This window comes from Hippopotamus amphibius, chromosome 15, assembly GCF_030028045.1.
Source record: "Hippopotamus amphibius kiboko isolate mHipAmp2 chromosome 15, mHipAmp2.hap2, whole genome shotgun sequence".
NCBI lineage: Eukaryota > Metazoa > Chordata > Mammalia > Artiodactyla > Hippopotamidae > Hippopotamus > Hippopotamus amphibius.
Genome location: NC_080200.1, coordinates 37,200,701 through 37,344,879, shown reverse-complemented (window position 1 = coordinate 37,344,879; position 144,179 = coordinate 37,200,701). Strand labels below are relative to the sequence as shown.

Sequence of the window (144,179 nt, the reverse complement as noted above, 5' to 3'; positions counted from 1 at the left end):
TTGCTTAGACTTCGTTGCCACATCCTGAAACATTTTAAAAATTCCTATCCATACACCTGTAAATATATGTGGTAATGCATAGAGGGACCAGTTGTCCCTGGACTGTCCTGGTTTTAGCACGGAAAGTCCTGCATCCAAGGAAACCCCTCAGACCTGGGAAAACCTGGCCAGTTAGTCACCCTATGGAGTCGGGGGAGGACTAATTCAATGATGTGGGGCTACTTAAGGGAAGGAAGAGACCACAGAATGGGAGCAGTGGAAGAAGAGAGAAAGTGGGTTGGAATACTCAGGCTGAAAAGTAATTGCCTAAACTAGCTGGGAACTTTCAAGTGAAGTTGGGGCAATCCTGTATGCCTTTTCAAAAAGAATTCTGAAGAACTTTTAAGGGTCAGATCCAAGTTAAAGTTTCAAGATTTTAAAATAATCTTGTTGAGAGTGATAGTTGGATGTGAGTTTTCTATACTATTATGAAACAACAGAAAAATGGTAAAAATTACTCTAAAGAGTATAGCAGTCAGCATGCTAAGAGGCCAGTTAGTTGAAATTTGTTATAGAGAGTTCTCTCTCCTCAAGAGGAATCTTAATTGTATTGGTTTTATCTATAGAGTCAATTCAAAACTAGCTGTTGCCATAGATACAAAAGGGCTGTGTGTTTCCTAAATATGTTCTTAGGCTAAAAGGATGTTGGGTTTCCCCAGCTATTAGCTTTAGCCTTTATAACAAGCAGGGGGAGTTGGCTGATGTATGGTGTGCTTTAGGAAGCTTTTCATTTGAGCTTTCGCAGAGATGCTTAACTGTAATGTATTTCAAGAATATCTGGAGTTCTCTAATGATGCCTGTTTCAGCAAGTGCTATTTCTGGTATTTAACAGCCTTTCTACTTTCTTTCTTTTTTTTTTTTTTAACAGTTATAATGCCCTCACGGGCCAGTTTAGGAACAGAGTCCTCAACACTAAAAGTTTTGGTGGTCAATGCAAAAAGGTGTTTAGCGGGGATGGGAAACCTTACAGACTGAGTGGAAATATCCTCTCCTATACATTCCAGGTACTTAATTATACTGATTTAATTTCTTTCTAATCTGTGAGTTGTTGCCAGAGATCATTACTTACATGATACTGATTTTTTCGGTACTTTGTTGAGAATTTACTTTTGGTGTCATATGTGGTCAAATCTCAGAAATGTCTTATGTGGGCTTAAGAAGAATACGTTTTCTTTTCTATTTTATTTTATTTTATTTTATTTTATTTTTTTGGCATGATGTGTAAATTTTAATTAATAATATCAGTTTTACAGGAGCATGAAAGAACATGTAGTACTCTAGGACAGGGGCTGAAAAACTAAGGCCTGTAGGCCAAATCCGACCCACAGCCTGTTTTTGTAGATAAAGTTTTATTTTTTATTTTTTTAAGCTCTTTATTGGAATATAATTGCTTTATACTCTTGTATCAGTTTTTGAGGTATACCAAAGTGAATCAGCTGTAATTATACATATATCTCCATATCCCCTCCCTTCCTTGACTCCCTCCCACCCTCCCTGTCTTGGCCCTCTAAGGCATCACCCATCATCGAGTTGATCTCCCTTTGTTATACAACAACTTCCACCTAGCTATCTATTTTGCAGTTGGTAGTGTATATACGTCTATGCTACTCTCTCACCTTGTCCTAGCTTCCCCTTTGCCCACCCCCAACCCCGTGTCCTCCAGTCCATTCTCTGCATCTGCATCTTTATTCTTGCCCTGTCACTGGGTTCATCAGTACCATTTTTTTTAGATTCCATATATATGAGTTAGTATATGGTATTTGTTTTTCTCTTTCCGGCTTACTTCGCTCTGTATGACAGTCTCTAGGTCTATCTACCTCATTACATATAGCTCAATTGCATTCCTTTTTATGGCTGAGTAATGTTCCCATTTTCTTGTTTTAAAAAAAATGTTTTATTTATTTAAAACATTTTTTAAAATTTTTATACAATTTTTAAAGGTTACTTTCCATTTACAGTTACTGCAAAATGTTGGCTATATTCCCCATGCTGTGTAATACATCCTTGAGCCTACTTTACCTCCAATAGTTTGTACCTCCTGCTCCCCCATCCAGATTGCATCCTCCCATCCCCAATGGTAACCACCAACTTGTTCTCTATATCTGTGAGTCTATTTCTTTTATGTGATATTCACTAAGTTTGTTAAGAATACATATTTTTTAACTCTGAGGTACAGGGCAATGATACTTTTAATTTGTGTCATTCAAGCTGAAATATGTTTTTTGTCTCATTTTCAACTTGATGCTCCATGTGAGAGCAGCACCTGATGGTCTGTTCCTGCGTGGGTGTTAAAACCCAAGGCTCAGGTCATGACTGGTTGTGTAATCTCCTAACCACTGCTGTGGTGTCACCTCACTTAATATTGCTTTTATTTTAAAAGTATGAAATATCTCATATGTACAAGAGAGTGTGAATAACATATACTTGCAGTTTGGAGAAAACTATCAAAATGAACAGGACTCATATATGCCCACCACCCACCTTAAGAAATAGAACATTACCAGTGACGTAAAGGCTCCCATCTCCTCCTCTCTGTCACATCTTCTTCACCTGTACAGCCCATGCAACCACTATCTTATATTTTATGTTAATCATTTCCTTGTTTTTCTGTATATGTGTATCCTGTAAGTATTTCTCCCTAAATAAAAATCTGTGATTTAGTTTTGCTTGTTCTTTGCCACTTGTATAAATAAACCGTATAGTATATCGTCTTCTATGAGTCGTTCTTTCACTCAAAATTAGAGTTTTGAAAATTTATTCACACTGATGTAGATGGCATTTTTATTGCTGTTCCCAATTTTTCTGTTGAAAATGCCTTGAACATTCTTGTGGATGAGTTCCATGCAAATTAGCTAGCGTTTCTCTAGGGCAGACTCCTGGAACTCGAATTGCTGCCTTGTAGGTTATGTGTAGATTACACTTTACTAGGTAAAGTTTCCAAAACGGATATATGGTCAGTCTATACCCCACCAGCAGTGTGGAGGAGTGGCCTGTGCTCCACATCCTTGCCGGCATCTGTATTGCCAAACTTTTAAACTTTGTTTATGGTCTCACGGTTTCCTCTGCAGGCTTCTGCTTCTTTGCAGGCTGTTTCTGTCATACACGCTTAATACCTAAACTCATCCTGCTACTTGATTTCAATGCAAAATTTACTCATACAAAACAGCAATGGCTTTAGAGGACATTCCTGAGGATTTAGAGGATATATAGAGGAGAGACATCTGCTGCAGTGGTGTGGACAATTCAACAAGAACAGTTGACATCCTGCATCTTAAAGTATCTGTCCTTCTGCAACCTCCACAAAAAGAAGTTTCTGGTCTCATCCTGTTTTAGCCTCTTTCTTGCTCTTCTCTTCCAAGATTTCCTCTTTCACTCCTTTCCTTTCTCTTCGCAGAACTCAAAAATTTCCAATTCAGACTTCCTTACCTATTACCGCCAAATTTGTAAACCAAAACTATTACCATGTTCAGATGGAAGGGCCTTTAGTTTACCAAAATTAACCATCTTCAGAAAGCAGTTCTGATTATAAGCAGCAAACGCACCATCCTCCAACTTATTATACAATGGAATAAGTTACATTTAAGAGTTATTGAATGATGAAAGTGGAACGCAGAACTAACCTGACAAGTAATCATAGCTACCAATTTTTGAATATCTGCTGTGGCACCTGCACTATTTTAGGCAGTTTGTTTAATTTTAATCCTCATGACATCTGCAGAAAATAAGTAACATTATTTTGTAGATGTAGAAATGGAGGTTCAGAAGACTTCAGCTGACTTGCTCCAAGTCACCAAATTAATAAGCAATAGAACTTGGATCCAGTCTGTCAGACTTCACAGCCCTTCATTTTTCTAGTATAGTTTCCTCTCCCAATGTATTGCTTTTTCTTTTTTCTTTCTTTGTTTAAAAAATTAATTAATTATTTATTGGCTGTGTTGGGTCTTCGTTGCTGCACGTGGGCTTTCTCTAGTTGTGGAGAGCGGAGGCCACTCTTGGTTGTGGTGCACGGGCTTCTCAGTGTGGTGGCTTCTCTTGTTGCGGAGTTCAAGCTCTAGGTGCGAGGGCTTCAGTAGTCACAGCATGGGGGCTCAGTAGTTGTGGCACACAGGTTTAGTTGCTCTGCGGCATGAGGGATCTTCCCGGACCAGGGCTTGAACCCGTGTCCTCTGCACTGGCAGGTGGATTCTTAACCACTGTGCCACCAGGGAAGTCCCTTTTTCTTTTTTTAAAAATATTTATTTATTTATTTGGCTGTGTCAGGTCTTAGTTGCAGCAGGTGGGATCTTAGTTGTAGCATGCATGTGGGATCTAGTTCTCTGACCAGGGATTGAAACCACGTCCCCTGCATTGGGAGCGCAGAGTCTTAACCACTGGACCACTGGGGAGGTCCCTTAAATGCTTTTTCAACTCTAAATTCTACATGGTGAAAAACACGTATTGTAATTTACTCTTTGGCCAGAAGGGAGAATGTGAGATAGGCATATGCAGAGAATTTTTTCTCCTCGTATTCCTAGGAGGCTGTGTTGATAATTCTTTCATAAACATAGGGGGGGAGAATTGCATATATGTATATATATATATGCATATATGTGTGTAAGTGTGTGTATGTGTGTGTAGTCAAATTTAGAAAGTTACAGAGCAGAGGAAGTAATAAGGGAGAGAATTTCTGACATGCTTGGAAGGGAGACATGCTGGAAGCCTGCAGCTTCTGAAGAAGAAAAATAATTTAATAACAGCACAATCCTGACATTCATTTTTCACAGCATGGCTTGGTTTTTGGATTGACATCTGAAATGCCTTTCCAGTCACTGAATTTGAAGGTGTCTGTCAGAGGTAGAGGGAAATGATAGCCTGTTATTGAGTGAAGAATAGAGATGTTCTGAGGATCCAGCTGGAGGGAAGTGAGGTGGAAGCAATAGACAGTGAGTCAGTCACTGAAGCATGAAACCCAGGTGCGAATGTGTAGGCGGTCAATGTCCTCCTTGGTTCAAACAGACCAATCCACTGCGGATTCAGCCCTCTGCACGTGGAACATGGCTTTTGGCTTTCTGGGAACACAAATATTAGTAAATAAACATAAAACAGAATCAGTCAGTCTCTCTTCTAATCTTGCTTTGGAAATCAGCATGATTGTTTATCCAGGACAAACCCAGTTTCTTATTGAGTAAACCACTTTGATGCCATGCACATTCTCTGTTTGCTCATATTTTTCATATCACAAGGAAGCCTTTGACACATAAGCACATTCCTGCTCCATGGTGACTTTGGGAAGATGCCACCCTGCTTAGTTCAGCCTGGGAGATGCTGAAAGACTATCCTGTTTATTCTCAGCATGTAATGAATTGCAGATGGGAGGGAGTAAAGATTAGGGTGGAGAAAATGACTTCCTGGATCCTCCTGTTTTGGTCTTGAACATACTTCATTATATTAAAATTTTTCTTAATTGAAGTACAGTTGATTTATAATGTGTTAGTTTCTGGTATACAGCAAAGTGACTCATATATATATATGAGTATCTTTATATATAGTGTGTATATATATACATATTAAGACCTTGTTGTTTATTTTATATATAGTAGTTTGTATCTGCTAATCCCAAGCTCCTAATTTATCCCTCCCCCTCCTTCCCCTTTGGTAACCGTAAATTTGTTTTCTATGTCTGTGAGTCTGTCTCTGTTTTGTAAACAAGTTCATTTGTATCATTTTTTTAGATTCTACATATAAGTGATACATATTTGTCTTTCTCTGATTTAGTTCACTTAGTATACTTCATTATATTTTTAAAAGAGATCCTGTGTGTATATCAAATGAATAACAAAAACATATTCTAAAGGCAATTTTAACTAATGCTTAGTTATCTGATCCTCTACTTTCTCATTGGTATGATCTAGATATCTGAGATTTCTAAATCCACTTTGTTAACCAAAAATAATTTGAATGATGATAAAAATAGCTCACATATATTAAGAGCCCTTTATAAGCTATGTTTCAAGTGCTTTAGATGGATCTTTTTTTTTCTTTATAACCCAAGTCGGTAGGTACTGTCATTTACTATTTTCACAGATGAGGAAACTGAGACAAAGAATGCCAAATAGTTTACCCCAGAAGTGTGACTTCAGATCCCTTGCAGTACACTGTACTTTGGTGGGGTTAGAATATGTATGTTTTGATGGGAATGAGCCAGTAGAGAAAGAAAAGTTGAATCTGTAAGACAGGGAATAATCCATCAATTTAATTAGTCCTTTGAAGAGGTGGGAGGGAATGCAATACAGAAAAAGAACAGAGAAATTAGCCTTAGACAGGAGGAGGGGCACTTGTGCAGGAAAGGAAGAGAAGACATTTGTAAGTTTGTAGGTTTGTTAGCCAGAGGTATAAGAGGTCTCTGATAGTGGGAGTGTTTGTAAAGAAAGAGGTTAAAGTTATCTTCTGAGAGTGAAGGAAAGGATTGTAAGATTGGGTGAACAAGATGGGTGCAGAACTTTTGACGTAGATACTGTAGGGAATGGGATGAAAAATTGGCTAGAGATTTAGGATTACTGGAATGTATTGAAGGTTCCACCGAGGTTGGAAATCATGAATGGACTTATAGTAACACCCATCGATAGTTGCGTGATTTTTCTGTAGTGGCGCTAAGCTGCCTGGCTACCAGTGTTGAGCCAGGGTTGGGTTTTTGTCTGGCAAATGTGGTGGCAGACCATACCTAGGCAAGGTTCATCAGCAAGAGTTAGGTTCATTGGCAAGAGAATGATTGAAGTCGTGAACCATGAAGCTTAACTACAGCGGGAAGGAAGTGAAAAAATGAAGGTGCTGATAGGGAAAGAGAAGGGAAAGTAAGTTGAAGGGCTTGTCTCTATGAGGCTGAATAACAGATGTGGCAATAGTAGAATGAGAATCAAAGGAGTGAGAGGTGTCAGAGTGTAGGATGTTTGAACTTGTGATTTCTGAGGAAGACTCAGCCTGGGGGAATTCAGGATCTTAGCTGGAAGGAAGAGAATATTAATTAAAGAAAATTTAAGACCACACTACCTTGAGAAAGGATGTGTAGAGTACATGGGAGTGAGGAGATGCTGAATTAAAGTTCCTGAGAGGCTTATTTGCATAAATCATGAATCAAGTATTTGAACTGTGCATCTGAAGATGAGAAAAAAATAGGTTTTTTTTTTTTTTTTTTTGCATTGAAAGGAAGGTAGATAACTTTTCTTTCTTGAGAGAGAAAAAACTAAATTCTGTGTCTATCCAAAGCCAAACAGGACTGAAACACTATCTAGTGACTCTAGAAACCTCTAAAAATTCTTAATAATGTCTCTTTGTAGTCAATAATAATAGTAATGTTTTCTTTGTAGTCAAGAATAATCATATATTATCCATTTTGGCTTGAGCTGAATTTTTGCAGTTGACTTTTAAACAAACCAATTTTGTAATATAATGAAAATAATACTCAAATAAAAGGTATGATTAAATCCATTTTTTCTTCTGGCATGTTTTTAGCATGCATTTTTAACATGGATAGTAATAAAAGTATTGTAATATTTTCTGGCATTTTATTGAATTTCTTTCTAGTCTTTTTTTGACTGAGCATATACTTGCATATGTGTAGTTAATAGGATTTATAAATATCACATTTATACTTGCTTTTTCATTTAACATGAATAGTTTGTTGCCACAGGCATCATTTATGTTGGCTGGATAATATTTTATTTTCTTTTTAGCTTTGTTTTCAAAATGTATCATATTCATCATTTAAATTGAAATACTTTGAAATACTTTGATTTCAAACACAGATGTGTATGAACATATAATAAAAACACAAATACTTGTGAAAGGAGAGTTACTGATTTGAATATTTATATAGAGCAGACAGAGTCATATTGAATGTTTTGTTTTGTTCTCATGGTGACTGACATTTTTAGCATGTTAGTTGTCTATTATTTAAAAAAAAAACAACCTACAGATTTTTTTGTGAAGATTCGGATATGTCTATTTTCTTGAAAAATCAAGTATCTGTCAATGTTAGACCCTGTAGTAACATATAGGACTGTTGGATGGATTTGAGTGTTGGGTACTTTTTAGACCCTTTTAGACAGGGTGTGTGCTCACTTCTTCATTACCCCACTGTCCACTGGAGGCTTCCAACATTTATATTACTTGCCATCCCTCTGTGGGCATCTCATTTTTTTTTTTTATAAATTTATTTATTTATTTCGTTGGCTGTGTTGGGTCTTCGTTGCTGCACGGGGGTTTTCTCTAGTTGCGGTGAGCGTTGTGCACGGGCTCCTCCTGGTGGCCTCTTTGTTGCAGAGCATGGGCTCTAGGTGTGTGGGCTTCAGTAATTGTGGCACATGGGCTCAATTGTTGTGGCTCACGGGCTCTAGAGCACAGGCTCAATAGTTGTGGTGCACAGGCTTAGTTGCTCCGTGGCATGTGGGATCTTCCTGGAGCAGGGATGGAACCCATGTCCTCTGCATTGGCAGATGGATTCTTAACCAGTGCACCACCTAGGAAGTCCTGGGCATCTCATTTTGACACTTGATCTAGGACAAAATAAAGGATAGAGAAATGATAGTCTTCTCCATGAATGCTGGAGCTGTCACTTCTCAGCCACGTGTGACTATCCTGTTGTCTGTTTTAAAATTCTTTTAAAATTCTTTTTGGATGGCTTTTTCTTCTACCATCTAGCATAGGGAAAACAATTCCAATCTCAGCATTTGTTCAAGTCAAACAGAATTAGAAATTGAAATCCACTGTTGGATCACAAAGAACATTTCAAAAACAAAGCCCAAAAGATCTAACTGCTTCATATCTCCTATTTGTATTTTTGCTCCCCTCTGTTAGATGAAAAGTCAAGAGCCAGTGGCTTTGTAGATGTCTGTTAGTATAGCTTTGTTAATTTGCTCACTTCTAGGCTAAATGTTGACATTAACGGAAAATGGAAGATGTTTGTACACAAACGTATTTTGTGAATCACATGGGATTGCTGTTATTAATACCATGTCTCCTGCTTGACAAAGAGTAATTATAATAATGGACTAATTATTATAACAGTGTATTAAGTAATTGTTATAATGGACTCTGTTCCTACACTCATACAAGCCTGGTCTTAGTGAGAATCACAGTTTTTTTATGTCAATGAAGAGCTTTGTGTTTTGGAGAAGATCGTATGAAGAAAGTATCTATGTTAAAATATCCGTGATGAAAGATTCTTGATTATATCTAAGGCCTTAATTTGGTCATAGGAAAAATTTTCATTTTCTTTATAGGTGAAAATAAACAATGATTTTAATTATGAATTTTACAATAGTACCTGGTCTTATGTAAAACATACATCGACGGAACATTCATCATCCAGTAAAGGACGCTTCCTCTTTTTGAGTTCTTCATCTTCTTCGCACCATTCTTCTTCAGATAGCTATGAAATCCATAAGGAAAAGGTTAGTATGAAATATTTGTTAACTTTTCCGTATTTTAGTGGTTTAAGTATTCCTAAAATTAACAAAAGTGTATTTACCAAATGAATCAGCTTTCATTTTTTAATGAAGGCATAATAGCTTCTTCAAAGAGATGATCCAATACATTTCTATAAAAGGTATGGTTTTTGTCTTGTTAATTCTCTTTTTGTGTGTTGATTCTCTTTGATAATAAATTTATTTACACTTTTATTTTCTCATTGAAATATTTGTTCTTATTTAAAAATCTAAAACAAAAACTTATTACTTTCAAAACTTCTAATTAAAACTAGCCTAAATTTCTAATTCATGATTACTGATGCTACTATTTTAAGTATTACATACAGTTTCAAAATTTCAATGAAATGTGCTTCTGAAACACTAATACTAGAGTTTTTTAAAGAAGATGCATGAAAATAAAAGATGTTAAAATACTTTACTACCTAGATGCCAACATTTTCATCAAAGGAGGTTATAAGACAATTTTAGATACTCTGTTGTTTTGAGATATTAGAACTTTCACCATGGGCAGCCTGGACAGTTGAGATGAATTGTACTCATTGATACACACTTACTGCTGAAGAATTTTTCAGGCTGATCCTCATTCACAATATGCATAATTCATCTCATTCTTAAAGTCAGTAACTTGATTAATAAATCACATGAGCAAGGTATAAAGGAATATAGATTGTTTTATGACTAAGAAGTTGATTGTGGACATATGAGCTGTAAAAGCATTTATTGTATCCATATTATATTCTCACGTCAGTGAGGATTTGGTGTAAGGTAGCTCTGTCTTGGACATCACAAAAATACGCTTAGGAAGGGTTTAAAAGACCTCATTATAAAGTAGGTTACCCTGTAAATACCCCAGTGTGGTAGATAAATTATATAGTCATCCTACCTATAAGTCGTTGTTAAGATGTGGACTCTAGGGACATTATATCCCTATTTGTGAGATTATTTAGCAGTTAATGATGTTGATTCTCTTTTTCTAGTTGAGGAGGGTGTAACAATTTGGACTTGGGGTTTTAAAAGTCATGTATAAAACAAGTTACCATGTCATCATTCAGCTGTCATTCCTGTTTGGGATTCCAAAAATTCCTTAGATTGCTTCAAGTGGGTGGGCCCAGAGGAGACCTCATTATGCATCAAAAATAAAAATTCATATAGTCTGCCTTGATGGAGGTGGCGGTTGATGGAGACATTGGACAAGGAACTATTTCCATTGCCTTTTTGAAATTTATTTATTTATTTATTATTATTAGTTTTTAAGGCTGCATGACGCTGCATGCAGAATCTTAGCTCCCCAACCAGGGATCAAACCCACGCCCCATGCAGTGGAAGCGTGGAATCTTAACCACTGAACCACCAGGGAAGTCCCTCCATTGCTTTTAATCATCAACCTAAAACTCCTTTTACTCTTTCTTCTTCCTATAGAGTTATCAATTGTTGGTTGTTCAGAACACTGTTGAAGTGGCTCAGTTTATCAATAACAATCCGGACTTTTTACAACTTGCCGAGTCATTCTGGAAGGAACTCTCCTACCTTCCTTCTCTGTATGACTACAGCGCCTACCGAAGATTGATCGACCAGTATGGGACACATTATCTGCAGTCTGGGTCCCTAGGAGGAGAATACAAAGTTATCTTTTATGTGGACTCGGAAAAAGTCAAACAAAGCGGTAGAGTATTAAAAAATGGTTATATAGAAGCATCACAGGGATTTTAATGAGCAAATAACATGTAGTTAACTTAAACTTTAGAGCTTTAAAATATGACAAATGGAGATTAAATTGAAAAGGAATCCACAATTGCAAGAATCTATTATACTCAAAATCTTCCAGGCTTTAAGAAAAATCCTGCCTACTCTTTTGGATAGTACCCTGAAGTGAGAGTTAAGCCATTATCATCATTGCTATCTCTAGAGGGTGTTGATTGGATTTTTAGAACGCTTTTAAACTTTCCCATTTTTCAGATAAGTAATACTCCTCGAGGAAAACTAAGGAGGAGTTTACTGATATTGCAGAAATCAAAATATTTCAATGAGATTTTTTTTTATTGACCTCTGTTCTATACCACTCACATTCCTTTAAGAAAAAATTCTCTGGAGACCACAGGTCTGCTTACTACCTAAGACTTGTCACAATAGTTTAAACGTATTGCATGATTTCTTCTTGACCGGCGGGTTGCCTACGTTAGCAACGATGCTTACTGCTACCTAGCAAAATGGCCGTGATGACTCCTGTCCCACAGACTGAGAAATGGAGACTCAGTGCTGTGAGAAGACTCATCCGAGAGTATATAGATTGTAAGGAGGTCTAACTGGCTCCAGCATCAGCTCAGCTTTGTCCTTACGCTGCGCTGCTGCTGGAATTGCCTGATTGTTGTTAGAATCAGGGCGGACTACTGAGTTCATGGCCGGCTGACTTCACAGTGAGCGGATGTTCTTCACCAGCTGCCGCCGTGTTGGAGGAGAGTGTGTGTCTTAGTATCTGTTCCTCCTCTCCAGCGACCTTTTGGCCCTGGCTTATTTATATTCCAGGTCCAACCTGCTCCTTCCCAACTTTGTCCTGAAGCTCGTGGCCATACTTGCTTCTCCATCCCAAATCGTCTCTTCAGTGCCTTACTCTTCGGTCAAGACTTTCTTACCACCTTGGAGGAGAGTAAGACTTCTTACATGAGATTCAGAGGAGGTCTTGTAGCCTTCTCTTGTGGGTGAACTACGGTATTATTCCGTGTTTCCATTGGCTTTTTTTTTTTCTATTGGGCTTAGTTTTTGCCAATTAAGATTTAATTAGAATGTGAACTTTTCCAGCCTCAACAAGTTGGAAATGAATGCGCAAGCACAGGTTTTCGTAGCAACAGCAGAGGCAATATTTCTTTGGGGAATTAATCCAGAAAGTGGCTTGACCTAAACTCAGTTTTATGACCATCTTTTTTTCTTTAACACTTAAAAAGAAACAAAGAGGATTTTTTTTTAAAGCTTTCTGAGTTGGTAAAAAATTTTTGAGTAAAAATTTTACTCAAGCAGTTTCTGTTCTTCCTAAAAGTTTAATTGAAATTAATCAAGGATTCTGGGATATGTTATATGTCCCCAGTTGTTCTTTAAGGAATATAGAGTTTATTATAGTATAGTTAGTAAAATTATCTAAAGAATATATTTCTACCCTTTATTGTTTTCTATCCTCTTTTTAAAAAAATGCATTGGCAAAACTCCATTTGAGGAAATTGTAACCATCTAAGATTATGTGTCAGAGGAAGAAAATGTAGAAACCAGAGATGTTAATGATGGAGAGACTGAGGCACCAGAACTAGGCTTTTAGGAATCAATTATTATAGAACCAGAAGCCAGCTTTGAGGGTCTCCAGTAGGTAGGCTGGAGGCCATTGCACGTCTACTTTTTATCTATTTGCCTTATGCCTGAGGAGCTGACTACAGTTGGGTAAAAGATATCACTCTTTGAAGCGTTCAATTTTTGTTCCCTCCACTGTTTCACCCACCCTCACCCTCTGGTCAAAGTTAGTAGAAGCCAATATCGGCTGAGCCATTTGAAAGTAGGTTTCAGACACATGCTGTTTTATCCCTAAATATATGCATGTGTCTTATTTTGTTTATAACAAAGATCAAATATTGCTTTTTCTGACCCTTGACCCTTGTAGAGCACTTAAAAGTGTATGTATTGTATCACTTTTGATATCTGGCCACAGTGGTAGCAAGCAACCTCTTACCCCACTCTCACACCTGGCCAGCATCTCAGAGGAGATTTTCAACAAGTGTGGAAACTAAGCACCTTTGAATTTTTTTCCCCCAGGTCTTAGTTCAGAGAATAAGAAGCAATGTACTTCCTCACATATCAAGTTTTTGTTTAAATCATCAGAGCACGCATGCAAGGCAATGGAAGAGGCCTTAAAATCGGCTTCAGGTAAGTGAGAAGGGGGTCATTCATTACAAACTCACCTCCATCCCTCTTTCTTGTGCTTAATTCCTGGTCTCCAAGCGCCTTTGAAATTTTAGCAGGTGTTCTATTGTGTTTTTCAAATACTTGGTTATTTTCACCTCTGATCTCTCTGTCAGATGTCATGGCAGTGATTCACCACGCAGAGTGGAAGGTTCACTGGGTGTCTCCTGTGTACCGTAACTCTGTCCTCAGTGTACACCATCTTTGTCTCCGGTGAGAATGGTTGGCAAACAAGCCTAGAAAAATGACCCCAAGAGAGGAAGCTTCAGTTTCCCTTGTGACATGGATGTTCACTGCACTTAAAGCTTTTGGTGCATGGTGGTGGTGGTGATGGTGGTGGCAGAGTGAGGGAGGTGGTGTGTTAGTCTGTGAGTGACTGAGGAAGGAACTGGAAGGGTGAGCTGATTTAGATTCTGCCTAGATGCTGTGTTAGGGAGTTTGGTTTCATCCTGATGGCAAGGAGTGTCATTAAAGGATTTAATACAGGGAGTGATTAAATGAAAGATGACACATATAAAGCTGTAGCAAAAGAAGAGGCACTGCAAAGGAATAATCTGATAGGGTAAGAACCAGAAAAGGTGAGTAACATGGAAGGTAGAGAGGAAGACATCGACAGTGAGAAATGCTAGAGCAAAGTGAAGTAAGAGGAGGTCTGAAGGCTCTTCATTGGATTTGGCGATTAAGACTTAATTGCCTTAAAATGAAGAAATTCTTAGTGTAGTAGGGATGGAAATGAGACTGTGGCGCATTATGTGAGGTCACGGAACAGTATTAGAGCTCAAGTTCTCTTGGGATGATGGCAGGAATTGGGATGAAGGAGAAGACTGATCCAGGTGCTAAAGTCCTCATGGAAGAAATGAAGATTCTTTAGTAGGGGACTGCAAGAAGGAGGGAGACAGAGCATTAAGCCAGGCTTAATTCCTCATTCACTCACGTTATTCATCAACTATTTATGGAACCTGTAGTGTGTGCAGAAATTGTTCTAGGCACTGGTGATACAGCAGTGAACATACTAGAGAAAGTGCCTGTCTTCTTGCAGCTGACATGACAAAGGAGGAGGACAGGTTTTTGAACAAGATGTACATACAATGATCTGGAAATAGAAATGAAAGTGGGAGCTTTGAGAAGATGTTGACATCAGTTATCAGTTGGGCTGGAGATTGGAAGCTGTTAACAGATTTTATCATTTTACTTTTTACTTTGCTTTGCTTTACTTTACATTTTATTTCATTTTATTATGTTTCACAAACCTGTAGCACTTATGATGTGCCCAGCACAATTTTAAATGGTTGACAAAAATTAACCGATACACTCCTCACCTAAGAGAAGGGAATTCTTCATATTTCCATTTTACTGACAGGAACACGGAGGCACAGAAAGGTTGCCCAAAACCACAGTTGGTGTCAGTCACGAGATTCCAATGTCTGGCTTCACAATCTGGGCCCTTCACTGTTGCCCCAGGATGATTGTCTAGGGAAGAGCGCCAGCTGGAGCACAGAGCTCACCGAGGTGGAGAGAGGCTACTAGCTTAAAAATAAATATAAATGCTGAATTCTTAGACTCCGTAGTTTGTAAACAAGCATGTCAGTTGAGGGGGTGATTCTCGAACGCTGGTATGCTTGAGGATTACCTGGGGCAACCTTCAAATGCTGACCTGAAGCTTTTCTCTCAGCTATTTCCTTCTAAGTCTTGGTTGGAGCTCAGAAATCTGCATTCAGTCACTCTAGGTGATTCTGATTCTGGTAGTTCAGGGACTGATCCCGGCAGTACACTGCACTAAAAGTGTGACTATTTGCATATTAAAACGTAGCTAACAAGGAAGATGAGGAAGCCCTCAGCCGTTTTATTAAAAATATGAGACTTTAGTAACTTCTGATGATAAACGTGTGACTTTCGAATTTGCAAAATTTTATGAAATTGAGAAACTTAATTAAAAAAAGGAAATGAAAATCAACCTGAATCGGATCAGCAAGTTAGGAACTTCCATTCATGACCATGTGGAAATCAATTACACATGGAGATGAAAATATTTCTGAAATTATAAGGCACAAAAAAAGAAAAAAAAAGATTTTGATTAGTATTCAAACTTTTTAGAACACTTTCTATATGTTAATATACGCCTGTTAGTTAATAGCATTTTGCTTACAGATGCAATGAACATTTCCCCCCCAATATTTTCTTATGAAAATTTCCAAACATACAGAAAAGTTGAAAGAACATAGTAATAAACACGCACATATCCACCTCTTATATGTAATAATTATCATTTTGATGTTTTGATATATGTATATATATACCTATATATAGTATCTATAATGTTGACTTTAGCAATGCATAACTATATATTTAAAATATTTGTAATATTCACTGAACCATTTGGAAGTTTCAGACATCATGATGCTTCATCCTTAAACATATGCATGTATCTTCTAAGAAGCAAGACAGTCCCCTGTATAAAAAATATTCTTATTACATTAAGAACATTAAGAATATGAATAATTTCTTAATAATCATTACTATTAGGTATTGTTTGTGTCTCTTTTCTCTCTTAATAGATATTATTTTTTACAGTAGTTTTAGTTTCACAAAACAGTTGAGCAAAAAGTACAGAGAATCCCTTTTTCCCCCTATCGCCACGGGCACAGCCTCCTCCACTAACAGCATCCAGGCCACAGTGGTCCAGTTGTTACAACTGATGAATCTATGCTGACACATCATAATCACCCAAAGTCCATAGTTTATGTGAGGGTTCACTCTTGGTGTTATACATTCTGTGGGTTCAGATAAATGTGTAATGAAATGTGCCCATTATAGTATAATACAGAGCAATCTCACTGCCCTAAAAGTCTTCTAAAGATCCTAAAAATCCACTAAAAATCCTAAAAATCCCTCCTACCCCGCTCCCTGGCAAGCACAGGTATTTTTACTCTCTCCATACTTTTGCCTTTTCCAGAATGTCATACCATTGAATGGTTGTGTTAAAATACTTGATGGACTTTCAACTTCATATTCTCATTTCATTTGTGCACCCAGACTTATTTCATTTGATGTCTCCTTGAGTAGGAACTCAGGGCAATGTGTTGAGAGGGGTCCCATTTGTCCGAGGGGGACGTGCTGGCTTCGTGTCTGGCCTTAGTTACCTGGAGCTGGACAATCCTGCTGGAAACAAACGGAGATATTCTCGCTGGGCAGGATCTGTGCCTGATCTTCCCGAAGTCATAAAACAAAAGGTATGTGACGCTCTTTGAAAGCACCAGAAGCAGTCATGTTCATTTGCACTGGGAAAGCAAGATTAAATCAACCTGGTTAAACAGAGAAGGCTGTAGTTAGCATTTTCGGTGTCCTAATTATGTTTTGTAGAGTGAAATGAATGCATACATAATAGGAAACAGAAAGTTCATTATCTTGTATGTCCTTATTTCTGTAGTAAAGGTTAAATGTCTTGTAAGTCCCAAGAGAAATTAATGCTCAAATGTTTGCATTTCATGCTTTTGACCTAAATTTAATAATGTTTTCCTTAGTCTCTGATTCAGAGGAGTTATAGATTCTTACAAGAGGAATGTATTTAGGCTTGTCTAGTGTTACATTTGTCAGATCACCTTTCTTCCTGTGGCCATGGCTTGTAGGCTCCTGGAGTCAGGCAGATTAGTTCTAAAAAGGTAGAGCCAATTTGACTGGCAGAATTTTAGGATGGTTTATTGGTACAGTCAGTTCTTTTATAACAAAACATATGTGTTCCTAAAAATCAGAGAGCTAGGCAAAGTTGCACAATAAAGACCACAGGGCATATGGGAAAAATGGTGTTAGGAACACAACACTCAAAAACTTGATTTGTGACAATCATTAAAAAAAAAGATGGGGAGAAAAGGGAACTCTCCTGCACTGTTGGTGGGAATGTAAGTTGGTACAGCCACTATGGAAAACAGTTTGGAGGTTCCTTAAAAACTACAAATAGAACTACCATGTGACCCTGTAATCCCACTACAGGGCATATACCCAAAGAAAACCATAATCCCAAAAGAAATATGTACCATGTTTATTGCAGCACTATCTACAATAGCCAGAACATGGAAGCAACCTAAATGCCCATCAAAAAATGAATGGATAAAGAAGATGTGGCATATATATACAATGGAATATTACTCAGCTATAAAAAGGGATGAGATGGAGCTATATGTAATGAGGTGGATAGACCTAGAGTCTGTCATACAGAGTGAAGTAAGTCAGAAAGAGAAAGACAAATATTGTATGCTAACTCATATAAATGGAATCTAAAAATGGTACTGATGAACTCAGTGATAAGACAAGAATAAGGACGCAGATGCAGAGAATGGACTGGAGATCTCGAGGTTTGGGGGGGGTGGGGGGTGAAGGGGAAGCTGAGACGAAGTGAGAGAGTAGCATAGACATATATATACTACCAACTGTAAAATAGATAGCCAGTGGGAAGTTGTTGTATAACAAAGGGAGTTCAGCTTGATGATGGATGATGCCTTGGAGGACTGGGATGGGGAGGGTGGAGAGGAGTCAAGGGAGGGAGGGGATATGGGGATATGTGTATAAATACAGATGATTGACCTTGGTGTACCTCAAAAACTCATACAAGAGTGTAAAGCAATTATATGCCAATAAAAAAAAAGAAATATATACTAAGCAAAGATTAACCAAAAAAAAAAAGATAGGGACCGGTAAAAACATTAGCAATTTTATATGTGTTAAATTGTTAAGAAATGCACAGATTGCAATAAATGTGGCACATTACCTGGAACAGGATTTGAAGCTTGCTGGGTGACGGAAGGGTTACAGCTTGTGAATTATTGTGAAGTGGTAGAAGGAGTGCTATTAGAAATGACAGACAGTTGTAACACCATTTGTGGATGGTGGTGCAGTTGATTATTCAGTTGGTGAACTAGATGGGTGTTTGAGGTGTGTGCTTGTGTGTGAGTGTTCTGTGTATTCTTATACAGCTTGGTTCAGTTGTTGCAGTTTTCTGTGTTCACCTCAAGTTTCTCATGGACAAAAAAACCCACAAAATTTGTGATATGCTCATTTTATTTCTTGCTAGAGCAATCTCAATGGAACAAATTCACATTTTCAAAACAAGCGCTATAGCAGAAGTGATTCTATGATCTATTCCCTGCCATAAGAGCCAGGCAGTACCCCAAATTAACTTGCCTTTTGAGATCAAGAAACTTGGACACATTTATAAACTCAAAAATTAGGAGAACTCCTCAGGTACCATCCTAACACCATACTGAGCCCAATGGCCTCCCAATAACAGTAACAGTGAGAGAGCGAGTTTATACCAGGAAGTCTTAATGTGTCACTCATTAATATTCAAAATGACCTGTTTTCATTGTCAGTATCTCATACAAGTCTTTGAAAATCCCAAATTGTTGATTAGGGTGAAAAATAGACATTCTTTTCCATTCTCAACTGTGGGCTTTCCCATGTAGCACTGTAACTGTCATAGCTGTGTTAACTTATTAGTTGGCCAGGAAAGGGACAAAGAAAAAAGGGACATTTTATAGGTAGATGACCATGCGGTGCCGTTCAGTTCAGAAGAGCTTGGGCAGAGATGGAGGGCAATGTGACCCTGAGCACTCTGCATACTCGCAGTGGTGCTCTAGCTAGCTTAACTGGATTCTCACAAGAACCAGTGGTGCAATCAAAATGGCGGAGTAGGAGGATGTGTGCTCACTCCCTCTTGTAAGAGCACCGGAATTACAACTAACTGCTGAACAATCATCGACAGAAAGACACTGGAGCTCACCAAAAAAGACACCCCACATCCAGAGACAAAGGAGAAGCCTCCATGAGATAGTAGGAGGGACACAATCACATTAAAATCAAATCCCATAAATGCTGGGTGGGTGACTCACAAGCTGGAGAACAGTTATACTACAGAAGTCCACCCACTAAAGTGAGGGTTCTGAGCGCCATGTCAGGCTTCCCAGCCTGGGGGTCCAGCAACGGGAGGAGGAATCCACAGAGAATCAGACCCTGAAAGCCAGCGGGATTTGATTGCAGGACCTCCGTAGGACTGGGGGAAACAAAGACTCCACTCTTGGAGGGCACACAAAAAAGTGTGCTCACCAGGACCCAGGGGGAAGGAGCAGTGACCCCATAGGAGACTGAACCAGACCTACCTGCTGGTGTTGGGGGGTTGCCTGCAGAGGTGGGGGGCAGCTGTGGCTCACTGAGGAGACAAAGGCAATGGCGGCAAGGGTTCTGGGAAGTGCTCATTGGTGTGAGCCCTCTCAGAGTCTGCTATTAGCCCTAACAAAGAGCCTGTAAGCTCCAGTGCTAGGTATCCTCAGGCCAAACAACCAACAAGGTGGGAACACAGCCCCACCCATTGACAGACAAGCAGATTAAAGTCTTACTGAGCTCTGCCCACCCCGCCCTACCCACCATCAGTCCCTCCCATCAGGAAGCATGCATGAGCCTCTTAGATAGCTTCCTCCACAAGAGGGCAGACAGCAGTATCAAGCAGGATCAGCAGTATTTCGTCTTGTGGAACTGAAAACCACAACCATAGAAAGATAGAAAAAATGAAAAAGCAAAAGACTTTGTACCAGATGAAGGAACAAGATAAAACCCCAGAAAAACAACTAAATGAAGAGAGAATAGGCACCCTTCCAGAAAAAGAATTCAGAATAATGATAGTGAAGATGATCCAGAACTTTGAAAAAAGACTGGATGCAAAGATTGAAAAGTTGCAAGAGAAGTTTACCAAAGACCTAGAAGAATTAAAGAGCAAACAAACAGAGATATGCAACACAATAACTGAAATGAAAAATGTGCTAGAAAGAACCAATAGCAGATTAACTGAGGCAGAAGGGTGAATAAGTGACCTGGAAGACAGAATGGTGATAATCACTGATGTGGAAAAGAATAAAGAGAAAAGAATGAAAAGAACTGAAGACAGCCTAAGAGACCTCTGGGACAATGTTAAACACACCAACATTCACATTATAGGGGTCCCAGAAGGAGAAGAGAAAGAGAAAGGACCTGAGAATATATTGGAAGAGATTATAGCTGAAAACTTCCCTAACATGGTAAAGGAAATAGGTACCCAAGTCCAGGAAGTGCAGAGAGTCCCAGGCGGGGTAAACCCAAGGAGAAACACGCCAAGACATAAAGTAGTCCAACTGACAAAATTTAAAGACAGAGAAAAGTTATTAAGAACAACAAGGGAAAAATGACAAATAACATACAAGGGAACTCCCATAAGGGTAACAGCTGATTTCTCAGCAGAAGCTCTGCAAGCCAGAAGGGAGTGACATGATATATTTCAAGTGATGAAAGGGAAGAACCTACAACCAAGAATACTCTACCCAGCAAGGATCTCATTCGGATTTGACGGAGAAATCAAAAGCTTTACAGACAAGCAACAGCTAAGAGAATTCAGCACCACCAAACCAGCCCTACAACAAATACTAAAGGAACTTCTCTAAGCAGGAAACAGAAGAAAAGGACCTACAAAACCAAAAACAAAACAATTAAGAAAATGGTAATAGGAACATACATATTGATAATTTCCTTGAATGTCAATGGATTAAATGCACCAACCAAAAGACACAGACTGGCTGAATGGATACAAAAACAAGACCCATGCATATGCTGTCTGCAAGAGACCCACTTCAGACCTAGGGACACATACAGACTGAAAGTGAGGGGATGGAAAAAGATATTCCATGCAAATGGAAATCAAAAGAAAGCTGGAGTAGCAATACTCATATCAGATAAAATAGACTTTAAAATAAAAAATGTTACAAAAGCTTAGGACACTACATAAAGATCAAGGGATCAATCTAAGAAGAAGAGAGAACAATTATAAATATATATGCACCCAATATAGGAGCACCTCAAACATAAAGCAAATGGTAACAACTATGAAAGAGGAAATTGACAGTAACACAATCATAGTGGGGGACTTTAACACCCCACTTACACCAATGGACAGTTCATCCACAGAGAAAATTAATAAGGAAACACAAGCTTTAAAGGACACAATAAATCAGCTTTAATAGATATCTGCAGGATATTACATCCAAAAACAGCAGATTACACATTCTTCTCAAGTGCACATGGAACATTCTCCAGGATACATCACATTTTGGGTCATAAATCAAGCCTTGGTAAATTCAAGAAAATTGAAATCATATCAAGCATCTTTTCCAACCGTAATGCCATGAGATTAGAAATCAATTACAGGAAAAAAAGTGTAAGAAACACAAACACATGGAGGCTAAACAACATGCTACTAAATAACCAAGAGATCACTGAAGAAATCAAAGAGGAAATCAAAAAATGCCTAGAGACAAATGACAATGAAAACACAACAATTCAAAACCTATCGGATGCAGCAAAGGCAGTTCTAAGAGGGAAGTTTATAGCAATACAATCCTACCTCAAGAAATAAGAAAAATCCCAAATAAACAATCTAAACTTACACCTAAAGAAACTAGAGAAAGAAGAGCAAACAAAATCCAAAATTAATAGACAGAGAGAAAACATAAAGATCAGAGCAGAAATAAATGAAATAGAGACAAAGAAAACAATAGCAAAAATCAATAAAACTAAAAGCTGGTCCTTTGAAAAGATAAAGTTGATAATCCTCTAGCAAGACTCATCAAGAAAAAGAGGGAGAGGACTCAAATCAATAAAATAAGAAAGGAAACAGGAGAAGTTACAACAGACACAGCAGAAATAAAAAGCACCATAAGAGATTACTACAAGCAACTATATGCCAATAAAACGGGCAACCTGGATGAAATGGACAGATTCTTAGAAAGGTATAAACTTCCAAGGCTGAATCAGGAAGACATAGAAAATATGAACAGACCAATCACAAGTATTGAAATTGAAACTGTGATTAAAAATCTCCCAACAAACAAAAGTCCAGGAGCAGATGGATTCACAGGTGAATTTTATCAAACATTTAGAGAACAGCTAACACCCATCCTTCTCAAGCTCTTCCAAAAAATTGCAGAGGAAGGAACACTCCCAAACTCATTTAATGAGGCCACCATCACCCTGATACCAAAAGCAGACAAAGATACTACAAAAAAAGAAAATTACAGATCAATATCACTGATGAATTTAGCTGTAAAAATCCTCAACAAAATATTAGCCAACAGAATCCAGCAACACATTAAAAGGATCATACACCATGATCAAGTGGGGTTTATCCCTGGAATGCAAGGATTCTTCAATATACACAAAGCAATCAATGTGATACACCATATTAACAAACTGAAGGATAAAAACTACATGATCATCTCAATAGATGCAGAAAAAGCGTTTGACAAAATTCAACACCCATTGATGATAAAAAGTCTCCAGAAGGTGGGCATAGAGGGAACCTACCTCAACATAATAAAGGCCATAAATGACAAACCCACAGCAAACATCATTCTCAATGGTGAAAAACTGGAAGCATTCCCTCTAAGATCAGGAACAAGACAAGGATGTCCACTCTCACCACTACTATTCAACATAGTTTTGGAAGTCCTTGCCACAGCAATCAGAGAAGAAAAAGAAATAGAAGGAATCCAACTTGGAAAAGAAGTAAAACTGTCTCTGTTCGCAGATGACATGATATTATACATAGAAAATCCTAAAGATGACACCAGAAAACTACTTGAGCTAATCAATGATTTCAGTAAAGTAGCAGGATACAAAATTAACACACAGAAATCTTTTGCATTTCTATACACTAACAATGAAAGATCAGAAAGAGAAATTAAGGAAAAAAATCCCATTCACCATTGCAACAAAAAGAATAAAATACCTAGGAATAAACTAACCAAGGAGGTAAAAGACCTGTACTCAGAGAACTGTAAGACACTAATGAAAAAAAGCAAAGATGACACAAACAGATGCAGGGACATACCATGTTCTTGGATTGGAAGAATCAACATTGTGAAAATGACTATACTACCCAAAGCAATTTACAAGTTCAATGCAATCCCTATCAAATTACCAATGGCATTTTTCTCAGAACTAGAACAAGAAATTTTACGATTTGTATGGAAATGCAAAAGACCCCGAATAGCCAAAGCAATCTTGAGAAGGTAAGGCTATACTACAAGGCCACAGTGATCAAGACAGTATTGTACTGGCACAAAAACAGAAATATAGATCAATGGAACAGGATAGAAAACCCAGAGATAAACTATGGTCAACTCATCTATGACAAAGGAGGCAAGGATATACAATGGAGAAAAGGCAGCCTCTTCAATAAGTGGTGCTGGGAAAACTGGACAGCTACATGTAAAAGAATGAAATTAGAACACTCCTTAACACCATACACAAAAATAAACTCAAAATGGATTAAAGACCTAACTGTAAGGCCAGACACTGACACTATAAAACTCCTAGAGGAAAACATAGGAAGAACGCTCTTCGACGTAAATAACAGCAAGATCTTTTTTGATCCACCCCCTAGAGTAATGGAAATAAAAACAAAAATAAATAAGTGGGACCTAATGAAACTTCAAAGCTTCTGCACAGTAAAGGAGACTATAAGCAAGACGAAAAGACAACCTTTAGAATGAGAGAAAATATTTGCAAATGAATCAGCAGACAAAGGATTAATCTGCAAAATATATAAACAGTTCATGCAGCTCAATATCAAAAAAACAAACAACCCAATCAAAAAATGGGCAGAAGACCGAAATAGGCATTTCTCCAAAGAAGACATATGGATGGTCAAGAAGCACATGAAAAGCTGCTCAACACCGCTAATTATTAGAGAAATGCAAATCAAAACTACAATGAAGTATCACCTCACACCGGTTAGAATGGGCATCATCAGAAAATCTACAAACAGTAAATGCTGGAGAGGGTGTGGAGAAAAAGGAACGCTCTTGCACTGTTGATGGGAATATAAATTGATACAGCCACTGTGGAGAACAGTATGGAGTTTCCTTGCAAAACTAAAAACAGAGTTACCATATGACCCAGCAATCCCACTGCTGGGCATATACCCAGAGAACACCATAATTCAAAACGACACATGCACTCCAATGTTCATCGCAGCACTATTTACAATAGCCAGGACATGGAAGCAACCTAAATGTCCATCAACAGATGAATGGATAAAAAAGATGTGGTACATATATACACTGGAATATTACTCAGCTGTAAAAAACAATGAAACTGGGACATTTGTAGAGACATGGCTGGACCTAGAGACTGTCATACAGAGTGAAGTGAGTCAGAAAGAGAAAAATATTGTATATTAACACATATATGCGGAATATAGAAAAATGATACATATCAACCGGTCTGTGAGGCAGAAATAGAGACACAGATGTAGAGAATAAACATATGGACACCAAGTGGGGAAAGCGGGGAGGGTTGAGGGGGAATGAATTGGGAGATTGGGATACCAAATTGTACACTCTAAATATATGCAGTTTATTGTATGTTAACTGTATCTCAATAAAGTTCTTAAAAAAAATAAAGAGCCAATGGTGCACATCTCTTCTCAGCTCTGTACCCAGTGACATCATGGTAGTAGCCTGAAACTGGCCATGGTGGGAGTAGTTACACAGCAGAAATTGGTAAAGGCTACAAATCAGAGCCTTTTTGTTCCTGGGAGAGCAGATCGTTAGAGCTTAGCCAATCCATGTCTGGTCCTGACGTTGTTCCTCATCAGATCTGTCCAAGAGAGCGCGATGATGCCTACCTGCTTTAAGTTTCTTTAGGGAGAGAGAACCATAGTCTCCACTAGAGAGATATATTAACTATCTCAGAGTCAGGATATTTAATCTTAAATTTAATTGAATTTACTTCTTTAAGTGCATTTCCTTTTCTTCTGTCCTCTGCAAGGGTGGAAATGTGTTGTCTTCAAAATAATCTTTCAATAACTAGAAAATGAACATCCTGTTGGTTTTTAAAAATTTTATGCGTGTACACAAAGTACAAAAAACATTTCTTCCCTACCTGGTTCTAATTTTCTGTGGTTTGTCTTGTAAAGAAAGTGAATTGTTTTCTCTTTTTATTTGAACAAGAAATGGTTGGAATCAAGATGAGTGGCTTTTGATTTTGTTTTAATGGGGATTGAGCCAAAATGCTAAAAGGAAAATATTCTCTCCTAAAACCCTGGTTACTGACCGTGATATCTTTATCTGTGTAGCTGACACCTTTGTATGAGCTGGTAAAGGAAGTACCCTGTGCCTCGGTGAAAAGACTATACCTGAAACGGGCCATTGAGGAGTATCTGGATGAATTTGATCCCTGCCATTGCCGGCCTTGTCAAAACGGTGGCATGGCCACGGTTAAGGGGACCCAGTGTCAGTGCCATTGCAAACCATACACGTTTGGTGTGGCATGTGAAAAAGGAGCCCTCGTAGGGGATCAAGCAGGTCAGTGTGCCGCATTCTTTCAAGTTACGCTGGACACAGTGAAAAGGGAATTACCCTTTCCGTCTGGCCCCCCCGAGGTTGTGCTTCTTCGTGAATGGAGAGGGGGAAGTCTCTTCGGGCTTTGACTTTGTCTCTCCCTCCTTATTTCACCTCCAGGTTGTAGCTTCTGAGGTTGGGGCCCTTTGCTGTCTATTTTCTCATCTGAATGAACAGACCCGCCTTTTACTCTCCACTCTGCATTAGAACAGTTTTATGCCTGAAACACCTTCCATCCTCCCAGAGTCATCTCAGGAAGGTTTTGTTGTAACTTAAGCCTGCAGAGCTTGTGTCTACACGGACTAACCTCTCTGGTGGCAAGCTCTTGGAAACACCTACATTTCTGTTTTATGTTATGCTCCACTCATCAATCATTCACAAAAATTTGTCAAACATCGGCTATGTGCTCAACAGTGCATTTGGTGCTTTAAGTATTTAGTATGTGAAGTTGACTTTATGAGTAGGCAAAGGGTAAGAGGATTTGTGTATATTTGTTCTTATATTTATTTATATGTCTTGCTCCTCTAGAAAGCTTACTTCTTAAGGTCAGAATTGTTTAATTCCTTTCATTATTCCCAGAGCCTGACATAGAGCTCAATTCATAAAGTCACTTAATAAATGTTTGAGTAAGTACATAACTAAACCATGGTTGCTTATAAACGAGCATCAAGAAAGCATCCTTAAAAAAAAAAAAAAAAAAAAAAAGAAAGCATCCTTGCCTCCAAATGTGTCCCCAAAGGGCCTGTCCTGGTAAACTGAAATGCCACCACTGTGATTCATCCCTTTGAGGTTTGGATTTGCAGCTATTTGATAAAATGGAAGCTCCCTCTGCTGGTGAGGAATGGAGTAGCAACCATAATCTATCAAGCTCTTATTACCTACTATTAAGATACTCAGGGGACTTTATTAACTCAATTTCTAATTGTGGAAGAAAGGGTAAGGAAGAGCATGGGAAAAATTATACACATTGTCTTGGTTTTGGTGTGTGTGATACTGAGGAGTAGCTATAGAGGGAGTGGGGAGAAGAGGGATGTAAGTCACATAGTAGAAATAGCCAAGGAGCAGTAAACACACCCATCTACTGTCAGGAAGTCATGCCCTGGGGGAAATGATTCCTGAGATCAGTTTCTAACTAGGAAATCAAAGCTCTTAGAATATGCCTCAAATTCTCTCATAGCTCCTCCAAGGAATATGATGGAGAAATACTAAAAACTGAGAGCCACGAACTAGCTCTGAAGTAGCAGGTGGCCAGGGGTGAGTTGAGGAGGTGCCTGTAGATTGGAGAAGGATGCTGACAGGAGGCAGAAGCATCTCTCCTACTTGTGTATGTCCTCATTTTGTACAGCACCAGCCCTGCGGTTGGCAGCCTGGAGTACCCAGTAGACTCTGTTCTTCTCGTGCCCAATCACTGCTTTAACATTAGGACCTGATTTGCCTTACTGAGAGACTGGAGGGTGGTAAGAAGAGCCTGGACTCGGCCATAAGATCGGGTTATGGTCTGAATGTGGCTCTTGGCCACCAGTACAGCACTGGGCATAGCCTTTCACCACTGTGTCTTGCATTCCACGCCTACCAAATGAGAATGTTAACAGACCTCTTCGGCCACCTCCATTCATTTTTGTGAGAAGTAAATGAATGATAAAATGCATGTGAAAGTGCTTTGAAACAGTTGTAAAATAATAAACAAATTTGAGATAGTATTGCAAGTGTACGGACCATCCTAGTCACTGTGCAGAGACAGTCTGGCCACTGTGGAACACCTCAGTGAACAGAGGGAAGATGACAAACCCCAGATCGTCCCTTCCCCTAATAATCACAGAGCAGGAAGCGTGGCTTACTAAGCCATGACATCGTCCTCTCCAAGTACTCTCTGAACAACCTCTCTCTTATTCACAGGAGGGGTTGATGGAGGGTGGAGCTGCTGGTCCTCTTGGGGCCCCTGTGTTCAAGGGAAGAAAACAAGGAGCCGTGAATGCAATAACCCATCTCCCAGTGGGGGTGGGAAATCCTGCATTGGAGAAATGTCAGAAACCAGGCAATGCGAAGATGAGGAGCTGGAGCATTTAAGGTAATGGAGACCCGACCTCCCGGCGAGTACGTAAAACTCAGTGCCTTCGGCAGTAAGCGTGGAACACACGGTTGCTGCTATTGAAAGATGTAAACCTTGAGTGGCGATTTTTATCAGGGAATGCTTTGCCCTCAGCACTGGAGTCAGTTGAAGGAGAGAGGCATATTGTGGCCAACTTGCACTTATGTGCTTCAAGTTTTCCTGACGCAGGTGTTACAGGAGGCTGGGGAACTGGAAGGCAGTCTGGCTCAGTGGATGCGAGCAGCAGCTTTGGCATCCAGCAGATCTGCCACCTACTTGCTCTGGGACCTTGGGGGAAGTTAAGATAAAAATAGTAGATACAATGATAATACGATATTGCCTGAGGTTAAGAATATAAAGTGATTAGTACAGTGCCTGGCATATAGTAGGCATTCACTCACTAATAATTGTACTACTTTTCCACTCACTCTTATTTATTTACTTTGGACTACGCATAAAGCGCACGTTTGAGATGGCTCACATCTTCACTGATTAGTCCAGTTGTCTGATACCAACTTCTCGTCTGCCAGGATCTTGCAAAAGCAATCTTCAAAAATGCTTTGTTGTGGGACTTCCCTGGTGGTCCAGTGGTTGGGAATCCACCTTCCAATGCAGGGGATGCAGATTCGATCCCTGGTCGGGAACTAAGATCCCACATGCTGTGGGGCAACTAAGACCCGACACAGCCAAAAATAAATAAGTAAATAAATACTTAAAAAAATACTTCATTGCTGAATCATACCCCGGGGTCAGAATTCTTTATGCCACACCCCCACTCTTTAATACTGTCCTTATTAACCTTTTCTGATCAGGGATTGGCAAAAATTCTAGAAAGATAATTTGAAGGTCACGTGAGTTGAGGAAACGTGTAAGATTCTTGGGTGTCTGGTATTAGCCTAGGGAGGTGAGATGCCTTATTCCTAGGTCTTACGTGCCTCGTAATTCAAAAATAGCCAATATCTGTTGGCTGAGGAAGATGGAAAACACATGAGATTTTGGTAGGAGGAGAATGCCACCTGCAGGGCACAGATCTCTGGGAAGATGAGGGTCTCTGAGGAGACCTCTGCCCCAGTGGGCGTATTTCCTCTGCCTGTAGACATAAAGCTGGCTGCACAGAGCATTCTGAGAGAATGCTCACTCTTCTTGGTGCTCAGAGGAGAGGAAATATCCTCTTCTGCCTTCGAAAAAAAGGAAAATTATGCTTAATACCTCACATTTCTGAGTTTCCTCAGTGTGTGACAAGAATATAAGGAACTCAGCTCACGAGGAGGCGACATTCACAGGCTGTTTGTAAGGCTTCCCCTCAGATTTCGTGTTTCTGGAGTGGAGATAATACTAGTGTATAGTGACCTCAGAGGCACTGCTGAAAATCACTTTTTAGGAATAGGTGTCACCGTTATCATGATTATGATGCTGAAAGCTCGGCATCTCTGTACACCGGTGCTGAATCAAATTTTGTTGATGGTTTTGGGGGAAGTAGAAAAAAGATAGCTTTATTACTTTGCCAGGCAAAGGGGGACACAGTGGGCTCCTGCCTGGAGAAACTATGCGTCTCAAGCCTAGAGGATTTGATGAGGGGTTTTAAACTACCGTCTGAGGGTGAGGTCTCTGACAAGATTCGGGTGTACCTTGTGAGACATAGAACAATCATGGTTTTAGGAGCCTAACTAACTAGATGTGAATCCAGCCCTGGTATTTTTTTACTCTTGGACAAGTTGTTGAAACTTTCTGAGCCTTTCTGCACATATCTCCTGGGGTTCCTCTGAGTGCGAACTGAGCTGAGGCATGTTTGTAGAACATCTGCCGAGGTGCCTAGCTCAGTAAGCGCTCAGTCAAAAGTAGTTATTATTTTGTGTTACCTCTCTTGCAGGATCATAAACTCGAGTTATGTCATTTTCAAGGCAGAATTCATTTTGTATTAGAGGTATTTAAGAACCAAACAGCAGGAGAAAAAGTGGGTGTGAGACAGAGGACCTCTAGAAACCACATAAAGCATATGCGTTGTCCAGTGACTTTATTTCTTTTCCTTTTCCTTGTTTTCCCTCCTACTGATCTGGTAGTTATCTTTTGGAAACTTGAGTGTACATTTGTGTTTTCTGTCATGGGATGTGATCAGATATTTTGTTCTGAGAATGACAAAAACATCACATCGGCGTACTTACATGATGGAGTCCCTTCAGATGCAAATGAAAAATTCACTGTGGTGTAAAATATTTATTAAACTGTGGAAAATACATCACATTCATTATATTTTGTTTCCTTTTCCTTTCAGATTGCTTGAACCACATTGTTTCCCTTTGTCTTTGGTTCCAACAGAATTCTGTCCATCACCTCCTGCCTTGAAAGACGGATTTGTTCAAGTTGGTTATGAAAGATACTTTTTTCCTTTATGTATACTCTTCGCTGCAGGTTCTCGCCCTCTACTGATGTCATAATCTATTTCCCCTTCCATGATGAAACAGTGCTAAAAACATTTTATATGTGCGTTTTAGTTTAGCAGTGAGGGTTTCTGTTTGTGACCTTTCTTCTTTGGCCCCAGGCAGTTAGAATTCTGCAGGAGGCAGTATATCTGCTGTGCTAAGGGAAATCAATATCACCACCCAATGAATTAGAAATACAATCATGCCAGAGGGCTGCTAAACATTTCCATTCTGAACACGAAAGTAGGAATCTACAAGCAAGTTTTTCAACATAGAGAACTTTCCCTATTTTTCCCACTGAAAGGAGTTTTTTAAAATTTCTCATAAATACAAGGGTTGGGGTAAAGCATTAGATTTATACCAGGAGCCAGTAAGACAGTTAGCCAGTGTCTGGTGAGATATTTTGTACTCATTGTACTTTGAGCAAATTTCTTGTTCAGGAAGGAACACAAGTCATCTGCCACTTGTCATTTTGGGAAATTTTCTTGGCCTTGGGGCCATTTTAATCCATCCTCTTCTCACTCCTTGTTATGATGAGGCTTTGGCTGCAAACCCTAGGAAGTGTCTCTTCGTGGCTCACACAGGAGCTGTTGTTCATCAGGATTTTCTCAATGCTACCAGCCTCGCTTTCTCCAAGAAGGATGTTGCATCTCAAATGCCAAATGCCAGGCCTTGCATGTATGCTCACTGACTGTTTGCTGAAATATTCGCAGATGTTGGGAAGGGTGTGTGTGTGTGTTTATGTGTGTGTATGGAGAGACAGAGAGAGAGTGACCCTAGGATCTCCAACACTCACATTGTCCCACTACAGTCACCACAATCCGTGAAGTTCCTGAAGGAAACATGCTTATGGAATGAGGCCAAGCAAACTCACATACTTCAGCAAACCACGACGAAGCTGCTGTCTTCAGCTGTAGTGCATGTGGTGCCCTGGAAGGAGCCGGGGGTTCCAAACACTGTCCCGTGGACTGGCTACATCACAGGCACCCAGGGAACCTAACAATAGATTGCTGGGTGCCCCTTGTTCTCCATTCTGCCCCCCCCCCCCCATTTTGTAGGTCTAGGGTAGAGCTTGAGAGTCTTTTTTTTTTTTTTTTAATTGCTACTAGTGATTCTGACAGAGACAGCCAGGTTTAGACATTGTTGAGTTAGACTTTCGCATATAGAAGTCCTTTCTGCAAGGTAGCAAAAGGCCTAGGGGCTAGAACAAAGAAAGATAAGTATCTGTCCCCATTTTCTTCACATCTCAATGCCAATCTGGGTGCTCTGTTTCCTACCAACTCCCATGAAGCATCCAGACTTGGTCGGGGGAGCAAGACTGACTGCGAGAAGAAGGCTACGCAGAATTTTGTCCGAATGCTGACAGCAGAGCTGGTCCAGCTCCAAGCCCTCTCCTAGGCCAGTTTTCTTTACCATCCTCTTGAGGAGTAGAGAACTAGAAGGATAAGAAAAGGAGCCAAGAGAGACACCAAAGGAGTGTGATGACTCCCTCAAGGCTCAGACTCCAGATTCTTCCTTGCTTCACTGTGGAATCTCGCCTCCTGGCGTTACAGGCTACTGGCATGTCCTTGAGTGTGACTCAGGCCCAGCATCACTTCCGTGACATGATGGGGCCAAGGAAGGTGGTGGGGGAAGATCAACCTGATGCGTCCCCTAAAAGTCATCAGTGGGAAACTCAAAGTTTCATGAACATGTTGATAGGATTTGAACATTCCTGCCTGTTCATAATGGCAGTATTGCCAACGGACAGCCTGTAACACCTCACTAGGAAGAGTTGACTGACAAGGACATTTTCAAAATCTGATAACAGACTTTCCTGAAAGTATAAGAGAAATTACTTGGGCAGTGTCCACTAAAGTAATTTGAGCAAAATATTTAGTACAATGTTTGGTTTGGGGGAGCAGTCAATAAATTATAGTGCAGTGGCATTAATAGCTTTATTTCAATTAATGGTGATACCAGTGTTGTTGGCTAGAACTTTACAGGAAAAAATACTTTTAAGGACAATTTTCAAAATGAGTTATTTGAGTGTAAGTTGCCTGATGATTAAAGAAGTCGTGATTATAGGCTAATATATCTAAAGAAACATTTTATTAATGCACAAGAGACATATTCTTCCTCTGTCCATCTTTTATTTCTGCTTAGGATGAAGGCGCCATGTTTCCTGTTGGGAAAAACATAGTGTACACTTGCAACGAAGGATACTCTCTTGTTGGAGACCCTGTTGCCAGATGTGGAGAAAACTTACAGTGGCTTGTTGGGAAGATGCATTGTCAGAGTGAGTGCACTTGATCATAATTTAAGATGAAAGACTAGTGTGGAAGGAAATAAATCAGGATAAATAACTGTTCACCTTATACCCCTTGTCTTGACCTCCGAGTTTCAGGAATGCCTTGGAAAACCCTTCAGCTTTCTCTAGTTGCTAGTGCTCCTGTTAGGCGAGGCACATTTTATTGCAATTTAAAAGTTTCTGATGCAGATTAGAATAGGTTAGGGGGCTCAGTTCTGGCTAAAACCATCAGGACATTCTTTAGAGTTCAATTACCAGGGATTTAGCACAATCTATAAGCCTTAAATGCTTTTGATCCTATTGTGTTTGGATGTAGGCATCTGAGTAAGTGCTTCTGCATGTTGTATCACCCTGACACTATTCTCTGGTTTCTATCTCAGCTGTACTACAATGTAAGATTCTTCAGCAGATGGATAGACAGAGCTACAGGGATGTATTTTTCCTATATCGGTTGGTCTAGCCTATGTGAGGAAAGTCCTAGGGCACACATGTACTGTTTATTCTCTGGAGTAAAGCTGAGATGTCAGGTATACATACATTTAGACTTGGTAAATGCTACCAGTCTTCCAAGTGGTTGTATCAATTTACATGCCAGACAGAATCTGAGAAGTCAAGATTTCTCTGTATCCTCACCTACACTTGATATTGTCTATATTAAAATTTTTTTTTAACTGTACTGGTGAGTGTGTAGCAATATCTTATTTTTTAATTTGTATTTTTAAATTTGTATTTCTTCTGATGACTAATGATGTTAAGCCTGTTTTCATATATTTTTCTGGCCATTTGGATACTTTTTTTTGGAAGTGGTTGTCTAATCTTTTCGGCATTTTTTTCTGTTGTTTTGTTAGTCTTTTTCTTACTGATTTGTAAGGTCTCCTCTTGTTCTCTTTGTCTCTGTCTGTCTCTCTGTCTCTGTGTCTCTTTGCCTCTCTGCCCTAGAGTCCTTGAGAAGAAATAGACTATCAATATTGCTGAAATAGAATATATATATTCCCTAGCTAAGAGTAATAAAGCCAAAAGTTAGTTCTTTGAAAAGATTAATAAGATACTTCTGCTTGAAGAGCTTCTTTTTCTTTATTGTGTATCTACCGGTGAAAAGCTGTCCCAATATTTGTTCATCTAAAACATTTTTATTTTATCTTTACTTTTGAAGGATATTTTTACTGGATGAGGAATTCTAGGTTAGCATTATTTTCTTTAAACCCTTTAAAGACTTTATTGCATTGCCTTCTGACTTCATTGTTTTCCAGCAAGAAGTCAACTTTCAGGTTTATTGTTTCTCCTTTGGAAATCATATTTTTTTTGTCTGACTGCTTTTAAGAATTTTTTTTGTTTTTTTTCCAGAAGCAACTCTACTCTGATGTGCCTAGGTGTGATTTTCTTTGTCTTTGTCCTGGTTGATCTTCAAAGCACTCTTGAACTTATGCTTTAATGTCTTTTGCCGATTTTAGATAATTGTTCACCTTTGTCCTCAGATATTGCTCTGTCTCGTTCTTGCTTACCTCTCCTCATGAGACACAAATGATACATTTTTTATAATGTATGTACATACGTGTGTAAATATATATGTGTGTGAATGTGTGTGTATGTGTATATATATATTTCTTTGTTTTGTTTTGGGTTTTTTTGGCCATGCTGCTTGGCTTGCAAGGATCTTAGTTCCCTGACCAGGGACAGAAGCCAGGCCCGCAGCAGGGAAAGCACAGAGTCCTAACCACTGGACCACCAGGGAGTCCCTACATTTCTTTGTTTTACATCAATTTTTCTCTCTCTGTTTCATTCTAAATATTTTCCATTGATCTTTATTCCAATTTATTAATTCTCTGTACAGTTGTGTATAATCTGCTTTCAAGAACTCTACTAAGCTCTTAATTTCATTTTCCAATTCTAGATATTCCATTTGTCTACTTTTCTATACTTTCTAATTCTCTGTTGAAATTCTCCATCTTCTAATTTAATTCTTTCCAGAATATTAATCATAGTTATTTCATGATCCATGTCTGTTAACCCCATCATCTGGATCTGCTGTAGATCTGTTTCTATTGTATTTTTGAGTGTTAGATTAGTTTTGATTGGATGCCAGACTTTATATGTAAAATTAATTAAGAAATAATTTGAGGCTTTGGATGACGTTGTCTTCCTCTAGAAAAGATCTAGGTTTGTTTCTGGCAGGAACGAGGCTGGTTTATGTCTTGTTTACCTTTATCCTAGGTTGTAGCCATTAAGGGATTTAAAGGGAAAGTATGGGACTTCTGAGGCTACTCCTTTGTAACAGGATTGGACTCTAATTTGTGCTCTCCTAGCCCCACGAGACTGCTAAAAGCTATGCAGCTATTCAGCCTCTGAGCTGCAGCCTTCTCCTTAGTTCTGCAGCCCTTCAGCACATTAAAATTTTTTTTTTCAAATTTACAAATAATCTCAAGGACAAAAGCATTACCAAATATTGTAATCGCCACTTTTGACTTCCATTTTGAGTCTTGGATCTTCAGATTTCCACTGCTGTGATTGCTGTCTGATACTCTCAGAAATACTTTTTCTTTTAGCTTTGTGCAGCCTTTCTATATGTCTTAGTGGGAGCATCAGTGTGAAACCAGCAAATGTGTCATGGCCAGAAATAAACAAATCTGATGCTAGATTATTAGCTTTTTGAAGACAGAGTATGTGACTAGAATTTTGTGTCCCTAGCAGCATGCAACATACTTGCAAAATACAGACACTCAATAAATGCTGATTTTGAATGAATGAATGGATTTTTCTGATGAAAATGGTGCAGAAATAAAGCAGCACTTTGTAGAATATTGTCCAAAGTCCACTAGAGAGACTGGCAAAGTTTTTTTTTTTTTTTTTTTTAATTGTGATTTCTGACTCGCTTTCCATGACTATACGTTTCTCATGTTTCTCCTTGTTTTTTCAAGTAGATTTGAGCTAACGAAGGTAACGGAATAAGAAAAGATAGAACTGGGAAGCCAAAACAGATTTAACACTTTTATGGTTGCAAGGTTAAAGGTGGTTCTTTAAAAATTTCAGATAACAAAATATTTAATTGGTTGTATGCTAATGATATGCAAATGAAAATTCTGGTGGGACTTTACCAGACAAGAGAGAGAGAAGCGGCAGCTGTGAAAAGTCTGGTTTTAATAGCAGACTGGCTTGAGGACTCCAAAAGGCTTATTCATTTTAAATTGTCACATGGCTTTGGGGCAGGGGTGAAAGGGTGGGAACTGTTTTGGTCTTCAGTCATTCATGTCATTACATGCCAGACACGGATAGGGCATGTCTTTCAGGGCATCCTAAGAGTGAACTTGACTCTTCTGCTTTGTCTTCTAAATAGAAAAAGCAGAACAAGGGTATCAGCACCATTCGAGGATGTCTTTTTTTTTTTTATTAAAGATGATTAAGGAAAGCAATGACCCTTGTACTCTGCTCTCTTTTTTCTTTAGGAATTGCCTGCGTTCTACCTGCACTGATGGATGGCATGCAGAGTCATCCCCACAAACCTTTCTACACCATTGGCGAGAAGGTGACCTTTTCCTGTTCAGGTGGCAGGTCCTTAGAAGGTCCTTCCACATTTCTCTGCGGATCCAGCCTTAAGTGGAACCCTGAGATGAAGAATGCCCAGTGTGTGCAAAAAGGTGAGTGGCTCCTGGGTCTGTCCAAGGACACCTGCACTCAGGGAGTGAGTCCCTGTGGCAATTCTTCAAGGCACTGAGCCTCCATAATGGAGTCATTCCCTCCATTCCTGTCCCGCTATGAAAAAGAGGTCAGTTCATAGAATGGGGAACAGATTTTTTTCACATGGCACAGATAGACTCACAGAATTCAAGGAAAGGCAGGAAGAGCCCTGGTGATTCTGAAATTTTAAATTAAATCCTTCATATCAAAGATTAGCTTTATATTTGTTAGAGTGCCAAGAAAATAAAGAATTTCTAAAAGCTGATTTCTGGTTTCCTCCTGATTTTTTAAACTGTGCTGTTATGAAATATAGAGTTGGGATCAGTATTTATGTAAAATTCTGCATGTTTCATTTTTGGGCTCAGAGGTTATCAGTGTTATTGAAATTGAAAATTTAAAAGCATTTACATTTAGCGCTGCAAAGTAGAAGTTGTTGAAGGAAAAGTATTGTGATTTGTGAAGTTGTTCTTAATAGTAGAAATCCAATTATACAGTATTATGAACACATGGCATATTAAAATGGCCTTTTTTTAAATTTTAATTTTTATTGGAGTATGGTTGATTTACAATGTTGTGTTAGTTTCAGGTGTACAGCAAAGTGAATCAGTTATACATATACATATATCCACTCTTTTTTAGATTCTATTCCCATATAGGCTATTACAGAGTATTGAGTAGAGTTTCCTGTGCTGTACCATAGGTCCTTATTAATTATCTATTTTATATATAATAGTGTGTATATGTCAATCCCAATCTCCCAGTTTATCCCCCCTTTTCCCTCTGGTAACTGTAAATTTGTTTTCTAAATCTGTGGCTCTCTTTCTGTTTTGTAAAAAAGTCCATTTGCATGAAATGGTCTTTTAAGATGCTAAGGCAGGAAGAGATTTAGAAAGCCAAGCTATTTCTTTTTTAGAGATACTTAAGATGGGATGGATTTGTTTTCAAAATAACCTCCTCTTTCTGCTTTGTTTACATTTTTTTAAATAAATGGAAAATGTTATGTTTTCAACAATTAAGAACAAGAAAGAAGAAAATTACACTTGCATTCTATTTTATATGGTAGTCTTATTTCTTGAGTATATGATTTTTAATTCAATGCTGGAATTTGTCCTCTATGGTGATGATGAAGTAGTTGCTTCCATGAGTAATAATATTAGGTGAATTAGAGCTTCACAGCTGAAGAGAGAGCAGGCTGTGACTGCTGGAGCACTCTGACTGGTGGTGTTAAACAGATCACAGAGGACAGAATGGGAGGGGCAGCGTGTTCAGTGGAGTGGCCGCCGTGCCCGCTCCCACGTGCTCTGTAGCTGTCAGAGGCCCACACCAGTGACAACTGCTTTATTTTCTACGTGCACGGAAGTATAACTGAGTTTATTTGGGATAAAGTGATGGGCCTGTATCAATAATACTAAAATTAAGGAGAACAATGTGCAAGTTGATGAGGTTGCTCCTTTCTTCCACATAAGCTTATATACCTTATATACTTGTTTTTTTCCTGAAGTGTTTTTTTCAGTCATTTTATAGCACAGTTTGATATGAATTTTCTCCCACTCAGTAGCAAATTCTATTAAGGTTTTAATTAAGGGTGTTTTTCAGACCTGTGTGTTTCTTGGAAGATGTGGGTAACAGTAAGAACTACCTTTAAACTAAGCCTGTGACAAACAAAAAGTTCCAGGTTTGTCAGCCTCAGAGTTTTAAGACACCTGCTGTATAAGTATTTAGTCTTCTTTTTTTTATTGTGGTAAAAATACACACAACATACAATTTACCATTTTAACCATTTAAAAACGTGCAATTCAGTAGCTTCAAGTACATTCCCCTTATTGTTCAACCATCACTGTCAACCATCTCCAGAGAGGATATTTGGTTCTAAAATAGTAAAGGTATATACTGTAGGTGGGCCTTAAGAATGAGTTTATTTGGTTAATTAAGCTATGAAGATAACAAAGCTACATTCTTTTTAAATGCAAGAGTCTTTGGTCTAGGTAATTCTGCAAGCAGTTTTTCAAAAAGAAATTATAATAACCTTTAGAAAATATTTAAAGGACGTCCCTTGGTGGCGCAGTAGTTAAGAATCTGCCTGCCAATGCAGGGGACATGGGTTTGATCCCTGGTCCTGGTCAGGGAAGATCCCACGTGCCTCAGAGAAACTAAGCCCGAGAGCCACAACTACTGAAGGGTGTGTGCCTAGAGCCCGTGCTCTGCAACAGGAGAAGCCCCTGCTCACCACAACTAGAGAAAGCCCGTGTGCGGCAACGAAGACCCAAAGCAGCCAAAAAAGAAAATAAATTTTAAAAAAAAGATTCTGAACCCACCTTAAAAGAAAAAAAAGAAAAAGGAAATATTTAAAATCTAAAATTCCATCCTTACGAATGATTAGCAACAACACTGCTAATAATAATGCAGAACAAATTTACACGGCTTAGTCACTGAACTTCAGTTTTGGTATATTTAGATCAGACCTTCTCAACCCCAACACTATTGGAATTTTGGGCCTGATAATTCACTGATGTGGGAGCCTGTCCTCTACATTGTAAGATGTTCGGCAGAATCCCTGGTCTCTGCTCACTAGATGCCAGTAGCATCCCACAGGGGTGACAAACAAAAATGTCTGCAGACATTGCCAAATGTCCCCTGGGGAGCAAAACTGTCCCTGGTTGAGAAGCATTGATCTAGATAATACCATTAAAATCTTTTATTTTGGAATCATTTTAGATTTCAGAAAAGTTGCAAGTATAATTTGCACATACCTTTTACCCATCTTCCCATAATATTAACACCTAACATACCTTGATATAATTTAGTTGGTCAAAACCAAGACATTAGTATTAATTAGTACAATACTATTGACTAAAGACTGTATTCATACATCACGAGTGTTTCCATGGATGTCCTTTTCATGATCTAGGATCCAATTCAGGATACTACGCTGTATTTATGATAATATCATTTTAAAGAAAAATGTTTAAAGAATAAGTACTTGCTACACAGATTGCTGAACACGGCAGGCATACTTCACCTTGCTACCATTTTTACAAGTTTATGCCATCCTTGTTCATGAGATTTTCCTGTCATGTCTAAAGCTTTTAAGTTTTCCAAAGTAAGGAACTATTCCACAGTTTGTTCACCCATAGAAACAAAGACAAATGACCTTTTATAGATATATCCAACAGGTAATTAGTTTTATGATGCAAAAGTATATGCCACTGAATTCCATTGTAATGAAGCTGGCAGGAGGTGGAAATAGCAGGATGGTGTAGACTGTATACACTGTAGTCCGGCATAGCTGAAGCCACAGCAAATTGAAGTCTTGTAAGTTGGACCAAGGTGTTTTCCTGACAAAACTGGAATGATGATTGGTTTTCTGTCAGTTTTTAGGAAATATAAAGTAAAGGCAAGGATTTTAATAATGTAAGTACCTCCAGACATTTACTCACTGTTGAGGGGAGACCACTTGGACATTTACATGTGAGACGTTATTATAGATGTCCTTGAGATACTGCAAGTTCTCTACGTATGGGTCAAGTTTTGATGCTGCTTTCTGTCTCATTATAGGCACAGTGGGCAAAATGCATCTACTTAACAAACAGTTTTTCAACCCCCACCTACTTGATGAAAGGGCACCTACTCCATGGGCCTTCAGTTCAGACAAATGTGGACTTAAATCCTGGCTTGGCCAATTTGTTAACCAGCATGAATTTCCTAACTTTTCTGACTCTTAGTTTTCTCATCTCTTAAACGGGCATTTATTAGGGAGGATTAAATATAACAACGTATCAAAAAGGCAGGGCCAAGAGTAAATGCTCAGGCAGTGGTGGCTATTATAACCAATGAAATTATTTGTTGGACGCTCCTAGGAACGCTCTGTCTCTTGTAAAATGCTTTATAGCTTTATTTCTTTTTACGGTTTGAACTTGTTGCAGTTGAAATGACAGAGCCTAGGTGAACAATTAAAATAACCCTCATTTACTACAAAAAAGCTCTTCTCCTAATGATCACATTGCCATCATTTTAGCTGCCCCTTTGACACCGGAAATGCCTGAATGTCAGCGCTGGGAGAAACTGCAGAATTCAAGATGTGTTTGTAAAATGCCCTATGAATGTGGGTAAGCTCTGGCTTCTTCTCTGTTTTATTTTCTTTAAAATAGATGGGATGATTTCTTAGATGCTAGTCTCTGTTGGATCAAAGGTGTTACTTACCAAGGCTTAAGGGTCTTTGCATTTCAACCCAGTCCATTTGCTGCCTGTTACTTGCCTGGGTCACTGGGGCTGACCATTAGTGGTGTGAGGCACTGTTCTAATCTGGCTGGTGGTGAGAAAGGCTGAAGAACTGCTTGAGTTTGCTTATTCTCTGTATAAAATGGGACAAAATGACAAAACTGTCACATGAGGATTTTGAGCTTGAGGAGATTAGGGCTGACATTCCCTTGAGACATAAACTCTCAAAGCAATACCAACAGAGGAAAAAAGCAGCTGCCTTTCTGATTCTTGAAATATGTTTGTTTCTCGGTTTGCATTCTAAGAAAACCACCCCACTTGAAATCACTCCATTGTAGAAAGATATCTGAAGTAATTACTGGATGTTGGATACGGATGGCATGATTAAATTAGAACAAGAGGAGGTTTACTGGTGACATTATTTACAGAAATGTGCACAGAGTAAAGAAAACTGCAAGCCACGGGGCAGTATTCCTGGATTGGTAGTGGTTTGGGTTTACAGTATCTCCACGTCCAAGACAGAAAGTATGAGAGAGCAGCATGTATGAAAACGTGTTGATAGAGGACTAGTTGAGGAGGAGGAGGAGTTGAGTCCCTCATTTTAGGGACTTCAGAAATCCTTAGGAGTGAGCCAGCGGGGTAAAAACCCCCATTGTACTCTCTTCCCTCCCTCCAATCTCCTGCCAGACTCCCCCATTGATCATACACCCCTGAAACTAGAGGACAAGGAAGTCTATTAATGTGATCTATACATGTCAGCCTCTCAGGCAGGGTGAAGAAGCAGAGAAGGTGTATCCAGAGAGGCAAATGCAAGATATCCAGTCCCAGGACTTACTGGCCATCTTTAAGGTTAAGAATCAAAACACAAATTTATTGGTCAATTAACTTGGCTTTCAGTTAGTAAGGTCATCAGAACACATATCCAACTCTTGAACACCTACCTTGGAAAATGATGACTATGGTGGTATCTTATAAGAAGTAACTTCTTGTGTGAAGGAGAACATTAAACTGAATAGCATAAATGGAAATGGTCAGCCCAGAATCTTCCGACTGTGCTGTTATTCTCTATTAATCATTGTTTACTCCGATTCATTTTCATCCCTTTCCAACTTCTCTGATTCACTGAGTTTATCGGCAGCCTGTTGTTTACAGACATGGTAAGAGTTTTCATATCAGATACTGATAACGAGGTAAGTGGCCTTGTAAGGTCTCCGCCCTTTAAGTTGTTCTGAGTACTTCTATTTAAAGTTTAAATAAACAGATAAAAAAAAGAGATACAAGGATTTGTTTCTGTTATGTAAATGTCCAAATAAATTTATCTCTTGGTCAAAGAAAACATTTGAGCTAAATATATAGAGGTAAATGTAAATTCTGTCTACTATCCAATGATGCCTTGTTGTCCAGGATTTCACTACAGTAATGGCTTCCTTACCCATCAGCATTCAGAAGTGTGGTTGTTTTTATTAGTGACATTTCAAATAGTTGCCACTATTTTAGCACCAATGCATATAAGAAAAGTAACGCATTTTATGGAAATATTTCTAAACTATTTTGTAAACATAGATACTCTAAAAATAGCTTTGAGAAATAGAGTTCATCTTCCCTTGAGGATTCAGTCATCAGCTGTGGATAATGCTGTAATATGGACCAGAACTCTCAGGGCTGCTGGGCTGGGAGGAGCTACTTTCTTCTGCAGTCAATGGCCGCATTTGACTACCATTCCTCTGAGTGTTTGATCTCTGCTAATTTTCTGTCTCCTCCTTTGTCATCAATCTACCAGCTGTTGCTAGCCGATGTTACCTTCTCTTCTAATTTGCTGTATCTGATCTGTTCTAGATGAATCTAGATTGACACTAGATATCTAAGTTTGTAAAAATTGTGAGTCAATACAGAGCAAAATATGTCCATTTTGCATTTAATACGTCTAATGAAGAGCATTTGCATTTCTGTTCCCTTGTTTCGCGGTGGGTGACACCTGAGGTGCTGAGCTCAGAGCCTCATCTTTCACTTCTCATTCACAGCTTTGAAAAAAGAAAATCTGGTAAATAAAGTACTTTCAAAAATTTGTTTCAGATCCTCCTTGGATGTATGTGCTCGAGATGAGAGAAGCAAAAGGATACTGCCTCTGACAGTTTGCAAGATGCATGTTCTCCAATGTCAGGGTAGAAATTACACTGTTGCTGGTAGAGAGAGCTGTACTTTACCTGCCTCAGCTGAGAAAGACTGTGGTGTGTGTCCGCTGTGGGGAAAATGTGATGGTAAGGGGCATTTCATGTTTGTAACTATAAAAGCCTACAATAATAGGAGTGAAGTTTTCAAAAATGCAGTTTTCTAGTTTAGCAGCAGATCAAAGCACATCCCTGAGGATGTCAAAGACTCAGACTGGTCTGAGCATGAACTCTCCTCCCCCGTTGCCTTCCGTGAGAGGGGAGTAGATCAAGAACCGTCCCTGATGGTCTGAATGTCCTCCCGACCATCACTCCACCTTCATGATTTTTGCTCTATCTCTGTATTTTCCATACTACGTACTCATTAGAAAAGAAACAGACTCACATAAAAATGACACTTTTTAAACGAGGAAACTTTATATCACATCTTTAAAAGGAAATATCACTTGCCATACAAATTAGGTAACCATAAAAATACCTACAATGAAATAAAACAAAGTTGGAGATTCTAGTCAGATGCCCGTCAAAGGTTGGGGGATGGTGCCCCCTTGTGATAAGGGGTGTTTAACAAGTATTAGGGGCACGTTGAAAGCACACCAGGGCCAAGCTGACACTTTCCCCTAGAAGCAGTCAGAAGGCTGTGAAGAGAATAGAAAAGGAGGTGCTACATTCTCAGACCGTGATTCCATACTTGCTGGTGCTGTGTCCAGGTAGCACTGAACGGTGATCTTAACAGCCACTACCGGCCAGCCCACCTCCGTTAGGGAAGAGCTGGGTTGCTGGAGCCAAGTCACCGTCCTGTTTCCCCATCTGCACATTTGGGAGCCGGACTGTGTGATCTGGATCTGTAAGGTCTCTGCCAGCTCCTCAGGCCCTCCCTTTCCTGGCCGATACCTGCTGGGCACCTTTCCATGTGCTCCTGTCCCGTTTGCAGCAGAGAGGATGACACGTATAACTCTAACCATGTCTGGGTCACTTTCGGTTTGGCAGTCACCACAGTCGGCTGGCCGACCTGGTTACCCTCCTTGTGGGGAACCCAGCTGGTGTGTTCCAGCCTTCAGCGTACTCACGGCTTTCCTTCTTCACGGGACATGAGGCCGTTTGCATTTCATGCCCCCTCTCTCAAAGCAAGTCACTTCTTCTTTTCTTTGTCTCCCTCTGTTTGAGCCTTGCTGCCGGGCTCTTTGCTGAGGTCTGCACATTTGGTCTGGGGGTTGGAGGATCACACCGGATCTGGGGCTCCTCTGGGCAGCACATGGAGAAGTGAACCGGCCTGCGGGGTCCAATAGATAGGAAGCCTGTCACCAGCCTCAAAACCTACTTATTCTGTCTGAGTGGAGCGAAATGCCTCCCTTGCCCAGTCCCGCTGCTTTTCCTGGGGGCCGGGCAAAGGGGCCGGTAGTCGATTGCATCACGTGAGGCAGGAGCATCTATAGCTTTTCAATCATCAATCATCACGACTTTGGACGTGATGCCCCTTGCCGCCTGCACCGCCACCATATGCCATCAAGCCTTTCTCGCTTCTTTTTTCCAGCCCAGAGCAGCAAGTGTGTCTGCAGAGCCGCCTCAGAGTGCGAGGAAGCAGGGTTCAGCGTCTGCGTGGAGGTGGACGGCAGGGAGCGGACGATGACAGAGTGTGAGGCCGGCGTCCTGAGATGCCGAGGACAGAGCATCTCAGTCACCCACATCCGGCCCTGCGCCGCGTAGCTCCCGGCGCCCTTGGGCCTGCTCGCGATCACGCATCCGCTGTGGCCAAGTTAAAAGCTCTGCACAACAGGCCGTGTAGACAGCTTCTCAGCACGCAGGCCCATTCTTTCTCCTTCCCCTCCGTGTCCACTTCTCTCACCCTGCAAGCCCTGAATAATTACACAAACCTTTGTTCTCCCAAACCCGAATCCAGACTCCCTTTTTCTTCTTCTTCTCTCTTTTTTTTTTTTTTTTTTTTTTACAGCAAACTGCACATATTTAGAGTGTACAATTTGGTATCCCAGTCTCCCAATTCACTCCCCCCCCAGTCTTCTCATTTTTAAAATGTCAGGCTGAAGGATATTGATGCATCTTTGCAAGAGCTAACTGCGTGTTCTTGGAAAAATTGCTAACTTCTGTGGACCTTGACTTTTTTTTTTTATCTGAAAATTAGAGGGTTAGACTAGAGAAATTTGAATGCTCTATGATTCTTTTATGTATAATTGACTCTGCCCATGGGCTAGAATACGCTGTACAGATTGGTTAGGAGAACAGAAAGGTTAGAGAGGCTGCCTTCACACAGGGAAACTGAATACAAAGGGGATCTTGAATGGGAAAAGGCAGATACAATTTTTCCATCCCAAGTGGTAATCTCAGGCTTCACCCTGTTGACCCAAACACCACACCTAGAGATCCCTAATCTTGTCAGTAGGTTGAATCACCCACCATCTGAGTGAAATCCATCCTGTTATGGTCACAGGGGCACCTTCTACCTTCTTGTCTGAGAACAAGTACAATTCAGGCTTCTCTCTGGAGCTTTTCTTGAGTGTGTGCCAAACACAAGACCTGCAGTTGGCCCCCTTCCCCCCCTTTCCTTTTGTGGGAAGCATCATTCATGCCTGAGCTATTGAGCGATCGAGGACTTGGGAGAACAGTGTAGTCTAATGTGGATACGCCCCTAGATATTTCAGGGCGCTCCACAGGCAGATCCATTTGAGGCATTAGTCTTCTATTTAGTCCCTGTTCATCTTTCATCAAAACAAAATAGCAGCTGCAGGCGGTGAAATGAGTGGGCGTCAATGGAATTTAAAATATGCTTTTATATAAAAATAATATCTGTATTTTTCTGATACATTTCAACGAAACTTTAGTTTGAATGACAATGATTGAAAAACTCATTAAAGATACTATCCTTTGGAATTAAAAAACCCGTGTTATGTTTAATTTTAAAGAATCTTTCCATGAAGGATGGCTGTTGTGCTCTTTTTTATTTTGTATTTATTTATTTTGTAAAGATTTATTATTTATTTATTTATTTTGGGCTTCATTGGGTCTTTGTTGTTGCACATGGGCTTTCTCTAGTTGAGGCGAGCAGGGGCTACTCAGTGCGGTGGCTTCTCTTGTCGTGGAGCACAGGCTCTAGGCACACGGGCTTCAGTAGTTGTGGCACGTGGGCTCAATAGTTGTGGCTCATGGGCTCTAGAGCGCAGGCCCAGTAGTTGTGGTGCATGGGCTTAGTGGCTCTGCGGCATGTGGGACCTTCCTGGACCAGGGATCAAACCGTGTCCCCTGCATTGGCACATTGGCAGGCAGATTCTTTTTTTTTTTTTTTAGCTCTTTATTGGAATATAATTGCTTTACACTCTTGTACACAGTTTTTGAGGTACACCAAGTGAATCAGCTGTATTTATACATATATCCCCATATCCCACAACTCCCTCCCACCCTCCCTGTCCTGGTCCTCTAAGTCATCACCCATCATCAAGTTTATCTCCCTGTGTTATACAGCAACTTCCCACTAGCTACCTATTTTACAGTTGGTAGTGTATCTGTGTCTATGCTACTCTCTCACTTCATCCCAGCTTCCCCTTTGAGGCCCCCACCAACCTCCCCCCACCGCCCCGCTCGGTGTCCTCCAGTCCATTCTCTGGCAGGCTGATTCTTAACCACTGTGCCACCAGAGAAGTCCCTGTGCTCTTTCTTATATTGTTAAAAATTTCAAACTGCTGAGGTATGATTGACATGTAAAGCACTCTACATGAGTTCGGGGATAAGTATACAACCGTGAAACCATCACCACCATCAAGACCATAAATATACCCATCACCTCCCAAAGTTTCCTCCCACCCTTATTATTATTATTATTATTATTATGGTAAGAACACTTAACATAAGATCTTCCCTCTTAGAAAATTTTAAGTATATATTATAGCATCGATAGCTACAGGCACCATGCTGTATAGTAGATCTCTAGAACTCATTTGTCTTGCATAACTGACACTTGATATCCTTTGACATTCACCTCCCCATTTTCCCCTGTCCCTAGTCCCTGGCAACCACCATTCTAACTCTCTGATTCTGTGAGTTTGACTGCTTTAGGTATCTCATGTAAGTGAGATCATACAGTATTTATCTTTTTGTGTCTGGCTTATTTCATTTAGCATAATGTTTTCCAGGTCTACCCAAGGGATGAGTGAGTAGTTGGTGAAAAAAGAGGGGACCAGTGAATGAGGTTGCAGAGTGATGCTGTCTTGAAATACTAAATTTCATGCCTTTTTTTTTTTCTTCTCTGAACATCCTTATACTTGAGTTTTCCTCTAGTTGGACAGGGACATTCACAGCTGTCTATGAGAGAATTAAGATCATAGCAGCAGGGCTGCAAGAACAAAGTAACTATCAACATTAAGACTTGAAACATGTTTTAAAACTTTCAAAATCAGTTCTTGAACATCTAAAGAGAAGGTTTTGAGGAAAGCTGGGAGGACTGTGTATGCCGTGAAAATTGACGGCAATGAGAATGGAGGGAGTGTGAGAATGCCCCCGTCTGCCCTTCCCTCTGCCTCAGACCAGGTGAAGGACACCTGGGCTGGGATGGGATCTAGCCTTGAAGGAGAAGGCAGAAGGTACTGAAGTTAAAGTTATCTGAACCTAGCAAGGGACAGACAGAGAGGAGGGAATGGGCTGGTGCATTAACCAGCTTCAGGGAGCTACGTGGGAGCCCAGTCATATCCTACCAGCCATCACTCACATTTTAAGTGGACACTCTAGGTCACCTGGGCAGAGAAGCTGCTTTGGAAGCTCTCCAAAGTGCGGCAGACTGTGCCTTCCTGTGACCCCCCATACATCTCCTAATAACTCACCAAGAGAAGTGCTGCTAGTGAATGCCCTGAGATTTAGTGAGCCCTGCCCTAACTGCTTGCATGGAACCTCCCTCCTGACAGCAACCATCCAGGATGCTTGTCCTTCCCTTGAACAGAGGGCAGGTTCCTGGTATTCAGGTGGGGTATGGTGGGGATGCGGAGTGGCAAGAAGATTTTCTGACAAATGACCGCTGGAACTCTTGAGTTGCCTAGCAACAAGCCAGGTACCTGGCTCCTTTGATTGCGGTCTCCCCCTCTCAGCTGGGCAGGTCATGGCTAATCTCAGCTTCATATGGGACTTGTGAGTCCATCCTGTTGTTAAGTAGCCACTCAGAGCTGCCGGTACTGCACATAAATTGTTAATCACTTTTCCTTTTGGTTAACATGAGTGTGTGTATTCATCAATATTTTTGGGCTGACCCCACAGTTTATCATTTGTTCTATATATTTTTTTCTATACCTACCAATATTTCTTACACCCTCATACTCACACATGTACTGACCCACCACAGGTGTTTGGATTATTTGTAAGATAAGCATAATAGCTAGTGAAAGTGGTCATCACAAACTTGAAGATAAATGAAGATGCTACATCCTTAGGGCATTCAGGAATATCTATGACTTTTTCTTTCTCTGAGGTAGGAGAGAAGGAGGAGACACAAGAGGAGAGAAGAGAAATGAAAAGAAGGGAGAGAGAGAGACAGAGAGACAGAGAGAGAGAAGAGAGGGAAGAAAAATTGGAGTATCCTTAGTATAGGAGTAGCAGAATTGAACCACCACATTAGTCCTGCTACCTACCGGTCCACCGAGACTTTTCTTCCTTGATGGACTAAAGTGGATTCAATACTTTAGCTAGAAATGGACTGACCTGTTCTCTTTCAGAACACTGAGCCAGAAAGCAACCACAGTAGGAGGCAATTTCCGTTAATATCTGAGAAACCCGAGGTATATGCATGCCTTTCAATTACCTTGGTCTTCCAGGCAGTTCATACATTTGGAGACAAGAAAGCTGATGGCACGATAAGAGTCCCTGCTGTGACAACCAAAGCATCTACAATTTGTCTTTTTATTTATTCCTGTCAGGCAAAGCTCCAGATTTATCTTCAAAACATCAATCACGAAAACAAGATTTGCTTTTTCAGCCAAGGGTTAACAAGACCAGATGGGAAGACTGTTGTTTCAGAAGGGGTGGGCTGACGGTGAAAAGGCGGGCAGCAGAAAGAACAATAAAATGTTCTTTTTGATTTACAGGCTGAGGACAATTTCCTGTAAAAGGACAAACATTAAGAACTACTCTGTTTTCACCATTATTTCTGTGCATCCCTATGAGAGGGGGCTGGTACTGAATCCCAGGGGAGGGGCCTCAGGTACATAACAGATCAATGATGCTCAAGACAGAGAAGCATTCACTGAAAGGATAAAAGAGATGTGCTGCTGAATGAGGGTCTGTTATGCAATAGTCAGATGACCAAGTGGGCTGGGAACACACACAGGTCAGGGGAATTTTCTGTAATAGTGAAGTGGAAATTTCTCATCACTGGAAAGTTTTATCAGCCATCCTCAGGAGAACGTGATTAACATGAAAGTCTCAGGGTTGGAGTATTATGAGATCCTAGGCAACCCAAGTGTGTACCATGACAGTAGTTCATAAAGGGCCCCCACTGAACTCTAAATCCAGAAACTCTTCTCTGCACAGATACTGAGCATGGGATATGGGGATGGGGGGGACTCCTGAAGTTAGGTGTGATGTAAAGCTGGACAAGCTCACTAATGGGATGACTGTGGCCCCATAGGATTAAAAACTAGGTAGGATGATGATGAGATTTCCTAAGTGTCTGGAGTCTCTTAAAAATGCAGTGATTGGCTGTTTACCATGGACATGGTGCACAGATTTATTAAATGTGAGAGAAGGGCACCTTTGAGGAGATCTGGTCCCCAAGTCTCCTCTGGACTGGTGAGAGTAGGGACTTGATGATATGGTTCTGTGTCCCCTGTGGCTCAGGACACTGGCTGTGTAGACTCAATAAAATGGCCATTTTACAGTGGCTTTTCTATTGTCACATAGCTGATTGGCAGAAGACCTAGTCTGTAAATGGCTCTTCTGAATCCCAGGGTGGTGCACATCCCCTCTCACTATAGAGCTGGCCCCCTGACTGTCCTGTGGACCTGTGGCTGTTATGTTTGGGTTGTGTCTTGCCAGGCAGGGGCAGGTTCATGTGCTGTGTGGGAGTGTTCTCTTGCAACACCCACAGGGCAGGTATTCTGAAATACTAACTTGAATTTAAATAGATCTGCTTTGTCTCTTGTGCCATGAAGTGTGGGCCTCCTAATTCTCTCCCTCCTTTCTTTTGAATATAGTTAGGAGATTTTGTCTCACGTCCCCTGTGGAGAATTGATGGAGGGTGAGGATTCTCGCTCTTGAGAACTGTGTTAGAGAATGAGGCAGAGGAGTTAAGGAGGAAATAGAAATTCCTGCGATCTAAACGATATTGACAAACAAGGCTAAGTTCCGGAAAAGTTGACCTTGGCGTGCTGGCTTAGTAAGAGACTGTTGCTCCTACTTCTAACAGTGGAGGTGGCTGCAGCTGACAGTTCCCTAGGATGCAGACTGGGAATTCTAATCTGGGATGAACAGTCTTTCCCATTGTGATGGGAGAAAGAGTAAGAATGTCTCAGTCTGTTCTGGCTGCTATAACAAAATACCCTAGATTGGGTGGTTTACACAACAAATATTCATTTCTCACAGTCCTGGAGGCTGAGTAGTCCAAGATCAAGTTCCCGACAGACTAGGTGTCTGGTGAAGGCCCTCTTCCTGGTTTGCAGACAACTGCTTTCTTGCTGTGTCCTCACATGGTAAAGGGGGAGCTCTGGTCTCTTCCTCTTCTTATAAGGGCACTAATCCCATCATGGGGGCTCTACCCTTATGACCTCTGATCTCATCTAAACCTAATTACCTCCCTAAGGTTCCATCTCCAAATACCATCATCTTGGGGATTAGGATTTCAACATATGAATTTTGAGGGGACATATTTAGCCCACAGAAGAGACCATAAGCTGCTGTGATTTATTGGTCGAACCTGTTGCTTCATCTAGTGGGTTGGTGAGGAATCTTACCTCATGAGCTTGCCCTTTGGCAATCTTGGCAAATACTGTACAGAGAGCAAAGTAAATTTATGGAATCTGATATATTTTTTCTGCATATTCTAGGAGACATTTTCTTTCACATTATAATGACAGTGTCTTAAATGCCTAATACAGGTCCCAAGCAGCTCAGGCCAGGATATACCATCTCTTCTGAGAAGGTACATTAGAACTCAGTCTTGGGCTATGGGATGCAAAGACCTGTCTGCAGGTAAAGAGCAACATTAATATTTAAACCTAAACCTGCTGGGAGCACTTTACATGTACTAACTCATTTAATCAGCTCAGTGACACTGTGACTAAGCACTATTGTTAGTTGAATTTTGCAAATGAGGAAATGGAGGCATAGAGAAGCTAAGTGATTTTCCCAGCTTCACACAGATAACAAATGGAGGAAACGGGATTCAAATCCAAGCCCTTTGGTTCAGTAGATCATACCCTTAACCACTATTCTGATATGTTGTAGGTGGTAACAGCACTTCTTGTTGATATAAGACCTTGACACATTCTAAAATTTTTGCTATACTTGGTTCTATTCAAAATAAGCCAACATTCAAGATAAGATTTGGTTTCTGAAATAAAAACACAGTAATTTCTGTAGCTTTTTTCAAAAAGATTCAGCTGTATAAATATGATGAATTTATCAAACTGATCGTTTAAAATGGATTGAAATAATTTTTTAAATCTCTAATGTTCCATGAATCTACTGTGTGTGTGTGTGTGTGTGTGTGTGTGTGTGTGAATGGGTCTAGGGGTATACTCACCTAGAAATGGGACTGCCAAGATTTGACTTTGAGGATACGAAGCTTTAATAAACACTGGCTTGTTTTATTGAATAACATTTAATTCTCTAAATATTTTGGAGATTTCAAGATATCCTTCATCTGTTGATGTCTAGTTTAATTCCACTGTGGTTAGAGAACATACTTTGTATGACTTCAATCCTTTTAAATTTGTAGAGATTTGTTTCATGGCCCAGAAATTGGTCTATTTTGGTGAATGCTGCGTGTGCACTTAGAAACTAGGTGCCTTCTGTTGTTCAGTGGAGTGTTCCACACCTGTCAATAAGGTCGAGTTGGTAGTGTCATTCAAGTCTTCTCTATCCTTACTGATCCTCAGCCTGCTTGTTCTATCAATTATTGAAATCTCTAATGTTTGTGTGTATTTATCCATTTCTCCTTTCAAGTCCATCAGTATTTGCTTCACGTATTTTGACACCCTGTTATTAAGTGCATAAAATTGTAGGTTTACTAAGTCTTCTTGATAAATTGGCCCATTTGTTGCCCTTCAAATTTCTCTTTCATATATTCTCTGTTTTGAAGTCTGATATTGATATAGCTACTCCAGTTTTTGTTTGATTTTACAAGTAGTGTGTATAAATATTGTACATATAAGTAGAGTGTATTAGTTAGCGTTCTCCAGAGAAACAGAACCTATATATACACACACACATATATATAAAATAAGATTTATTATAAGGAAATGGCTCAAGTGATTATGAAAGCTAAGGAGTCCTATGATCTACCATTGCAAGCTATGGACAGGAAACCCTTGGTGTAAATTCCAGCTCAACTCCTAAGGCCTGAGAACCAGGAGTGCTAATGGGTTTAAGCCTCATTCCAAGGTCAGGAGGAGACCAGTCTCAGCTCAAGCAATTAGGGAGAGAGAGAATTCACACCTCCTCTGCTTTCTGTTCTATTTGCGTCCTCAATGGACTCACCTACATTGGGGATGGAAATCTGCTTTACTCAGTCCACCAATGCAAATGTCAATCTCTTCTGGAAACACCCTCACAGACACACTCGGAAAAAATGTTTAACTAGGTATCTGGGCATCCTGCAGCCCAGTCAAGCTGACACAGAAAACTAACCATCACAAGTCCACCCCTTATTAACTTGGCTTAACTTATTAACCCCCATACACATCTCTAAAAACCATACTTAATCTCCAAATAAAGATAATAACAAGGTCATAATTCCATCTAACATGATACAACTATCTTACATACAACTGAAAACATACTAACCTTTTCCCCAGAAGAGGAGGTAGAGAACTTGAGAGAGGTTTACTCTTCTTCTTGATAGCCTGTAACTTAAATACTATGATGTAAAATGAACAATACTTAAATACTATGATATAAAGTAAATAATCTTATATTGCATAATAAGAAAAGGAGAGAAGAAAGAAAAAATGACATTTGCTTAATATACACACAAATTCATAACAAAATAAAGAGGAAATATTCAGGATAATTAGTCTCCGTTTCTACAACCGGTCATGTGGTTGTAGCTGGTATTTTAACTCTCTTCTTCAGCTACAAAATCTGTACTCCCTTTGCCTTCAGCAAGCACCTCAGCTGGTTGTGGTTCTTTACCTGATGGAGTGACCCACACCTTCGTTCCTGATTGGTGTGGGCTATTAGTCCTGCCTAGATTGGGGTGTTGTTGTTTTCCATTGACCTTAATCACAGGGCATGGTAGTACTTAGAGAGGCCCTAAAAAATCTCCTGTGTTTGAGACATGCTCTTCCTTGCCTCGACTGTGGAGTAGTAGTCCAATTTCTCCTTGGTAATCAGGATCAGTCACTCCAGTCAGCACAATTACTTCCTTCCTTGCCTGTTCATTCAGAGGCATGAAGAGCCCAAAGTGGCCAGGTGGCAGTCTTAACCTCCTTTTCAGTGGAATCACTGTTGTGTCTCCTGGTGGAAGCATGCACCCTCTGGAACTAAGACTTCTAGGCCAGCAGAGCTTAAGATCATGGGCTGTAGTGTCCCAGCTGTCTGCTCATGGGGGGTGGCTGCATGTTGTGCAGACCCATCTGTAGACCAGGTGTGAGTTGTCCCTTCCTTTGTCAGCTGATTCATGGCGCTTATCGTATACCATGGAGCCACACGCGCAAGTGGGAGAGAGAAGACAGCGGAGCAGGAGTAAGGATAATTAGCATTTAGGTCACTTTTTCATATAAGTTACTTATGCTCTTTAGCCTGCTTGGGCCAATCACATCTGCTTCACTTCTATTTGATGATGGAGTGTGTGGTAGGTCAGCTAACACTCACTTCACGATGTGCAGCTCAGGTCACATGGTAACGTGGCGGCCCGCAGTTAAGTGCTCAGTCTCTGCTAAAGCCTAGGAGCAAGTCAAGCGTTGTTTCTTTTTCTTTTTCTTTTTCTTTTTTTTAATATAAATTTATTTATTTATTTATTTATTGGCTGTGTTGGGTCTTCATTGCTGCACATGGACTTTCTCTAATTGCGGTGAGCGGGGACTACTCTTCATTGTGGTGTGCAGGCTCCTCACTGCCATGGCTTCTCTTGTTGCGGAGCACGGGTTCTAAATGTGTGGGTTTCAGTAGTTGTGACACATGGGCTCAATAGTTGTGGTGCATGGAGTTAGTTGCTCCGTGGCATGTGGGATCTTCCTGGAGCAAGGATCAAACCTGTGTCCCCTGCATTGGCAGGCAGATACTTAACCACTGCACCACCTAGGAAGCCCCAAGAGCTGTTTCTTGAAAGAAGACTAGTATTTGCAGAGGATGGCAGGGCTTTGATCCAAAATACTAAAGCCTTGTTGCAGCACTTTTTTTTCCTGCTGTGAAGTGAAAGCCCCACTAGACGTTGTGCCTTTCTTGGTTGCAGGAGTGGCAGGATGCAACAACTTATCCTTCATTGTAGATGGGATATCTCCATGTGGCCCCACACCATTGGACCCCTAGAAATTTCACTGAGATAGAGGCCCTCAGTTCAGTAAGATTTATTTCCCAACCTCTAACATGCAAATGTCTTGCCAATAAGTCTAGAGTAGTTGCTATTTCTTGTTCACTAGGTCCAATCAGCATGTCTTCAATGCAACTGGTTGATGTGATATTTTGTAGGAGAGAAAGGTGATCTAGATTCCTATGAACTAAGTTATGCCATGAATCCCATTTGAGCATATTGTGGGATATGATCCTTTCAACACACTGTTGAACTTGATTTGCTAATATTTTGCTGAGGACTTTTGCATCTAAATTCATCAGGGTTACTGGTCTGTAATTTTCCTGTCTTGTGGCATCCTTGTCTGCTTCTGGTATCAGGGTAACGCAGGCCTCATAAAATGAGTTTGGAAGTGTTCCTTCCCTTTCTATTTTTTGGAAGCTTTTTGAGAAAGATTGGTATTGATTCTCTTTTAAATGTTTGGTAGCATTTACTGGTGAAGCCATCTGGTCCTAGACTTTATTTGCTGGGAGGTTTTTGATTACTGATTCAATATCCTTACTAGTAATTGACCCTGTCATTTCTTTTTCTAGTAGTTCCTGAGTTCAAACATCTATCACCTGCTGTCTGACTTACCAGTTTATTTATTCTGTTAATTACATGCTAAAATACTAGTTTATTATTTCATTACCTTGATTAAGAACTTCTTTTGGCTACCCAGTGTCTTCCAGATACAGTATAACTTGATTTGTTATTCAATATTTGGGCCTTTTCTATGTAGCCATCTTTATCTCTTAGTAACACCTTTCTGCTATAGTCACAGGGCTCCATTTCATCCTTTACGGAATGTTACAGACTGAAAAATGTCCCCATAGGCCTGTCTACCCCCATCCACAGGCCTGGCATATTCTCACTATCCCAACCCTAAGCAGAGCCACTCAGGGTTAGATGTGGGGTAATATGATTTTCTTATAATTCTACCGGAATCAAAGTAAAGATAATTTTCAACTCCCTCATCTTTCTCAGAAAAATTTAAAAAGTTCTGGTTAACCTGTCCTGCAGACCAAGAAGCAATTCTCCAGGTTCCATTTTTAAAACAGAGCCTCTTTCTGACTCTTGTGCAATTGAGGTGTTAGGGCCTTGGTCAATTTAATCCTCAAGATTTACCGCAGAATATTTGGAAGAGGTGGCAGGTAAGGTAGGAGGAATGTTTTCTTATCTTACGTTTTCCGGTGGCTCCCAAATTGAAGAGGAAACCATCAGTCACGTATATTAAGAAAACTGTGCTCTCCAAATCTATCTTGCTTTCAGGATAACCACATCATTCAATGAATAAAATGCAGGACTGTGTGTTCAGAAGGAATACAAATAAGTAAGATTCTTTTGTTGGATAAACAAAGTTTGACAAAGTAGAGGTAAGAAGCAAATGCCATTTCTCAGATCATGACTTGGTGATTTTTATACGTGCACAAATAGACACACATTTGTGTGATGAACCCCTCTTGTTCACCGGGCTCTCTCATGTTGTTCTTGACTCTACCCATGTTTTACTGGTCCAGTTTTAGGGATACCCACAATAAACGAGAAAGGAAGAGACATTCCAAGAAATGATCATTCCCAGACTGCATCTATAGAAAACTGTTTGTCAGAAAGTTGCTTTCTGTCAGGGGTGTAGATCAAAGCTGATTAGCTCACAGGATGCTACCAGGTCTGGCTGACATGCGCTCTTTAGTTCTACACTTAGGTAATCTGAAGGATAGTGGTGGGGTTGAGGACTAAATTCAATGATGAAAAAACGCTGTTAGAAAATCTTTGCTATAATCTTGGAGTCTCTTGAGGGCTTCAGGAGAAGTGCCTGGTCTTGTGTTTTATCTTTTAAAACTTTGGCGGTAGGGGGACAATTCCAATAAAGCAATCTCCCTGGCTTCTTTCTCTGGAAGCCTATTTCTTTCTTCCCATCTGTGACTTTCTGTTTTCCTCTTTTCTGGTAAAACTGCCTTCTTAGCAAGGTCAGCCAAGCTAAACGTCCCTGACTTACCAGCAGAACACTGGCTCTCACTGTTGGGATAAAGGGCAGAGCGCTGAATTGCAAAATCATGTGAATTGCAAAATAATGTGATTCAGAGCGCTTCAAAGCAGCGCTGGCCCGTTAAGCGGTCAGCCAACATCGCTGAAGCTCTATCCTAAAGTAAGCACGAACTGAAAAATGATTACATGTGCAAGTGATGGTGAGGCAAGCAGCAGGAGTAAGACCGAAAAACAAATCTGTAATTGCTTCACGAGTACTTGAACTTACTTTTTCTCTATCACTCTCTTTCCCCCGAGACCCTCGAAAGTCTCTCTCCCCTGAATAACATGACTGTATTTGAACGATAGAGATGAATCACGGAGGGCAGTGGAGGACTGACGGAAAGAGAGGCATCAAGGGGTGGAGGTGGGGTGGGAGTGGGGTGGGGGCGGAGTGGGGGGGCGGGGGGCGGTGTGGGGCGGGGGGCGGGGTGGGGGAGGGCAGCTCTCTGAGAGCGGATGGTGGTGGCTGGGAGGGATTGATGGAAATAATTGTTGGGGAGAGCAAATAGGTCTACATTTCTCCTGTCACACGGCCCGACTGTGGCTTGTTCTGTATGATACGAGAGCAAGTAAGAAAGCTTCGATGGGGAATTGCAGTCAGTAGGAGGCCGCCAGAGCAGCTGAGCTGGCATCCTGTGACTAGAGGGGCCGCCTTGTCTCCATCCTCCCCAGAAGAGCAGCAGCGTTCACGGAGCCAGGACCATGGCTAATTAGGCGGCTTTATGTGCCAGTAGCTGAGCTGATGTTAAATCTGTGATTCTAATAATTAAGTTGTTACTATTATTAATATGTTTATTGTACAGTTAACATTTGCTTAATAATGATTCTGTGCAAGGTTTCGAAGAGATTTACGTGTACATTAATATGTTTAATCTTCACAGTAGTACCTTAAGGTAGATAATTATGATCCCAGTTTACAGATGTGGAAATGGAAGTACAGAGAGGTAAAATGATTTTCCCAAGAAAAAAAGAGTCTCGGAAGTTCTTGTCAGGGTGAATCAACTTCTAAGATTAGAGTTGAGACAAAGGTTCAGCTGTGATGAGTGTTTCATGTGGCCACTCTCCCTAATTTCCATCAATCAATGATAAGGAAGGCTCTTTGCTGGATTTTAGGATGGGTGGAAAGTAATAGTGGGGATGGATATATAAAGAAGTATCAGACAAGGTCTTGTGTCAGTGAATTTATACTTCTTGAGAACATCCTATAGTTCCAGGTGGCTCAGCCCAAATTCCGTTACGGCTTTTTGCTTCATGTTCTGAAACCGTCTTGTGCAATACTGTAGCTACTAGCTATATATGGCTACTTAAATTGAAATTAAAAACTTGATTCCTTGGATGGACTAGCCACATTTCAAGGGTTCAGTTGCCACATGTGGCTGTGGCTACCCTATTGGCCGGTGCAGATATAGAACATTTCCATCATTGCAGGAAGTTCTAGTGGAAGTATCATTTGACTTAACCTGCCCAAAACGACAACTAAACCTCTATCTCTTGCCTTCTTTTTCTTGCTCTGTTTCATGTGTGTTATGCTTGGGAGTAGCTTCTGACTCCCTTAAGAATTTAATCAAAGCCATTACCCAGAAAATACACCTATGCAATTATACACAGAAATTTGCATATGACTTTGAGTGGGATCACAGACCCTCTGTGCAATAGTTACCCACTGGTGCATAGCAAATTACCTTAAAGCTTAGTGGCTTAAAACAACATGGATTCATTATCTCATACAGTTTTGTGGTTCAGGAATTCAGGAGTGGTTTAGCTTAATGCTTCTGGCTCAGGACTCCGGTTAGATTGCACTGGGGTTGCCAGATTTAGCAAATAAAAATACAAGATGCTCAGTTAAATCTGAATTTTAGAAAAACAATAAATAATTCTTTCGTAGTAGTGTGCCCCATGCAATAATCAGGACATACTTTTACTAAAAAAAAAAAAAAAAACCTCGTTCACCAAAAAGTCGAATTTAATTGGGCATTCTGTATTTTATCTCATAATCCAGTCAACTGAGGCTTTGGTCATCTGAAGGCTTTACCTGGGGCTCATGGATTTGTTTCCAAGATGGCTCATTAATGAGCCTGCTAAGTTAGCTCTGGTTGTTTGCAGGAGGCATCAGTTCTTGGCCACATGGACCTCTCTTTGGGCTGCTTGAGTATCCTTATGTTGGCAGCTGGCTTCCCCTAGAGCGAGTGATTCAAGAGAGTGCAATACCATTTATGACCTTGCCTTGGAAGTCACACTCTGTCATTTCTGAACTATTGTATTGATTGCACAGGTCATTCTATGCACTGTGGGAGGGAGATACATACACATCAGGGGGCAGGACTCATTGGAGCCATCTTGGAGGCTGCCTCCATCCTCTGGAATTTATACACAGATGTCATAGAATATAAGCTCCATGAGGGCAGAATTTTTCTATTTTCCTCCTCATAGTTGCAGCCCCAGTAGCTATAACAGTGCCTTGTAAATTATAGGCAGTCCATACATATTTGTTAAGTGAATGAATAAATGGGACTCTGGCCTAAAATCTCTAACCTAAAAGATTCCTTTTGTTCTTAAAATGTTTTGTAGGAACAAAAGATGCTTTCCCAAAGAGCTTGGGGATGAAGGCGTTAGATTATAGGTAATAGGAATGTATAAAGAGGTACATCAATTTAATAATGTTGCTGCTGTTTGAGTAAAGCATCTTGGAACTTGCTTGGAAAACTGGGGATTTTTGAAGAATGCACTAACCATTCTGTCTCTAGCCTGCTGTTCTAATCTACAGATCCTGGACTCGGGCTGCAACATTTCCAGCCTCCAGCCGACCCTGCTTACTTTAGAATGCTCCCCACAATCCCAATTGGCAAAAGCTAGTTCCTTAATATCCTGTTACTGTTTGTCCTGAATTCAGAGATTTTTGTATACTGACAGACTCCTGGTTTTTCTCAAGTCTCAAGTCAAGGGGAGATTCTGTCAGCAACCAGGACCTCTCTGTTCAGTCCCGAACAGGTTTTTCCCTCCAGTTGCATGGCTTGTTCCTGTACTTGTGCTACAAAATGTATAAAGGAATACAGTTACGCCATCCCCTAGATTTTCTCTGATTGTTTAATGTGCAGTGTTGAATACATTGCATTCTTAAAGCTGTCTGTCCATTTATCTTTATTTCAAAAATCTGAACAAAGGGCCAACATATACTTGAGCTCAGTGTTTGAATTTAAATGTCAGTAAGATAAAAATAATAGCAAAAAAATAATGTTGCTAATGAATGATCCTGATAGTGGTGGTGCTACATGAATCCCAGGCTCTGTGTTAAAAACTTCTTTGTCTGTACGTGATTTCCTGTATGTAACCTTTCAGGTGTGCATTGCGGAAAGGAGTGAAGAGTTATTTTTCAGATGCTATGAAGGTTAACACATGCGCACCCACATACACACAGCTCAAAGGGAGCAATGTTCTAGGATAAAAGTGGAAAGGAAACCATGAGATTTAATAGAATGTCAGAAAGGGTCTTTTGTAGAAAAGTACCTGGCCCAGTCTCGACATATAAATTACAACCTAAGAACAGACAGGTTGAAGTTTGTCACAAGACTGCTTTTTTAGAAAGGAGAGAGTGTGGGCAGTGAGCCAAAGCTGGCAAAGATAATGGGACAAAAGGGCTCCGTGTGGAAAATAGCAGTGGTCCTCTTCCTAATGGCAGCGGAATTGTTTCGTGTTCTGTCCCTTTGTGATATCTGCTGGGAGGTAAGCTTCCCAAGATAGAGGGCTGTCCTATGCAAAGCCATGTGGCTGTCACCACTCAAATCACAAGTTATTCTTCGAGTGGATTGGTGGGTGTGGTTTTTGCTAACACAAGCCACCAGCGAGAGCTGGGAGGGTAGGGAATACACCACCACCTCAGCATCCCCACCCTAGGCGCCATCTCTTTCCTCAAGATGTTGCAAGTTTGTGAATTATGAGGATGAAGACAGGAGTCAGTGACAGAAAAAGCCTAGCGGTTTATTTCCTGATGGTTTACGGATGGGTGCTTGTCTCTTTACACCTTCTCAAGAGGGTCTGCAAGGCTGCTTCGGCTGCTCTCTGGACGCTGATACAGGGGTCTTGTCGAAGTGCTTGGAGGCCTGAAAAGGAAAGAATAGCAATGTCCAGTGAATGAAGAATGCCAAGGCCCAAGCTATGCAGCCCAGGAAGGACCCCACTGAGGGTCAGTGCTGGGTGGGGCTCAGGCCCCTGTGTTCACGTTTTACCCCAACAGGTAGGATGTGGATCCACAAATTGAGATCTGTTTTAACAGTGAAATAAGGGAGGAGAAGATCCTGACCTTGTGATCGGTAGGTTTATAAACAATTGGAAAATCGAAGTCTATTGGGAATGATGCTTGCCATGGGATGGAACTGGGGGTCACCTTACACTTTGGAGAAATTCCAGTATCTAGGGAGCATCAAAAACAATTGATAATGGGGGACACTATGATTTTACACTATGATTTTACACTACGATTTTATTCTACGATTTTACACTACGATTTTACGCTACGATTTTACTCTACGATTTTACGCTGCGATTTTACTGTATGATTTTATGGCTGACATGGAACTTGGAGCAGCATTAGTTTCTCTTTCCCTAAGAATATAACAGTGCTCTGGGCAGAAACTGGGGTTGGTACTCACGTGTGGTCAGTTGTTCTCTGTCTACTGACTCCACATATTGATAGGTCAAATTGAGAACAATGGCGTCTAAAATCAACAGAAGGGAAAGTTACTGATTTCACCGTAGATGCCATGAAAAGCAGGTCAGGGCAGGCTCTGCGCCTGGTAAGAAGCCCAATGGTCTGGCTAGTGAATGAACAGGCTGCAGATGCCTTCTGCACCCCCCAAGATGATGTGAGGGTGACGTCTATGAGGTCTCGAGTGCCACGTCTGGGAGTGGCCACTCACCCACCATGTATTTGGGAAAACTCACACTGTGTCCTCCAGGGGATGCCAGTTGTCAGGGTTTCAACCATGTGTAAGAGATGGTCCCCGTCTTCCAAAAATCTAGTGTAGTTAGGGGGATTCTCTACATGATCCAATAAGAAATCCTTAGTTTTTAACTCAATGTTAAATGTGGCCAACCAAGTCAGCGTATTCACTGTGGGGTGGATTGGGTTTCATGGTAAGACTTAGAATTTCCTAATAGAAGGATCCTCAGAGATGCACTTACTTTCCTCTTTTATCTTATAGATCAGACAAAGAGGCAACACAGAGAAATTAAGTGGATTGTGCAGAATCACACAGCAGTGCCAAGGTCCGCGGGCCCCCACACCTACACACTTCCCGTTAGTATCACATTGCTGCTAAAGCTCTCAGCTCAGACTGAGCTTAGAAGGTTGACTATGGTTTATATTATGAGATGATGCAAAGGAAAACACTCAGGCAGGGGCAGCAGGCTTGGATCAAAGGCTTGGGGAAAAGAAGGAGCAATCACTTGGAACCAGAAGAAGCATGAAGGACCCAGTAGGGAGAACGGTCTGATGGCAACAAAATGAGTGTTGGGAATTCAGAAGCTGTAAGTTTGCCAAGAGCACAGGTTCTTTCGAGGGAAGGTGTTGTAAGACATAAAATGAATTGTTTCTGGCTTTCTTGTTTTTTGGGTTTTTTTCGGTCATACCGATCATACCAGCGCTCATGCTGGGGTAGCTTCCAGGCAAAGTGTGACTGGATGGTGAAGAGCAGACCCGCGAGTGGGGAACGCGGATGTGCCCCTACCTGTGAGTTTGATGGCCGCGCTCCGGATCGTCTCCCAGCTGCTGCTGAAGAAGGTGAACGAGTGTGTGTGGAGGATCCACAGGATTTCTTGGTTTTTCTTGGCCTGGAAGAGATGTGTGTTACAAAGAGGGCAGCTGAAAGGGGCAGGGGGGAGGGGGAGGCAAGGACTGGGAGCTTGGGATTAGCTGACGCAAACTATTATGTACAGGATGGGTAAACAACAAGCTCCTACAGTACAGCACAGGGAACTCTATTCAGTATCCTGTGATAAACCATAATGGAAAAGAATATGAAAAGAATATATATGTGTCGTATAACGGAGTCACTGCTGTACAGCAGAAATGAACACAACAGTGTACATCAACTATACTTCAATAAAATGAAAAAAAAAAACAAAACACAGAGAGAGGGCAACTGAGAAATGACACGTTACGAAATTCAGCATCCTATAGGCCCTAAGAAGGGGCCTCTAAAGGCCAGTGAGCCCGCATACAGCCATTCATTGTTCCACTGGAAGGTGTCTTATGGCTATTTCACTCTAAATTTAATCAGGGTGGCCCTGGGACTTATAGGACTAATCAACAGATGTGTTTCAGGAATTTGAGAACAGATTCCCGTCGGGACGTGGGGACAGAGCAGAGGGTGATGTGGCAGGATACGGAGAATCACCCGTCCCTTGCAGACAGTGCTGGCTCTGGCCGGGATTCCTTGCTATGCTGTTTGCCTTCTGGGATTTGCCTGGACTCTTGTCTTGCATTTTTGGAAGTACCACCTACGGCACACTCACCAGCTTCATACAGAATTGCCTGTAGAAATCCCTGGCCCTTGGTAGATCCTGACCATCAAGCAGATGATCTAATACCCCATAGAGTTCCTGGAGGCCCAGAAAAGGAATGCAGGTGATCAGGACATCACGGCAAGCCTGAAAAACAGAGTTTTCTGCATCACAGTCCGTAATGCTGGCTCCTTTTCCAGAAGGGAAGACACGCTGACTGGTGTCTTGGGAAAGGAGCGGCAAAAGTCAGTGAGAGGAGGGCTTTACCGTCAGTGCTGCCACCTTCCCAGCTTCAAAGATGGGAGCACAAACTCGGGAAGGGATGGCAAAAGAGAACCCAGGATAGGAAAATTGGTTTCCAGGTTCATTTGCGAGTGGTGCCTTCAGATCTGGCTTCCGGTCCAGCCAGACCAGGCTTCCCGGCACCTCTTAGCCATGGGGAGAAGAGGGGGTGCAGATGTCTGTGCCAGCGCCACTTACAGTTCCAATCTTGGGATTGGGATCCCAGAGGTGGAGAAGGAATGAAATCATGCTCTTTTTTATTTCTTCAGCAAAAAAAATCTTCCACCTTCTTCCTGTGAGGGGTGCCAGATTCTCAAATAAGAGGATGGCAGTCAGCCTCACGTCATCCTGCTCCTGTGGTGACAGAGGCATGTCGTGGGTGAGTCCCCCGCCAGAGGCCATGCCCAGTGGGCACCCCCGGCCCCACCCTGCCCTTCCCCACTTCAGGAAAGGCAGGCGGGAGCCCAGGCCCCAGGGCACCCTGTGTGTTCCAAGAATGTCCTTCCTTTCCCAGCAGCTCTCTACCCACAAGGCATGAGTTTAGGGCTGGAGACTCGGTTTCTGACTTGGAGGAGCTAATGGGGAAATGTGACCACAGGAATAATAAACAGGGAGTGCTGGCAGCAGGAGGCCGCCAGGGAGGGTTCTTGTTTATTCTGTATTTTATACAAATTAGCCTGATTGCATCATTAGCCTGGAGTTATGGGGCCTCTGATCTAAATTGCCCAAGGCCTAGGACTCTTCTCCAAGATCCCAGATACTTTCTAAAGGGATTACAGGAAGCTCAGAAATGTGGGCCTTGGGTCTCACAGAGAGAAGATAAACAAGTGCTTAGCTCTACTCTTGTGTGTGTGAAGTTACGGAACTCCCTTGCTTGTTGTCCAAGAGGGTGGGCAGTGCGTTTAGTAAAAGACGAAAGATGTATGCAATCTGAAGAGAAACAGTATGGCAAAGCTTTTTAGAACCAAAGGGTAAGGTGTTGGAGAAAGATGGCCTTCTATTATCTCAGACACTTTGTCAATATGGTTCAGAGTTCTAACAAACTGATGAATTTTCTGGAGGTTTTCTTTTTTCTTTTTTTGGAAGGGGTTATCTAGAAAAGTAGTTCAAATTACCCATAGGAAGGCAGGAGGATGAGGGGGAAAGCTATTCTGAGTAGAAAAATACTATTCATTTTATTTATTTAAAAAATTTTTTTTTAAAGTTTTGACTGTGCTTGTGTGGCATGCGGGAACTTAGTTCCCCTACCAGGGATCGAACCTATGCCCCCTGCAGTGGAAGTGTGGAATCCTAACCTCTGGACTGCCAGAGAATCCCCCAGAATATTATTTAGATTGGCAACACACAAGGGCCAATAAAAAAGCACTCCCATGAATATGAGGGGGAGAAGATAGAGGAGTTTATTTTGATGGCAAAATAAAATGTGTGCGAAGTGGGCACAAACAAAAATGCCATGAGAAAGGAAGTTAGTAGAGATCTTCCATAAAAAAACAAAGACGGCTTGTTGGGAAAAGGCTAGAAAAGTTAACTAAATACGTGAGATGTGACCTCACAGAATGGAAATGGAAGTAGAAACCTTCTTTAAATGTACTAAGAGTAAGGTCAGGGTATATTTTTAAAAGATCTCTTTTTAGAGAAAGAAAGCAAACCAGTAACAAAGTATCCAAAAGACAGAGAGGTATTTACTTAAAAAGAATCCTTTGAATTTTCTAAAATCAAAGACCTAATGATAGGTCCAGGGAGACTCAACCAATTGGGATGATGGTAAAACAGAAAAGAGAAGGGGCAAAGTGTTGTGGGTGCTGGAGAGACGCTACAGTTTCACGTCCTTGTCATAGTGGGTGAGGTGACTGTGCAGGTGCCAGCGTGGAAAACAGCAGGGAGCAGGTCCTGGAGCACGGGACGGCAACTGTATTTTCAAAGTGTCACCATATTTTTAGATTTTCAAGAAAGTACTTAAATATTGAAGAGAAGAAAAGGAAAACTTAGAGATTACAGAATTGTATGCTTAATCGACAGAAAAATATAGGGGCAAAGTATCATAGTTTAATATATTTGCAGAAAGAAAGTGTTGTAGGACTGTAAACAGCATGTCATTACTATGACTTAATTTTTGTCAAACTGTTTTTTTTGGCAAATGTGGTGAAATTGATATCTACTAAGAACGTGAAAGGTCTAACCTAACAACCAGAAAGACTTGGATTTTTTTTTTCTTATGCAATAAGACTGAGAAACATTCTCTTGACCACAAAACTTGTAGATGAACTTGTGATTATTGGAGGCTCAGATCCAAGAGGGGTCATTGAATAACAACAGTCCAGGGAAAGCTTACAGATGGGGCTCTTTAGGGCTGACTTCAGCCCTTTGTTTTTAAAGATTGTCATCAATTATCTGTGTAATGAAAAAAAGAACATCCTCATTATTTTACAGAAGATACTAAATTGAGTGAGAGCCCAGTAAGTATTTTTGGGGACAAGATGAACATTAAAAGTAAATATTGGTACATTGGAGAAAATAGTTGGAAACGAAAAGAAAGCTGTTCTCAAAGGCCAGGTTTAGGCTAGTATACAAAGAAGAAAAACTGAAAAATACAAAACTGGAGGACTATTGACTGAGGGCATGTGTTGTAGACTGAAATCTGGAGGTCGGTGTGGTTAATAAATTGCTAAAAAGTCAGGAAGATAGGGAAAGATTAAAAAAATTTAGAGTGAATAAATAGGAAAAGATTAGACTTGAGAGGTAGTTTTTCTTTAGATTCTATTATACTTCTTAGGCCTCATTTAGGGATACAACTCAGTCACTGGCTTGTAAAATATTTAAGGAGCTGAAAAATGAGGTTTATGGTGAATAATGAAGGAAATAAAGACTTTTCAGTCTGGAGACTAACAGGTGAATAGATAATTTAATAAAGCCTTAATGTTTAAGAGGGATGCTCTAGAGGAGGCAGCCAGAAATTTCCATCTCCTCTGACCACACAGCAGGAGCAGCCCGGCTTAGCTCACAAAAAATAGGTTTAAGTTAGACGTGAAATAGATTTTTACATTGATGACAGTGAACAAACCAAAAAGAAATAATAAAATCTAGTTTCCCAAAAGGTATAAAGAAAAACGACCGTCCTTTGCCTAGGATCATTGCTGACTGCTCTTTTTTGAAATGAGGGCTATAAATCACATACATCAGGGGTTGACAAAAACTTTCCATAAGAGGCCAAAGAGTGAATAATTTAGACTTTGCACTTTGCGGGCCACACAGTTTCTGTAACAACAAATCAGCTCTGTGGATGAAGTGTGAAAGCTGCCGCAGATACTATGTAACCAGTAAGCATGGCTGTGTCCCAATAACACTTCATTTACAAAAACATGCTCTGGGTGGAATTTGGCCCATGAGCCACATGGCAGTTTACTGACTCCTGGGTGAAATGAACCACGCAAGCATGCTGAGTCTTTGATATCTTGGACTTGGAAAAGATAGTGTTGGAGGCAGCTATCTTCCAGCCCTGTACTGAGTGCTGGCATAATCTGTGTTCCCCCAACAGCAGACTTTGAGATGAGGATTTAGGTATAATTTATTTGGGAGGTGAGCCCAGGAAGCATGTTACGGGGGAGAGAGGAAAGCTACAAAAGGGAATATTAGTGAATGTGGTACCCTTATGGGCAAGTGAATCTCCATCCTTCTGGGGGGTGAGGAAGCCAGGGAGTTTAATCTACAAACTCTCATTTCTTGTTATTTGAAGGTCCTTTCCCAACACATCTGGCTCACCTTACTCAGATCAATCATGATTCAGGACAGAGAGTACCCTCAGGCAGAGAGGGTACTGTTGGTTTCCAACAGGAAATGGGTGACCTCTGGGGCAGGTGACTTCTGGGGCAGGCCAAGGCATGCAGATGGACATGGAACTGGTCTGCTACAAGCACTACCTGAACCTCTTTCTGTTCACTCACTTCTTCTGGGGAGGGAAGATTCTTGAACAGGCTCACTTACGTCTTCAAAGAAGGTTCTTGTTTGCAGCACTATTTCTTTGAAGTAGAAGCTCACGTCTCGGTCTGTGAGCAGCTCCAGGATCTTTTTTAGAGCCTTCAAGCTTTCACAGACGACCTCGGTGCGGGCCAGGTGATAGAAGCCTTTGATGATAGATTCTAACATTATCTGCTTATGCTTCTTCACCTATTTTGAAATAAGATCTCTTAATCTCGAAAATTGTTCTATATGGATCTGGAATAGGGTAGGAGACTACCCCAGACAAGGGGATTGATGTTCTGTGAGGGCCAAGAGCCACCACCTCAGCACCTTATTTGGATTTTCACTTAATGTCTATGCATCCAAGGGGTGTGGGTTAGTAAATAATTATTTTAAAATTCTGTGTCATGCCCAAGCTCCTTTCACCTTGTGAGGGGCTCCGGAAGCGGTGTTACCCAGCCCTCGGATGGCCATTTGCCTCAGAATGGCATTGGAGTCCCAGGCGCTCTGATCCATCAGTATGAGCACGTCCCGCAGATTCCCGTGCTTCCAGAGGATCGGCTCCTTCATGAGCTGAAAATGACACACTCCTCCCCTTCAGTTCAGAGAAGGGCCCCCTTCAGGAGTGTTCCAAAGGCATCATAGCCATGAGTAACATTGACATATATACAGTGCCAAATGTAAAATAGACAGCTAGTGGGAAGCTGCTGCATGACACAGGGAGATCAACTCGATGATGGGTGATGACTTAGAGGGCTGGGATAGGGAGGGTGGGAAGGAGTCGCGGGAGGAAGGGGATATGGGGATATGTATATAAATACAGCTGATTATAAAAAGGGATGAGATGGAGCTATATGTCATGAGGTGGATAGACCTAGAGTCTGTCATACAGAGTGAAGTAAGTCAGAAAGAGAATGACAAATATTGTATGCTAACTCACATATACGGAATCTAAAAATGGTACTGATGAACTCAGTGACAAGAACAAGGACGCAGATACAGAGAATGGACTGGAGAACTTGAGGTTTGGGAGGGGGCGGGGGGTGAAGGGGAAGCTGAGACAAAGCGAGAGAGTAGCACAGACATATATATACTACCAACTGTAAAATAGCCAGTGGGAAGTTGTTGTATAACAAAGGGAGTCCAACTCGAGGATGGAAGATGCCTTAGAGGACTGGGGCGGGGAGGGTGGGGGGGGACTCGAGGGGGGGGGAGTCAAGGGAGGGAGGGAATATGGGGATATGTGTATAAAAAGAGATGATTGAACTTGGTGTACCCCCCAAAAAATAATAAATAAATAAAATTAAAAAAAAATAAATACAGCTGATTCACTTTGTTGTACAACGGAAACTGGTACAACAGTGTAAAGCAATTATACTCCAATAAAGAGCTTAAAAAGAAAAAAAGAGTAGGGCCCCAGCTGCTTGTGGGGCAGAGACGGGAGCCCTCGGGTAAATTTGCGCGTCGGGCAGGAACTAAGCTCTACACGTGAGCACTCCAGAGGTCAACGTTATGTGGTGATGAGAACCAAAATACCTAGTTAAGAAGGTATTTCTAATCTAAATGGAAACATGGAGCAGGGAAAACAGGGGTTACTGACAGTTTCCTTCTTTGGATTGTCTGGGTCAGCCTTTATCCCAGAGTTTGAAAGGACCATAGTACATTTGTTGGTTACATTTTGTTTTGTCCCTTCTGGGTTGATTCTCTACCCTTTCTGTCTTGGGACTTGATGTCTGCGGACCAGAGGGCAGGAAGAGGATGAGGCTGAGTCCTGTTTCCTCTCTCTCTTCCTCCCTCTCTCTGCTCAGGTACTGTGTCTCTGGAAGTAGCTGGATCTCTCCACTCACAAAGATGCCAGAGAGGGTCCCTCTTCCGTGGCTCAAATTCCCACTGAACTCCTGACAGAAGTACCCCCCGGGACCCCACGAGCCTGCTGGGATGGCTGTGCTCCCTTGCCTCAGAGAAGAAAGCCGTGCCCGTTATCCGGTAGTTCTCCGAGGAGGAGGTCAGGGATGGGAAGAGTTGTTCCGTGATGTCCAGTATGACTCCGTGCTGCCACACGGCCATGCTCCTAGAAAACCAAGGCTCCCATTGTAGCAGAGACTTTTTTTCTTTTCTAAATGATGGAAGACACTTTAGTCTATTGCTCTACCAGGAAAATAAATGATCTAAAAAAGGAATGTTAAAAAGGAAAGAGCGCCAAGGCTTAAACTTTATCATAGCCTATCCAAGTGCCCAACTGAAGTGTAGTTTGCCTAAAGCCGTTCACTGTATCGCTATTTTTTGAGGGGTTGGTAAGTTTGAGGGTGATCCTACCATCTCTTCCTACCCCTCCTTTGCTCTTTCTACCCTGTTTTTTCCTCCTGGACTCTAAGTCCTTAGTGAGTCAATTGCTTTCGTTGCCTGCATGGCATTTTCACTTTGTTTTCAGTTTTCCCCTCTGTATCCAGTTCTGGTACGTGCACGTTACCTGGCCAGCGCACAGACTCCGGTATGGTGGGTGCTGGGACTGCTGAGGAGGGGCCACACGTTGTCCCCCTCGTCAGATGCCTTGGCCAGCCCTTCTCTCATGGCCTGGGCCTGCACACACTTCAGAGTCGTAGTCGAGAGCCTGAAGGAGACAGCCGGCATCACAAAATATGTCAATGCCATGCAGGGAACCGTGAATCCCAGAGTCCATAATAAATATCACTGAGCTGTCTGTATTCTGTATTTTCACGTATTATATCTTGGGGCTCTATACTGATATGTATGGATCTGGTTACTTGTAACCACTGTATTCTACAGAATAAATATACAACATTTTGTTTCCTAAAAAAAAAAAAATGTTCCCCACAATGCTCCCTCACTTCTGGATGAACAGATGTTGTACATGGAAAACACAGGTCTCACACTTTAGTTTTGGGGCCAGAGGGGACATCGAGATAATGTGAAACCAGTAAATAATGGCACAAAATCTTGTCAACCTCTCCTGGGAAAATCAAGCCCTAAGGAAGGAAAGTATGAAATACCATATTTCAGTGGTTCTAAAACAGCACCTTGGAAGTCAGGGTGCATCTCACGGTGGATAATGCGTTGCAGTTGTTGGCCAGACAGTAGTTGTGATGCAGTCACTATTGTCTGTGTATACAACGTGCATACGCGCATGGATTTAGTTACGGCCATTTCAGCTGTGTGCATTTTAGTAAAGTTACATATATTATTGGAACTACATGTGCTGAGCCTAACTGCTGTTTAAAATATCTTTAAAATGGTTGATTTGACATTGGGACAAAAAGTTATGCAAAAGCACAGGTAAACAGAGTAGTGTGATAAAGGATAACAATCTATACTTAATAATCCTCAAAGAGATTTTGGATCAATATAAAATACAAATTTAATAGTATAAGAAAGCATTGGTTAATGACTTCATGGGAACTCCTTTTTTTCCCTTTCTCAATGGTACGCGAAATAATGTTGCTTCCTTCTACTGGCAATGTCTTAGATTTGAGGAAATATGGTATTTATTTTTTATTTTATATTCTTTCCTCGGTGGCCTTGAAAATCACAGAATTCCAATTTTCCTTGAAAGGTGTGAATGAAAGAAAACAAAGGAAGTGGATTGGGCCCTCTAGGGAAGAGGACATAACTGCGTCTTCGTTAAATGACCGTTCTGGGCCACTATGCTGGCTAGCGGCTCAGGGAAGAAGACCTACGAGGCTCAAGGGTGGAGGGGTCTGGTTTCTTCAAGCGTAGTTGAGGCCACGCCAGCCCCTCTCTGGAGTCTGGGGTCAGGACCGCTCCGGAAGGCCCTCCCCACCTGGCCGTTTACCTGCAGGGGTCTGGAATCTGCTGCCGCTCCCCCTGAGGCATCACCCGCCGACGGCGGCTTAGGGTTGAAGTGGGCATCTTCTGGCCCAGCGTGCAGCTGACCAGCTTCAGGAGAAGGGCGAACAGCTCCGGGTACAGGCCTGCGACAGGGGTGCCCGTCGACACCACTTCATAGATCGCACAGGCCACCTGAGGGGAGAAAGGACTGCGTGGTCAGGCAGGGCTGATCTTCCAGCTTGTTTTCTCTCCACAGGGTTGCTTTCCAGGTTGACCACACTTGTGGTAAAAGCACATAGAAAAGGGAGGGTTTATGTGTCTGGAAACTTGTCAACTCAGACTGTGTTTCTCTCTCAGGATGGCCACGTGGGGTGAATCCAAATGCCAGGAGGCACCAGTTAGGTAGGGTTGAGGTCTTTCAACAACAACTGAATATCTTGAAGACTAATTTGGAAATACAGAGGCACAGATTTTCTTTGGGCTGATGAGAAATTTGCTTCTAAACATGATCAGCTGCAGACAAAAATCACTGCCGTGTTTGTCCAGTATAAACTAGAGTTGATTTGAAACCCAGGTATGAGGGGGGAAGACGTGTGATTAATGCTACATCACCCAGTGCCAGGTGGGAAGGAGTGGAGCACCATCTGGGTGTGTGACAGGTTGTCCAACTCACAGAAATGGCCTCTATCCCAGCTATGTCATCTTCTAAGTTGTTCTCCAGCTTGTCTACTAAGGCTCGCAAGAGTTTGCCCCTGGAGGCTGGGTTCTCAGCCAGAGCCTTCCATAGTGTCTTTGTGTCCCTAGGGAACAAAGCAGGAAGCCGATAAGGCTCAGCTCCTTGGGATATGAGCTTCTCCATCTGATCCACTCTGAAACCTCGTTATGACTAATCACAGTTGCAAGGACAGATGGACACGCCAACATGCCTTGGGATAATAAGGATATTTTATTTCACCATCTAGCATTCTGGCCTTGGGTTGCTGAGGTTTGTTGATGTCCATCAGGACAGGAACCTCTCTTATAGATGCGTTTTAGGCAACCAGAAAGGGGAGAAACATTCACTCTCTAATACTCACTTACTCCTATTAAGTACACACACACACACACACACACACACACACACACACACACACACACACACGCGCGCGCGCGCGCGCGCGCGCGCACACACACACAAATATCTAAAACTCTCATTATCCAATGAGGGCATATATTTGAAAAATACTTGAGAAACCATTATCTGTGATTCAAACACCATTTTTTTAACATTATTCAGGTGAGATATTTTCAACTTTTGTTTGGTCTCTTTCTCTCAAACCACAGATTCTTCCCCAGGACCTTACAGAGTGGCCTTCCCTGGGAAAAGGGACCAGCTCAGTTAGAACCTACCTGTCAAAGGGCAGAGGCTTCTGTAAAAGATTGGCAACAACTGCATCCGTATGAAAACTGGCTATCTGGGAGATGGCTTCTAGCATAAATTGAAAACTTTCCTCCTTTTGTCTGAGGACCGGCATGTGATGGTAAATTATGCCTAAGATCTCCAACAGCTAAAAAGAAAAAGCCAAATCAAACACTGAACTGCCATTTTTCGTCTATGCGGATGGCTTAGGTCACGTACGGTCAGCGTCTCATGGGTGGTGGTTGATGAATTAGAAATAATGCTTAAAAAGTAATTGATTCTACACATGGCCTGTCTCTTGCTCAGGATAGTTATTGATAAACTGAGCATTTATTCTTAAATCAATTCAGCAAACATTTAGTAAAAGGCTGCATTATGCCAGGTGCTGTGTTAGGCACTGTGGGGAATTTACCAGGGATGCGGAAGATGTAGCCCTTTCTCAAAAGGAATGACTTATCTCATAAAGGACATCAGCTGTAGGCCCAAAGGCTTGTGTACAAGGCAGTATATGGCAAAAGGTGTACACAAGGTGCACAGGACTGATAGGGGAACCCAGAAGTCACTGAGGTCACTGTGGAGGGACATCTGGTCTGGGTCTCAAAGGATATATAGCAATTCCAAAAGGCAAGGTGGAGATGGTGGGGAAAGGCATCCTCATCAGAAGGAAGAGCACAGGTAAAGATGCAAAGTCAAAGACCATGAGACTAGAGCACAGAGGGTTTAGAGAGCAGTGAAACTAATCTGTGTGATGCTACAATGATGGATACATGTCATTATACATTTGTTAACACCAAAACTAAACCCTGATATAAACTATGGACCTTGGGCGATCATAGGATGTGTCAATGTAGGTTCGTCGACTGTAACAAGTGTACCACTGTGCTGTGGGATGTCGGTAGTGTGGAGACAGGACGTATACGGGCACTCTGTACCTTCTGCTCAACTTTGCTGGGAACCTGATGGCTGTAAATTAAAATCTATATAAAAATGGCATGAAAGCATGGTAGAAGCAAATGTGGAAAAGGTTTATGGAATAGCAGAAATAGTCTAGTTTGGAGTACGAAAAGAATGAAGATGATAGAGGGAAGATGACTTGATAGAATAGATGAAGCCAGATCCGAAAGGGGATTGAGGGCCATCTTTCTGAGTTTTGGTCTTCATCTGTGTGCAGTAGGGCATGAGATTACACATTTGGATTTTTGACATGGATAAGGGCATGTCTCTATGCTAAACTAACTTTGCTTCGAGTAGATATTTTCCCCACTTACTTCAGAGAGACACTTTTAGGTTAAATATAACATTTTCTCAGAATTACAATTCCTTAATCGTAAATATCCTGCAGGCATGATTACCACACAGTCCCATTCTAATGGTTCTCGGAGAGGATTTAGGGCTCTATTATAAGCCTTTACCTAGTGTGTGAACAACTTCCTCTTTTATGTTAAACACACAAATACATGGACATTCCAAATTTATTAACCTTTTATTCTTCCACGCCTGGCGCAGGGCCTGCCACATAGTATGTACTCAATAAATGTTTTTGAAAAAAGCTGATTGGACAGTAATTAGCACAGAGGTCATTTCTAAAAGGCATGCTTTGGAAAATCTTAAAATATAGGGCAGCTGAGTCTGGGCTATGGGGACCCTAACTTCTTCCTCCTGTTTCCCTTGGGAAGCCTTTTTGAATTAAAGAGTCTTTTCCTCATCATTAATCTCCGAATTGCTAATATTCTGTTTCTGACTTTAAGAGAATAGAGCATCTCCACTTGGAGCTCTTAACCAGGCTTCCTGAATTTAAATCCTGTTCTCTCTGCTTAACTCTCCAGTTCGGAGGAAGGATTGAGAACTTTTCTTTCAACCAGTTCCCCAGTGACAGTCTTCTTTACCTAAAGGGTGAGTAAGAGCAGGTTGCAGAGTGGCAGTGGATTTAGAAAACCCTCCTGGACCTCAGTGGCCATCTCAAAGGCATTCTTTACAAGGTTCATCCTTATAGACCTCACAACCCAGTTTTCCATAGTTCACATGCCTCTGGTTCAGAGATTCTTCCTTTGGCCAGAGAGTGGCAATTTGGAAAGTTCTTATCATCACAGATTAGAGAGGCAATTGAGTCAGGCTGAGACAGGCAGTCAGTGTGAGCCTGGGTGTTCACACACAACTTGGGTCTCTGTCGAGGCCACTTGAGGCTGCATGCGCTCTTGCTTATGGCCCATCAGAGGACCAACTGAGAAGTGGCGACCTTCTTCTGGTATTGGCATTTCAGGAGTGTTAGAATTTGCTCGATTGTCAAATTGGTTGTCAGTTTACCTGATCTTCCAGATTAGCTCCCTGCTCCTCCAGGGCAGTGACCATCCAGATGCCACAGGCCTGTGTGCACGTGGGGTTGAGGCTCTCCAGACCATCCAGGGTTTCCTCCAGGAACAGGAGCATCTCTTCACTTGGGATGAGTTTGCTGACAATCTGAGAACGTACACAGAAAGATTCAGGTCATCAACCTCCTCACTTCATGTCTGGACACCTACGACATGTTATTTGTTTTAGGATGTTAGAAACCCCTGGGCTTTCCAAAGAGTTAGCATACGACTGGGGCCACAGAAACTAGACAAAATACTAAAACAGGATGTAGCCATGACCTTTTAACTTTAAGTAAACTTTCCTTGAAGTTATCTTTTTATCACTTCATTATTTATTAAATTCCAGGCCTGCCAAGGCAATTTCCTCTCCAAACCTGAAGTTACATTACACCCTGTTAGAGGAAAAATAATGCATAGTGTTTATATGGCAATTTATATGTTGTAAAGTACTTCCACATACATTTCATATATCATAGAAATGTCTTGTGTCTGCCAAAGAATAGCTAGGCTTCAGGATTCAGGAAATCTGTCACCATGTGCTAAATGCTGTGCTAAATACCCAGGGCCTCACCGTATCCATACAGAGGGTTAATTATACAAACCCTGTCTTTTGCGTCTGAGTATTTCAAGATTAAGAGTAGTTAATAAAGGGTCCAGAAAATAAAAACAATTTTGGTCTCTAAACAAGAACTATAGAGAGTGTTTGGTTGTATGTGTCTCTCTCTGTGTGTGAATGAAAAGGCAGGCAGGGGAGGTGAAAAGTTAGCAGTTTGAATAAATTCCAGGGCTGTTATTTGGGGCTTTAGCCAAGCGAGATGGTCATGATTATGAGTTTGTGGGTATGAAAAGATTCCTATTCACCACCGACTTCCTCTTGTATTAAATGGCCTGATGATGTCTGGTAGAACCATTTCTGAGAGGAAATGAGTTCCTTTTCATGAGTTGCTCCATGTCCCAGCTGGTTTCTGAGTTCCCACGACTCCAAGATCAAGGCCTAGACTTGTGCATCTGTTCTATGAAACAGCAAATGCCTGCCTGGGCCCAAGCTCAGCAGTTATGTGTTTTTTTCTCACATTGGGATGGATATTGGTTTAGGAAGAAGGGAAGGAGGGGAACTCGTGTTTCTGAGCACCTATCATACATCAGACACTTTTTAAGGCATTAGACACATGTTCCCTCCCTGTCCCCCTACGAGCTTCTCTCCCATATTCTCATCACTTTCTCGTCTCTGCTGCTGCCTCCTTAACCCAAGCCACCTAATCTCACCTGTGGATTCTTAAAGTTTCCTCCCAATTGACCTCACTAGTTTCCCTCTTGCTAGCCTATATTCTAGTCTCAACACGACGGCCAGATGACCCTTCAGAGATATAAGTCCAATCCTGTTCCTCCCTGCAGAACCACCACTGGTCCATAAGGAGCTTTTGCAAATTAGGAAAAGTGCCCTCAAGAGAGTTCCCTTCTCTCTGTTATTGTCATAATGACTGATTTCGTTGGACGCCCTACTGCCCTCTGTGGATAATTGCCCTAATCCACATATAAATCTGTAGTGTCCATGTTAGGAACGCGGCCCTTGTATATTTCACAGCTGCCACATTATATGTAGTGGTTCTTGACTCTTCTGTTCAAAACCCTCTTCTGGCTTTTGATTTCCATTGGAGTAAAAGTCAAGGGTCCTTAACAAAACCTGGAAGGCACTTCAATCAGCCCTGTTCTCTCTCTTGGATCTCATGACCCACTTCTTTCTTCACCTCAGGGCCTTTGCACATGCTGTTTCCCCTCCACCTGGAATGTTCTTTTCTAGATGTCTCCATGGTTCTCTCTTTCAGAGTGGTCTTCCTAGGGGATCACCCCTCCCCTACCCTAGATTCCCTTCCTTGACTCTATTTTTCTTAATTATCATTCCCTGACATCATATTTATCTGGCTGCTCCATCTACTAGGACACAAGCTCAACAAGGGCAGGCGTTTCTATCCTTAGAGCCTGGAAAAACATCTGGCACATGGCAGGTACACAAGGCATATTAGGTGAATGAATCAATAACTGAATAAATGAAAGATCGACCAGTCCTCACAACAGCTCCAAGAGGGAGGTTATGCATTTTTTTTTAAGATGAGGAGGCTGATCACACAGTGCACACACTTCAAGCAGTGCACACAGAGAGCAACTGATTGACTCCAAAGCCACTTTCCTTCCACTCTACCCCACTGCCTCCTTTACCCTGGAGACAGCCACTTGGTTTCCAAGGTTTCCCAGAGTATGAAATGACCAGTAGCAGGTGTTGCCTGTGTGTGAGGACCCGGAGTTAATAAATGACTGGACAGAGGTCTTTCATTCGGCTAGAATGGCTAGAGCGTTGCCCTTTCCTGGTGGTGGGGCGCCCACAGCTGACTCATTTGGAAACCAACCCAGAATCACCCTTACATCCCTTGGCCAGTCCTCTGTATCTATTACCTTTGCTATTTTGGAGGAGATCTTGATCTGGACCTGCACATCCTCACACTGCAGCCCTTCCTGCAAATCCTGTAGTCTTTCCACGTCCAGGCGAATGCCTACAATCAACAGAGGGTGACACAGGAGTTCAAACAGCTAATAGGGGTTGAAGAGGCTGTCTGTATTTTGATGTGACACTAATTCGGCTGCTGGATGCCTTTCACAAACACACTAAAGCCTGTCTGATGAGTTGGTACGCATAAGAGCAAACACTGATGGAGTAGATTCTGCATGCCGGCAGCATGCTAAATACTCTGCACAAAATGTCTCACTGCTCCTAAAGATCATCTGAGGTTATTTGCAGGTGAGAAAGCTGAGGCAGAGAGATGTGAAGCCATTTGGCTGGATCATGCAGTTAGTAAAAAGAGGAGAGTTGGAACTTGAACCCTGGTCTGCCCAGGCTCTTACTACTCTGCTATGCTGCTGCCTCTGCTGGAGTTCCGTTCTGTGAGCCAGTTTGGGGGGAAATGGTAAGGTAACCATTGTAATGGGAAGATCAGTAACTGTGTTGATTGTTGGATATCAGTTTGTAAATGCAGACCTAAACGTTAATGGTACTGTTTGTTGTTTGAATGGAGTATAGCAATTGTGAAAACTCACACCCGAACCACCCTGGAAAGCAGCCTAGCCAATGGGCAGACAAGCTAGGCTCAAAGTCTTGCTCTACTGCTTTCAACTGTCCAAGCAACCGGTAAATTTCTTAACCTCAGATCCCTCATCTGCGCTAACTGAACAACATCCACGAGTATTAAATAGGTATTTAATTTAGTATAACACTAGTTACTTGTCTCTAGTAGGTTTTTTTTTAAATTAATTTATTTATTTTTATTATTATTATTTTTTAAATTATTTTTTGGGGGTACATCTAGTAGGTTTTTAATAATTATTTTTTTCTCTTTCTCTACCATATTTATTTGATTAACCAAGAAAAAGAGTTAAGATGAATAATGAAGTATGGGATTTCTTGCAAACAAAGAATATTTAAGGACCTGAACTTTGCATGTTTCAGGAAAATGAAGGAAGCTAAAGGGAGAATAGGTAGAACAATAATAGAATTCTAATTCCTTTCTTCCTATGAGGTCCCTCTCTGGCACATTTCTTCTCTTGTTAAAATGGTTCTTTAGTTCTCACTTCCTTAATTTGTGCTTTTTCCTGGCTTTGGTAAAGGCGTATACCCTTCATGAGTTATCTTCCCATATTCCAAGGGACTGTCAGACCTATTCGGGCTCTGCTGAATAGGTTTTCCTTTTTGACTGACTATATCCTCTGCTCCCACCAAATCCCACCTTTTGGCTTTCACACACTTTTCTTATGCGAATCTTAGAATTGTAATATCTCTGTGCTTCCAGCATCAGAACAGCGACTGACACATGGAAAAGCACTCAAGAAATGTTCCCCAAGTACCCAAGAGAATGAAGAGTGAGCACAGGCGTGAGCGGGCAGTCAACCTGGCTGAGTATTCCTGGCTGCACCTGGTCTGCAGAGACCTGTGCATACGATGCAGGGTCCACCTCGGCAAAACATCTGCTGATTTAACCTGGGTTTAATCAGGAAGCCCTCAGCGCTGGTTTCAGCCTAAGACCGAGATTTCAAAATTCCTTATATTTCTTGACATCGACAGTTATTCACATGTCCTGCCAGAGCAGACAGAGGTCCTGCTCTGCAAGCTGGGAAAAACTCCACAAAGTTATCTCTCTTAGAGAACTCTGAAAGGCACTTTAGCACCATAGTAATAGTGCAATTTCCTCTGGAAGAAAACTGTGCGATAGAGAAAGCTTTGCTAATATGCCCAATTGCTGTGTGATTTAAATCAGACACTCAAAACATTTTACCTGCTTTAATGGGTCATTATGACGCTTTGGTGTTATTATCTTTATTTTAAAACACCAAAAAGCAGAGCCACTGAGGAAAAAGAATCTAAGAGAGAGACAAATTGTGTGACATAATTAAGGTATTAGAACTCAGAAATGGCTGAAATGCGAGGAGAGAGAGGGAGAGAAGAGAGGGGAGGGGAGGAGGAGAGGAGGGGAGAAGGAGAGGAGAGGGGAGGAGGAGGAAGAGGAGGAAGGACAGAGACATAGATGTACAAAGAGAAAAGCTGAGAACAAAAGAAAACAGGTATCTTCTCTGCATCTGTGGGTTTCTCATCCTTTCCTCACCTTTTATGCAGAACAGACCAATAGCTGAACTAGCAGCCGCCTGGCGGATGGAGGGCAGGGTGTCACAGGAGTGAGGAGCCAGGAGGCCGAGGAGTGAGCCGATTTTAAAGTTCTCTGGTGCCTGCAAGACAAAGGGGGACTCCAAGGTGATGGGGTGGAGGAGAGGAGGGGAGAAGGAGAGGAGGAGGGGGGAGGAGGAGGAGGAAAGACAGAGATGATGTCCCAAGATAGTCCCAATACAGGATATTAAGTCCCTTATTCCCTCCGTGCTGGTCCTTAGCATAAAATGGAATCTCGGACTCTCCCTTTAAGCTCAGGGGACAGGTAACCGAGCAAGCGAGCAAAGACGCTCCGGGTTAGGACAGACCCCGGGGGTGGTTATCCGGAAAGACTCCGCCTGCGACGGGGGATGCATCACTCAGGAGTTTTGGATGCCAGCGGCTTCAGAGGCCCCTGCAATGCAAGCAATGCCTTCCACCCATTCTAGGGGCTTGCTTACCTCAATGTCATTTGTCAGCACTTTCGCGGTGATCTGGAAGGCTCTTTCTCTTTCCCACTCTTTTTGTGAAACAAGCCACATTCGGAGAAGCTGTTGGTCAAAGAGGAAACGTCCTTTCCTTAGTATCCTTCATATTCATTCGTTCCAGTTCTCTCGCTCCCTCTCGCTCTCCCGGAACAGGGTGCCGGCCTCCCCACAAACACATTTTTAGTGGTCTGGCCCTACGTGGTGGGCTACGTGGGTCGGGCTGGACGAGTCCCCGTGACGAGGATGAGGCAGAGTTTGGAGGGTGCCCTGGAGCACCGATTAGGGGCCCAGCGAGTGTGTTTGAGCGGCGGCCCCACTCACGTTGAACATTTCTTGACAGTCCTCTGCTTTCACGTTATCCCACATCATGGTCCTCAGCAGCTTTCCGAGAGCATCCATGGATCGTTCGTAGAGAAACTGAAATCAAAGGGAGTGCGAGCGTCAGGCTGAGGGGAGCGAGTCCATTCATTCTACTCTGCCCTTCACTCTCCTCGGGCCTCGCCCCCACGTACGTGGATGTGTTCCTTGTCCTTGTCCGTCTCGCCCTCATTTTTGAGTTTTTCCAGAGGTGGAAGGGGCAGCAGCCTCCGAATGTTCTCCTCCAGAATATTCAGGTGGTCGTTCAGTGAGAGCTGAGGTTTCAGTTTACTGAAAGGAGAACCACGTGGAGGAGTGGGCATTATGTGAACAAAGCATAACCCAGTAGAGCTCCCGAGAACTGCTGTTCTGAAGGGGCTGAAGGGGTAGATACATTTCCTGATGGGGTGGGCATGTTGAGGGAGGTGGTGCCGGGAGTAGAGAGAGACTGAGGACATAGAACCAGACTGCGGTGATGGGCCTAGTCCTCACGCTTCAGGTCTCGTTTATTAGTGATAAACAAACCATCACTTGCTTTGCATTATTTAATCCTTTATTAAATGATCTAACATTAATCTACATGTTTTCTTCAGCACTCAAGTGTGTGTGCGTGTGTGTGTGCGCACGCGTGTGTGTGAGAGAGGGAGAGATTCTAAGTTTGGAGCAGGGAGCTTTATAAATTTCATGTCCTCTCATCTTATATGTAGTGTCACACAGACTATCGGTTCTTAGGAATGCACAAGTGAGTAAATGATACTGGAATCTTCCTTCCTTTCTTTCTTTCTTTTCTTCCGCTCCCTCTCTTTCTTTCTGACATATACTATAGACATCACGAGGATATAAACAAGCCTGGATGCAACTTGGGAAAATGCACATGTTCAGTAAACATGAAACGCTCCAATTTGTTATTAAATAAATGTAGATTAAGACAATACAATACCACTTGTTAGCAACCAAATTAGCGAAGAAATTAAAAATGATGACGGGGCGGAGTCAAGATGGCGTGAGAAGATTCAGAGATTGCATCTCCCCACAACTAGATCGGTTGCCAGAGCCTGGTGGGGGACCTGAGGCCCAAGGAGACCAGAGGAACTCCGGAGCAGCTGGGGAGGACCAGGGGGAAGGGGAAGCCAGATGGGACTAGTGCCCCTGGGTGGTGGCTGGGTGAGGGGGGAGGTTCCCGCCTGGAGAGACCCTTGGGGTCTGGGGGGATTGGGAGGCCGCATCTGGGTTTCTCTCGCCCAGGTGGCCAGGAGGTCTGCTGTGCTCCCGGGACTGGGAGCCTGCTGGGCTCGCCAGAGGGGTCCTCCATCCTCCAAGGCCCCCTCCGGGCTGCCTTGGTCCTGGGGGTGTGGGAGGGAAGGAGGAGGGGCGAGCAGGTGGACAGGTGGACTGGTGGGGGTGGGGGCTTTGAGATCGTGGGTCGGGTAGGCAAGAGGGCGTTTCACCTGCCCTCTTGGCCAGGGAGGCCGACTGCGCTCCCAGGCCTGATACTTCACTCCCTGGGCCCCCTCCAGCTCATGGGTCCTGGAGGTATGGGGGGGAGGGGGACTGGGGGAGGGAGAGAGGCAGACAGTGGCGGTGGGAAGGGATTTCTCCTGGTCGGAAGAATTGGGGAGGTGCCGCGGGTATTTCTTCTGGGCGGGTCCTCCACCTTCCAAGGGCTTGTCCTGGCCATTGGTCCTAGGGGTACAGGAGGGAAGCGGTGGGGGGAGAAGAAGAGAGGCTGAAGCGGGGAGGGACCCTCTGGGATCAGAGGATCAGGGGAAGAGCCGAAGGCATTTCCGCTGCCCACTGGCCCAGGAAGCCTGCAGAGCTCCTGGACCTGGTCTCCAACTCTCCAGGGTCCCCTCCCAGATGTGTTGGTCCTGGGAGCGTAGGAGTGTGGCAGGGGAAGAGGAAGAGAGGAAGACCAGTGGTGGGACATTCCAGGATCAGAGGACCAGGGGAGGTGTGGAGGGCCTTTCCTCTGCCCACTCGGGCCCGGTGGGCCTGCTAGGCTCCTGAGTCTGGTCCCTTGGTCTCGTAGAGAGAGAGGGAGGAGAGGGGAAGAGGAAGAGAGGCAGACAGTGGTGGGGGGGACCTTGCAGGACTGGAGGGTGAGGGGAGATGCTGCAGGAAATATCCCTATCAACTTGGCACTGGGAGGCCTGTTGTGCCCTCACGCCTGGTCTTTCGTCCTCCAGGGCCCCTCTAGGTCTCACTGGTCCTAGGGGAGTAGGAGGAAACCAGGGGAGAAGAGGAGAGGCAGGCAGGGGAGGGGGCCTTCTGGGATTGGAGGATCAAGGGAAGCAGGGAAGGTATTTCCCATGCGCACTAGCCCTGGGAAGCCTGCTAGGCTCATGGACCTGGTCTTTCACACTTCAGGGCCCCCTCCAGCTGCTTGGGACCTAGGAGAGTGTGGTGGGGGAAGAGGAAGAGAGGTGGACAGGGACCCTACAAGACTGGGAGATCTGGAGAAGTGCTGCAGGCACTTCCCTAGCCCAGTGGGCCCTAGGAAGCCTGTTGGGCATCAGAGTCTGGTCTCCTGCCTTCCAGTTCCCCTCCAGCTATGAGGGTCCTAGGGGAATAGGAGGGAGGGGATGGGGAAGAAGAGAACCCAAGGGGGAGGGACCCTCTGAGATCAGAGGATTGCGGGAGGTGCCTAGCATCTCTCCCACCAACTCAGGCCCAGGGAGCCTGCTGGGTACCTGGGCCTCGTCCTTTGACCCCAGAACCAGAGGCATTCCTGGACGCCTCTGCCTTGTTGGGCCTAAGCCCCATTCCCCACCACTCCCAGGGCCTTTTCTAAGCGTAGGCGCTGCCCACTGCCTAACCCTGCTCCCCCCCTACCCCGTCTAAGCCCTGCCCCCACAGCCAGGGCCTTTTCTGGCTTTTTTTTTCTTTTTTCCTTTTTTATATTTTATTTTTCCCACCTCCTCACTTTGGCTATTACAGTTGTTTTACCTTCCAGTTGCTCCATCTATTTTTTAAAATTTTTTTCTATCATATCTGTTAGTTTCCTATTCTTATTATATTTTTTATCTTGCTATTGTTCTGCTGTTCTTCTACTTTTTTTTTTTTTTTTCATTTTCCTGCTCCACATGGCTTGTGGGATCTTGATTCACAAGCCCGGGGTCAGGCCTGAGCTCCTAGGTGGTATCTCTGATTCCAAAATATTGGACTAACAGGGAAACCCAGTCCCCAGGGAATGTTCGTAAGACTGAGTCCTCCCAGAGGTTCTCACCTCAACACCAAGGCCCAGCTATACTCAACAGCCTACAAACTCCAGTGCTTGAAACCTCAGGCCAAACACCCAGTGGGACAGGAACACAATCCCACTCATCCAAAGGAGGGGGGAAATGAGATGACAAAAAAATATGTCACAGATGAAGGAACAAGGTAAAAATACACAAGATCAAATAAATGAAGAGGAAATAGGAAATCTGCCTGAAAAAGATTCAGAGTAATGATAGTAAAGATGATCCAAAATCTCGATAAAAATAGAGAAAATACAAGAAACAGTTAATAAGGCCTTAGAAGAACTAAAGGGCAAACAAACAGTAATGAACAACAAAATAACCAAAATTAAAAATACTCTAGATGGTATAAACAGCAGAATAACTGAGGCAGAAAAAAGAGTAAGTGATTTGGAAGATACAATGGGGAAAATAACTGCCACAGAGCAGGAAAAAGAAAAAAAAATAAAAAGAATGGAAGACAGTCTCAGAGACCTTGGTGACAACATTAAGTGCACCAACATTCGAATCATAGGCATCCCAGAAGAAGAAGAAAAAAAGAAAGGGTCTGAGAAAATATTTGAAGAGGTTATAGTGGAAAACTTCCCCAACATGGGAAAGGAAATAATCAAGTACAAGAAGTGCAGAGAGTCCCACACAGAATAAACCCAAGGAGAAATACACCAAGGCACATATTACTAGAACTAATGAAAATTAAACACAAAGAAAAAATATTAAAAGCAGCAAGAGAAAAGCAACAAATAACATATAAGGGAAAACCCATCAGGATAACAGCTGACCTTTCTACAGAAACTCTGCAGGCCAGAAGGGAGTGGCAGGATATACTGAAAGTCCTGAAAGAGAAGAATCTACAGGCAAGAATATTGTACCCAGCAAGAATCTTATTAAGATTCAATGGGAAATCAGAAGCTTTATAGACAAGCAAAAGTTAAGAGAATTCAGCACCACCAAACAAGCCTTACAAGAATTGCTAAAGGAACTTTTCTAGGCAGAAGACACAAGAGAAGGAAAAGACCTATAAAACAAATCCAAAACAATTAAGAAAATGGTAATAGGAACATACATGTCAATTATCACCATAAATATAAATGGATTAAATGCTCCAACCAAAAGACACAGACTGCCTGAATGGATACAAAAACAAGACCCTTACATATGCTGTCTACAAGAAACCCACTTCAGACCAAGGGACACATATAGACTGAAAGTAAGGGGATGGAAAAAGATATTCCATGCAAATGGAAGTCAAAAGAAAGTTGGAGTAGCAATACTCATATCAGACAAATTAGACTTTAATGTACAGACTATTACAAGAGACAAGGAAGGACACTACCTACTCATCAAGGGATCTATCCAAGAAGAAGATATAACAATTGTAAATATCTATGTCCCCAACATAGGAGCACCTCAATACATAAGGCAAATGTTAACAGCCATAAAAGGGGAAATAGACAGTAACACAATAATAGTGGGAGACTTGAACACCCCACTTACATCAGTGGACAGATCATCCAAACAGAAAATATATAAGGACACACAAGCTTTCAATGACACATTAGACCATCTCAACTTATTTCATATTTATAGGACATTCCATCCAAAAGCTACAGAATACACTTTCTTCTCAAGTGTACACAGAACATTCTCCAGGATAGATCACTTCTTGGGTCACAAATCAAGCCTTGGTGAATTCAAGAAAATTGAAATCAATCAAGCATCTTCTCTGATCACAATGCTATTAGGCTAGATATCAATTACCTGAAAAAACTGTAAAAAATACAAACACATGGAGGCTAAACAATACGCTATTAAACAACCAAGAAATCACTGAAGAATCAAAGAGGAAATCAAAAAATACCTAGAAACAAATGACAATGAAAACACAACAACCCAAAACCTATGGGATGCAGCAAAAGCAGTTCCAAGAGGGAAGTTTATAGCAATACAGTCCTACCTTAAGAAACAAGAAAAATATCGAATAAACAACCTAAACTTACACCTAAAACAATTAGAGAAAGAAGAACAAAAAAACCCCAAAGTGAGCAGGAGGAAAGAAATCATAAAAATCAGATCAGAAATAAATGAAAAAGAAATGAAGGAAACAATAGCAAAGATCAATAAAACTAAAAGCTGGTTCTTTGAGAAGATAAACAAAATTGATAAACCATTAGCCAGACTCATCAGGAAAAAAAGGGAGAAGATGCAAATCAACAGAATTAGAAATGAAAAAGGAGAAGTAACAATTGACACTGCAGAAATACAAAAGATCATGAGAGACTACTACAAGAAATTATATGCCAACAAATTGGATAACCTGGAAGAAATGAATAAATTCTTAGAAAAGTACAATCTTCCAAGACTGAACCAGGAAGAAATAGAAAATATGAACAGACCAATCACAAGTACAGAAATTGAAGCTGTGATTAAAAATCTCCCAACAAACAAAAGCCTAGGCCCAGATGCCTTCACAGGCGAATTCTATCAAACATTTAGGAAGAGCTAGCACCTACCCTTCTCAAACTCTTCTAAAATATAGCAGAAGGAGGAACATTCCCAATCTCATTCTATGAGGCCACCATCACCCTGATACCAAAACCAGGCAAAGATGTCACAAAAAAAGGACATTAAAGGCCAATATCACTGATGAATATAGATGTAAAAATCCTGAACAGAATCCTAGCTAACAGAATCCAACAGCACATTAAAAAGATCATACACCATGATCAAGTGGGATTTACCCCTGGAATGCAAGGATTCTTCAATACATGCAAATCAATCAATGTGATACATCATATTAACAAATTGAAGGAGAAAAACCATATGATCATCTCAATAGATGCAGAAAAAGCTTTTGACAAAATTCAACATCCATTTATGATAAAAACTCTCCAGAAAATGGGCATAGAAGGAAGTTACCTCAACATGATAAAAGCCATATGTGACAAACCAACAGCCAACATCATTCTAAATGGTGAAAAACTGAATGCATTCCCTCTAAGGACAGGAACAAGACAAGGGTGCCCACTCTCACCACTATTATTCAACATAGTTTTGGAAGTGTTAACCACAGCAATCAGAGAAGAAAATGAAATAAAAGGAATCCAAATTGGAAAAGAAGAAGTAAAATTGTCACTCTTTGCATATGACATGATATTATACATAGAAAACCCTAAAGATTTTACCGGAAAACTGCTGGCACTAATTGATAAATTTAGTAAAGTAGCAGTATACAAAATTAATGCACAGAAATCTCTTGCATTCCTATACACTAACAACGAAAGTACAGAAAGAGAAATTAAGGAAACTCTCCCATTTACCATTGCAACAAAAAGGGTAAAATACCTAGGAATACATCTGCCTAAAGAGGCAAAAGACCTGTATGCAGAAATCTATAAGACACTGATTAAAGAAATCAAAGATGATACAAACAGATGGAGAGACATACCATTTAATTGGAAGAATCAACATTATGAAAATGACTGTACTACCCAAAGTAATTTACAGATTCAATGCAATCCCGATCAAATTACCAAGCAGCCTATTTCACAGAACTAGACCAAGAAATTTTACTATTTGTATGGAAATGCAAAAGACCCCGAATAGCCAAAGCAATCTTGAGAAGGAAAGGTGGAGTTGGTGGAATTAGGCTTCCTGACTTCAAACCATACTACAAGGCTACAGTGATGAAGACAGCATGGTACTGGCACAAAAATAGAAAGGTAGATCAATGGAACAGAATAGAAAACCCAGAGGTAAACCCACTCACATATGGGCAGCTTATCTTTGACAAAGGAGGCAAGAATATACAATGGAAAAAAGACAGCCTCTTCAATAAGTGGTGCTGGGAAAACTGGACAGCAACATGTCGAACAATGAAATTAGAACACTTCTTAACACCATACACAAAAATAAACTCAAAATGGATTAAAGACCTAAATGTAAGGCCAGACACTATAAAACTCCTAGAGGAAAACCTAGTTAGAACACTCTATGACATACATCAAAGCAACATCCTTTTTGACCCACCTCCTAGAATCATGGAAATAAAATCAAGAATAAACAAATGGGATCTCATGAAACTTAAAAGCTTTTGCACAGAGAAAGAAACCGTAAACAAGACAAGAAGGCAACCCTCAGAATGGGAGAAAATACTTGCCAATGAAGCAACAGACAAAGGATTAATCTCCAAAATATATAAGCAGCTCATGCAGCTTAATACCAAAAAAGCAAATAACCCAATCCACAAATGGGCAGAAGACCTAAATAGACATTTCTCCAAAGAAGACATGCAGATGGCTCACAAACACATGAAAAGATGCTCAACATCACTAATCATTAGAGAAATGCAAGTCAAAGCCACAATGAGGTATCACCTCACACCGATCAGAATGGCCATCATCACAAAATCTAGAAACAATAATTGGTGGAGAGGGTGTGGAGAAAAGGGAAGCCTTCTGCACTGTTGGTGGGAATGTAACCTGGTACAGCCACTATGGAAAACAGTTTGGAGGTTCCTGAAAAAACTAAAAATAGAACTACCATATGACCCAGCAATCCCACTCCTGGGCATATATCCAGAGCAAACCATAATCCCAAAAGAAACAGGTACCATAATGTTCATTGCAGCACTATTTACAATAGCCAGGACATGGAAGCAACCTAAATGCCCATCAACAGATGAATGGATAAAGAAGATGTGGCACATATATACAATGGAATATTACTCAGCCATAAAAAGGAATGAAATTGAGCTATATGTAATGAGGAGGATAGACATAGAGACTGTCATACAGAGTGAAGTAAGCCAGAAAGAGAAAAACAAATACCATATGCTAACTCACATACATGGAATCTAAAAAAAAATGGTACTGATGAACCCAGTGACAGGACAAGAATAAGGATGCAGATGTAGAGAATGGACTTGAGGACACGGGGTGGGGGCAGCAAGGGGAAGCTGGGACAAAGTGAGAGAGTATCATAGACATATATACACTACCAACTGTATAATAGATAGCTAGTAGGAAGTTGCTACTTAACAAAGGGAGATCAACTCAATGATGGGTGATGCTTCAGAGGGCTGGGACAGGGAGGGCGGGAGGGAGTCGTGGGAAGGAAGGGATATGCGGATAATATGTATAAATACAGCTGATTCACTTTAGTGTACCTCAAAATCTGGTACAAGAGTGTAAAGCAATTATAGCCCAATAAAGAGCTTACAAAAAATGATGACACTGTTAGGGAAAGGTGAAATTGGTTCTGTCATAGGGGAGTAAACATCAGTACCAGCAGGGACAGCTCTATTGAAAGTGTTAAATGTGTTGCTACACCCTGAACAATCTTCTCATCCTTATTGTGTGGCTGGCTGTTTGAAAAACTCAGCTTCCTGAGGTATAATTTATGCACAAGAAGCTGCATCGATTTAAAGTGTGCAAGCAAATGAATTTCACACTCATGAAATCACCACTACAGTCAATACAGAACATTCTTATCATCCCCCAGTTTTTCCTTATGCTTCTTTGCAGTTCATCTCTTCCTCTACCCTGGCCCAGGGTGACCACTGATTTGCTTTCTGTCATTTGAGATTAGTTCGCAAGTGCTACAGGTGTCCTGTCCACTTGAGGATAGCCATTAGCAACATGTGGCTATTGAACACGAGTTGCAGCTGGTTTGCTTTAAAATATGCTGTAATTGTAAAACACACTGAATTTTGGCGATTTAGGATGAATATCATGTAAATTATCTTATTACTTCTTTATTTTAAATACATGTTGAAATAAAATACTGAATATATTAGACTAAAATAATTATTAAAATTAACTTGTTTTCTTCTTACCCATTTAAAAGTGGCTACTAGAAAAATTTAAATGACATATGTGACTTGTATTATACTTATTTCTACTTGACAATACTGTTCTGGAGCTTGGTTAATTCTTAATTCATTGTCAAGATTTATTTGTACTTTCTTTAAACCTCCTTCGTCTTTGTAAGCATGGCAACTTGTGCCTTCCCTTATTTTGCTTCTTCTTGAATTTTAGAGAAATTATGTGGATGTGTTTTGCATTTATTTCCCTTAGTTGACTAAAACGCCTTCAGAGCAAGGCTATATTTTGTTCAACATTGTCCTTTTAGAACCTAGCTTAATGTCTGATACATGGATGCAACTCAATAATATTTATTGAACCAAATTGTCAACTTCTACCCTCAGAAGATCAGAGAACACTTTTTGCACGAGGATGTTCACCGAAGTATTACTTACAGTTTTTAAAAACAAGAAATAATTAAATGTAGCAATAGGATATTGACTAATAATTATACGTAATAATCTGAGGCATATCTATGCATCAAGATATTAGGCAGCCATTAAAAATTATATTTGTTACCTCAACATAATAAAGGCCATATATGAAAAGCCTACAGCTAACATCATGCTCAATGGTGAAAGACTGAAAACCTTCCCTCTAAGATCAGGAAGAAGACAAAGATGCCACTTCTATTGAACGTAATACTGCAGGTCCCAGCCAGAGCAATTAGATAAGCAAAATAAAGGCATCCAGATTGGAAAGGTAAAGTAAAATTACCTCTGTTTGCAGATGACATGATCTTATTCATAAAGAATCCTAAAAAATCTACAAAAAATATTAAAACTAATAAATTTATCAAAGTTGCAGAATATAAAATCAACACACAAAAATCAGTTGCTTTTTTATACACTTAAACAATGAACCATCGAAGAAGAAATGAACAATTCCGTTTACAAGGGCATCAAAAGGAATAAAATACTTAAAAATAACCTTAACCAAGAAAATGAAAGACTTGTACACTGAAAACCACAAAATCTTGCTGAAGGAAATTAAAGAAGACACAAATAAAAGCAAAGACATTCCATGTTCATGGATTTGAGTACTTATTATTGTTAAGATGGCCATACAAAGCAGTCTACAGATTTAATGCAATCCCTATCAGAATACCAATGACACTTTTTGCAGACATAGAAAAATCCATCCTAAAATTCACATGGAATCTCAAGGGACTCCAAGTAGCCAAAACAATCCTGAAAAAGAACAAAATTGGAGATCTCATAATTCCTGGTTTCAAAACTTATTAGAAAACCACAGTAATCAAAACAGTATAGTAGTACTGGCATAGACAGACATACAGACCAATGGAATACCATAGAGAGCCCAGAAATAAACTCCAGTATATATGGTCAAATGATTTCCAGCAAGGGTTCCAAGACCATTCAGAAGGGAATGATATTGGATTTGGCAATGATTTCTTGGATAGGACACTAAAAGCACAGACAATGAAAGTACAAGTATACAAATGGGCCTACATCAAAATCAAAAACTTCTGTGCATCGAGAACATAACTGATAGAGTAAAATTACAACCTATGGAATGAGAGAAAATATTTGCAAATCATATATCTGATAAAGGATTAATATCCTTATATAGAATAGAGAGAATATAAAATATATAAAGGTCTCCTACAACTCAACAACAACAAAAAAGAGAGACCAAAAAAAATGGACAAAGGACTGAATAGACATTTTTCCAAAGAAGATATACGGATAGGCAATAAGCCTATGAAGATATGCTCAAAGTCGTTAATCATTAGGGAAAAGCAACTCAAAGACACAATTAGATACCACCTCACATCCGTTCGGACGGGTACTATAAAAACAGACAAACAGAAAATAACAAAGCGACGGCAAGGATATGGAAAAATTAGAACCCTTGTGCACTGTTGGTGGGAATGTAAAGTAGTGCCACTGCTATAGAAAACAGTATGGTGGCTCCTCAAAAGATGAAAACTAGGCTTGCCATGTGATCCAACACGCCAACTTATGGGTATATGCCCCAAATAATTAAAAGCAGGTCTGGAAGAAATATTTGTGTACCTCTCTTCATAGCAGCATTATTTACAAAATGTGAAACCATCCATCAGATGGATGGAGCAACCAAATATGGTATACACATAAAGAGGAATATTGTTCAGCCTTAAAAAGAAATGAAATTCTGATACATGCTACAACATGAATGGACCTTGAGGACATGATCCTAATGCAAATGAGCCAGGCATCAAAAGACAAATATTGTATGATGCCAGTTACGTGAGTTACCTAAAGTTTAAAATTCACAGAGACAGAAAGTAGGATGGTAGTCACCCAGGCTGGTGGAAGGAGGGAATGAAGAGTTGTTTAATTGGTATAGAGCTTCAGTTTTGCAAGATGAAAAGTGTCCTGGAGATTGGTTGCACAACAGTATAAAAGCACTTAACACTACCGAACTGTACACTTAAAAACGGCTAAGATGATAAACATGTATATTTTACCACAATCAAAAATAAAAAATTTCATAAAAAATGAGTCATGTTTGTGAAGAATTGGTAATAACATGAGAATATGTAAGATGAGGTGAGAAAAAACAGGATAAAAAATCATACGCAGAGTAGAATCTCAACTCTGTAATCAACATGGGAGACTAGAAATAGACGTGAAGGAAATATACCAAGATGTTGATAATAGGGGGAGGATTGGGATGATTTTTATTATTTTAAAAACTTTCTATAGTTTCCAAGTTTTGACAGTGAACTTCTATTTCTTTTACTGCAGGGGGAAATTATCATTTTAAAAATGTGCTTAAAGTTATTGCCTTCTTCAGGCTTATTGCTGCTAACGAAACTAGGATATGATTAAGGCGTTCATAAGTTTTTAATGGGAAGATTAAAATTTGCCTACAGGTTAAGATAAATTATTTTTGCACAGAAATTTCAGTCCTCATATATCAATATATCTGACTTTTATAAGCAGCTCCGCTAGTCCCTGTCAGTCATCAAATGATCAGGCTCTCAGTCAATTCTATCTCTCTGGAAAGAGAAAAAGCCCCCATTTGAAATAAGCTATTGATGAACTGTGTTCACTTTTGGGAGTGTGCACTCCAGTCTGCACTGACTGATGTCAGTTAATCAGAAGGAAGATATGGGGGAGGAAATATTTTTTCAATGAGAACAAACAAAAAATCCTCTACCTGAGGTATCTGATGGCGATTAAAGCTTTCCAACGAACAGGGCTAGCCAAGGAATCCAGGGGCTCATCCCTGATGAAGTCCTGCAACACAGACAAGGAGGTGAACTGTCTCAGGAAGGACCAGGGGAGTTTCTAGGCACAATGAGATGGAAACCTCATTGGACCGTTGGGTGCCCTCAGGCAGAAATATGGCAAAGGTCTATTCCTCGGGACTGGCAAGTTTTACCCATTAAAAAAAAAAGACAGCCTGCATTCTTGGTAATGAACTCCTCAGGGTCTTACTCATGTCCTTCCTGTACACTCACCAGCATGTAACCCAGCAGCACCTCCTTGTAGGAAAACTTGAATTTCTCATCCTCAGCATCTTGGACAGCAATGCCAATCTCTGTGATACTTCTTGTAAAACTCATTTGCAGATCCATGTCCTAAAGCAAAATGACTCACAATGCAAACCAGGGTCTTAGGCACCAGTTCTACAAATGATTGACCCAGGTTGAAATATGTGCCCAGACAAGAGTGACACTCTGCTCCTTTTGCCATCTCCACCTTAGTCTCAGATTCAAGTTGCAGGGAAGTTGAGAAACTAAGGTCATTCTCTGACCCCAGGCCCTACTATAGACTGAGGTTTCTCTAGAGCAGTGGCTTTCAAATATTTTTGATCAAAAATCAAAATAGGAAAGAGTTTCCAATTCTACCCAGTATTTACATTCACAATATATACATATAAAATACATAACTGAAATAAAAGTTTTGTGAGCCTTATTACTATATGCAGTGAGCTATTCTATTTCTCTTTTATTTTATTTCATTACAAAACATTTGCAGGTTGTGATCTGTTAGATATGTTAAATTGATGTCACGATCTATTGGCGGTTCACCACTCACAGTTCTAAGAACACTATTCTAGTTTACAGCCTAACTTCCAAACCACCTAGAACCAGATACAGCTCCTTGTTCTGTCTTAAGTTAGGCTCAGGGATTCTGGCTTCAGAATTGGAATAATTAGTTATATTTTGGGATCCTTTCTTGTGGAATCAAATCAAGAGAGCATTTATCCTTACTGTACTTCCAGGGAGCATAATTTGTATCCAAATATACTCAAATGAAGGTATTTAGATATATCAAATATGTTGCATACCTTGTTCATCACAGCCATGCCCAGAACCTGAAAAAAACCAAAGGCAAAAGCAGATACTAGAGCAGCAGTTACAGTTCCCTCATCCCAACAAAATGACCCACCCATCAACCTGAAGGCCAACAGTGAAGCAGGATGCTGAGTCTTTCCAAGTGGTGGGGGCTCTTACTTCCCTCCCCCAGTTTCAAAGGGGCAACCCTCTACATTGGTAGATTCTTTGTCCTGGGTGAATCGTGACTAAGCTACAGAAAGCAGCGTAAAGATGTCAAGGCTTTGGGCTTCAGGCCTCTCATTTTAAAGAGGCTCTATCAGACTTTGGTAAGAAAAAGGATACTAAGGCTCTCGGCAGAAAGAGCAGTGAAAAGTTATACAGTGAAAGTTAATAGGGCAGCTGATTTTGGAACTGAGATACAGTCAGTTCTGCAACAACGCCTGTGTTGAAAATGCAAATTTATTCAATGAAGTTGATATACAAGGGAGTACTTTTAGCATATACTGAATTTTGAGTTTGCTTATGTGCAGTTTTGTCCAGGAGAGCAAAAATGTGCAACAGCTGAACTGAGCCTCATAGGAAGACTCTTACACAAACCTTGAACATTCGTCAGCTGCCTCCGTTTACTGTGTGTGATGAGCTGCTCTCATCCAAAACTGGCATTACAGCTTCCGTCAGATTTCAGATAACCCTCCATCATTTCATAACAAGTCATAAATTGCACAGTTGACTTCAGGTGTTTTTCAAGGAAAACTGCCATCATTTTTTGGTAGTATTTATGTATATCCTAACTGTTTTTACTTACTTTTGAAAATTAGAGTCTTGTTTTTTTTCTTTAATGTGTCATTGATGGGATTTTTTGAATGTTGTGCCACTCACCTAACTTCCCCCATAATCTCTGTGCTTTTTCCTCTACTCTCTGGTGCAAAAGTTACATCATAGCAGAATTGACTATACTTTAAAGTGTACAGTGATCTTTATCTAAAGCATCTTTATCTCCTTCCTGTTTTATTTTTATCATAATTTCCCTCAGTGATGGGCTAATATTAATGTAACATAAAACATCTTTTAAAATTATGTTTTCAGTTCTCATTGCTTCTCAAACTTTGGGTGCATCAGAATCATCTTTTGAGGAGGGTATTAAAATTACAGATTCAGTAATCCAACCCTGAAGACTGATTCATCAGGGAATCTCTATTTTTAACAGGCTCTCCAGGCAATTTCTCATGCAACGGAGGTGTGAGGACCACTGCCCTATCCCCTTCCACTAGCATATACGTATATGTATAATATCATGAGCTTCCTATGAGAGCTCTCACATACACACATGAATAAATGTGAGGGGCACAGTTTTACCAAAGAGATTGTTTGCGGACAGCACAGAAGAGCAGATAAAGGAACAGAAGGTACAATCCCTAACACCAAGGTGCCGTCAGTCAGTCTAATAGGAGAAGCAGATGTGCATGTAATCAAAAAAGCCCCCTACCCCTGAACTTGGCTGTAAATAAGAATTATTTATAAACCTTTAAAAAATACAAATAGCAGACTCCACCCCAGCCTTACCGAGGCAACCTCCCTGGATAATGACTATGGGAAGACATATTTTAAACTTGATCATTAGGTGAGTCTTAGGTGGCTAAGCTGGTACCCATCAGCAAAGTGAATGAGCTGACAATATGTAGAAAGCATTTTATTAAAGATACAAAAACTGCTATGGGGGACAGAAATGATTGGATGAATTCCAACAAAGTTCTGTGGTTCTGAGGCAGAAACATCCATGGCATGTTTGAGGACCGTCAAGGATGGTAGGGTGGCTGGGATGAATGTGGAGGGGGAAATTAGTACAACCTGAGGTGGACTCAGTAGATTGACAGGTGATGTATTTTATTCACTTAAAAATACATGTAGAGCTCTTACTATTTGTGAGGCACTCTTTTAGATGGCTTAAAAGTATTACCCTATAAAAGGTTAAACAACTACCGTTAGTAACACATCAGAGACTATTACAGGGAAGTAATAAACCAGCTGCCCTAAAGTAGTACAGGAGTCATCGCTTTAGGTTCAAACGAAGGTGAGACCACGGTGGGTACAATTGGCCTAGGAAGGCAACATGGGAGTGGTAGTTTGTGAACCGCCCAAGGTCTTACAAAAGAAACACATCACTCAACTCAGCTTCATAATAAAATTTTCTCTTCCCATATGTTCTCATCTTCCAAACATACCAGATCCTATCTTCCCTTTGGTCTGTATCCTTTGATCATGAAGATTCCTGAGAACTGAGCCTCTCCAAGGTCTGGGAACCCCAGCCTTGGAAATCGAGGTAGCCCTGTGCTGGCCATTACCTGAGAGCACTGGCCATAAAGAAACAGGACTTGGGATACAATGTCTTGATCAAGCCTGGTGAGGAGTAGACTCTTGGGAGCGTGGAGAGCCACGGCTCCGTAGATTACAATGACGTCAGTCTTGGTCAGGCTCTTTTTCCCAGAGAAAATACCCTGAAGAGGAGGAAAGAGAGGTGTGATAAATCCAACAGAAGGAGTTTCTTTTTCTCTCATGTTTCCTCCTAGTCCTATGGACCACTGTGGGGGTCAAGAAATGGAACTGGGAATATTAAAATTAGTCTAAAGCTGATACTCTTGCCGATATAAATTTAAACACCCAGGATGGTGTGGTGGATCTATCAGGCTTTAATAGAGAAACCTGTGAGAAGGCTTGCATTAATTTTTACTCATGAAATCCCTCTCCTTTAGGGGAAGCAGACTGTACACCATGGAAACCGTCTACAAGGCCTGAGCAGCTGGTAGAAGCACGCTGAACTCCTTACGGCCTCCCAGGTTAGCATTAGCGACAGAAAGTAGAGGAAACTTGCTATCTAGCTGGTCATTCTTCAGGGTTCAGGCTTGGACAGCTCTGACCTGGAATAAAGACCTGGGGACGGGAGCAAGTATAATGCAGAACAAGGATATTCACTGAAGGAGTCAGGGTTACTTGCCTTGGCAATGACTGAGGGCTTTGGAAGAGGAGATTATTCTTTTTACCTTGCATCGATTCATGAAAAACTTTTCCCGATCTTGGAAGGTTTTAAGCACATTTAAAACAATTTCAAAGTGGTTCTCAGCACAGTATCCTAAGATAGATGTTATTCCCTAAAATCAGAAAAGATAGGACATTTTGAGTTTATTCATTTATCCAACAAGTATTTATTGAGCACCTATTATGTGTCAGGAGACTCTCTAGGTGTGAGGATACAGGAGTGAAGAGAACACACCAAACTCCCTGTCCTTGGGAGTGTACAACCAGAGGAAGTCACAGGGAAGTGACAGAGAAGTGACATAAAGTGAACACATAAATTTGATAAGCATGTAAATGTACAGTCTGTCAGAAGTGGTAAGTGCTATGGAGATAAGAAAAGCGAAAAAAAAAAAAAAAAGAGTAGACACTGAAGGTTGGGTGGGGGAGTTAGCAATATAAATAGGGTGGCCAGAGAAGACCTCAATAAAAGGGTGACATGGAGAACAGCCCTGAAATAAACATGAGAGTGAGCCATTGGACTACCTGGGAAGGAGAGTTCCAAACAGAGAGAGTAAGTGCAAAGGCCCTGAGGTCCACTGAGGAGGGCAGAGGGAAAAAAGAAGGGGAAGTGCAGGATGAGGTCAGAGAGGAAGTGGGGGTTGGTCTGAGCAGAGCCTTTTAGGCCACACTCAATATTTTGGATTTTTAACCTTGGACTAGTGGGAAGCCAGTGGAGGTTTTTTCTGAGCTGGAGTTGACTGTGGTTTCTACAGGATCACTCTCCTGCTGAAACTTTATTATATCTTAAGTGGTTACAGTGTTGAAAGCTGCTGTTTCACACTCTGTGGTCTTATTCCGCTCTCGCCCACTTTCTTCCCACCTCTCTTGCCCCCGGTTCACTTCCCCACTGTACCTTCATGGCAGTTTGTGTATGAGTCCTGCTATATTTCATCTGGTTGCAGAACCCTGCTAGAGCCACCACGAGAACCCAGACCATTGTACCAACGTGTCAATTAGCACTTTCCTTAGTCCTCAGATACCAGGCCACACACCCTCCATTATCAGAAGAAGCCTGGAAGAATTCTTTAAAGCCTTGTGGCCTGATGTCTCTGTGTTCCTTCGTCATGGTCTAAGATATAAACGTCTCTGTGTCTTTCGACCTCTGGGTCCTCTCACCCCACAACGCTCTGTGTCTCTCCTCTCCCAGCCCATCTTCCTAACTTCTTAACTCCTTCCCCAACTTTCCCACTCTGTGACCTATGTCCCACTGTCTTTCTGTCATGTGAGTCTGCCAAAACCCAAGCCTTGGATAAATCGGAACCTCCAACCAGCCTATCACATATCCCTGCACCTCGTTTGCTGGATGCTACTGGGAAAGAAAGTGACACCACTGAGAAAATCGGTGGAGCAGAAGATGATTTCAACCCCCAACGGGGCCCTCCAAACTGCACAGACGTCCTACTTCTTTCCCTTCGTCTGTTTTCTCTCTCCAGTTCCTCACAGCTGCAGCCTCAGATCTTCTCCCCTGAAACTGTTCACTAAGCACTCGCTGTGAGTAAGAACGTGGAGAAGGGTTCTATTTTCCCTTATTTTACTTGGAGGAACCTGAGGGCTGTAGGTAGAATGTTGTGGAGGCAAGATTTGAATTCAGCTAGTCTGACACCAGGATGAGAGCTCAGGTGTCACCTGAGTGACACAGTCATGCTCAGGAGATGGAAGGCCAGCAGGCTCGGTGAGACTGAGAAAGTTACGCGTTAACACCTTACCCATCCAGAGGTCATTCACTAAGTGACTTGAGTGTACAGTACGCACTCAAGAACTTGAAGTTAAGTAAAAGAGGAATTTGAGAAGCTCAAATGGATGTCACAAAGTTCATCTTTTAAAGTCTGTGACCCCCTTAGACCTTGAATGACAGACATATTGTATGCTTATATCTAAAATAAACTTACATTGTTTCCTAGCCTGGAGCAGAACTAAAAGGGCAACTAAGATGGGGGAAATGGTGCTAGGAATAGGCCAGTGAGAAATAAGTGGTAACTGAATATCTAAGAAGGAAAAAAAAAATTACTAACAGCAATACAAAAGCAGTTTCAAAAGTTCAGTAAGTCGAATGGTTCCTAGCCATTTATTATGAGGAAAGAACTCTAAACATCTGAGAATTTCTGAGAATAGTATATAATAAGACACTATGATAATTTATTTTTTTAACTAGCTGGTCTTTATTAGCCTGGGAAGGTTTTTTTTTTTTTTTTTTCTTTTAGAGACATCCTCTTTTTTCTTCCACATTCACATGCACTCGCCAGCTTCGGTGAGGGTAGGGAATAGGCGAAAGTGCTTTGCAAAAGCTCTCCAGGTTATATTTATATTCTCTCTGGGTGGAAAACCAGTGGTATATAAGCTGACTTTCAGCTTACGAGTTTAATGAGTTTGATACTTACGTTCATACTCTTACAGTATAAAGCCAAGCTCAAAATATATTTAAAATACTCTTGTTAAGTAAGAGTGATTGAAATTCATTTCTCAATATTTTCACAAACCTGGTTAATTAATGAAAAAATGATATTTGCATAGGGAAGCCTCACTTTTCTGAAAAATTCTGTTGGGCTATTTTGAATGTATGCATGGATAATTCTGGATAAGTAAGACATTAGCATAAAAACTAGCAGAGGTTTTCTGGAGGGAATTCACGGTCATTGCCATGAGTGGAAACTGAGAGAAAGGGGTCCCACCTGTCGTTGATCCCCCAGGCGGCTGGGAGCAACCAGAAATTCCTTAATCTGTGAGCTTACGAAGTCTGTATCTTGGCAGGATGCTAAGGTGGTTCCCAAGGCTTTCCAAAGAAATTTCTGGAAAACAAACGACAAGCAACAGAATGTTAAAGGTTGGAAAGTGAGGCCGATGAAAAGTGGAAAGAGTTAAAACAGTGATTTGAAGAAAAGACACCGAGGTGCCTTACAACTGCTTACTAACCATGCGCTTTCAGGTATTAGCTCTTCTTCAGAGTGTTGCCTCCCCCCAGCTCTGTCCTCTACCTGTGTTCTTCTGACCTCCTCTATGCTGTGTACCGCACCATCATAATACCTTTCATTCCCTACTGTAATTTTTAATTTTCTTATTTGTCTCTATGCTCAGAATTTCAGTTCTTGGTAGCAGAGGGGCTTATTGATTATTTCTGGTGTGCCGTCACTGGTAGCTACTAAGTGCTTATCGAATTAACATGCTCAATGAAATTGGATTATTTTGAAGATGATGTCTTTAGATATTCTCAAACTCTGCAGTATATTGACTTAGTTTATAGTTTAGGAGATTTAACTTATAGCAATTTTGAAAACAATGCTTTGCATGCTCTACTGTTATCTCTCTCCCAGGAGTAGAGTGAGTTGTCCAGAAGTGTTGTCAGAATGGTATTAGGAGTGAAGAAGAAAAGTCATGTAAGAACTTTTACATGTGCATTGTGTCTTTAGTAAGGAACTCTGAGTAATCTGGGGAGGAAAAGCACCCAGTGATTCTGTGGCTTCCACCTCCCTTAGAGGTGGTGAGAATGTTGGCTTCCTTATGCCAGTCCTACCCTGGTTACTTCTGCCGTGTCAGGATGGAGAAAAGGCAAGTAGGACAGACATGGCTTCCTGTTAGCTTTCATTAGAGGCCACGTAAGATGTAGAGCTATTGACTGGGAGTATGGGGCAGCCCTGCAGTGGCTTGTGTTTGAACACTACAGCACATGCCTGGATGTAAATAGGTATATGAACATGTGGGTATATACAGCTATATAATACCAGATGGGCATCTCTTTATTTAGAATGTCCATCTTATTACAGCAAGGAGAGAAAAGTGGGCAGTTGGAGGTCCATTCCAAGGACTCTGCAGAGCTCAAAAGATTGTAGCTATTGAGTGGTCATTATTGATCAGAAGGGATCTAGGGCACAGGAGGAAAGGAAAATCCAGTAGTAACAGGTGAAGTTAAATTAGCACATTCAGGAGAAAGTCTATGGCTTAGTCTGACTTGGGATGAGGGGGGAACCTAAGGTGATAAAACAGGTGGAACAACTACCAGAGTAAGAGTAGTCTTGATCAGAGTAAGATTCTGATGAGGTAGCACCCACTCCACTCTTGGTTTTCCAGGCAAAAGACCCCCATGATAATGGAATCATAATGAGGAAAACTGTGCACAACGTTACAGTAAGTATTAATTAGGGCCAAAGCTGCTAGAGTCTATTTAACTCCATCTTTGGAGAAGGACAGGAAAGAATCTGGAAAAGTCTTGTGCTTCAGAGAAAATTGATTCGATGAAGGGCAAAATATGACTTATGTGTGAAGGGCTAGCCTCAGTGCCCCCAAGTACTGCTGATGTGTTGCTTCTCTGCTGAATTTGATCAGATTCAGTGCATGGTGCATTCCTACTTGGGGACTAGGTTAGGAATCCCAGAAATCAGAAACCCAGAATTAGGGAAAAAAATGCAGTTGATTGCAAAAATAGCCATAACCTCTATCCACCTCTATCCATGCCTCCCTGCTGTGGGAGTTTGCAGCGCCTATCAAGATGAGTCTATTCTCCATTCCTTGCATCTGGGCTAGCCTTGTGACTTGCTTTTGTCAGTAGTGTGTGATAGAAGCTGTAGCATGCCCTTTCTGAGCCTAGACCTTGAGAGACCTCGTGCACTTCACTGTCACCACCATGAGAGCAAGTATGAGCTAGCCTGCTGGATGATGCAGGAAAGGAGCAGAAACAAGCTGTCTTAGTTAAGATCATCCCAGACCAGCCAATCCCCAGTACACCTCAGTGAGACTAGTTGACATCAGAAGACTGCCCAGTTGAGTCCAACCCAAACTGTCAACCTGCAAAATTTTAGGCTAATTAGCTGCCTGTTACGTTAAGTCACTAGGGATAGTTTGTTATGCTTTTAAACTACTTGGTACACCCTTACTTTTCCAGCGTTAGGTGTAAAGGTTGAGAGCCATCTAGGTACCTCATTGCTTGAACTGCCCTGCCTACTCATACCACCATCACCTTGGACTAATTTTGTGAGTTTGGAAGCTGTTGGATGAATGGTATTACATGAGATGCACAAGGCTAGTTTGTGTATAAGAAGATGAGGCATTGCTCACTGGATCTTCCTGATGTGTGTGTGTCTGTAGGGTGGATAGACCAGTTTGGAGAATCAGTACTCTGTACCAAATTAGAGGGTCAGTCAGTGAGGGGAATTTTGAAAATTACATAGAAGAGCTGCCGGTTGATAGTAAGGAATTTGTGAGAAGAGACACAATACTGGGACTCAATGACTTAGGAAATGTTTTTCCAGGAAAAAAAAAGTTTAGGAATGACATAACCACAATCTACTTTTTATTGAACACATGCCATCTGCCAGGCACTTCACTAGGTACTTTATATACATTATCTCATTGAACCCTCACAACACTGCAATCCTCAGAGGTAGATAAAATTCCCGTTTTATTGGTGAGTATACTGAGGCTCCAGAAAGGTTAAAAAATGTACCTAAAGCTACATAAGTAGTAAGTAGCAGAAGCTGGATTCAAACCCCATTTGGAATGGATGATTACAATGTGGAGGGTTTGGTAGAGGTCATATGGAGAAAGAGGAATGAAAGAAGTGGCCTTTGAGCATTCTTTTTTTTTCAAGTTTTAAAAAAATTTTTAGTAGATTATTTCTCTTAGCCAGCCTCACAAGACTGGCCCAATGGAAACCAAGGCATAAGCTAGCATTAAACCAGTGCTATGGTATTGGCTGCTATGTGCCTTCCAGAATCCATTTTTCTTCCTTTTCTAGAACATAACTCCAAATTTTAGTCAGGCATGTATTTATCCAGAAGGCACTACATTTGGCAGTTTTCCTTGCAGATAGGGGTGGCCCTGTAACTTTTGGTCAAATGTAAGGTGAAGAGAAGGGAGTGTTTTTCTAGCCATTTCTCCCTCCTTCTGGTTGCAGTACAGACAAGCTGGAACTTGAACAGTCATTGTTGGTCATAAAGTAGAAGCTAAGGTCTCTGAGCTGAAAAACTAACCTTCTCAACGGAGGTGTTGCTGTAACTGTCCATTTGCTCATTGAAATCCCGACTCAGTTGAATGGTCCAGGCTACGTCATTGATCTTCCATAATGATTCTTTCAGTAACTGTTGTAGGAGGTGAAAGTCAGATACGAATGTGACTGTTTAATGTGCTTTCTTGGCACTTTTTTGTTACAGTATAATCTAAAAGTATGAAATATATATTACATGGGATTATTCCTTTTTGCCTAAAAACCTGACTATTTTGGAACTTTTCCTCTTAGTTTTATTTTAGAAGCCATACTCTGTTACGTTCTAAATTCCCATTAAAAATTAGATACAGAGGAAGTGGAAGTAACTTCATGTAAGTGCCTTCCTTTTTCCTTTTTTTTTAAAAATTATTATTATTATTTTATTTATTTATTATTTTTTGGGGGGTATACCAAGTTCAATCATCTGTTTTTATACACATATTCCCATATTCCCTCCCTCCCTCAACTCCCCCCCCACCCTCCCTCGAGTCCCCCCCACCCTCTGCTTCCCAGTCCTCTAAGGCATCTTCCATCCTCGAGTTGGACTCCCTTTGTTATACAACAACTTCCCACTGGCTATCTATTTTACAGTTGGTAGTATATTTATGTCTGTGCTACTCTCTCGCTTTGTCTCAGCTTCCCCTTCACCCCCAGCCCCCTCCCAAACCTCGAGTTCTCCAGTCCATTCTCTGCATCTGCATCCTTGTTCTTGTCACTGAGTTCATCAGTTCCCCTTTTTCCTTTTAAATAAAAATTGCCAAAAGACTTAAAATAGAAACATCCAATCTAAAACTTAAATTGAAGTTAACATTTTTCAAGGTTTAGGTCGATTTGGAAAAACTCCATTTGTCAAAGTTAGTTTGTTTTATTCCATACTAAGAAAAAGGGACATTTTTGGAATAGTGAATTAAATGCCTTGAAGAACCAATTAGATGTACAAGCACAAGTTGCCAACTTCAACTTGAGTAATGAAATATTCCTTATTTCGCCAATTATTTTGAGCCAGGGCCACAATCAGTCGTCTAAACCCATGTCCCTCTTCATTGAACAATACATGAAAAGCTGTTTTGGTCTTTTTGGAGGACAAGATCTGTTGCAATTTCTAAAATCTATGATTTCTCCTGTGTTTTCTCTACCTTAAGCTTAGAAAGAACACAATGTCAAAACCAATGAGAAGATTTGTACGCATTTTCTTAATAGGAGCTCATTCAGTGGATCCTTTGATAAGAAAGAATTGCAATCTTGGCAGCATAAGGGAAGAAAGCAGATGCAGACTGTTTTGGAAAAAGAAGCCAAGATGTATACTCAAGATTGGAGGAAGGAAAAGAACTGGTCTCAAGACTTCTCTCTTGAGAAAGAATCTTCCTTCCGAGTAAGCACAGTTATTTTAAACTGGTAGCAGGGGAAAATAAGGTAGAAGTTTTGAGGGAGGGAGGGGGAAGTAAGAGAAGCATGAATATAGAAGGAGAGGTGGATCCCAGACTTAAAGACCATGAAGCGTAGAGCCATTTTTGCTTTCAAACTTCAAATTGGGTAAGACTTGATTGTGGGAGTCATTAAGACCTGTGAACTCACAGGTACCCCTCCTAGAGATCCTGATTCCGGAAGGGGGTGTGTGTTGGGAGTGGAGGTGCTGTGGAGAGATTGTTGAAATCTGACATTATAAAGAAGACATAGTCCACATGAAAAAATGCTCAACATTGCTAATTATTAGAGAAATGCAAATCAACCCTAAATGTTCATCAACAGAGAAATGGATAAAGAAGATGAGGTACATATATACAATGGAATACTACTCACCCATAAAAAAGAATGAAATAATGCCATTTGCAGCAATGTGGATGGACCTAGAGATCCTCATACTAAGTGAAGTAAGTCAGACAGAGAAAGACAAATATCATATAATATCACTCATATCTGGCATCTAATTTTAAGAAAGTGATACAAATGAACTTATTTGCAAAACAGAAGCAGTCTTAAGATATTGAAAACAAACTTATGATTACTAAAGGGGAAATGTTGTGGGGGAGGGATAAATCGGGAGCTTGGGGTGGACATACATATACTACTATATATAAGATAGATAACCAACAAGGACCTACTGTATAGCACAAGGAACTCTTCCCAATATTCTGTGATAACCTATATGGGAAAAGAATCTAAAAAAGAATGAATATATGTATATGTACAATTGAATTACTTTGCTATACACCTGAAACACAGCATTGTAAATCAACTATACTCCAAAAAATTTTTCTTTTCTAAAATCTAGCAAATTTTATAGTCAAATTCCTAAAAAAACATTTGACAGGTTGTTGTTTTTTTTAAGCTCTTTATTGGAATATAATTGCTTTACACTGTTGTGCCAGTTTCTGCTGTACAACAAAGTGAATCAGCTGTATCTATACATATATGCCCATATCCCCTCCCTCCCTTGACTCCCATCCTCCCCATCCCACCCCTCTAAGTCATCACCCATCGTGAGTTGATCTCCCTGTGTTATGCAGCAGCTTCCCATTAGCTATCTATTTTACATTTGGTGGTGTATATATGTCAATGCTACTCTCTCACTTTGTCCCATCTTCCCTTTCGCACCCCCCCTCACCCCCATGTCCTCAAGTCCATTCTCTACATCTGCATCTTTATTCTTGCTGTGACAGGTATTTTTTAAAATATAAATTTTAAAACCATTAAAAACACCCTGAGCTTTCTCTAAAAAAAAAAAAAAAAAAAAAAAAAGATACTTATTCTACAATACATAGTAATAAATACAAAAACCCCCCACAAAAAAACAAAAATAAAAACAAACTACAATGAGGTACTGGTCAGTACCTCACACTGGTCAGAATGGCCATTATTAAAAAGTCTGCAGATAACAAAGGCTGGAGAGGGTGTGGAGAAAAGAGAACTTTCCTACTCTCTTAGTGGGAATGCAACTTGGTGCAGCCCCTGTGGAAAACAGTATGAAGTTTCCTCAGAAAACAAAATAATAGAATTACCATATGATCCAGCAATCCCACTCCTGGGCATACATCCAGACAAAACTATAATTCAAAAAGATACAGGCACCCCTATTTTCATAGCAGCACTATCCACAACAGCCAAGACATGGAAATAACCTAAATTGTCCATCGACAGATGAATGGATAAAGAAGATGTGGTACATATCTACAATGGGATACTACTCAGCCATAAAAAATAACGAATAATGCCATTTGCAGCAACATGGATGCAACTAGACATGATCACACTAAGTGAAGCAAGTCAGAAGGAGAAATAAATATCATATGATATCACTTATATGTGGAATCTGAAATAGGACACAAATGAACCTATCTATGAAACAGAAAGAATCATGGATATAGAGAACAGACTGGTGGTTGCCAACGGGGAGGGGGTTGGGGGAAGGGTGGGGTGGGAGGTTAGGGTCAGCAGATGTAAGCTTTTATATACCGAATAGATAAACAAGGTCCTACTGTATAGCACAGATAACTATATTCAATATCTTACAATAAAGCATGATGTAAAAGAACATAAAAAAGGAAGGTAGATATATGTGTAACTGAATCACATTGCCATACAGCAGTAATTCACATAACACTGTAAATCAACTATACTTCAATAAAAATAAAATAAAGGAGCCATGGTTAATTCCTATATAGATGGCTTATGAACCAAAACTTTGCTGGATTACAAGCTCCTTGCCGATGGGTTCCTTGATCTCCTGTGGACTCCTGAAATCAAAATGCTCTCTGTAAAGCCAATGTCCAGCTCCTGTCTGCAATTTACTGTTCTGGGGATTTGACATTGTCTGTCACACTGTTTGGTGGTCAAGGTCCAAAACGTTATGGATGAGAGAAAGATTCTTTTCTGGAGAAGGGATACAACGTGGCCTTTTAGTGTTTGGACATCAGGAAAAAGATCCTGAGAAGCAGATAGAGGAGGAAATGGAGTTGTATTTAGGAGCAAAGAAGTGGAAATTATGTTAATCTGTTTATTTTAATGAATGGTGAAAGAATGCAATTGCAAGGAGAGGAAAAAACTTGAAAGTTAGAGAAGATGTAAGAAAGACAGGGAGAACATATTAGTAAGCGATATCTTCAAAACTGTCTTAAATTCTGAATCAAACTGAAGACTAAAGATTGTTGTTCAAATTATGGTGTTTTAAAGAGCATAATCCTTACGTGATCATGTCTAACAGTCTAGTGATTTTCTCAAGAAAAGGAAATGTCATTTCCTGCCCTTTGGAGTCTAACTCTTTTTAGTTAAGATGGGTAACTTTAGGTGATTTCATCACTCCATCATCAACAATTAGTCTAGGAGCCATCTTTACCTGAAGTAGCATGGTCTCCCATAGCACGATACTAGTGTTCTTTCCTAGAAACAGAAGTTGATGCAGTAAGTGCAAAAACAAGATCAAGATTCAATTTCTCCCCTGCCAGGTCCCACGGGATGCTAGCTTCCATTTCAGGCTTTCTCCCTACGCAGGATGGTTATTAAATTTACTATGTTGGCAATTTTAAATTGCTAGTCAGCTGACAGAGGGTCTTTAATCCACAATAAAAATCCAGGCTTTTTGCCAATTTCAACAGTAATGACCATATTGACTACTGAATGACCATATTCTAATATTCTAGCATGAATGAATAATAACTTTTTCGAACAATAGCAAAAGAGAGCTTCTCTAAATACAAGACAAAGACCAGAGCAAAAGTAAAAGTTCCTCCTACTATATAACCCACGTGGGTCCTCTTATAGTGTAAGTATTTGGTAGAGAAATAGAACATAAGGAGTCCAGGACAAAATAGAGGTGTCTACCTTGAGTATCAAGGTCACTGTTTTTATTGCCCAATATGAACAATAATGGCTTAAGACATAGAAAATTGTGCCTCAATTTTTAGAGTTCTTGCCTCCTTGGATGAAGACCTGATCCCACTCCCTTGTACCTTCCAGAGGCTGCAGGAGCTCAGGTATGCGTGTTTTCCATAGCTCTGCCAAATTCGGGTGAATTATCTCAGGCAATATCTTCAAAAGTCCTATTGCACCAGCCCCACGTAATTTCCCTAAGCTGGCGAGCATAGATATTACCTAGAGGATGGGAGAAAAATTGCTAATCAACTCAGGGGTATTTAAAAGCATCACCTACTTTTTTCTTTTTATCATTGTTCTGGATTCCCTTGAATCCTTCATTAAATAATCTTTTAACAAAACATCATACTCTATTCTTACTTATTCTAGAGCAAAGCTAGTACTTAGACAATCCATCTGCCCAATTTTCTTTAGGGGATAAAGGTGAAAAAATATATGGAAACCATCAACCAAAAATAAATGAAATGTACCAAGGCTTAGGTCTATCTATTAATTAAATAAGGGCATGTGGAAGTAAGTGCATGAGGAAATGACACACATGTGGCCAGAAGGAGAGAGAGAGAAAATCTAAACAACAGACGTGGAATTTCTTTGAACAGTTCTTACAGGTCAGATTCAGCCTATGCTTATTTAAAAACCATAAATGAAGTTTAACAGACATTTCAGAGTGAGAAGATAACCTTGCCAATAATAAATCTTCATGATTGTCTTTAGTATAGCAGAACATTTATTATGCCATTTTTGTGTTTTTTTGGTCTTGGAATATCTATGTAATTTTTATTATCATTTATTTTGAACTGAATTATCTATATTGGTTTAAATTCATCCCACATTGGTTTTTTGTAACTCACTCACCAGAAGTCTGGCCAGTAGCTGTTGTGGTGAAGGAAGTTTTACTAGAAAGAGAAAGCAATTTTCATTACTGCTGTGGAGTTATAAAATGTTGATATTGGGGTTGGGTATACGAGCAAAGCCCTGTAGCCTTTCTGGAAACAAGTCTCTCATAAGAGAAAGGTTTTGCTTTGTGTTTGAATGTACAAACCAGCTCCTGTAGAGATGACAAGTGCTGTTGACTCCTTGGCATTCTTCTTCTTCCTCTCCTCTGCCATAAGCAGAATTCTGATGATACTGAACAGGTATTTCAGAGTTCCCGTGTATTCCGCAGGTACCACAAAAGTCAGGATTCTTGGCCATAGCACCTGTGGAAAACATAAGGCAAATGCGAGGACTGCTTCTTCTTTTTCACTATTCCTCTTTGGTCCTCACTGTGTGTTTTCCTCTAATTTAGAAAACTTTCTCATGTGTTGTCACATTGCTCTTCAGGCCAAACCAGAATGAAAGCATGAAATTCAGTCTCTGCGCAGCACCTTCACTTTCAGGTGCTACGTGCAGTGAGTGTTGGTCAGTGTTTCTCTGTGGGGTTGCTGCTGGTATTTTGGGACAGGACAAGTCTTCACTGTGGGTCACTGAAGGAAGTGTCGGGCTCCACTCACCAAGTGCCATTAAGCCCCTCGTCAGCATGACACCCAAAAATGCCCCGTATGTTTCTCCAGACTGAAAGACTGAAGTGGAGCTGTCCAAAGCAAGAATGATGGAGCTTGGGCTGCTATTGCTGTCTGTGCTCCAGATGTGATCTTCTTGCTCTGGAAATCTGCAACACCTAGCTTCTGTAGTCTGTATGTTTCACATCCTCTGAAAAACTCCACTGTACTTCATGCCCTAAAGGAAACCTAGGTGTCAACCTGGACTCTTCCCTTTGCCTTGTCATCTGTATTTAATCACCAGGCCTAAGCTTAGTCCTTCTCTGTAAGATTTCTCACGCCCTTCCAGATTGTCCTTCCTACTATTATGACCCAGCTCCCTATGAATCTCATCTCATCTCATCTCATCTCATCTCATCTCATCTCATCTCATCTCATCTCATCTCATCTATCTCATCTCATCTCATCTCCTCTCATCTCATATGTAGTCTCTTTGTGCTTAGGCTACTCTTATGTGAATCCACTACAGTTATTGTTTACAATGTTTAGCCCTTGCTTAAAATTTTCAATGGTTTGTCAAGGACAAGGTAGGAATTTGGCATTTCAGACCCTTTAAGATTTTGGCCCTAGACTACTTTTTCATCATTTACTACTAGATCAGAATTTCCCAAACTTTAATATGCATCAGAAATGTCGGGGGCTTCCCTGGTGGCGCAGTGGTTAAGAATCCGGCCAATGCAGGGAACACCGGTTCAATCCCTGGTCCAGGAAGATCCCACGTGCTGCGGAGCAACTAAGGCCATGTGCCACACCTACTGAAGCCTGTGCGCCTAGAGCCCATACGTCACTGCAAGAGAAGCCACCACAATAACAAGCTGGTGCACTGCCATGAAGAGTAGCCCCCACTCTCTGCAACTACAGAAAGCCCACCCGCAGCAATGAAGACCCAGTGCATACAGTAAATTAAAAAAAAAAAAGAAATGTTGGAACTTATTTGCATGCAGATTCGGGGCCCGTGCCCAGATATGCTGATTCATTTAGTTCTGGCACATGGCCTGAAAATCTGCATTTTAAATAAACACCCCAAGCAATCTGAAAACCACACCTTAAAATACCATCCCAGACAAAGTGTCTCATTCACTTAAACTGGTCTGTTGATTGTCTCCGTGCTGTGCATGTATTTTTGGCCATGAAATTCGTTCCCAGGTTGTTTCGTTTAAGGAAAATGGAGATTCCAAGGCTCTTCCCCTTGAGGTTCAGGTTATATTAGGCCATTAGGCCACAAGGGAGGCCTGAGAATGGGTGCTTTTAATACCTTCCCAGATGAATGGGCAAAGTTTGGTATTCACTGCATTAGATTCACCACTCACTACTTGGGGGAAGAAGAGAAATAATATATTAAGATGCTCACAAACTGCCATATGTCAGCCAGCTAGAAAAGAGTATTTAGCTAATTTAACACCTGTTTTCCAGGAACTATTATATGCTGGCACTGAGCATCCCAACTTACTTCCTCTAGTCAGAACATCAAAAAGCTGATGAACGTGGAGTGCCAACAGGTCTCTTTACTCCTAGATGGACAGAGCTTTAGAAAGGTGAGCAAAGTAACTATGGGTGGTGACAAAAGACCCCTTACCTGAGGCATTCCAATGATCAGTGGGTCCAGGGTTTTTAAGACCTCCAGGCTTGTTTCTCGGATGCATTTCTCTCCCTTTTCAGTCTCCTGAGAGTTAGGTTTTATTGGTTTCTCCTTTAAGAAAGATGAAACAGGTAACTTGTTCAAAATCCCTGCTGCTGCTCCCCTCTGACCTTACTTGGTTGTGTTCTCAGCCTCTGGGGTGGAGGATGCGGTCACTCAGCTCAGGGGGCTTGTGGAACCCAGCAATCTTGGTCTTCAGTATCTAATCCTGTTTTAAAGTGCTCTTTGGAGGAATGGGTTAGAAAAAACACCCCTGGATGAAGCAGAAAAGCAAACATTGTGAGGATCCTTGAACTGCAATTACTCCCTTTCTCCCTCAGGCCTTTCCCCATTTTCTCTGGGGCAAAACTTTCCAAAGACACTGCTTCCTAGTGGAGTGGACTGTAATTTCAGTTGCAATGAACTTGCTGAGATCACTGAGATCTTAAGCACATGTTTTTCGGACTCTTCATCCAAAGGAACCAGTGTACCAAGTATGGATGTCTCTTGTTTTCTAGAAACAGGTTACTTTCTCTGCCTCTCTCCAAACTACCCCCAAACCTTTGAGGCCAGGTTGCCTTCTTTTTTAGGGAAAACTGATTTAAACTATCTTGGGTTTATTGTAAGTTAGAAATGATACCAATGAAAGGGAGCTGAGGACACTAGAAGCTGAAAAATTTATTAAAAGAAGTGATAAGTCTGAAATATAACTTCTAAGTCAGTTACTAAATTGAACTGCAGATATTTTTTTGAAGTCCAATTGAGTCAACTGAAGTTGTTACAGCACAGCACTCAAAATGACGCCCTCTTCGTACCAGATTCTTGTTGGACATTGCAAACTGGGAGAAGACGTAGTCAATCAGTGGCCAGCCTTCCTGGGCTTCAATGTAGCATTTTTCACACATGGTTTGGATGAGGAGGAGGGTAGAATTCCTCACCTAGAGCAAGGAAAATGCATTCACAATATTTTACTCTGTTGGACAGAATGGAAATTTAGATTCTCCTATTCTGTAAACTTCATGGATCATTCTGTGGGAATCTTTCCAAAAAAGAGTATAAATTAAATGATGTTACTAGTAATATATGTAGGAGGACGTAATCTATAGGTTATGATTTACGTGTCACTGACAAAGCTCTCTTTAACCAAAATCTTTCTTCCTAGTGCCCAAGACATATTCTCTATTACTGTATATTATGAGACATTAGTAACTTTGGGCTAAAACACCACCTTGCCTTAAAAATCCTCAGTGAAAGATAGCACATTGAAATAAAGTTCCATAATTCCTTATCCACAAACTCAAACTCTAAATGACTGAAAATTGGATTTTATTTCTAAAATTGGGTGCCAACTCATTGGTGGCAAAGCCCCAACTGAACTGTTCTAAAGCTATTTGTAATCTTTACTTATCCTATGTAGTGTGAGTATGCATACATTTTTCTTGAAGATATATTAATAGGTTTGACTGTGGGCTACTGTCACAGGAATGTTTTTCTAAAATCTGAAAACTTGTGAATTCTGAAATATATCTGGCTCCACGGATTTGAATAAAGAATTATGAACCTGTGTCACAAGTTTTTAATAATTTGGCTTCAGTTAGTTTATTGGCTTGCTTCCCTGGAGGATGGAAAGCTCAGATCTAATTACTTAGTGAATGGGTCTTTTAATGGAGGGTGAGAAGAAAATAATAATTTTGCACAGGCAGGCAGTGCTACAAGGTGGCAATTAACAATTAGCATACAGGGACTCAGTAATCTCCCTAATTGAGGAGGAAGAGGTACATCTCCTCTCTATTTTTGCCTAAGGAGCTGGCCTTCCTTAAAGTTTCTGTGCTCTTTTATTCTACTCTAAATCCTAGCAGTTCTTTGGTTGGCTTGGTCAGTTACTGCGTCGGGTTTTTATATATAATCACTTCATTGATATTTATGACAACTTTGGTTATTTTAAGCATAGTTATTGGTGAGCAAAGCCTCTTAGGGGAATTTTCTCCTCTTCATTGGCTTCTATGTAGGGCTTTGATCCAAACAAAATATGGTTTTCATACAAATAATACTACAATTGCTAATTTTAAAAATTGTTCCCATATAAGTTCTATGTCTTTTCCAACATGGACTACTTTAATCAAATAATCAGGAAATAATGAGAAATCTATTGTGTGTAAGACTTGCTTTAGGTGCTCCCTGATTGGAAAATAGAATGTCTCTGCTCAGAGCAGGGTTCAGGGGTTATTATTTTTTGGAGGAAAAAGTATTGTCTGTATAATTAACAATTAATTTTTCAACTAATATTTAAAACTTTTTAAAGAGCATGGCAGAGCGATGCTTTGGGTGAAATTGTTTTTTTTGTTTGTTTGTTTTTTGTTTTTCCTACAGAGAAGCCCTTGAAGTGAATGTGCTTTGGAACTTTACTTTGATAGAGTTTATCTTTTGGGGAAAGACAGAGTTTTCTTTTAAAAATGGAACTGATCACTGAGCTCTTTATAAAGCAATCTCATAAGCAGATCAAAACCATTTCATTTACTCCTAAACTATCATTACTCAAACAAAAGTCCCCATTAATTCTCTTACTTTTATACTGAGGTCACCCATGACGACTCTGACTATTTTTTCAATCGAAGTGATGTGATCCCTCAACTTGGGCTCTGAAAGACAGAGGGAGAAATTGAGAGGCCTGCTTCAGTAGGGGTACAGTATGTTCTGGAACTGATGGAAACCCATTAGAGTTATGGTACATAATTGCAAAGTCTCCAGTCCTCAACATTTTATGTTATTCAGTTTCCTCCTACTGTCTCCTTTTCCAACTCTTTAAGGATATTGATTGCTTTTTTTGTTCTCTATTACATTTTGTTTCATCTTGTTTAAATGCTAGATTCTTAAGTGGCTTCAATGCATCATGTCTGATGGATCAGCTTTAAATGTTGTAGACTACTTCATGTTTCTTCTGCCAATTTTTCAGTAAACCCCAGGGAAAACTGAATTTTAAAAAAAACTATTATAATGCTGTGCAAAAATGAATTATTATATTTTATTGAATCCAAGGTTATCAAGCGAAGCGAGAGAGTAGCACAGACATATATATACTACCAACTGTAAAATAGATAGTCAGTGGGAAGCTGTTGTATAATAAAGGGAGTCCAACTCGAGGATGGAAGATGCCTTAGAGGACTGGGGTGGGGAGGGTGGGGGGGACTTGAGGTGGGGGGAGTCAAGGAAGGGAGGGAATACGGGGATATGTATATAAAAACAGATGATTGAACTTGGTGTACCCCCCAAAAAATAATAAATAAATAATACATGTGGCAAAAAAAAAAAGAAAAAATGCAGGGCATGTTCATAAACCACATAAGTGTAAAAAAGGTAAATACATAGAATAAAATCAAGAGTAAGCAAAAAAAAAACTATTATAATGCTGTGCAAAAATGAATTATTATATTTTATTGAATCCAAGGTTATCAATTTTATAAGGCATCATTATTTTATATTGTGCCAAGAGTGAAAAACTCTAGTGGCTGATGATAATTAAAGATGCTATCAATCATAAGATGCATTCCAATACTGTAAAAATGTGCACTTTTTGGAATTAATGAAATATGAAAATTTATTAAATTCTCCTCTTTTCTAAATGTACTAATTTTTAGAATATTGTGCATTCTTCCCTCCCACTCCCTGTTTATTGGGCTACTTAACCAGTTTACTAGCTGTTTTAAATTCTAGATTCAGTTCTCAAATATTCTACTCATCTACTGGGTGCATCCACAACTATCATGAAAGAAGACAGGTAACTGGAAATGCCTGTTTAAAAGTAGTAGATGGTGGACAACTAAGAAAACCGAGCTTCACTTGAATAGGATGCTCTATAAACATCCCAAAGACATAGGATAGAATTAGAGATGATGCACAGGCTTCAGTTTGCTTCTTGGTACAAAATAACCCACTCTGGCCTCATCCCTATTGCTTACCCTCAGCATTGATAGCCGATCTTAACAAAGTCAAGATTCCCATCCGAATGGCTTCATTATGACTTCTCATTTGTTCATTAAAAAATTCTATCAGGTCTGCAGGGCTGGAATGGGCTGTGGGTTTAAGAAATACTGGAGTCATAAGAACTCATTTTCATCTTAGGTAAAATACTTGTGAATGGGAAGAGGATCATTCCATGAGGACGATCAAAGTCACTCTTTGGTTGGTAATCAAATTTTATTACGTCCATACTTCTTTGGTATCACAGAATTAATTAAACAGTTTGGTCACTTAAGAGAGCTGTTCATACCTGTGTATGTAACCTTATTTGGAAATTAGGTTCTTTGTAGAAGAACCTCAAATTAAGATGAGGTCGTCTTAATCTAATATGACTATGTCTTTACAAGAAATGGATAGAAGACCAGACAGAGACACAGAGGGAAGCCTTGTGAACACGAAGGCAGAGATTGAAGTGCTGCTTTACCATCTGTGCAGCTGGAGACCTGCAGGGGTAGGGAGGAAGCAGGGGAGGGTAAAGAAGGACTTGGATGGAGTAGAGAGATTTGGGTTGGAAATGTTAGAAATAAGGTGAAATAGTTAATTAGGTTGGGGAGTAGAGAGGTAGAAAGTATAGAAACAGAGGGGTCAGTTAGGAGAGAACTAGACCATGCTAGAAAGGTATGCAGTGAAGTAGTGGAAATGACATATTTTGGGGAGGGTGCACACATGGGAGGTTATAGCATTGCTCTTGTCCCTCGCCCTGAGGGACTATATTAGAACATGGTTTTGTATCCTGACCCCGGGACCCTGGTGCTTCCTCTATAATCTGTGTTAGGTATTCTAACCAGGTGGTGGGCGTGAAAGCAAGAACAAGAGGGAAAGGGCGAGGGAGGGAGAGAAAGACAAGGGATAGACACTAAGAGATGACAAGGAAGGAAAAAAACGGTGACTTTGGGCTTGACAGAGTTTCAAATAACCTCAAATACCAAGAAAATAGCATTTTTCTAGCCTTAGGGTTACCAGCTCATACTGGTTTGCCTGGAAGTAAACCGATGCATATAAGGTCAATTAATTTTCAACAATGGAGCCAAGAATATACAATGGGGAAAGAAGATTCTCTTTAATAAATGGTGCTGGGAAAACTGGACAGCCTCATGCAAAAGAATGAAATCGGATTCCTACCTTACACCAAACACAAATTAAATCAAAATGGATCTAAGACTTAAAACCCGAAACTGTAAAACTCCTAGAACAAAACATAGGGAGGAAGCTCTTTGACATTGGTCTTGGCAATGTTTTTGAATCTGCTGCCCAAAGCAAAGGCATCAAAAGCAAAAATAAACAAGTGGGACTCCATCGAACCAAAAAACTTCTGCTCGGAAAAGGAAACCATCAACAAAATGAAAAGGCAACATATGGAATGGGGAAAAATATTTGCCGACCTTATATCTGATGAGTTAATATCCAAAGTATGTCTGAGACTTTTCTGGTTTTAGAATTGAAAGGTCTATTTTCCTGGAAGTCCTTTAGTCCTGGGCAGATCAAGATGACTGGTCACCCTACCAGCTGCACTTTTCTTGGGAACAGGTAGGAAGGGAAAGGCACAGAATACTGTGAGTTGAAGGAGCATTTTGTGTGTATGCGTGAAGGGAACGAATGTGGCAGTTTGCACGCACTTCATCCTTATCGTCCTCCTCATTCGGAGACGCTTTAATTAAACACCCTCTGGATGCTGGGTCCTACCTAGAATGAGGAAACAGTTGGAAGCTTCAATTTCGTTTTCCTTTACTGGAGGGTCTGGAACTCTGCACACCTGAATGAAAAGAAAAAAATCAGGTGATAGATGTTAAAAACAGAAAACTGGTGAAAATGAAGCAATCAGATCTGACAGCATGGTCTTCTTACCTGGTGGAGTAAATTGATGAAGACGGTCTTCTTCAAGGCCTTTGGAAGGCTAACGTCATAAAGGACTGCTGCGGTCAGTATCTGTCTTAGACTCTGGAATAAAAGCTCGCGAAGGTGAGTTGGAGGCTGCCCACGGAGCAGCAGCGCAGGGTGTGGAAGGCATACATTATTCAGTACGTTTTGTGAGGAGGACAAACCCATAACCGTCCTGTGGTTGCCAGTTTCCGTTAGTGATTCCGCCCCTCTACCTTGTTTAGTGCCTTAGCAGCTTGAACAGAAATTCCTTTCTGGAGTTTCCACCATCCAGCTATGCCCACCGCTTCTCTACCTCATATTTCCCAAGAGGTATTGAAGTTCAGCTGCCTGAACACATTGCATTCCTTAGCCTCTCTTGAAAATTAACATCCTCCAGGGTGATTGCTGGGCAACTATGGGAATCAGTTTCTTTAGGGCGTGGCTCTCACCTGAGTGACGTGGAAATCAATCTCTTTGTCTTTGTACTGGTTCAGGAGCCAAGGGACCTGGCCCAGGGCGTATTCACAGAGGTCTTCCCGATGGAGCAGTAGGCTAACTGTGGGGCCGTGGGCCTTAATGATGGCCAAAATCTGCAGACACAAATACCGTTTCTAACACGTCACACGTATGTTTTTTGTACATTTCTCAGTGCACCAGGAGTTTTAGCTACCCCCCCCCCCAAAAAAAAAAACTTTCGACACTGCTTTCCACAAGAAAGATTTCTTCAAAAAATGCTCAGGTTAAGATCGTTGTATGAGACAGAGTTATGTTTATGTTTGGATCTACATCTCTATCTACATTGATGCCCATTTCAATATTTGCCCTGCTCTTCTATTTCTTTAACCTCTCTCTAATGGTCGTTTTCTTTGATTATATTAACAAATTTAAAATTTCCCTCACATTATAACAATTCTTTTTTGACCCCACTATTATCCTCATCCAATTCTGTTTTTCCTTCCTTTCCTGCAGAGCAAAGCTTTCGGAAGGAGTGGTCTGCCTTTCCTACATCCTCTTCCCACCTCCCATTTACTTCTCAATCCACTATAATCTGGCTTCCACGTGGCGTGAAAAATGAACCAGGACAAAACATAAGTGTGATATACTGATGATAAAAATTTATAAATCACAAAAATTAGGAAACGTAGTACCCACGGTACTCATAGATAAGCACTGTCTGGTGTATTTTTAATAAATTATTTCTTTATTTGACCTCTTCTTTCCTACCTTTTTCCCTGTGTATTTTAATTTCTTAAAAATTGGCACCATTCTTTAATCTATAGTTCTATATTCTTCTTTTCCTACCTAATATTATATGATTTTTTTTTCTGTTAGCTAAATTTTGCCATACAGCAAACCACATCAAAACTTACTGGCTAATAACAATACCATTTATTTCATTCAAGACTGGGTGTCAGCTGGAAGGTTCTTCTACCGCACTTCCATGCAGTGGACACGTTTCAAGATTTTTCTTTCTTGAGCACCATAGCAATGGCCTCTGTAGATCTGTCTTCGCTTCTTGGAAATCACTCTTTTCTTAGTTTCTAAGTTCTTGTTCTTCTTGCTTAAGCCCTCCCAAGCCTTCTTTTCCTTTCTCTCTTTTCTTTTTTTTTGTTAAAGATTGTTTTTGATGTGGATCATTTTTAAAGTCCTTATTGAATTTGTTACAATATTGCTTCTGTTTTATGTTTTGGCTTTTTGGCCAGGAGGCATGTGGGATCTTAGCTCCCTGACCAGGGATTAAACCTGTACCCCCTGCATTGGAAGGCAAAGTCTTAACCACTGGGCCACCAGGGAAATCCCCCAAGGTTTCTTATTTCTTAAAAAAAAGTCCTGTGTAGCATTCTTTATTTTGTGACCAAGACCACCTTTTGGGTTTCTTTATTTCTGCCTCTTTATATCCCCTTTCCTTTCCCCACTTCCCCTTCTCCCACCGGACTCACTCAAGCATCACGTTATCCCATCTGTAACCTATGCTTCAGTGGGTTTTATCCCCTCCTTAGGGACTGCCATCTCCCCTGTAATGATGACTTCATGGGTTGCAAGCTCAGTTCCAATGTCATGGCCTTTCTAGTGCTCACCAGGGGTTAAGTGCTTCTCTCCCTTATTACTTTGTGCACCTTCTTGTTACTTGCCTAACTCTTCCTGTGGGAAGCTAGGAAAGTAGTCAGCAAATTTGCACTGAATTTTGTTTTTCAAGTGGCTTGAAGAAAAGACTTCTACAGGATATTTTAAAATTTCCATGTTTGCTAATGACTTAACTATCCAAGCATATTTAAAAATAAATGCTTGAATAGCTCAAAATATAGAAAAGAAAGTGAACTAGAGAAGGTAGTTATGTTAAATCTTTTATGATATAGCAATAAAGAGATCAAAATAGGATATAATTTATCCTACTTTAAAAAGATTATAGCAATTAAGCAAGAAAGAATGGGAGTGTATAAGTGAATGCACTTTGTAATCTATTCTTTATGAGGCATTACATTATTTTGAAGCAGCCAAGTTCCTTCTTTAGATGTCATTTTAATTCATTGCAATATTCACAGACATAGGAAATTTCTGTGGACTGGTGTTTTTCCTAATCAGTGACTTAGCCCAAATATGGGTTATGATATACCTAACATTCCATATATTTTGCTCATTTTAGTTATTTATTGTTCTCTCCATACATTGGCATGTCAGCTCCATGAGAGGGGGGATTTGGGTCTGTTTAATCTCTGCTGTATCCCCAGTATCTGGACTGACATCTGGCATGCCATGGGGATTCAATAGATATTAGCTGAAATAATGAGTAAACAGTGATTTGAAACAAGAAAAACAAAACATTTGATAAACCTGATAAAATACAACCCGTAGCGTTCCAAAAGGACTAAGGTGAATTATCATGTCAAAAAGAGAAGAGGAAGTTCAACCAGCATGCCAGGGGAGCTAGCTGGAGGCAGGCTGAGCCCACTCACTTGCGTGGGCGAGGTCGTGGGGGCCCACTTGTCCATGATATACCGGAACAGCATGAAGATCTTGTCCGAGAGGCGATTGGCATCCAGTCTGGGATAGGGGAAGTCTCTCCAGTGGTTGACATACTTGTAAATGGCTCTGCTGAACTTCTCAAGGGCTGCATTTTAAAAACAACGGCAGACTGAGAAAAATATCAAGATGGGAAGGACCATAATATGAGAAGAGTGTATCCTGATGATTAGCAAATGTGTAATAGTGTCTATAAAATCTTACGACTGTGCCGAGTAAATATATAAAAAGTGTTCAAGCCACTTTAGTGAAATGTAAATTAAAACCATAACGAAATACTACAACACGCCATCTGGAATTGCTGAAATTCCATACAGTCAATGTCAAGTGTTGACAGGACTAAGGTGCAGCTGATGTTTTTACATGCTGCTGATGAGAGTGTGAATTGCGTACAAGCACTTTAGAAAACTGTTTGGCATTATCAACCAAAATTGAATGTACTTTATCTATGACCCAGAAATTCCGCTCCGAGGTATACAGCCCTTAGATATGTGTACATAGAGGCACTAAAAAACGTATACAAGAAGGTTCCTATTCAATTTTTTTTTGGTAATAGCCTCAAACAAAAAGTGATCCAAATATTTACCAACAAGTAGAACAGAAAAATTGTAGTAGAGACATGTAATGGTATACAGAAATGAAAATGGACAACAGGTACACAAAACAACAGGCGTGAATCTCACAAATAGGCAAGACTAATTTCTGGTGCTAGAATTCAGGACTGTGGTTACCCCTGGAGAGGATGGAGAGGTGACAGCTGGGAGAAAAGACGAGGGGGAGTTTCCAGAGCGTTAGTAATGTCCATATTTTTGACCTGAGTGGTGGTCAAATGAATTAGTGATTTTGTGCCAACTCATCAATGTATATACTTCTGACTTTTACATTTTTCTCCACGCATGTTTTACTTTAATACTATTCAAAAATTTGGGGCCTGCAAACATATCATACATATGTCTTATATATTTGTATCAAATGCATAAAATAATATTATTTCTTCCTTCAGCTCCTCACGCTATCCTTTTCATTAGATAGTGAAAAAAAATTATAGTTTACTCTCTTAAGGATACCTCATGTGCAAATAATACTATGGAAAAGGTCCCAAGTATCTTAGCTTTAGAGCTGGTCATTTTTGGTGTATTCCTATCCCCTCCAAACTCTCTCTGATAATCTCATGTTACATTTTGTCAAATCCATTGTGTGTGTGTGTGTGTGTGTGTGTGTCTTGCACTGGCTTATAAACCAATGAGAAGGGATAGTGTCTTGTTCACCAATGGTGTCTGAAACAACAAACACAATGTCTATTTATTTGCAGATTGAAGGCATAGCTAGATGGATGGATGGATGGCTATTAAATTTTATACCTTTTCTTTACTTGCAGTCAGGCCAAGGTTGCTTTAGGAACAAAAGGCACTTAGATAACTTTATAACACACAGGTGGGAATGCCCTCATTCATTGCCATGATGATTTCTGATTTTATTTTCTTTTACCTTCTTGGTTATTAATATCGGCGGTAGAAACGCACTTAGAGGCACTGTTTTTTTTTTTGCTGGGACACATTGTTAGCTGTGATAGTAAGTAGGGAAAGTAAAAAATATTGAAAAATGGGCCAATCTCATATTGTAGTGTGAGTCCTTGAGTCAGACTGTCATAGTTCAAATATTGTCTCTGCCACGTACTAGCTGTGTGATTGCAGGCAAGCTGTTTAACATTTCTAAGCCTCAATTTCTCATCAGTAAAATGAATGGAAAATGTTAGCCACCTAATGGCTCATTATGAGGGTTAAGTGAAATAATAATCCTAAAATACCCAAGGCTGTGCCTAGGCACATAGTAAATTCTCAGTATTTATCAGATACAAATATTACCTTCATTGAGGACAGACAAGAGGAAATGGGCAAAATAGAATAGAAAAGACTTGGTCGATAGGTAAAGAAGACATTTCTAACAGTATGGGCTTTAAAATATTGTCTAATAGTAGTGCTGGGGATGTCAGAGGTGGAAGGGGTCTTAGCAATCACTTCATTTGTTGTTTTTAGAGGCGAAATTGAGGTTGAAAGAAGGGCAGAGTCACCTGATAGCTCAGTGTCTGATCAGAGACAAGAGTCCAGGTCTTCAGACTCATCCAAGAAGTCTCTCACTCTGCTGATAATGCTTTTTCCGGGAACTCAAGGGCATGTTATTCTCTGTAGATTGTTGATTACTGTAGATATATTTCAGTTTTGGTGTAGAAGGGATTTGTGACTATAGCTTGTTTACCCATTTTACTTGATTTTATAACTGCTTGTATTTTGATTAGATTGTTTACTTATCATTTTCACAATATGGCATTAAAAGGGATGCCAAGATTCAGCCTATGGCTGAGAGCTTGTAAGCCTCAGCATCACTGTAGAGAAAGTGTGGTTCAGTTGAAGAAGGAGGCTGTATAAATTGTCCTGTAGATCTGAATGCCACCTGTCCATCTCACTGACGGTCACCACCTTGAGAAAATTGCTTAACTTCGTGACCCTCAGTTTCTCATCTGTAAAAGGGGCTAATAGTACTTACTTTGCAGAACTGCTGTGAGGATTGACAGAGATAACTCCCTGTAGAAGGCCTTCCATGCGGTAGGCGCTCAGTAAATGGTAGCTACTATTACTGGAAAGGACAAGACTGGAGTAAAAGGAAAAATAAGACGTCTGCGCCATTCGCAGTCTGGTGTTAACGAAGAGGACACCCCAGGATACCCACCAGTACAGAAAGCTCCCTTCATCCTTTCCTCCTCGGCCAGCCGGAGCATGGTCTGCATGGTGAGCAGCGTCATCATCATGAATGGGATGCTCTGGGACACTGCAGGGAGGGGCGCGAGAGGACGTTCCGTGACCCCTCCCCACGTCCCCATCAATCAACAAGCATTTCAGGGCTTCGGAGGGGAGGCAGACGAGGTGCAGAGGGAAGCTCTTCTCCTCTATCCGTCCCCCGCCCCCCGCCTACTGCCAGGCTGTGGTTAGAGAATCAGGCTGTAGCCAGACTACTGTAAAACAAGGTGCTCGCTATGTGGCCGTCTGTACCTGTAGCTTAGTAGAAATTCCTTACTTGAATCATTATTTTATTAACGTGCATCCCTCCCACCAGAACTTGCCTGTATCCCCAGGGCCTAGCACAGGTGATAGGTGCTCAATAAATGTCTGTTAAATAAAGTGGGTTAGAAAAAAACATGCTAGGAGACCCTTACTTCATGCAAGAGTTGAGTAGTTTGCAGAAGATGGCTTGTGGAAAATATGCTTCTGCAAACACAAAGCCAGATGAAAGGGAAGATCAGGGTGGGAAAGAGTCCAGCCAAATTCAGCGCAGCATGGACCCGTGACTGGCCAGCAGGCTCATCTATGCTCACAAATAACCGCCCAAAGTCGCTATCAATATTCTTTAGTATAAAAGAAGGGAGAGATCCTCTCGCTTCCGCTGTTTGCCCCCATTTGGCTTTAGACAACTAGAATGATTGTTTCCCAGGGAAAATGTGGACACTATTCCCTCTGTACCGTAGCTGGTTGCCAGTTCAGCCAGGGCAAGCACAATGAATTCATTTGGTAGCTCCAGGATCCTGAAGTTACTTTGTACTTCATACATCACAGAGTTGAAATCATGTGCAGCAAGAGACACCAACACCTCTCCAGCTAGCATTCTGATTTCTCTGAGGATCTGAGGAAGAAAAGGAAAATAACTGTAACAACTTGGAAGAGCGGAAGGAGTCAGCAGAGGGGAGATAGGTTACATCATATTTATAAGTTCCCTACCTTTTCCATAGAGGGAGAACGGAATGTTACAAACCCAGTGGGGAAGACTCTAGGGTAGGTGTCAGTAGCTGGGAGAGCAGAGGTAAGTCAAAAGCACCTCAAAGCCAGGTTTTAATAGGGTCCTTTGTAAACTTGGGGCAATACCTGTTTTCTTGCCAATTAATCAGGTACCACGAACATAAGATTTATGTGTTGTTTAAGTGATATGAATTACCGAAGGAAACGGAGAAATAAAAATGGGCTAGGCGTCTAGAGCTTTGGGTTTTAGTATTGTCCCAATCTAACGATCCTTGATGTTGGAGATATTTGGAGGGACTTCTGCTTTTGGTAATGGCGAACGAGGTCAATTTAATCAACTCTCCTGCTGAGGAAAATAAAAAGTGCTGGGCAAGATATTAAAAATGTATCTACATAGAAACATCAAAGAGATTACAATATAAGGTGGAATGAATTACTGAACTGGGTTCTGGACAAGATTGGAAATCCAGAGAGATAAGTCCAAAGAGAAGTCGAAAGATAAGTCCAGAGATAAGTCTAAAGATAAGCTTTTGAGGGTGCTTTGCAGCATATGGGGACAATAGTCAGAATTTGGGGCCAACCAATGGTGAGACCCTGGTCATCCCACCTCTTATCTTTTGGGCTAAGACCCCAAAGGGCTGCATTGAGATGAAAGGTTAAATTGGCTCTCCACTGACTGTAGTCCAACCTTAAGACACAGAAATTGCCCAGAAAAATCTCAAGCCCTGAAATTAATCACAGATTGTGCCCTTGGCAGGGAAACAAGCGAAAATCCTTTCTGGAAGGAAATAACATTATTTTAAGCCTCAAATTATTTCTACAAATAATTTTTCAGATACAATGCCTAGTATACATAGACAAGTGGGCACATGAAGAAATAAGAATTCATATGGGAGCCGGGAAATTTGGGTTCTAGTTATTTGTCCTGTCAATAGATAGTTGTGTTATTTTGCAAACAATCTCTCTAAGCACCGATGTTTTTATCTAAAAGTGAATGGGATATTACTTCTAAACACTTTCTTAGCTCTATCTCGGTTTCCTCATCTGTGATGGGGTAAATGATAGGTGCTGTAACTGTATCCCAGTTACCATGAAGAACAAATAAAAGTGATCTGTGGTCCTGGCAGTGATGTAGAAAAAGTTTATGGATGTCTGCTTGGGTGTAGTTGGGTCATGGGGACCTGTTGCTGGCCCTGACACTGACTCATCATCAAGGATCAGACTTACGTTGTCATCTCTCATGTCCTTAGAAGCATAGTAAATCAACCTTTGGACAAGCGCATCATCCAAGATGTCAGTATTCTGAATAACGGAAATGAGATGACCATAAATGTCTTCCTGTGAACATACAAGGTTATACATAGAAATGTGAGTGGCAAAACGAAAGGAATCAGAGGAAATCCAAATGAATAACACCACTAAACTAAGCAATGTATCTCTACTACACAATGGGTTTTATATACCCTAATTGGGGTGTCCTTAACATACTATGCATCTTAAGGAGTCAAAGGCTTATATGTAAAGCAAAGTTCATTCTAAAAATCATTTTAATCTGACTACATTTCTATGGCAAAATCTAACTGAAGTCAGGGGTGGCCTACCCAACATACCGAAGTCTCCTGAAACTCACTGTTGTAGGGCACTGGGGACAATGGAAGTGTCCATCAACCTAAATGTCACTGTTACTACCAGAGAGTGACTATGTCACTAGGGAATACAATGTGATTCCCAAAGAGGTGGCTAAGTTAGGAAACTTGTTCCTAAAGGGGATCTGTAGGCCCTTTCTTCATCCATGCCTTTGTGGAGAAGAAGTTGTAAATGCTTTTCCACAGAACCTTAGCCTCTGGGAATTGCATGGCTTGAGCAGATGCTGCGGTGCGAGGGCTCTTCTCAATCTCTTAGGTGGCCACATGGCCTTTGGAAGATGAGAGACTGGTGTTCTGAAATCTCCAGCAGCCTCAGCCATGCTATCTTGAGGTACTATGCTTATGTTTAACATGTCAAATAACTTGCTTTGCATAAGGGATTCTAACATGGAGTCAGGGTTGAGAACCACTGGATTAAGAGACAAAGGTGTAGGCACTGCCCTTCACAGGGAGGCTACAAGTTGAATACTGATTAAGAGCATTATTTTGGAGTCAGCCAGGCTTGTGTTTGGACAACCGAAGACAGGCTGCTGTTCTTAGGCATGTAACTTCTCTGGGCCTCACTTTTCTTAGTTGTCAGATGGAAATAACCATACCTACATCACAGAGTTGTGAGAAGAGAACATAATACAAGGCAGTATTGTTTAGAAAGCATCTAGCTCTCCACTCCTAGATAAGTGTTCAATGAAGAGGAACTATTGTTACTTTACAAAAGGTTGTTGAAGCCAGAAAGGCCTTCAAATCTCAGAGAAATAAATCTCTAATTGTGAAATAGCATTACAGATGAGTAGGGGAGATCTTTTGGGATTTTCATAGGAGCCCTCAAATTCCTTTCAGGACATTTGGTCCTGTCCAAAATGTTCATTAGACATTTGGTCCACACCAAAAAGTCCTTGATATGTTTTGGACAGGACCAAATGTCTGCTAACCCTCAAATTGCACAGGAGGAGGCTCTAACCTACATGGTTGTAAGTCTAACGTCACCCTCTTTCCACATTTATCTGTATAAAGTTATGGAAGGGGGCATTCTTTTGCTGGCTTCTACAATTGGATACTCTGAATCCTCAGATGCCAAATATTGTTTAAACATTACAATGACTTCCATTAAAACTGCATTTTCTAAAAAACTGAATGCCACTGAAGAAGCCAGAGAGAAAAGAGGAAGCTGAAGCAAAGAACAATGTAGATGAAATGTTGCAATAACTGGACTAGAAAAAGTGAATGGGGAAGAGATTTTTCTCTGTTTTCCTTACCTTGCTAATATTATCTCCCTTGTTCAGCATGCCAAGAGTGAGGTTAATATCTCCAAAAATCTCTAAAATAGACAGGCAAAGAAGAATTAAGAACATGCTGAAATGCTCTCCTGTTAATTACTATGCGATGTTTACCTCTCTCTCCTTCTCTTTCTCTCCTTCTCTCTCTCTCTCCTACTTCTCTTCCCCCACCCCACCCCCTTCTCCTACTCGTCTCCTCTTCCTCTTGACTGCCAGCTCTTTGATGGCAGGAACTGTGCCTTATTCATATTTCATATACTTGACATACTTGCAAATAGAAGATACTTAGTATTTTTGCAAAATCTGAGTTAAATGTGGAGGGGAAGGTAAAAGATGTTAGATCCCTATTTATCCCTCCAGTCATGTAGGCATCACCCTATATCCTCTTTAGCAAGGCTCAGCTCTCAGATTCCATGAACTGGATCCCTTACACATGACTTGAGTATGGGAGGTCAAGAGTGTAATAGAGGGCTTCCCTAGTAGTGCAGTGTTTAAGAATCCGCCTGCCAATGCAGGGGACACGGGTTCGATCCCTGGGCTGGGAAGATCTGGCATGCCGCAGAGCAACTAATCCCGTTCACCACAACTACTGAGCCTGTGCTCTAGAGCCCGCAAGCCACACTATCGAGCCTATGTGCTGCAACTACTGAAGCCTGTGCGCCTAGAGCCCATGCTCCACAGCAAGAGAAGCCACAGCACTGAGAAGCCTGGGCACTGCAATGAAGAGGAGTCCCCCTTGCTGCAACTAGAGGAAGCCATTGCACAGCAACCAAGACCCAATACAGCCAATAAATAAGTAAATAAATAAATTTATTAAAAGAAAAAATAATGTAATGGAGCTGGTTGTTTTCCACCTCCTTCCTCAATGCGCCGCCCCTCCTCATTTATTCACACCCTCTTTCTCTCTGACTTCCCTCTGGCCCTGTCAGGCCCTTCTTCTGGTCCCATGCTCAAGCAGCCTTGTGCTTTTCTGATAATGATTTAAATGTTTTTGATTTGCACCTTCCAGGAATTATTTGCATAAAGCTTGTTGGAAAACTGAAAACACATATTTGAGTCAAGCTAAATGATCAGTTTCATGCCACATGGCAAGTGGGTAGGAAGGGTATTTCTGGATGTAGTGATTTTTCGCAAGCTTCCAAATCAAACAACATAACCCTTTAGAACGGTCTTTTTGGCAAAGCAGAATATTTCCAAAGGACTCTGCCAGGATTGAAGATTAAACAAGAAATTCTTTGTGTGGTAGCCACTTTCTCCTCAAGCAGACTATACATTTTTAAAAAAGGTAAGACACAATCATCTCTCAGGCTCCTAGTCAATCACTGGTCCTTTACAATCCATGTGATTTTATTATTTTGGAATAAAGGAAGAGTGGAGAGAAACAATCTTAGTGTAGCACAGCTTCTCATAAAACCTTTTAAGCTGTACAGACCTCCCTCAACGAGGCACACCATTCCCCACCTCACGTGTGCGTATGGTCACACATACACAAAACACCTAACGCCTCAGCATCTGACAATGCTCACCTGCGGATTCCTCCATGTCCTCAGCCATGTCTTGGCTGTTTCAGGCTCTCTAAGAGACAGCACCTAAGTATCAGAAGCAATAAGGCTAACAAATTGAAGGAGCAGGTTGGCAAGTTTCTCACATAAGGTTCACATAAGGGTCTCTAAATGAAAGTCCCTCCACCCCTTGAATGGCACAATGATCTGGAAGCTTCCAGCGATGGGCTCCTGCTGAGGAAGATGATGCTATACTCTACCACTAGCACATTTTCTTGTTTCTGAGCTCCTGCGGACCGACAAAATGGCTTCATCTCACCGAATAGTGTCCCTTTGGTGGAGACCAGAGTATCTGAGAAGGAAGAAATTAGAGACGGAAACTCAAACCATTTTGGTAGACCAGAGATGTTCTTCTCCCTAAACCTGGGTCCATTGATCACAAATTTGGGAATGGTTTTCAGTGGTCACTTTACTGGCCTGGTGTTGGTCAAGCCTTTATGGTGATCTTGTTGATTGTTCTACTTGGTGGAGGTCAGTCCACAAACTGGGCATGCTCAGTGGACCGGAATGCCCGTCAGGGGCAGTTGAATGGAACGTCCAACTGACAGCAGCAAAGCAAGACCTTCTCAGCCTCCTTCCCTACGCGCCCCCATCACTGACTTGATCTGATGAGATTGGGCACGTTCAGGGTGGTATGGCCATAGACTCACTGACTTCATCTGGGTGCTGCCCTCACTGCAGGCTCAGGCTTTTTTCTCCGACTCCATTCCCTCTACTTGTTTTCAAATCATTCTTTATCCAGACCTCTTGGCTATAATGCTTTCAACTTTACTAGTATTTCAACCTGTTCTCAACTCCCCTCCCTCCCACACCACCCCCCTCCTCCGATCCTAAATCTATGTACAATTTCCAATGTATGTCCAGATTGTATGTTAAAATGGCAGATGTCGGAGAGTGGGAACGGGATACCAGCCATCTATAGGTCTGGCTGTGACAGGGGCTGAGGAGAGGGGCTCATGACAGTTCTCAGCTGCTGCTGCTTCTTCAGCTATCCTCCCTTCATTAAGGATATTTCAGATTCAAAGCTTGACTGCTTCCAACTAAACCTTTGGACTCGTCTTCCTTTTCATATGTATTTTGCTCTGGACCTATTACAGAGGTCTTCAGGAGGCTGGTGGTTAAAAACATTTTCAGCTTCCCAAGTCAGCATCACTCTTTCTCAGGGTGTGGTCCACAAGTATCTTATAACAGCAATCTCCTCGTGTCCTTATTTAAAATGTCCATTCCCAGGGATACCTCTCACCTGGTAAATTATAACGGGGGTTGGAATTTTTTTTTATATAAATTTATTTTATTTATTTATTGGCTGTGTTGGGTCTTTGTTACTGCACGTGGGCTTTCTCTAGTTGCTGTGAGTGGGGGCTGCTTTTCATTGTGGTGTGCAGGCTCCTCATTGTAGTGGCTTCTCTTGTTGTGGAGCACAGGCCCTAGGTGCATGGGCTTCAATAGTTGTGGCACATGGGCTCAGTAATTGTGGCTCACGGGCTCTAGAGCACAGGCTCAATAGTTGTGGTGCATGGGCTTAGTTGCTCCGTGGCATGTGGAGTCTTCCCAGGGCAGGGCTTGAACCTGTGTCCCCTGCATTGGCAGGCAGATTCTTTACCACTGCGCCACCTAGGAAGTCCTGGAATTTGTATTTTTTTTTTTTTTTTTTTTTTGGCGCACGGGCTTAGTTGCTCCGCGGCATGTGGGATCTTCCTAGAGCTGGGATCGAACCCGTGACCTCTGCATTGGCAGGCGGATTCTTAACCACTGCACCACCTAGGAAGCCCTGGAATTTGTATTTTTAATGAGTACCCCTGGTGATTCTTATTCTCATCAGCTGCTCATCTCCAGAACCATGACTCACTCACCCATTGGAGAATAGGCCAAGAATTAGTAGATCAGAGAGGTAACGAGGTGATGAGAGGCAACCCAAATCTCTTAATGTCTTATAGGGAAATAAAAATGTTGGAAATGATGTGCTCTTAGAATCTTAAAGAACAATGTGCAATAGAATCAATACTAAGAAAGCCAGACACTTAGGTCGTTTTTATAATCAGTTTCTTCCTCTTTTCATGAATGGTGGCAAATGATTTTTTTGAGTGTCTGTACATAAAGATTTTCTTGATTTCATAGATATTAGGGAAGTTAGGAAATGATTGATTTGCTAAATATTCTTTCAGATAAAGCAATTTACCCGTCGATCTCCCTTTTCCTAAAGTAATACTGCAGATAGATTTTTAAAAAGTCATTTTCCCATTATTTCCTACGCTTCACGCTAGGCTAGCACAATATGGGTTTGATTTCTCTGAAGCCCTAGAAGCCTGCTAAATCCTAATTCTCAAAGCTATTAGGATGGCACGTACTAACTAATGAGGTATTGTTTCTAGATATTTGATTGCAGGGGAGTTCATATTCAACTTGCTAAAGAACTGGGGTGTTTCCCCTGGGTATAGTGTAACCACCCCCTTTCAGTGTGACTTGTCAAATGATACTACCCAACGCTAGGAGTACTATGTTCCCAAATGCAGTATTATCAGACAAGAATATTAATAAGGCAGTAAAGGAAAAATATAAAGCTATGGGAGAATAGATATATGAAAATAATATCAAAATATTATAGAAATTTAAATTTTTTGAAAATGAAATTTAAAATTTTTGTTTTTAATGGTTTCATCATAGAGTACAATTCGTTTAAACCTCAACATGAATCCTTTCATTCTTTAAATGAAATGTTAGATTTTATAAAAGATATTAAAAGTAAAATTAGGCTCTGTTTTTTTTTTTTTTAGTTTCATGATATAAGCCTAATTCCTTGTACTCTAGCATATAAAAGGGCAAGAAATATGAGATGGTAGTTTTATACAGAAGTAGATTAAATATGCCTCTGTTTTAAGTGGCCTCCCATTTTCCTCTTTTTATTTTCCCTTCCTCTTTCCTTCCTCCCTCCTCTCTCTCCTTTCTTCTCTTTGCTCCTCTACCCCTCTCTGGTCTCTCTCTCTTCTCCTCTCTTCCTCTTTCTTTGCTTTTTCTTCTTGTAGTAAACGATAACAAAAGAATGATGTCCAGTGTAGTTCAGCGTGGTTTAATTCAACACACATGTACTGACTACTTTTTGGGCAAGAAGCTCTATGATGGAGGACTTGGATATATCATGATGAGAGGTCACGTCCTAACTTCAAGGAATTTGCAATCAGTGGGGAGAAGTCAGTCCGCTGACCAGCTAGCTGACAAATGGTTCAGGGTAGCGATAGCTATGCTAAAGGAGTAAACAAAGAGCATGAACGACTTGTAAATTCTGCCCACAGAGCACAAAGGTAGCACTTGAGATGGTCTTTGAAAGTAGAGATGACATATGTTATTCTCTGAATAACATACAGAGAAACTCATCTTCTTTCTCCAAGTAGAAGACAGCAGACTAATTAACCCATTTCTTCATCAACATGAATAGTGAACATAAATAATAGCATTTCTTGATTCTTTTCTATTTATTTACAAGACTTAGACTGTTGTTTTCAATTCAAATGTACGGTGTTTGGCCATGATACTGTGATAAAATATACATTCAAAATACTTTTTTCCTTCAGAGGGCATAAAAGTAAAATGAAAAAACAGTATGAGATTTGGAGTTCGGAAACTTGGATTGTGTCTGAATTCTGCTACAAACTAGTTCTATTACTCTGGGGAGAATCAGTCTCTCTGGACCAAGTTTGAGTTTTCAGTTGCAAAGATGAAAGGATCAGGTTAGTTAACCTAAGAATCATTTCCTGCATGAAGCAACTTTGTTCTCACTTTCTCAGTGATACCAAAACCATGTACAATGTTGTTTTTAATTCTCAAACACCAAACTTATAAATGAATTGTTTGGACTGTGCCCTTTTGTGGGTAGGGAATTTCTTACTTTCTTCCCCAACATAAACCCCTTACGGAGATTTCCTTCTTCCTTGCCCTGAGAGCAGCAGCCAGTGATGCAGAGAGAGGAAATCAGAGGAGTGTCTAGGGACTGAAAACAAGGCAACCATCACTGTGGACAGCAGGGAAGACACATGAATGTACTTTCACGAAGCCTCACAAAATGACTGAGCCTCAATTAATGGTTCTTGACTAATAATCCTCAAGGGACATTAGCTGTGAATTGCTAATCTGAAACATATATAAATAGCAGTTATTCTTCTGTATATTATTAAGCAGGCTGCATTTTAAAATTGAGACTATGGTTTTAAAGTCATCCCTCAGGACTACAGAAGTAGCTTAAGAATTTAGTCTTGACAAGGGAACTTGCTGACGGATTTATAAAATGGTTTCACTCTCAAGTGACAGATAATTCAAGCCCCTGCAGATGAGTAAGTAATTTTCTAGCAGACTGTTTCCCCAAAGCCTCTCATATTAGGCATTTCTAGCTTTGTGACTAAGAGATGTCAGGAGAAGAACCCAGCCTGACTTTGTAATCTGAATCAGTGAGAGAAGCCACAAGAGCCCTTTGTACCTCTGAACACCCCGCCTGGTGGCTTGGCATCACGAGAGCTGGCTTTCTGCGTTCTGGAGCTCATTCCACCTTAGAGATCTCAGAAGGTCTAGGTTTTTTTTTTTTTTTTGAGGCTGAAGGCCGCCCTTTTCTTTTTTTTTTTTTTAATTTTATTTATTTATTTATTATTTTTTGGGGGGTACACCAAGTTCAATCATCTGTTTTTATACACACATCCCAGTATTCCCTCCCTTCCTTGACTCCCCCCACCTCGAGTTCCCCCCCCCTCCCCGCCCCACAGAAGGTCTAGGTTTTAACTGTCAGTGACCTCTTGGACCCTCAGTTTGCATTAGTGAGAAATGAAACATCTTTTTGGCTGAGGAATTCACCTTTAATGGTTGCTAGATAATTCAAAGTCAGATTCTTTCATTACCTCAGCGGTTCAGAATGAATTACTTGGGTCCTGTAACTGCCTAAGTGTATAAATCTTAGAAGAGACAATCATCAGTATATTTTTAAGGAATAGAAAAATAGTTCTAGAAATACAATATTCTTTTCAGGTGTTTCATTCATGGTGCTCTTATAGCTCCAACAAACATTTCTAACTGTTTTACTGTATTAATTTTTGTAATTTTTTTTACTTTAGAGAAAAATAAATTAAAAATACCATAAAAAAAGAGAGAATTCCACTGCCCATGGAAAGAAAAAAAGAAAAATCTTTTACTTTTGTTTTTGAAGAAGAAACATGTTTCTGTTATTTTTTGTAATAAGTAATCATTTTTATTTTATTAAAAACACACATTTCTACTTCAGTGGCTTCTAATTATGCCATAAAAATGTGGATATCTTCATGTTAGACTTAGAAACTTTTAGAATCCTACAATTGTTCAACTAATTTTGTAAAAACAACTTATTAAATAAAACTGTTCAGAACATTTTAATAAATGATGGTAAACTATTAGGTAAAATTTCAAACAATGAAATTTCTGGTTACAAGTCATACTCAAATATGAGTAGGAGTTTTTGCTGGAAGGAAGGCAAACCACAAGACCATACTCTGGATCCAGGATTGAGAAGCAAAACCTAACTTTCATGGCTGGTTCTTGTGTTAATGTATGTAATTCTTCCTCAGCTTCTATAGTGCACAGAGATGAACACACAAGTTCAAAAAGAGGAACCTGGAGCCCATGGCAGCATTTTGTACTGACTAAAATAGAAAAGTAGATATATTCATTAATAAATATTAGAGAACTTTAGCAATAAAGTTACTTATCAACCCAAGGCTCACTTCTATCTTCTGTAAAATGGTTAGGTGAGAAGATTAAATGGCTAATGCAACAGAAAGACGTTCTTTTCATTGTTATTGTTATCTGTTATTTTGTTTGTGTTGTTCTTGTTGTTGTTGAATTTGTAATGTAACCAAAAACAGACTAGTCAGACCACATCATTCCAGCAGCATTATGCTCATTGAGGTTTTAAAAATATGGTTTCTGATTAAGAAAACGTGTTTTTTTCCCGGACTTTTTATTAAGTAATCATACTCCTGATATAATCAATCTAATCGTTTCTCAACTGTAGTTACTTCTTAAGCATTTTTCATTTACATTATATTTTGTAAAATAATATTCCTTAAATCCTCATTGCTTCCTGATAGCATATTAATTCTACAGAAGCAAATATACAGATCATTTTCCTTGCTGTTTACAACCTAAAGTATGTGATTTCTAAGTCTGTTTCTCTTTATTGATTATTTTTATTTCTCTTATTGGTCATACTTTCTTGCTTCTTTGAATTTTTTTTTTCCATCAGATGGGGGACATTATTAATTTTTTCATGTTGGATGTTGAATATTTTTGAGCTTTGTTCTGTGACACAGCTAAGTTACTTGGAAACAATTTGATTCTTTCCAAGCTTGCTTTTAAGTTTTATAAGGTATGGGGACCAGGCAACCTTAATATAGGTCTAATTTGGCCCCACTACTGAGGTCATGCCTTTTTGAGTACTATCTGAATCCCACAAATGATGAAGTTTTCCACTTTGGCTGGTTTCTCTGTTCAAGTTCAACCCACCTCTAACACTACCTACCCGAAGATAGCATCAGATTCCATAGGTAAAGGGCTCAGTCCCAACAGACTGCCAATTTACATGCCAGTCACAAGCCCAGGTTATTCCGTGCACTTCTGACCCACCAGCTATAGTTTGGAGGTTCCCACAAACCCCTCCTTAGGGTCCACTAATTTACTAGAGCGGCTCACAGAACTCAGTGAAATATTTTACTAACTGGATCACCAGTTATTATAAAAGGCTATAACTCAGGAACAGCCTGATGGAAGAGATGCATAGGGCAAGGTATGGGCATGGAATTTCCATGCCCTGTCCAGGTGCGTCACTCTGCCCTAATCTCCCATTGTTCACCAACCCGGAAGCTCTCTGAATTCTGTCCTCTTGGTTTTTATGGAGGCTTCACTTCATGAGCTTAATTGATTAAATTGTTAACAAATGGTGATTGAATTCAATCTCCAACCCCTCTCCCTTTTGCAGAGGTCATGACTGAAAGTTCCGATCCTCTTGAGCTGGCTCCATTGGAAACTAGCCCCATCCTTTGATGCGTTCCAAAAGTCGCTTCAATGACATAACAAAAACTTCATCACTCTCAGTGCTCAGGAAATTCCAAGGGTTTTAGGAGCCATGAGCCAGGAATGTGGGTAGAAACCAAATATATATGGTGAATATGTTTTGGTCATCTGAATGAGGACCTAGAGTCTGTCATACAGAGCGAAGTGAGCCAGAGAGAGAAAAACAAATACCGCATGCTACCTCATATATATAGAATCTAAAAAAATGGTCCTGATGAACCCAGTGACAGGGCAAGAATAAAGACAAAGATGTAGAGAATGGACTTGAGGACACGGGGTTGGGGGGGTGAAGGGGAAGCTGGGACAAAGTGAGAGAGTAACATTGACATATATATACTACCAAATGTAAAATAGATAGCTAGTGGGAAGCTGCTACATAACACAGGGAGATGATGGGTGATGACTTAGAGGGCTGGGATAGGGAAAATGGGAAGGAGTCGTGGGAGGGAGGGGATATGGGAGTATACGTATAAATGCAGCTGATTCACTGTTGTACAGCAAAAACTGGCACAACAGTGTAGCAATCACATTCCAATAAAGAGCTTAAAAACAAAAAAGAAAGAAAAAAATATTTTTTTAATGCATAGCAATATTGCATATGGTTGTAAGGCCAACATGAAGCAAGATCTACTACTGCCTACTGTGACTTAACATGTGGACTAGATCAGGATAATTGTTTTCCCCAATTTACAAAATATTGGTGCAATAGGAAAAAAAATGTTAAGGAAAAGAAGACAAGCTTAAAGACAGCAACACTACAATTTAAGCTATAAACATTTGCTTAATAGAGATAAACTATACAGCATAAGAAGTAATACTTTTAAAAGCATGTGTGTGTCTCTATGTGTTAGTGTCTGTGTCTGTTTGTGGATGTATATACCTTATTTGCATTAAAAATTGGCAAAGTATCTCATTCACAAGTTATAGTATTTAGACAGATTTGTAGTTCTGAAGTTGGAACTTAAATATTTTCCTTGCTTGTCAAGAAATGTCACTTTTAAGATTGTTTAAATGAGTACCATATGCACATCTAAATTTAGACAGTTTTATGTAAGCGACCAAACTAGAAATCCTCACAAGGGCCATTTTGATTCAATTTGTGCTGACTGCATTGTTGTTAGATATAGCTTTCTCCACTGCAAGAGGATCATCAGGCTTCTCTGGGAATATCTCTCCTTCCTTTGGTATATGTTGGAGTCGCTTGTATGAATGAGAGGACCTTAAAATTGGAGGAGGCGTTAGATGGTTATACAGGCTCACCTATGTCTTGCTGCAGGACTCCTACCCTCCTCCTCACTCTTTCAGTTCTTAGCAGGTGCCATCTTGGCCTCAGTTGGAAAACTGGGCAGGGACAGGGATTTTACTGCTTCTACACAGCTAAACTACACCACTTTGACATAACTCAAAATTATTAGAAAGCCCAGCTGATGAGTCAATTTGCTTTGGAAAGCCTATGTTTGCTGCAGATCTGTCCTTTGGAGTAGGAAAATTCTGTTCTTGCTTCCACATGATAGTACCAAATATTTGGAAAGGTTTCTAGAACAACTCTACATCTCACAGATTTTCTGTTTTCTAGGAAAAAGTCTCTAAATGATCTCTTAGTTCTTCCAATAATGTGGTTTCCATGTCTCTTACCATCTCATTTTTTTTCTGAATACTTTCTGGTGTTTAAAAGCCCTTCTTTAGCTACCATATGATCCAGCAATCCCACTCTTGGGCATATATCCAGAGAAGAACGTGGTTCAAAAGGATACATACACCCCAATGTTCACTGCAGCTCTGTTTACAATAGCCAAGACATGCAAGCAACCTAAATATCCATCGACAGATGAATGGATAAAGAAGATGTGGTACATATATACAATGGAATCTTACTCAGCCATTAAAAAGAATAGCATAATGCTATTTGCAGCAATATGAATGGACCTGGAATTATCATACGAAGCAAAGTAAGTCAGACAAAGACAAATATCATATGATAGCACTTATATGCAGAATCTAAAAAGATGACACAAATGAACTTATATACAAAACAGAAACAGATTCATAGACTTAGAGAACAAACTTACTGTTACCAGTGAGGAAGGGTGGGGGGAGGAATATTGGGAGTTTGGGATTGACACGTACACACTGCTATACTTAAAAAAGATAACCAACAAGGACCTACTGTATAGCACAGGAAACTCTACTCAATATTCTGTGATAACTTAAATGGGAAAATAATTTGAAAAAGAATAGATACTTGTATATGTATAAATGAATCCCTTTGGTGTACACCTGAAACCAACACAACATTATTAATGTATGATACTTCAATATAAAATAAAAAATTTTTTAAATAAAAAATTAAAAAATTAAATAAAATGTGAATACTTTTCAAAGGGAAAAAAAAGCCCTCTTTATTGCCTACACTGGTCATAATATTCCATACTGAGGTGGACATTATTGAACTTCTCTTACTTCAGCCTAAGAGTTAAGGGTTTTTTTCTTCCTTTTGTAGTTTTTAGCAGCTCTATCACATTGGGTTTCTATGCTCTAATTAACTCACAAACTTTTGTAGCTTGAACTGCCCCATACCAGATCTTCCCCAACTTAATATTTGAGCAAAGGAGTTTTAAAAACCAATCCCAAAATGTGTTACTTTGGTAAATATAGCCTTGTTTGTTTTGGTTTATCATCATAATTTATTTTGATCATTTTGTCTCCTAATTTACTGAATACACCTCCTAGTTTTTAGAAAAAACTTAAATTAAATATATCTACCTTATATGAGGGTAGGGAATTTTAATTATTTATTCATTTTTCTGTTTCTAGTTCCTAGAATAGTTCTAGGCATATAGTAGGTGCTCAATAAATATTTATTGAATGAATAAATTAAAAATAAACACTGAAAAATATTTTAGATCCTATAAATTGGATGATGTCACCCAGAGGAATATTTGAGAATTGTTAACACTGGCCAGCCAGGAGGGAAAAAATATTAGGGGACCAAAAACATGTGTATTGAGATGAAGGATAAATGTTTTTAGAGAACTAAGAAAGTGCACTTACACTTAGGAAGGTGAGCAGACTTCTGGATCCTGGGATTTCAGGTGGCAGACAAATATAGAACAAGTCATAGCTACGGATGACATGAGGAGAGAGATCCTTGTCACTAGGTAGAAGAAGTGAGTATGTGAGGACCAGGTGCTGTCCCAGAGAGAAGCATGACAGGAGCCTGGAGGCCTCAACAACCCCAACCCAATGGGCAAAACTCAGCTACTAGAAGGAACAGAGCAGAGTAATAATTAATGGACAGACACTTAGGATCATATAGGCTTACAGATGGACTGTATGGGGAAGAGAGTGTGGCTAGCACTGCAATTTGAGGATTGCTACCCAGGTGCCCAAGATTTACTCCTAGTTCTTGAGATTTGGGTCTAATTGGCTTTGAAGAAGACTTTGAGGAATAGGAGTGTCAGTGTTATGAACTGGATATTTGTATTCCTTCAAAATTCATATGTTGAGGCTAGACCTAGAGATTATCATACTAAGTGAAGTAAGTCAGAAAGAAAAAGACAAATACCATATAATATCACTTATACGTGGAATCTAAAATATGACCCAAGTGAACTTATTTACAAAACAAACTCACAGACATAGAGAATAGACTTGTGGTTGCCAAGGGGGAAGGAGGGATAGGAGGAGGATGGATTGGGAGTTTGGGATTAAGATGCAAAGTATTATATAGAGAATGGATAATCAACAAGGTCTTACTGTAAGCACAGGGAACTATATTCAATATTCTGTGATTAAGCCATAATGGAAAAGAACATGAAAAAGAATATATATATATATATATATATATATATATATATGTGTGTGTGTGTGTGTGTGTGTGTGTGCAAACTGAATCACTTTGCTCTACTGTAGAAATTAACACAACATTGCAAATCAACTATATTTCAATAAATTTTAAAAATTCATATGTTGAAATTCTAACCCCCAATGTGATAGTATTAGGTAGTGGGCCTTTGGGAGGTAATTAGGTCATGAGTGTGGAGGCTTCATGAATGGGATTAGTGCCCTTATAAAAGAGACCCCAGAGAGGTTTCTAGCCCTCTTCCTGCCATGTGAGGTTACAACAAGAAGCTGGTGTATATTCTGCTATCAAGACTCACTTGGAAAAGGGGACTGGTTATGGGTTGCCTACAGGGAACATTTGTAGAGTCACTTTTTAGAGATGGGGCATTTGGAATAAGGAAAACCAAGCAGGAATTGAAATTTGAGGCTGGACTCTAGATTATTCTGTCCTTATTGACATTGAGGTACCAACTATTTGAGGATTGAGTCTCAATAATTCTACAAATTTCCCTTCCTGTATGTATCCATTATATAGTTCTCTCTCTTGACTATATGGTTGTGAGACTTTTTGTTAATTGCTCAGTTGAAATAAAACCATGCTCTTTATGGCACCCATAATATTTTTGTTTTTGTTTTATACCTAGAGAGTGTACATTTATTTATGACTGTCCATATCTATTAAAGTGACTCTCTATGAGCCAGTTCTCACTTTCACTTTTCTTCCTCTTTATGCCAGTTCTTCCTTCTGCACCCCCAATCAAAACATAATACAGTAAAATTTCGCAGAGAGTACAAGGGGAGGAAAGTAGGTTTATTGAGTACATACTACTAAATTCTAGATACCATATCTTGGTGCATTTAATTATTTTAATATCTAATCCTCCAACAAAACTATAAGTTGAGAATTACTATTTTTATTTCACAAATGAGGAAACAAAGGCTGACAGCGGATATAATGAAATTAACTTGGAAAGAAAGACAATTACTTTCAAAGTCAAACTTGGTCTATGATCTAGAATTGAGTCAAACAGTTAAGTAGAGGAAGTTTCTCTATAGTACTTGCCTTCACATTTCACTTTTGGGGACCGATTATAATGTCTATGCTCCTTGTGTCCTATGCAAGCACATAAGTAGTTCAAACCTGAATTCAGTCCAAATTTACTCATGTCATATCCCATTCTCTAAGGTACATCATCCACTTGGCAAGATCAGAATGGAATAATCTAATAAACACCCCTTTGCATCTGCCCTCGAGGTTCAGCTGCTACCACTACTGGGTAGATCTGTGAATTTTCAGGGCATTTCTGGAGACCCCTGAAAATAACAAATGCATGAATTTCAAGTATCATGATAAGCTGGATTATTTTGAGATTTGAGGGAGAGTGAAGACATGAAGACAGCAAGGTTTTCAGTCTTTAAAACATACCACACCCAGTGTGTTCAGGGAATACCACACTTCATCTCATCAAATCCTCTTCTTTATCTTGTATTTTTTGATTTCCTTTTTGATTTTTATTTAAATTTTCTTCTTCAAACTTCTTTTCCCCCAAGACACCTATTTTTAACTACATTTTGCTGTTGAGGAGATCAAGACTTTCACTGACATGACAACTTGCTCACGTCTCCTGACTTCAGGAATAATCCTCTTTCCTACTTTCTTTACCGAAGCCAGCAGGTGCTCAGTATGAGTTGGAAAATGGATTTATTGAGTGTTTAAGAATTTTGTTATTTTGCTGAACATTGAGGAGTAGAACAGGATCAGGGCGCTTCTAGGGGCTTAAAGGCAGAGCTGACAGTTGAGTGAATGTCCTCTTGGGAGCATCTGGGTGTCATGGAGGAGACGGCAGGGTAGAAAGAGGGCAACTAGCCCAGGAGGCAGGGGATGGAGTGCGGTTTTGTAAGAGCAATAGTCATAAGATACTAATAATAAAATAAGCAAAAAATTAGTGTGCAGAATAGAAACCCTAAAAATAGAAACCACAGTTCTCTAAAATATCCTGGATAATGTATAATCCAGAAGTGCTACTTCATTTTGGATGTTACTCTCCTGTCAGGAGAAATCTGCTCCTTTTAATTTATACCCAGCATCTTGGCACAGCAATGGTAATTTTCCAGCATCCTCCTCCTCAATTTCTGCTGAGCACTAAATGTTGGGATGTTCTTAATGAGGTCTGTTATCATTTTGGCAGCTCAACAAGACTTCCATGAGAGAAGCAGAGAGATGGCTTGGGACGAACACATCCCTGAGCTATTTTCTATTATTCATACAGACTACTCAGCTTTCTTGGTAGAAAACAAGACTGGAGTAAAAATTAATTGCTATATCAATAAAGCAGGCCTAAAAGTCATAACTGTGGTACCAGGAAGGTAACAAGCTACATTTCTGGGTGGCATATTCTTTAGAAGTCCCTTAAGTTTTTCACCAAAACAAAAGATACTCAAAGAAAGCTAGGGGTGGTGCTTGAGTGTTAAAGGAGAAGTTTTTTGTGTTCTTTTAGGGCTTATCTTCCTATTCCCTTTGCCTACACACTGTCCTGTGCTCTGCATCAACTTTAATTACACTTACTTCCATTTATCATCATGTTTCTACTTGTGTGATTATGTGATTCATGTCTGTCTTCTCTCCATGGAGACAAAGACCATGTGTGCTTTGTGATCCATTTGTATCCTCTGTGCCCAGCAAAGTACCTTGCCATGGTTGTCCTTCAATAAATAGATAACCGCTAACCACTTAATAAATACAGCACATCTGCCTGAGTATCATTTGTGAAATTCACCTCCTCTCATTTCAAAATGAAGCTTACCCAATATCAATCCTACGGTAAGCAAGCAAAAGGCTAGATCAAATCCTCTGGTCATTTTCGGCAGTCTAAAATTATGGTTTTGTTTTACACTTATTTCTTTAAATTTCTTTCTTCATTGTTTACTGGTGGAAGTAAGGGGGGCGGGAGAGTGGCTTTTATTAAAGTATTGTACATAGAGACATATTTACTTATGAATTCACATGCCCTGATCAAAACAGAATCAATGTTTAAAAACTTGTCAAAATGTGGGCAGGGCTGGGACCCAGCTGGTCAGGACAGACTCTGGTCTGCTGGGGGTAGGCTGGGTGCACAGGCAGCGGGATTGTGGTTTTCTTGCACCTGGCATCTGCCCCCTGATGAGTGAGGTTGCTCCAGAGGCTAAAGCAGGATTCCTGGAGGGAGGGGCTGGTGCCTGCTCACTGGTGGGTGGAACTGGGTCTTGACCCTCTGGTGGGCAGGGCCATGTCTGGGGCTCAGGAAGTCTGCACACAGCTTCTCTGCTGATGGATGGGGCTGTGTCCCCACTGTCAACTCGAAATTGGCCCTTGCCATGGGCACTTGCCATCTACCTCTACGACAAGGATTAAATCACCCTGCTGCTACAGCTGCTGACCTTCAACATCCCCGGAAGGGAATTCAGGGTGGAGACCAAGAATGAGGCGCTCTGTGCTTTGGAAAACGGGCAGAACAGGTCTTTAGATAGTTAGAGGTTTTCAGGAGCTCATTTTATGAGCCCAACACTCGTATCTCCTCATATCTAGAAAAGCCTGCATGATGACGTCTGCTCCTCATGACTAGCAGAAACCGCTTACAAAAAAATGTGTTTGATTACATATACTCCTCCTTTACCAAAAATATATATATACTAATCTTCCCCCTGCCTCTTTAAAACAGTTTCTCAGAGCTATCTGAGATGCTGTCTACCAGGTTACAGTCCTAATTTTGCCCCAAATAAACTCAACTTACAACTCTCATGTTGTACATTTTTTTTAAGTTGACACCACGCAATTCGTTGCTTGGACTGAGGTGTCCTAGCACTGGCCCTACTGGCTATTGGGTGGGGCCAGGTCTTGGCACAAATGACCTGGTTCCCTTGATGGTGCCCTGCTGTACCAATGTCTCCTAAATATGTCTGCTGCCAGTTTCATTGTCCCCAAGGTGAGCCACAGCCATCCCCCACCTCTCCAGGAGACTCTCCAAGACCAGCAGGTAGGCCTGGCCCAGGTTCCTATCAAATTGCTCCTTTCACCCTGGGTCCCAGAGCATGTGAGATTTTGTGTGCGCCCTTTAAGAGTGAAATCTCTGTTTTCCTCAGCCCTCTGAGACTCCTGAAATTAAGCCCTGCTGGTCTTCAAAGCCAAATGCCCTGGGGGCTCATTTTCTGGTGCAGGACCCCCAGGCTGGGGAGCCTGATGTGGGGCTCAGAACTCTCCCTGCTGTGGGAGAAACTCTGCAATATAATTATTCTCCAGTGTGTGGGTCACCCACCTGGGGGGTATGGGACTTAAATGTATCATGAGTCTGCCCCTCCTACCTGTCTTGCTGTGGTTCCTTCTTTATGTCTTTGGTTGTAGAAGATCTTTACTGGCAGGTTCTGATCTTTTTCATAGGTGGCTGTTCTGCAGATAGTTGTGATGTTGATGTGCTTGTAAGAGGAGGGGAGCTCAGGGTATTTCTACTCCCTCATCTTGGCCAATCTCCTCAAAAGAGTTAAATCAGTGCTGGGGCGGGGGCATGTTTTCATTTCCCTTCAAGGGTGCTATCTGCTTTGGTAGGGTTTATGTAGGGAATGGTGTGTGGACATGTGAGTTTTAGTTTATTCTGGTGACAACTCAGCATCCTTTAGATCCATTGATCTCTCCATAATCTGACTCTGGACCAGAAGTTTCTATTTTTAAAAAGGAGAGATTTGACTTAGAGTGGCAGATTATTATTAAGCTAAAAATTGCCTTTTTAAAAAACTCTATGATGAACAGTGTTAGATGTGGCAGGGATAGGGCACAAGGAATTTAAACAGAAATACACTTACTATAAATGCTCCCCCTCAAGTAATGGAAGTTGAAACCTGTGGGCCTGTGAGCCAAACTTGGTTGCCAGATGGTTTTGTGCTTGAATCTTTTTTCTTTAAATTTATGGCCAAATGTTTTAGTCATATTTCAGGTACAATAATGTTGGGTAAAATACAACCTGGAAATCTCAGAGGTGTGCAACCACAAACATCTATGTCTCTTGCTTCTGAGCCTGCGGGTCAGCCGGGGTGGTTCTGCTTTAGGTTGCAGGTCAGGGGTCTCTTCCACGTGTCTTTCATTTTAAGATCAGGGGCCACGGTGGCATGTTTACAGCTCTGGTTAGACGTGGAGTATGGTGATCACTCATTGGAGCAAGTCACGTGGCCGAGCCCTTCCTCAGTGGGGCTAGGAATTACACTACACCGCAAGGCAGTGGGTGTGTGCTGCCACATTTAAAGTCAGTGATTTTCACATAAAATTGGACAAACTGACATAAAAATCTGGATTCTCCAATCTTAAATTTGATAGATTTTT

At 40.8% G+C, this 144,179-nt stretch overlaps 2 protein-coding genes across 3 annotated transcripts in view; one reads left to right on the top strand and one right to left on the bottom strand.

Annotated features, from left to right (window-relative positions):
• C7 (complement C7) overlaps nt 1-45,554 on the top strand; it is a 59,366-nt gene extending 13,812 nt beyond the window's left edge. Inside the window, exons 6-18 of one of the 2 annotated variants that reach the window (XM_057709354.1) lie at nt 908-1,043; nt 9,297-9,467; nt 10,923-11,166; nt 13,296-13,406; nt 16,506-16,672; nt 25,594-25,822; nt 27,755-27,926; nt 30,220-30,307; nt 32,513-32,645; nt 36,098-36,289; nt 40,345-40,435; nt 42,621-42,805; nt 44,250-45,554. In XM_057709354.1, coding sequence (XP_057565337.1) covers nt 908-1,043; nt 9,297-9,467; nt 10,923-11,166; nt 13,296-13,406; nt 16,506-16,672; nt 25,594-25,822; nt 27,755-27,926; nt 30,220-30,307; nt 32,513-32,645; nt 36,098-36,289; nt 40,345-40,435; nt 42,621-42,805; nt 44,250-44,422 — 2,092 coding nt within the window. In that variant the 3' untranslated portion in view covers nt 44,423-45,554. The remainder of the gene's footprint in view (nt 1-907; nt 1,044-9,296; nt 9,468-10,922; nt 11,167-13,295; nt 13,407-16,505; nt 16,673-25,593; nt 25,823-27,754; nt 27,927-30,219; nt 30,308-32,512; nt 32,646-36,097; nt 36,290-40,344; nt 40,436-42,620; nt 42,806-44,249) is intronic. The other variant, XM_057709355.1, reaches the window with a different exon arrangement.
• A 14,880-nt stretch (nt 45,555-60,434) lies between these two features.
• MROH2B (maestro heat like repeat family member 2B) lies at nt 60,435-127,898 on the bottom strand. The gene is made up of 42 exons (XM_057708456.1): nt 127,871-127,898; nt 126,324-126,385; nt 124,652-124,762; nt 123,152-123,311; nt 122,364-122,462; nt 119,570-119,724; nt 117,065-117,205; nt 116,601-116,693; nt 116,439-116,508; nt 114,695-114,808; nt 113,304-113,377; nt 111,554-111,676; nt 110,697-110,810; nt 108,622-108,778; nt 108,435-108,475; nt 107,657-107,798; nt 107,044-107,087; nt 102,697-102,804; nt 99,406-99,522; nt 96,703-96,810; nt 96,007-96,159; nt 93,676-93,702; nt 92,843-92,962; nt 92,539-92,618; nt 80,426-80,561; nt 80,235-80,330; nt 79,887-79,976; nt 79,388-79,508; nt 77,190-77,287; nt 74,692-74,844; nt 72,378-72,535; nt 71,662-71,788; nt 70,993-71,180; nt 69,652-69,792; nt 69,138-69,252; nt 67,608-67,754; nt 67,206-67,388; nt 63,423-63,578; nt 62,955-63,089; nt 62,168-62,270; nt 61,091-61,156; nt 60,435-60,541 (listed from the first exon to the last, which is right to left on the bottom strand). Exons 1-42 carry the CDS (start codon nt 127,896-127,898, stop codon nt 60,435-60,437), a joined length of 4,761 nt encoding a protein of 1,586 aa, XP_057564439.1.
• Nucleotides 127,899-144,179: the final 16,281 nt, after the last annotated feature.

Excerpts from the sequence above, each read along its gene's own strand:
- MROH2B (XM_057708456.1), bottom strand. The coding sequence starts at position 127,898 with ATGGCTGAGGACATGGAGGAATCCGCAG. Across the intron at positions 99,523-102,696 it reads GCAACACCTCCGTTGAGAAG|AAATTTCTTTGGAAAGCCTT; the intron begins GTTAGTTTTTCA and ends TTTGTTTTCCAG. Across the intron at positions 96,160-96,702 it reads TTTTCATGAATCGATGCAAG|GGTATTTTCTCTGGGAAAAA; the intron begins GTAAAAAGAATA and ends CCTCCTCTTCAG.